The sequence below is a fragment of the Anastrepha obliqua genome, chromosome 5, assembly GCF_027943255.1.
Source record: "Anastrepha obliqua isolate idAnaObli1 chromosome 5, idAnaObli1_1.0, whole genome shotgun sequence".
NCBI classification, from domain to species: domain Eukaryota; kingdom Metazoa; phylum Arthropoda; class Insecta; order Diptera; family Tephritidae; genus Anastrepha; species Anastrepha obliqua.
The window spans coordinates 106,297,515-106,441,693 of NC_072896.1; the positions used below are offsets into that span (position 1 = coordinate 106,297,515).

At 37.2% G+C, this 144,179-nt stretch overlaps 4 protein-coding genes and 4 non-coding genes across 12 annotated transcripts; 5 read left to right on the forward strand and 3 right to left on the reverse strand.

Moving 5' to 3' along the window:
* Nucleotides 1–3,834: 3,834 nt before the first annotated feature.
* On the reverse strand, nt 3,835–5,218 carry LOC129247946 (uncharacterized). The gene has a single exon (XM_054887329.1). The coding sequence runs from the start codon at nt 5,067–5,069 to the stop codon at nt 3,921–3,923; it is 1,149 nt and encodes a 382-aa protein (XP_054743304.1). The 5' UTR covers nt 5,070–5,218; the 3' UTR covers nt 3,835–3,920.
* Nucleotides 5,219–23,303: 18,085 nt separating this feature from the next.
* On the forward strand, nt 23,304–24,156 carry LOC129247806 (neuropeptide-like 4). Its single transcript, XM_054887118.1, has 2 exons — nt 23,304–23,371; nt 23,551–24,156. The coding sequence occupies exons 1-2, from the start codon at nt 23,360–23,362 to the stop codon at nt 23,737–23,739; spliced, it is 201 nt and encodes a 66-aa protein (XP_054743093.1). The 5' UTR covers nt 23,304–23,359; the 3' UTR covers nt 23,740–24,156.
* A 3,974-nt stretch (nt 24,157–28,130) lies between these two features.
* On the forward strand, nt 28,131–28,202 carry Trnaq-cug (transfer RNA glutamine (anticodon CUG)). Its single transcript has one exon. It is a non-coding gene; the product is annotated as a tRNA-Gln (tRNA).
* Nucleotides 28,203–28,424: 222 nt separating this feature from the next.
* Trnaq-cug (transfer RNA glutamine (anticodon CUG)) lies at nt 28,425–28,496 on the forward strand. Its single transcript has one exon. It is a non-coding gene; the product is annotated as a tRNA-Gln (tRNA).
* Nucleotides 28,497–33,150: 4,654 nt separating this feature from the next.
* Trnaq-cug (transfer RNA glutamine (anticodon CUG)) lies at nt 33,151–33,222 on the forward strand. The gene has a single exon. It is a non-coding gene; the product is annotated as a tRNA-Gln (tRNA).
* Nucleotides 33,223–38,481: 5,259 nt separating this feature from the next.
* Nucleotides 38,482–112,287, forward strand: LOC129247554 (apoptosis-resistant E3 ubiquitin protein ligase 1). 5 transcript variants are annotated; one of them, XM_054886721.1, is made up of 10 exons: nt 48,755–48,846; nt 77,529–77,839; nt 105,120–106,069; nt 106,160–106,358; nt 106,621–106,757; nt 106,811–107,246; nt 109,922–110,211; nt 110,292–110,615; nt 110,912–111,174; nt 111,274–112,287. In XM_054886721.1, the coding sequence occupies exons 2-10, from the start codon at nt 77,764–77,766 to the stop codon at nt 111,374–111,376; spliced, it is 2,778 nt and encodes a 925-aa protein (XP_054742696.1). In that variant the 5' UTR covers nt 48,755–48,846; nt 77,529–77,763; the 3' UTR covers nt 111,377–112,287. The 5 variants fall into 5 exon arrangements, with proteins under 5 accessions (XP_054742693.1, XP_054742694.1, XP_054742696.1 ...); XM_054886722.1 differs by having other exon boundaries at nt 48,757–48,846; nt 77,546–77,839; XM_054886718.1 differs by lacking the exons at nt 48,755–48,846; nt 77,529–77,839 and adding an exon at nt 38,482–39,468.
* Nucleotides 43,278–43,349, reverse strand: Trnaq-cug (transfer RNA glutamine (anticodon CUG)). The gene has a single exon. It is a non-coding gene; the product is annotated as a tRNA-Gln (tRNA).
* A 21,358-nt stretch (nt 112,288–133,645) lies between the features above and the next one.
* Nucleotides 133,646–139,030, reverse strand: LOC129248908 (uncharacterized). Its single transcript, XM_054888519.1, has 2 exons — nt 138,970–139,030; nt 133,646–137,069 (listed from the first exon to the last, which is right to left on the reverse strand). The coding sequence occupies exons 1-2, from the start codon at nt 139,028–139,030 to the stop codon at nt 134,155–134,157; spliced, it is 2,976 nt and encodes a 991-aa protein (XP_054744494.1). The 3' UTR covers nt 133,646–134,154.
* Nucleotides 139,031–144,179: the final 5,149 nt, after the last annotated feature.

The following is a 144,179-nucleotide window of genomic DNA, read 5'->3' on the forward strand; positions in this document are numbered from 1 at the left end:
GTAGTCGCTTTAATTGATATTGTTATTGTTATTATTTTTTCCATTGTTGTTGGGGCATTTATTACAAAAAGTGCCGAATTTGGTAACGATGACGAAATGTCCGGCAGAAGCAGCAAAACCAAAAGGAAGCTAGCAAAACAAACAAAATATCAACTTTGGTATAAATAGCGCTTTGGGCACTTTACGTTAGCATTCCATTAGCAGTTCTCGCACTTGTAATATCTACAAAAACAACTCCAACAAAATGATGAAATTGGTAAGTTTTTACTGCTTTGAGAATCCTTCAAAACGAAATCATTTATTTAAAATCATTTCCTTCACTTTGCAGATCCTTCTCGTTATTGCCGCTCTCCTCGCTGTTGCGATGGCTGTGCCCACACCTGTGGCCGGACCCAACCCTGTGCCTAATCCACAATTCTATTACAGCACTTATCCCGCTGTGGCCACATACCCATATGTCTACTATGGTTAAATGGAATCGAAGGGCGCTATGAAAACCTGATTGCCTCTCTATTATTTCCGACTCGGCTGTGGCTCTGGTTTAATGATTTCTCCCAATAACAATTTCATCTATGGATAACAGTAATGTTTTAAATTAAGGGTGTCGCGTGTTTTATATACTTTTTTATATATATTTTTTTATTGCTTTTTAGTATTTTTGTTAATAAAAAATAATCATGAAAAAATGATACAGAAAAAAACCAATATTTTATTTATTTCTTTACCTTGGACTACAACTGGGAATATCTGTGTCGGCAAGAAGTTCAAAGACGATAATCTCAATCGAAAAGCAAAACAAAGGATTTGCCACATCTTGATTACTGGTTAAAGTTTGAAAATTTCTTGATTCGTATATTTCTACGAAATTCTCGCAATGTTCTAAGAGAAAAAATAATATTAAGATAAAAAAATGTGCGGTGGGAAAGAAGCAGATAAATATGTCACCTAACTTTTTATCCTCATAACCCACCGAGCTTCAGGCTGAGATGCTACAAATATCAACCGGTGCCAACATAAAGATGCCGAGAGATTTGAAGTGCGCACTTATAGGTATCTTTTTAGAGAGACTCGCAGCTTCAGCTCCTGGTAGCACAAAAAAAACGATTACATTGTGCTGATTATTTGTTCACTGCTGGATTCTGAGCGAACAAGTCACCCGCGAGTCGGAGAAAGGAAGATCAGAAGAAGGTATTTATGTGTCCAGAATCACTCTGTATACTTAGCTGGACAGCTTAGACATTTTGCAACTTAGAAGCAAAATCATGGAGGACGCTAAAGGCAGAATAAATGCAAAGAGATCCCAACAATAGATTGGAAAAATTTAATTCAGTGCACACACCTTTCGCCAACTAAATGTAATGACATATAAAGGGTAATCGCATTGGAGGTACTTTTCCCCGACAAGGGTTTTCGACAGATCACGCGTGACTACTGTCGAACTAAATACATAATTTTTTTCGTTTAACTTTTCATCATGGCACGACTTACGCCTTAACGACGAAAATCGACGCTCTGTGAGAAGTATTCATCCCGCGCTCAGGGCAACTTATGGTGTTCAGCGATGAGACCCATTTTCGGTTTGATGGCTACGTCAATAAGCAAAATAATAGTTTTTGGGGAAGAAGAACAACCCAAAGCCATTCCAGAACAGCCATTGAAAACAACCGTTTAGTGCACCCTATGGGCTGGAGGAATCGTCGGCCCATATTTCTTCAAAGGCGAGGCTGACGCCAATGTAACAGTGAATGGCGAACCCTATCACGTCATGATAAATGACTTTATGATGGCGGATGTTGAAGCCCGTGATCTCCACAACATTTGGTTCCAACAAGGCGGCACTACTTGCCATAGAGCCTGTGAAACAATGGATTGACTGCGTCATTGTTTCGGTGAGCAATTTTTCTCTCGTCTCAGATCAGTGGATTGGCCACAAAGATCGTGTGATATCGTACCTTTGTACGGTTATTTGTGGAGGTATAATAAAGTCTAAATGCTTTGTGAATAAACCAGCTTCGAACATTACTAAATTTATTCACGAGATACTGACCGAATTACGGCGCAGTTGCAGATAACATTTAAAAGCGATTATCTTTAAAAAATAAATGTGATGAATGGTTCTACATAAAATTAATAGAAATCGCCCAATCAATTTGAATTTTCGTTGTTTTATTTGAATTTATAATCCGATACCTCTTAATCACCTTTTACAAGTACTACAGTCTGTGTCAGAAAAAAGGAATCGCGATTATTCATTAAGTATAAAAGATATATATGATAATATTTTTAAAAATGTGTACATAAATGTATGTACAAGCCTACGAGTCACAATTACTCAATAAGCATTGTCGAGTATAGCCTGACATCTTCTCGGCATGCGGCAGCTTTTCTGCATAGCTCGTCGACAAAGAGGACCAGGTTATGCGAACTTGATGCACGAGTTACTTTAAATCATGAACTGGCCTTCCGGCAGGATGCGTTTTCATAATTCCCCACACATTTTCAATGGGGTTGGCGTCTGGGGACTGGGAAGGTCAGTCCAATACTGTGACGCCATATTCTTGTTTTGTTGTTTCTCAATATGTTTTTCTGGGAGTAGTGGTTTCGACGATGTGGGACGATAGGATATGTTCGCTCCTTCAGCCTTCGTTCGATGGTGTTGATACTCACATCACTTTATCCAGCTTTTTTGTCGTCACTCGCTTCAAGCCGCGCTCGAAAAGTCACCAACATTTTCGTACACACTATACCGCTGATTCCACATCACAACAAACTTTTTTGATTTTTTAAGATAATTTCGGCCCTTTCAAATGCGTGCATAAAAATACCGCCTCGAAACGCTCACTCGTTTTTGTTTGGTTGTGTTTACTGGAAAATTTCGAACGACACTAACCTGAGTTAGCACTGGCGTCGTAGCCCTTGAGTGGGACTATTACGCAGCAAAAAGCAGATCGAAATATATCTTGAAGTTACAAGAAAAACCCGGTTATTTTCTTCTGACACAGACTGTATACTAGGCCGGGTCGATTTGTGGGGAGGCAAAAAAATCGCCCATTGCTCTGTGAAAATCATATTCTAGGAATCAAAATAAGAAACTTTGCCGAAGGAACCATACCTCTAAAACGAATTCTGATGTCCCCCAATTTGGGTCGAACTTTTTAGTTTCTTTCCTGTAAAGGCCAAAAATGTTGATATTTTGAAATGATTGTATAGGGAACCCCCCAGGGGAGTTCCAGGGGGTGTGCCACTGGCATGGGTGGATCGGCCGTCCAAAGTTAGTGGGGGTCGGTCATACATTTGGACTCGATTGAAACACTATAAATGGGTCAAAGTGGGATTTTTCAAAATTTGCCCCTACCCAAAAGTTCGACCCGAATTGGGGGACAGCAGAATTCGTTTTTGAGGTATGGTTCCTTCAGCAAAGTTTCTTATTTTGATCCCTAGAATACGATTTTCACAGAGCAATGAGCGATTTTTAAATCGACCCGCTCTACTGTATACATATATCTCGCACTCATTTACTCATTATCCGATTGTCAAAACATAAATAACTACCTCATCATTCAATACCAGTACAAAGAAGCAGAACTTTGCTGGAAAAAGATTAGAAGTCCTATTTTCGCTGTCTCTTAGTTGTTGTTCTTGTACCAAGTAACGTAGAACCGACTTTCGTGGAAACGAGCAACCCTCAGTTGTTCCGAGTCATTTGGACGTAACCCCATAGCTGTACATATTTACCTCTAACGTATGGAGAGAAAGTCTTTTCTCGTGTTTTTCATGCTCCAACGTTCACAATATTTAGATAAGGCTAAACATTTAATAAAAATAAGTGTTTATTATTGTATATTTCTGGCTTTTTAAATAGTAGTAATTTTATTGTTTAGCACCGCTTTTACACCCTCATTGCATCCCTTTCGCTCATATCAAGTAATTTGCTTGTACAAATCGTAAACGAATTCTCCAAATGCATCATAGAACATCTCAAGTCCCAGCCATTCGGCAACTGTACGCATTATAGTGACCAGCCACTTCGGCAACGGTGTTATATCGCAAACATCATCGATGACCTGTATGCGTGGCAAGAGCTCCGCATGCAATTTCAACTGCTCGTGTAACTGCAAAGAGTTAATCGTAATAGTGCCAACATAGTTGTCGAAGAGCATAAAACATTCGACATTGAACCGCACGAAGTCAGTATCGCTTTCGTTTTGCAAAGCCGCCGCTTGTGGTGGCGGTTTCCAACACAACTCCGGACGTATGTAGATCTTGAATTTGTACAGTTCGGCGAGTTCAAAAAAGCTATGTAAGTCTTCGTCGGCCGGCTCTATGGCATCATTTATGCGATCGAATAGCGATAGGAGACGTACGCCACTTTGTGTGTAATATTGACCAATATTCCGCAGATGTGCACTACGACAACGACTTCGGGGCTCTATTTGCATATCCATTCGCACATCTTCATTGCCTTTTTGCGTCACTTGTACTTTGACTTCATGCTTTCTCGGCGGCGCTGGGAATGGTAGTTCCGAACGGAGTGGCTGACAACAATCACCATTCAGATTTTTCATAATATTCGCAATGATCACCGTATTTAGGGTCACCGTCTTTAAATCGATGTATTTGTTACCCATAATGGTGGCGTATTTCTCGAACAAATGGCTGTCACGCAACTCTCCCAGCTCTTGTTTGGTGATGCTGGTCATGCCAAGATGGCTCTCGCTGGCTCGATCGATCACATGCAATTTATAGAGATGGTTGTGTTTGCTGGCTGGCGTGATGAGCACCACCACATCGGTTGGCCATTTACCGGGCTGCAGCTGCTGTATGATATGATCTAGCGATGTCTCCATGCTCTTGCTGCCGGTGTGTGCATCATCTAATGGACCAGGTTTTACATCCACAAGGCTTTTGACTATGAAAGGTCGGGCATCGTCGGTGATGATGGCGCTGCGTACAGTGCGCTTCTTTCTCTGTCCCGCAGCGCTAAGACGCCGGTGTCGCTCTTTTAGTAATTTTGCGCAAAGGTCACGAATGTTTTCACTCATCGACGGAATGGAATTTTTCACAGGCATTGCGACGGAAAAAAATTTATATTAACAAATACAAACACTAAAACATGGATTGATGAAAGAAACTAAAGAATTCATAGAATAAATTGATGAAAGACCGACTAATTTACTTTAGTAGAAGACAGAACACAAAAATAGACAACATATTTTTGAAAACAGCCAAAAGAAAAAAAAAAAAAAAAAGATATTTATGTTTTTTCCAGAGCACTTTTTGAAAGTCACACATACACAAACACATATTGAGTGACGACTTTTTTGAGCATTTTTTACATATTTGAATATTTAGAGGGCAAGCCACAAGCAATACTTCTAAGTAAGGCGTGGAGCATATAAGTTTGTTTGTGCCACAGCAAATGTATCGGTTAAAATATTCAACTCCCAAAACTACCATATCATATTAGTACATTAGATGTGAATTCCAAAATTAAATATGTAAATTAACACCACAGGACCTTAAATGACCAGAAGAATACGTTTTGTGACAATAATACAAGGAGGTGCAAAATTAATCAGCCTATCGAAAGATTTTGTAATTTTTACAAAAGGCGTCGTACGTCAATCATATTCTACACTTGTGAACTAGGCAGCTGGAGCAGACAAACAGACAAGCAATACCCTGCAGAGCGTTGAGTAATTGACTCGATTTTTTTGACCATTTATCGGTCGGTGGTGTTGATGCAGCGTGAATATTGATGTCGGTTTCCTAGTCGAGTCGCGCCAACTGGGCAAGTAACCAAGGCTTAGCTGCTCGACTTGAACAGACTGGAATCATACAAGACCTTGCAAGACGTGACCACCAGCGGACTGGGTGTTCGGCCGAGGCTGTCGTCGTCGAAGACGAAGAAACATCAACCAGACTATGGGCCGCGCTATGCAGTATCACCCAAAGGCCATTAGTATAAAACTTACACAAGTTCCCTCGCAATCTCCCGTTTTGGCGATTTGGCATGGCCAGCAAGTTCGCCGCCCTTCAGGAGAATATTCAATAGGAATCCGAAAAGTTATCAGCGAAAATTTTCCGGAAAGTTTAGGAAAGTGCGATGAAACGGTCATAAATATGTAGCAAGAGTGGCAGCAGCCACATAAAAGATATCATTTTCTCAAGTTAAAAAAAAAATTATAAATATTCAAATAAACATTTCCATCACTCAAAATAATTTTGCTTTTATTTAGCAAAGAAGCGAATCAAAAAAAAAAATGGATGATTTTGCGCTACCTTGTATTTTTTTTATTTCCTTGTTCACTCCTCTCGGGAGCAAAAGGCCTCGACAAGACTCATCCATCGTAGATGTCGGCATCTGCTAGTTCGCGCAGCATCGCCCTTCTCTAAGTTTTTTTTGGTCGACCTCTGCTCCCTTCCAATTCAGTGCCATTTTCGTGATGCTATCTGCTGGTTTTCTCAATGTGTGACTTATCCATCGCCACTTTCTGCGTTTAATTTGTCTAAGGATGGGTTCCTCGTTCGTTAATCTCCACATTGCGTCGTTACTGATGGTGTTTGGCCAGAATATTCTGCAGATGACGCGGAGGCATAGTTGGTGTTGATGAAGCAGATCCAAAATGGATAAACTCGGCGGAAATGAGCAAACCACTATTTACTGGATACCAGAGCACAAACCAATAGAATGAAATGAGAGAGAGCTGAAAAGCTCGCTAAGGCAGGCATTCGCTTGCCATGATTGAGCACGTCAGACATTTACCCATCATCCTCCTTTCTGAAAGCGGAACTAAATAAGGAAGTAACTCTGGAGACGCAGTCGATATGCGAACACTCAACCTCGTAGAAAACTGCCAAAATTATGCTAAGGACTTGGAATACAAAAACTATAAACTTTATTTTATCAATATTTGGAAAAGACTTCAAAATATTGGTTAGAGCACTGACGGGACACTGTCCAATCCCACATCACGTAGCCGAAATGGGATTAGTCCAGAGCGAACTTTGTAGCACTCAACAAATGCGCCTAGGATCCACATATTTTTCATCCTTGAAGGATATTGCTGACAAAAGGCTGAGCGGCTCGTTAAAACTCGCGAAGACGTGTATTAAGAGTTAGAAAATATAATAGCTTCGACTCCAAATACGTAAAACTGGTAACACAATGGACCCTAGAAGTCTATATGAGATCTTTTTACAGTTCAGCCAGCACTGTCTACTCTAACCTAGTGATACTTGGGACCATCTACGTGGAATTGCACGTGGAAATGCACGAATAAACTTTTGTTGACTCTTACTTACAACTCTGGTGGACTCGAAATGGTTGGAAAATGTCTGACTTCACTTTCGATCGCATCCGAATTCTTCAAAATAAGGCTCATCTGGAAAACAGGAAACTGCCAGACAGGGAACCTGTGAGGAACCTGTGGAAAATAATTTACTTATTCTCCGGTTGTTTACATCTCTGAGTTCCTGATCCTTAACTTCCCTGCTAAGATTTAAGTATCTTGGCTCTCAACTCCTTGCTGATATAGCAGGCATTGATATTACAAACGTGATGCACTTCATCAGCAGTACGAAGCGGCTAACACCACCGTAAATCAGTCATCGCTCCGTCGTCTTTACTAAATACACTTCGTTGTTCAAAAATAACGAAGGTTTATATAATTAAGAAATATCCAGATATATTTTACTGTTCAAAAATGCAATAAAATTTATTAAAACAAAAAGTACATAGGTAAAAAAAACACGACAAATTTATCACGCTACACCCGTAATTTAAATCAATGCTGACGTCCATATACGAAATTGTTAACAGGTAGAATCATTGAACCAGAGTCAAAGCCGAGTCGAAAATATAATAGAAAATCAAATCTCCATTTATTCTAACCGTAGTAGGCATATGGATAGGAAGCTACTGCTGGGTAACCGCCATACAAGTATTGGGGACTAGGCAGAGGGTTGGGTCCGGCCACAGGTGTGGGCACAGCCATCGCAACAGCGAAGAGGGCGGCAATAACGAGAAGGATCTGCAATGTTAAGTATAGATTATTTAAGTATCCTATTTCACAAAAGGATTTTTCGAGCGAAACATAAAATTGAGAATCTTACCAATTTCATCATTTTGTTAGAATTGTTTTTGTAGATATTACAAGTGCGAGAACTGCAAATGGAATGCTGACATTGACTGCGCAAAGTGCTATTTATACCAAAAGTGGTTTGTTTGTATCTATCGACTCACTCAAGCATTTACATATGAACATTGGACATTGCTATGGACAAGTATGCTAATATTCCCGTGAGACATTTCCTCATCCGTGACCAAATTCGGCACTTATTTGCAAGCACAGAACCAACTGATGAAAACAATTAGAGCAGATATACTTGTATGTATGTAAATAAAAATGGACAAGATACAAAACTCCAAAAATTGTTATTCCAGTATCGCCAGTGGCATAGCGTCAAGACATAACTTAGCTAAGTAAGCCAGCAACAAAGTAGCCACCTCGCCAAGTACTTCGCTGAGAATCTCACACTTTCGTTTCACATATTAACTTATTTCGTTCGAATTTCATATTCTAAATGCATCCGCCTTGTTATGTATTACTTACTGCTACAGAACGTAATGTTTTATTTTTTTATTTATTTTTTTAAATGTACACATAAAGTAGAGCTAAAAGCTTTTGCTAATTTTTTCTTAATCTCAGTTTTGCGAAAATATCTGGAACAACAGAATTCCAGACAGTCAGTATTCCTCAATATTCCCTTCACTTTTCACTTCTTCTGCACACATAACGGGTGTTTTGATAGGATCTACCCAATTTTTTATTTAAATATACTTGAATGCTTGTTTTGATCGGCCGATGCCAAAACGTCATTGAGAAATTCTGACTCTGAGCACTGTGAGGTTCACGAAAGAGCCTCGTTTAGAAATCCTTAAGAATTACTAAAAAACAAAACGACTGGGGACAATTTTAAGAGCACTTACTTCAGTTTCTTGTTGTAATAGTCAAGCCAACAGGATCAATAAATTTTTCTTCTTCTTGAATGGCTCGATAACCCCTTAAGCGATTTTTACCGAGTTTAACAAAGCACGCCACACGTTTCTTTCTCGTGCTAACCGGTGCCAGTTGGATACACCAAATGAAGCTAAGTCCTTCTCCACCTGATCTTTTCAACGCAGAGGAGGCCTTCCTCTTCCTCTGATACCACCAGCTGGTACCGTATCGAATACTTTCAGACCCGGAGCGTTTGTATTCATTCGTACAACATGACCAAGCCAATGTAGCCGCTGGATCTTTGTTCGTTGCGCTATGTCTATGTCGTCGTAAAGGTCATACAGCTCATCGTTCCATCGCCTGCGATATTTGCCGTTGCCCGTGCAAAGGTCGAAAAAACTTTCACAGAATCTTTTCTCAAACACTCCAATGGGAGCCTCATAGGATGTTGACATGATCCTAGCTTCTGTACCATATGGGTACATCCTTATAGAGTATTAGTTTTGCTCGTCGCGAGAGGACTTTACTACTCATTTGCCTACTTAGTTCAAAGTAGCACTTGTTGGCAAGAGAGATTCTTCGTTGGATTTTAAGGCTGACATTGTTATCGGTGTTAATGCTGGTTCCTAAATACACAAAGTCTTTTACAACCTCGAAATTATAACTGTCTACAGTGACGTGGGTGCCGATACGCGAGTGCGCCGACTGTTTGTTTGAAGACAGGAGGTACTTCGTTTTGTCCTCGTTCACCACCAAACCCATTCGCTTTGCCTCTTTATCCAGTTTGGAAAAGGCAGAACCAACAGCGCGGTTGTTAATGCCGATGATGTCAATATCATATCAACAATTGTACGCTCTTATAAAAAATTGTACCTAAGCGATTAAGTTCTGCGGCTCATACGATCATCTCCAATATCAGGTTAAAGAAGTTACACGACAGCGAATCACCCTGTCTGAACCCTAGTTGTGTATCAAACGGCTCGGAGAGGTCCTTCCCAATTCTGACAGCGCAATAGGAGCAATTGAGCAACGTCATCTTGCATAGCCGTATTAGTTTTGCGGGAATACCAAATTCAGATATTGCGGCATACAGATAACTCTTTTTCGTACTGTCGAATGCAGCTTTGAAATCGACGAAAAGATGGTGTGTGTCGATTCCCCTTTCATGGGTCTTTTCCAAGATTTGGCGTATTGTGAATATTTGGTCGATGGTAAACTTTCTAGATCTAAAGCTACACTGATAAGGTTCAATCAGTTCGTTGATAGAATACGCTCGCTAGAACCTTATAAGCGATATTTAGAAGACCAATCCCACAGATTGCAGGATCACCCTTCTTATGGATTGAGCAGAGCACATTTAAATTCCTGTCGGCAGGCATGCTTTCATCCGACCATGTTTTGCATAGAAGCTGATGCGTGCACCTTACCAGCTCCTCGCCGCCATGTTTGAATAGCTCAGTCGGCAGTCCTTTGGCACCCGCGGCTTTGTTGTTCTTTAGCCACGTTATCGCTATGCTCATCTCGTCATAGTCGGGTAGCGGAATGACAGTTCCGTCGTTAACGGTTGGGGTATCGGGATCTTCACATTATCTATGGCATGCGCAGCCATCACTATTTAGCATGTTCGAGAAGTGTTGCGTCCATAATTTAAGTATGCTCGGGATGTTAGTCACCAGATCGCCGTTATCGTTTTTACAGGAAAACGCCCCGGTATTAAAACCTTCTGTAAGCCGCCGAACTTTCTGGTAGAATTTTCGGGTGTTGTTCCTGTTGGCCAGCATCTCAAGCTCCTCACACTCACGCATTTCGCTCTCCCGCTCTTCTTTCGGTTAATATGATTCTCTTCCTCTCGTAGCTCTCGGTAGCGATCCCACATGGCTCGCGTTGCTCCCGATCGCAGCGTGGCCCATAGGCAGAGCTTATTCTTCATCGCTCTCCTCAGACCCGGCGGGTTTAAAAAACTCTAGAGTTTCCTTTGAAATCTGGTGTCTGTTTCTCTTAACGAAGTGATGATCAAATTCACGATGCTATATTTCGCAGTTAAATTTAAGATAAGTACTCATCAGTCCAACACCGGCTACGCTGTCCACAGCATTTTTGTGTAAAACTCCTTTCTGCGGACTTACGTATTTATGTACTATGCCTAGCAAATATTTTGAGCCCAATATCTGAATTATTCCCTGCTTCATTTAATTACAAAATTGTTATGTCTCTATTGAAAAACCCGTTGCTTCTAATACGCGATGACAGCTGCACTGAAATATGCGCTCATTCCCTGCCCGCCATAACTGAGTATCGTGACAATAATCAGTAATCAAATTCTGTCATATCATTGTTATAATTTTGACACGAATATTTAGTGCGAATGAAAACAAATTTGTCAGAGAAAAGCTTTTTTTTTAACATTTCTGGATATTGTCCATTTATGAGGTTTAATTGTGATGGAATAGTTGCGATTTTTTTTATTATCTTACATCGAAACACTTTTTTAGCGTTTGAAATTTTAACGACGCAATAAATATGACTTTTCCTATTTAGAGATTAAAGCGTAATCACATTTACTCAATTAGGAGCTTCTTTGTGTTCACAAAGTTTTGGTAAAAAGTTGTTAAATGAAGAAAATACTTTTCAGTTGCCTTTCGTCTGTTCAGTACCTTCATGACTCTCTTCCCTCCATCCCATTAAAATGCGTTTTTGGCTAGCAGGGAGTTAAGAAAAATTAAGCATTTACCCCAACCCTCATTGTTGTTATCTGAGATTTAAGTGCACGTGGAGCATCAGCTGAGAGGATAAATCATTGGATTTTAGTATTTTATTTTAACTCGAAAGCGCCTAGATGTTGTTTTCAAAATAAAACATGTAAAAATTTAGACTATTTCAGGTTACACTATTTTTATTCAATGGCTCTTAATAATTATACTACTATGGGCAAAAAGTAAGGGGAATTTATTTGTTAAACTTCGCGGGATTAAAATTTCGCTCTAGTTATTTTTTTCATGAGTTAGCAGCACTGTTAATAACATCTGAGCCAACTTTCATGTGAATGTCATTATCAGTAATATATTTACGCTTGTGTTTACCAAACGACCAAGAGTGCATTTTTCGATTTTTACAATGTCTGATTTGATTAAGCAGAGAAGTGCCATCAAATTTTGTTTGCGGAATGAAATTTCGGCTGCGGAAACGTTTAGCATGTTGCAGAAGGCATTTGGGGATTCGACCATGTCGCAGAAAAATGTTTATAAGTGGTTCAAAGAGGGTCGAGAACGTGTTGATGACTTGGAGCGCTCCGGACGCTCAGAAGGGTCCGTGAAAACCATTTTGAAAGACCATTTGGGCCTACGAAAAGTCAAATCTCGTTTGGTACCGAAAACTCTCAATTTCTTGGAAAAAAGTCATCGCGTTGATGTGTGTGAAACAATGCTTTCAGACTATCAGGACAAGCTCAAATGCACCATAACGGGAGATGAGACTTGGATTTATGCTTACGACCCTGAAACAACCGACCAATCAAGCGAAGATCGTGCTAAAGGCGAGGCCAGACCGAAAAGAGCACGTCAAAGTCGTTCAAAAATAAAGGTCATGATGACAGATTTTTTCGATTTTCGTGGTGTGGTGCACTATGAATTCCTTCCACCTGCCAAACTGTTAATAAAGAATATTATTTGAGCGTTATGCGTCGTTTAGGTGAAGCAATTCGTCTAAAAAGACCAGAGTTATGGGCCGACAACTCTTGGTTTTTGCATCACGATTGTGCACCGTCTCACGCTGCACTCGTTGTTCGTTACCATTTCGCCAAAAATTCCACGCATATCGTTCCGCAACCACCGTATTCGCCTGATTTGGCTCCATGTGACTTCTGGATATTCCCAAAACTCAAGAGACCACTCCGGGGAACGCGTTTCGAGTCGATTGAGGAGATAAAAGCTGAATCGAAGAAGGTGCTGATGGCTCTACCGGAAATGGACTATTTGGCATGTTTCAGGGATTGGAAAAATCGTTGGCATAAATGTATTTCATCGAGAGGGGATTATTTTGAAGGGGATGAAATTGATTTACAAGAATAAATAAAGATTTTTCATTTTACAACCAAATTCACTTAGTTTTTGCTCACAGTGTGTGAAAAATTGCATCTACATGTAAAATCCGCCAAACAGTCGATTCGTGAATGCCTCATTGTTGAGAACCTTGAGATATCGATGTCGAAGGTTGCTCAGCAACACTTATCGCTACAGGAGCAATATTCTCAACAGAACGTCCAGTTTTTGGTCTGCCAGTTCCCTGCGAGTTTTCTATCCTCGAGAGAACAAGTTTCTTTAAATTCGTTCATCAATCTTTGCATTGTCGACTTACTCATACCACGGTTTTCATCATAAGTTTCAATCATTTTAACGAATTGCTCTAAAGTGTAAAATTGTACATCTGTGTGCTTAACAAATGTTAAAGATGATATAAAAAAAGTTACAGTCTAGGAATTATTTACCACTAATGTTTTGGCGTCACTTTTGAAAAACCCTTTATATTAATTTCCTTTTCTTCTCCTATTTCTGGTGTGTGTCAATGTTAAGCCTACAGTTTTAAGCCGACTTCGAACGCCAAATGATTTTTTATGAGAAGTTTTTTCATGGCAGAAATACACTCAAAGGTTTGACATTGCCTGCCGAGGGCACGAACCCACGTTTTCCGAACGGTAGTCACGCACCAAGCCATTCGGCTACTGCGGTCGCCAGAATATTAAGTCTACATTATTTTGCCCTTGGAGAATTTTGAAAACACAGAATTATGGCCCAATGGAATTTTGGCTGTTTAGAATTTGTTTCACATTTTTTTCAGAATTTTTACCTCAATTTTTATTTATATGTCCCCGAAACGGCTAATCAGTTTGTTAGTAAGAAATCATGCAGTATCGCCATGGTCTCTCTCAACTTTGTGTGTGTGTTTACTGAAGAAAGAATGTTCGCTTATTGACAGCATCGTTCAGCATGAGCCGATAAGAGACACCGTTTACAAAAATTGCTTGCCCTCGACGATTTTCAAAACTATTTGGTCCAATTATGACCTACTGCTTCAGGTAGCACAACAAATCAACACTTTGGGGCTGTGAAGTGGCTGTTGATGTTGTAATAGATGTAACTGGTCCTTTAGGTAAGGTAACCAATAATGACAATTTTACTAATTTACACCTCCATTTAAATGAAAATGGGCTTAATCACTCCACGAAATAGCTTAAACATTGTCTTGCAGAAATTTTTACGCAATTAGTCGTAAGCCTTTAGAGCGAGCTTGCACGATTTGAGTTTTCAAGAGGGCTGAAGTCTAAGATACTTTCTAAATATTTCATGCACAATAGTGGTCGAGCTTTTGGCTGACGAGGATTATAGTCCAAACTAAGACTCTTCCTCAATATTTCATGCACAATAGTGTTCGAGCTTTTGGCTAATGAGGATTATAGTGCAAACTTGCAGCGACGAGTTCAATATTTGCGTTTGTTCTCTATATACGACTGGGGTGTTTGCACCGAACTTATTGCCCCATACCTTTGCATTCATGAACGAATCAAACTTTTACTTGTGGCATCACATAAACGTCGATTATCGTAACGTGAACAAAATGTACGACGAACAGTTGGACACGACTCATTGACCTTGGAATACGCTTCGATTGCGAACGCACGTTGTTCACCTGTCCACTTCCATATCGTAATTAAATAATCCCTGCGAATAACAAAACTAACGCGCTCTTACGCGCAACGGTTAGGGAGAAACTTTAAATTTAAAACTAAATTCTGCTACCGGATACCCTGAACATTGTATGTAGCACAAAGGAATTCTTACACTTGCTCCTCAGATGTGCCCCAGCCCGTCAAACTCAATTTAAAAGGTTACCTAATGTTTTCGCCCAAGACGATTTTAAGACCATTTTTAACTTGTGAAGCCTTTAAGCTAGAATATATAGACCTAAATTAGTCATTTTATTTACATCTTTGTAATCATGGCTTGCTGTATGGCCTGATATAATGTATTTCCAAAGCATTTTTAGGGCAGAATAACTATGTACACACAATACAAATCTCAACATAACAGTCTTTCTAAATAAACCTGGTTTTCAAATTGCTTCTTGCATACAGGATATTAGCCTCTCTAAAGTACAACGAAGAGATTTTCTTCATATCTGTCTAGAGAAAGGGATTCAGTCTATTTTGCCTTCGGGACAGAAGCAAACGACATGGGATCCGTGCTTGAAATAAGAATTCAACCAAAATTAAAAAACTCCGTTCATCTGCTGGAGTTCTAAGCTAGAAACAAGGAAATGGTATACAGAGAAGCCCTAGTCTATTCAAAAACATCGACTCATTGTCGATTTTAACTGTTTAAAGATTTTGTGCACCAGATTTATAAAAATTTTGAGATTAGCTACAATCCCACATTAGACACGAATTTTTTGAAAATGCGCTGTGAATGCTATTTCATACAATGATGAGCACTGCAGAGCCTGGGCTTAAAGAGATGATATAGGTTTAGCGGATCTTGAGTATCAAGAGGTTGACTCACCGATGGGCATAGACTATCAAACAAGCAAGTTATCACAATTAATTTGATGGAAGAGTATCGTGGGTAATGAGACCTCTGAGTCTTTGGCCCGGAGCCCGTTCTACCACTCCTTTCTGCAACTATCAGGACCACGGTTAGCTAATGGGTTACTACAACCCACAAGCGAGCTTGTCAGGCTGAGAGAGGCTGCATATGGACTAAACTGATGTTACCTGTCATGTCCGATCGACTGTCGCAAATACTCCTGTTATTAAGCAGAAGGGACTGCAGACAGGTGGTTGGATTGATGACGGGCCACTTTCTGTGGGCGAAGCGCGTTAAAAAGGCGGAGCCCATCTGAGACAGTGTACTCTGCCCAGCTTGTGAAGAGGAGGATGATACGACGGACCACTTCCTGTGCGTCTGTCCCGCCTTCGCTCGAATCAGGTTTGAGGTCTTTGGCACTGATGTGTTAAGAAGCGACCACCTTGGCTCCTTGGCACCACAAGATCTACTCAGATTTCTTCAGAGATCGGGTAGATCTAAAGAAAATTATATCTTAAGGAAAACCGAGTGTAGTATAATGGCTACATTTGCTAGTCATCCCGACAAAAAAAAATTTTTTTTGATGGAAAAAACGACGACTGTTAAGTTGATAAGAAATTCAGAAATCCAAAACCTTCTCATCATTTGATACCGGATATTTGCTCCATTCCCAGTTCTTCCATAGAACAAACAACAACAATATGTCCAAAGTTCAAATTCAATGAAATTTGTAAATCCGTGAAGCATAATAAATTGTTAAAAATCAAAAAGAAGAATTACATTTCAAAGTCACGACTTGTAATCGAATTAGCTTAGGTGATACAAATAAATATGTACATACGTAATTTTCAAAGTGCGCTCAATACTTATTTTAGACATATTTTATTTATTTTTAAAAATGTACGTTTAAAATAAATTGAAATTTCGGTCATTAAATTTTATTTCTTGAATTGTAGTCAACCACTTGAGGAGAGCATAGAATATTTATTTACCGAAAAACTCATTAAATGACAATTAGAATTTCATTCAAAAGACGCACAGCTGTATGGAATTATAAAAGCTAACTTTATTATATGATTTTTGTGTTGTAGGTATGTTTGTGCATACCTACAAGTAGGTATTTATCATATTTTTTTTTATTCTTGCTTTTTTAAGCCCCTCGTAATTGTCATGCAGGAGACATACTTTTGCTACTTTTGCTTTTCTTTCTTATTTTGTTTTGATTCCAAATTTTTATTTGAAATTTTTTGCTTTGCTCATGTGAGCGGTGAGTGGTGAGTGGGTGAGTACGTGTGTAGAAAAATAAATAAAGAAATTTAAGAGACTATTGTGCGGTGGGAGAGAGAAGGGGAGTGGAGTAACAGCCAATGACGAGTGGCCGGCGCTCCATGCAGAAAGTCAGTGAAGGTCAGAGGCGTAGATATTCTGTCACTTCCGCTGCCGCTGTGTTCTCTTCGTTATTCAAGTTTAAATGGATTGGAGACTCCCCAAATAGATTTTCCTTTTGGATTAATATTTTTTTCGCCGAAATAAAATAGCAGAAAATACAACCATTGTTTACAATGTGTATGTGTGTGCGTGTACGTTTATATCTATTTGGCTGGAAATTATAATACGGAATACGATTAAGGCAATTCAAGCATGACTTTTTAAGAGGCAAAGGAGCCGCTGTGATTTCGTTAAAAATAAAATGTACGAATTTAAAAAACTAAAAAAGTGCCCAACTTCGGCTGAGACCAAATTCTTCATACCAAGCGCATGTTTTTAGCTTAGGCACATAAAAAATGTGAATATTTAAAAACTAAAAAAAAAAATTTTTCATGAAAATCTTCATGCAATTAAAAAGATTAAAAAATAATACAAGTTTAGTATTTAGTAGATTTGATTTTTCTGACAATGGCGAGTAATCGGGGAAGAACAGATTTCTTATGTTTGCTTAGTGCGATAGCCGCTTTAGGGGTTATATACAGTTAGAAGGCCGAAAAAAAGCGAATTTTCTTGATTTTTTTCTGACAAAACATTTAAATTTACTGATCTAAAAATTTGTACACATATTATGTTATTTATTAACTATATTTTAAAACTTAGTTTTAGTAGAAATATTTATTTGGAAAGGAACAGCTGATCTCCGGGAGCCCCTCTCAAAAAAGGCGTTTTGCGGTGAACACCATATCTCTGAACTGGAAATTAAAAAACCAAACAGATTTCGTTAAAATAATGTTAAATCTAGTAATTAATCGAAGAACTTAGCAAAACAATTTGTTTTCAAAAAATGTCGGGTTCTCAAAAAAAAAAAAATATTTTTGACCAAAATTTCGGCCTTAAATTTATTATAAAAAAAATATTTATCAGTACTAAAAAATATATTTGAGAAAGTCGTGTTAAAATTTGAGACTAATCGGTTTAGCCATTTTAATATTGAAGTAATGTTGGTCACCGACTTTGTAAACACCATTTTGAGAAAAACGCGTTTACAGTTTGAAAAGTACTTTGCATACGATAAATTCAAATTTCAAATTTACATGTAACTTCGAAAATATTCACCGGCACGATATTAAATTTTCTGTGTGTATTCCTAAATACAGGGTGGGCCATATAGCGTTTGCTTTGTTAACCACCTATTTTTTTTAGAGTGGTAACACAAATGACATGTCAAATGTGTTCATACTTTACTTAAAAGTTTGACATTTACGAAATGGGACGCTATACGCTTGAACAAAATTGGGAAATATTGAAAACCTATTTCCAAAGTGGTGAGTCTTCTTCTTCTTTTCTGATTTTCACATCGGTGGCTACGTCAATAAGCAAAATTGTCGGAGTTGGGACTCAGAAAATCCACACGTTACTGTAGAGAAGCAAATGCATCCACAACGAGTCACTGTTTGATGCGGTTTTTGGTCTAGCGGCATCATCGGACCATTTTTTTTTCGAAAATGAGCGAGGAGCCGCAGTTACAGTAAATGGCGAGCGTTACCGTGACATGCTGAACGAGTTGTTTCCAAAAACTAAAGGGGATGACATGGACGACATTTGGTTTCAACAGGATGGTGCAACTTGTCACACTACCAAAGTTACACTCGAACTTTTGGCTACCGTTTTTGAAAACCGAATAATCAGCCGAAATTACGATATCAATTGGCCGCCTCGGAGCTGTGATTTAAGCCCGTTGGACTATTTTTTGTGGAGAACGGTTAAGGACAAATGCTATGCGAACCATCCAGAGACGATTGATGTTTTAAAACACGAAATCGAAGTTGCCATTCATGAAATTGGAGCTCAAACAATCGAAAATGTGCTTAAAAATCGGATTGATCGAATGGCCTACTGTAAAGCCAGTCAAGGCAGTCATGTGAACGATATTATTTTTCATTCATAAATGACAATGTTCAATCTTCAAAATAAAAAAAAAGTTTGAAAAAATATTGATTAGTTTTTTTTTATAGCCGATTCAAAAAGCAAATTTTACATGGCCCACCCTATATATGTACATTAAGAAAAAAAACCGTTTTTTTTTTAAACTCTAAGTGTATATAATCCCTTAAGCGACTTCGCCCGATATTAACAAAAGCCAACCTATCTAACGGAGTTCCTGGATCTTTATTCGCTGAACTATCCCTATGTCGCAGTTAAGCTCATACAGCTCATTGTTCCATCGTCTGCAATATTCGCCGTTCCCAACGTGCAAAGATACAAAAATCTGTCTCATAATATTTCTCTCGAAGAATCCAAGAGCCGCCTCATCAGGTGTTGTCTTCGTCCAAGGTTCTACGTCATACAATAGGAAGAGCGTGATGAAGCACTTAAAAGTGTGATTTTTCGTCACGAGCGGACTTGTTCCAAAGTAAGACTTGTTGAAAGTAAGACTTCAAAGCTGACGTTATTACAGATGTTAATGTTGGCTTCTAAATTAAAGAAGTTTCCTACTCTTTGAAAATTATACCTGTGAACAATGACGTGCTTTTACGGGAGTGTCCCCAGTGCGTTATTGTTCAAACCTCGCCATGGAACTACAATTTCGTCATAAAAGGTTGGTGGATCAGCGGTTTCCCCTTTTCTGTTTTCCATTGCTGTCAGCATTCAGCAGTCACGATAAATGTTTCCTCCATCTCTGGACGACAATCACTACATCGCCGCCTTTGTTCTTACAGGAAAACACCCTGAACTTCTGTAAGCCATCGAATTTTTGGTCACTTTTTCTATCGACCATCATATGAAGCTCGTCACAATCACGTATTTCGGAATCTCCTTTTAATTTTGGATAATCCAAATCGATGTTGGGTCTTCAGATGGTGCGTACATCTAAAAACCTGCAAGCGTATTTTCCATCTATTGGAGCATGATCGATTGGCTCCGCATTATTCGGTCAATAGACAACAAATAGTGTGATGAATCTTTTTGTTCTTGAATCTGTTGTTGCTGACTATCATGTTGCAGGCCCCAGCGAATTCGTTCAGCCTTAGTCCATTAGTGCATGTTTGGTTGTATAGGTTGACTATTCCGGCTGTGGGACCAAAAATCCCTTCCTTACTCACCCTGAAATCGCCAATCATGATTTTTATGCTGAAACGATAGTCATGGAAGGGGTCTTTAGTCGCACCATTTTTCTCTTCCTCGGGGCTGGAGCGCAAATGAGCGAGACGTTGAAGAATTGCGTTTCGATATTGATTATTGGAAGACACTCGTCTGCCAAAGTGGATGAAAGTACTTGGCGACGAGATTTCACTCCCACCAGAAATCCGCACTGGCTTTGAGCTTCTTTGCCTGGTGGCTATAGTACACGTCGCAAAATTCAATGATCCTTTCGTCTTGCCCATCTGTCATATCTTAAATGTCACTTCTTATGTTCCAGTCATTTGCTGTTATGAGGGATAGCACGAGTGCATAAACGTGTAAGATTGAATATACTATTCATAGTCGCGCAACTGTAACTGTATATCAGTGTTGTGTAGGAAAACAGACTTGTTATTTAGCAATTTTGCTCCTTTCCTGTACTTAACATATTTTATAAGGACCTCTCGTTACTACTAGGACCCGAGCCCTCCTTGCTATGGGACAATGCACTATCAAGGAGAATCTTAGGAGTGAAGAGCTTAGGCCAAGAAATGTTAGCTGGCACCAAAATATGTCAAGCGAAGCCCTAAACAAGAGAGGTGTAGGAAACTCACTAAGAATGCTCGCTGGCATTCTCACAGCCCACTGCAGGTATCAGAGTAAACTGCATATTTGGATATGGTCCAATGATTCTTTGTCATTTCGGCGACCAATCCCCGAAGAATCCAATACAACTTCTCCCTGAATATGACGCTAAAGCGCAGAGAAGGTTAGGACATCTTGTCTTACTGCAGCCAGAAGAAAGGCACATACGCTCAGCCCAAATCCAGCTCTATCTTAAATTTGATAAAAGAAATGGGTTTCGATGTAGTACTGTGATGAATAGAGGACACAAAAGTCCATAAAGTCGAAGTGAAAACCTCAAATTTTGTCTATTGTATTCTATATACCTCTATTGCTTAGTGATCAAAATATATCAACTAATCAAAACGGCTGAATGGGTGACCACCATTCGGGGTGCGTACGCTCGAATCTCCATTCTAGCGTTCGTAGTCGCCTTAATACTGAAGGTCCCTCAATTTGTGGAACAACATCAAGGCGCACCCCACAAATAGGAAGAGGGCCTCGGCCAAGGTAGGTAGGATAGATGGCAAGAGTACCCCAGGTACACTACAAGTAGCATTTACGTGACGTTTTGATACCATAATGTAGACCACCATTACCTGTGAAAAAATTTAGGGAAGAGAAAACCGTCTACAGTCATCCAGTGGTGTTGATGTAGTGGAGGAGAGAAAAGGGATCTAGGCTGAATCATTACTTTAAGCCATTCCCAAAGGGCATGCTAAGGAATCTCAAGCACTTAACCGCCAGAGCCGGACATTCGCAGTCTCTTTCTCCGCAGGATCTCCACAATTTCTGCAATAGGGGTTGCTTCTCCGTATGAGTACCGATCACCCAGTGACCAATGAACACCGCAATGAGTTTGGAAATTGAATAGCGGGGGAATCCCATCATCTGTTTATATCGCATTAAGGCCATAGTGTTTTCGAAATAGCATACGATGAGACATACCTTCATCTGTCTTGAGCTTTTTTTTAGAAAGAAATTATGTAGTTTCCCTTTAACAACGGTCAAGGGGACACCACTGTCTGAGAAGGGGACAACTGAAACCGGTTCTGTCGACCCCTTCCCGGCAAGCTCATCGGTAATTGCATTTCCCTCTATATTCCTGTCCCCAGGAACACAGATAAGAGAAATGTTTCCTGCACGTTCGAGACGTTTGAGTTCCTCCTTACAGGAGTTTACGAGAAGAGGGCTGCAATACGGCGACAACAGGGCCTTGATCGCAGCTTGACTATCAGAAAAAATATTTATGTCTCCCTTCCAACAGCGATCCCTACGCAATTTGCATGCTTGGAGGATCGCGAAGAAAAACGCTGCTCGTTTCCGGTAGTTTGAAGGACACCGAAATATTGCCTGATTTAGAGAAAACCCCCGCTCCCACTCCAGATTCCATCTTGGATCCGGCAGTGAAAACAGAGGTACCTATATCCGTGGTGACTCTCCCTTATTTCCAATCTTGCCTGCTCGGAAAAATAGCCCTAGCACAACCCTTAAAACCCAGTTTCCGGATGGAGAAATCAGTTCGAAGTACAGAGAAGGAAGGAGAGATCTTCTTCAAGATGCTCCTATGTCCTACAGGAAGTTGCCTCCAGAGGCCACTTCAACCTAACAACGCTCTGAGCAGCAATAGATTTAACAAGCAGATCCACGGAAAGCAAGTGCAGAATGACGTTGAGGGTAGCAGTGGACATGTTCTACAAGCACCAGTGATGCCCACACATGCAGTTCTCTGCACTCTATCTAGTTAAGTGGTTTTGTAGCCCTTCTAAAGAGCTACCCACCAAACCAGGCAACCATATGTCAAAATTGGCAGAACCACTAAGTTGTACATCGAAAGTACGACACGTGGCTTGAATCCCCATTTTTTGCCAAACACCTAACAGAAGTGCACGCGCCAATTATTTATTTATTTTTAATCAAAAAAGTGTCTTGGGTTACCACTAATTCAGCCACATTTAGAAAGGATTTTGGAACTGGGGTTTTCACTACCTTTTGCCAAATCTACGTGGCAAACTTAGTTTAAAATCTGAGTAAATTCGTTTAAAGTAGCTTTTAGCCTTAAAGTTTTTCGCCCTTACCCCCCTCCTTATATTTACGAATGATTATCTGTTTTATTAGAAATAAAGTGTGAGAATTTACCAAAATCGGAATAAAACTGCTAATGGACGTTTTACCCCAAGGCTCTGCTCCTATTGACTTTTACCAACTCTTGTTGTCAGAAGGAGGAAAATAAACTCAAAGTAATTAAAATAGAATAAAATTTGAAAAAATATACATTAATAATGAGAATCAGAATTATTTGTCACCACAAATGTAGAATAATAAAGAATTTAAAAATAAAACAAAAAATGAAAATGAAAATAACAAACAAAAACTACTCGAAATGAATGCAAAAGAAGTAGTAAATCGCGTTGAAAATCCAATTTAAATGTTTCTTACATATCCACACTCACATCTACATACTAATGTGAGCGCTCCCTGAGAAACCGCTCGGCAGAGCATACAATTTTCCGTATAAATAGAGCGCAAATTCGCTGCAAAAAGACATTCACAGCACAACCAGCGATCTTCTAACAAGAAACTCAAACAAATCAACAACTCAGCAAAATGTTCAAGCTTGTAAGTAAATAATTGGCTATATTTTGCAAATTCCACCGGATCTACATACATACATAACCGGTGTAATCCGGTGCCACTTAGTAATTCAATAATCTGCGAATGAAACAATTATCTTAACTAATACACGAGTTCACCAGTATTACTTACATATAACATTCTCTTCTCCACTCTACTTACAGTTCGTTGTCCTTTTCGCCGCTCTCTTTGCCTTCGCCGCTGCCGGCCCATCGCCTGTGGCCCGTCCCGCACCACTGCCGGTGGCTAGCCCACACCCAGCGCCCGCACCAGCACCAGCACCACAATTCTACTATGGCGGCTATGCCTCGCCCTACTCCTACGCCTACTCTGCCTATCCATACTACGGTTAAGTTGGAATAGTCACTGCCACTTTACGAGTAGATCCACTGTGTGTTTGGTGTGCGAGTGAGTGTGTAATTATGGGTAGGTAAGCTCTGAGATTAGCGGAATTCATACGGAAATTATAGAAAGGATTACCGATGCGCTCAGTCGCCTGCTCAGTTGCATTTTACTACCAGTTACAATAACGCAATTACTAATTCACTCATAACATTCCACTCGGTGGCGCAAGGACTAATTGCTCTGTTGTTAATGGACCAAGGATAATGGATTTTGGATAATGCACTTTGGAAATTTTAATTAGTTTTAGTCTTGATTTAAGTTATGCTGTTACTTGTTTGTTGTTTGTGTGCTTACATCCAACAAATGTCCATATATGAAATTGTTAAAATTTAAGTAAATAAAAAAATCTGAATGCAGCAAACAAATGGAATTTGAATCTGTATTAAAATCGATGTGCTAGGCTAGGATTTCGTAAAGCTCAACGCGCTAGTCCGCAAAAAAAAATCTCTCGAGTTCCACAAAGTATTAGAAAAAAAAACATAATTGGCGCGTACACTTCTGTTAGGTAATTGGCCGAGCTCCTTCTACCTACAGTTTTGAGCCGATTTCGAACGGCAAAAGGCTTTTTAGGAGAAGCTTTTTCACGGCAGAAATCCATTCGGCGGGTTTGCCTGTGAGAAAAAACTGTTTTTATCATTTTACGTTTTTGCGATCTCTGACTGCAGGAGTTGAATAATCGCTCCACGTAAACAAGATGACACTTAGAATGTTTAAAAATGTTGATGGTCATCTTCGATTTGGTCTTTCCCCCGGACACGAAGACGTCCTCTTCGCCGTCGACCACAAACTACCGTTTAAACACCTTCTTCGCCGGCGCAATTCCTTCCATACGGTCGACATGACCCAGCCACCTTAATCGCTGCAGAGTGACTCGTTTGACTATGTCAATAGCTCCGTAAAACTCATACACCTCGTGGCTCATTCGAATGCGTTAATCGTCATCTAAGCGAGCAGGGCCAAACATCTTGGCGAAGTGCTTTCCTCTCGAAAACTGCAAAAGCGGCTGCATCTGATTGTTTGACTATCCAGGATTCAACGCCAGAGAGAAGCATCGGGATGATGAACGTCTAGTAGAGCGTTGTTTTCGTTCGTCGAAAACCGAATATCAGAAAACTAGTGCTGGTGTATTCTCCAAAAGTGTATATCCACGGGCAGCTTTTCCACAACTTTTCGATCGAAAATTCTTGCTATACCTATGCGCATAATTTAGAGCTAGAAAGTTTTTGAGAAGGTGCTCTTCTCCATCACTTCAGATAGCCGAGTAGTTTTTCGCAAACTGCTGTCTCACAATCACAACAAATCTTGTGACCACTTATATTCCGACCTATTTAAGCTTTTTTTGGCTAAAATACGGCAAGACTTTTTTAACGATTCAGATGTTTATTTATTTATTTAGTTATACAGGGTTTGATTGAAAGGAATGAGCCTTATTTTTTTAAGCAGTTTTATTAAACCTTTTGGCTTATACAACTAATATTTTTCAAAATAGGACCCTTGAGCGTCAATACACCGCTGGTAGCGGTCCTTCCACTGCAGGAAACATTTTTTAAACTCATCCGCCGGAGTCGCGTTCAATTCGGCTGTCACAGTTTTTTGGATCGCCTCGATGGAGTCGAAACGCCTCCCCTTCAGCTTTTTTTTCAGGCGCGGGAAAAAGAAGAATTCCGCAGGGGACAGGTCTGGACTGTAGGGAGGGTGTGGAAGCACCGGTACCCCCACCTTGGCCAATGCAGAGGTGCAGAGGAAGGCGGTGTGCGCCGGCGCATTGTCGTGATGAAGGGTCCAATTGTTGACGAGGAAACGTGTCGCATATTGATAAATATTTACGGTAATCACGCTCCATCAAATCCAACTTGTAAAAAGTGGTTTCGATGCTTGCAAAGTGGCAATTTCGGCGTGAGTAAAAAAGATCGCGAAGGGGCACCGAAAAAATTCGAAGATACTCAACTACAGCAATTATTGGATTAAGAGGCACGTCGAACCCTTAATGATATGTCTAAAGAGTTGGATGTTGACAGATCAACCGTCGGTAAACGTCTGCACGAGAAGGGAATGGTCCAGAAAGCAGGTAACTGGGTGCCACATCAACTGAAGGAGAGGATATCGAGAGACTTTTGGTTACGTATGAGATGCTTCTTGAACGGCAGAAAAGAAAAGGTTTTCTGCATCGCACGATCACTGGCGATGAAAAATGGATCTATGTATTATGATAACCCTAAGCGTTGAAAATGTTGGAGCCTACCAGGTAAACCAGGCCCATCGACAGCGAAAAAAAATATTCATGCTTCAAAGGTTATGTTGTGCATCTGGTGGGATCAGAAAGTTGTCACCTATTAGGAACTTCTTAAACAACTGAAACCATCACTGGCGATCGTTACTGACTGCAGCTAAGGCGTTTGACTCGAGCACTCAAAGAAAAGCGGCCGAAATGGGATGGTAGACATGACAAACTGATTTTGCTGCATGACAACGCCAGGCCACACGTTGCTATATCGGTCCAGAAATATTTAGGGAGACTGAATCGGGAAATCTCTCCGCACCCGCCCTAATCCCTATGCATTGCACCTGCGGATTTTCGTCATTTTCGATTAATGCAGTCAGCCCTTATTGGAGAGCGGTTCACTTCTTACGAGAGCATCGCAAACCGGCTGAATGAATGGATCAAGTAAAAAGAACTTTCGTCAGAGGAATACGTATGCTGCCTGAAAGATGGAGTACGGTTGTAGCTTCCAATGGCACATACTTCACATAATGTCATGTATTATTTAACGGAGACTTACCCAATACAAAGAAAAACAAATCAAATTAAAATTTAAAAACGAGACAAGTTACTTATAAATTAATATTACTTGCCTTGGTGCCAATATATCTCTGGCGTTCGCGTCTAAATATTTTCATGCCACTTATAGAAACAAATTTTTGGGGAAGAGAATTCCAAAGTCGAGTCACGTGCACCACGAATTGTCCTTCTGATGTTAATGTTTTGTGTCTAGCAGCGAAAAGTTTAGAGTTTCTCACTGACCTCATGGCAGTTATTCTCGAGGCGAGGTACTCAGGTACTTCTTCTCATTGATAATGTTCCCTATTATCCCGAAGAAGGCGAGTTAAAGAGCTACGGCGCCCAGATATCGGCAATGTGCTTTATGTGATGCTCTTTCTGCAACTTCAATTCAGTCATCGTTTCAAAAACTGTTTGAAAACATGTCTAACTGGGATTGTGACGATATCATTCCTCTTCACAAAATCGAAATTTTTTTTCTTCACTCATCTTATAGTAAATCATTTCAAGAATGTTGTGTCAAAATTTTAAGTGGATCGGAGCAGAACTCTCAAAGTTATAGCCTTTGTAGGCACTCTACCTCGAATGCGGAGCATCGATAATTTTTCAGAGTCATTTTTTCAAACGCGTTTTTCCCGAAACGACTTCTTAAAAGTCGGTGCCAATCACAACTCCGAAACTATTCAACCGATTCTTTTCAAATTTGGCACACGTTTTCTAAATCAAAAATACCTCCCCCCCCCCCCCCCCCCACTGTTTTTTTTTATTTTTTTTTTAAGGTTGTTTTTCACTTACAAATATGGCGAAATTTTTCGCCAAAAAATGCTCGTTTTACGTTTTTTTGCCACCAAAACTACAAAAATGAAAAAAAAAAATTTTATTAATGGGAGGGGGGGGGGGGGGGGGGGGGGAGCATTACGTCATACTTTAACTGAAAAATTCGACTTTTTTAGTTTCAGATGATTCTACGACGAATGCCGATTGGCACCGCAGAGCACCTCTCGAAAAACATATCTCCAAAAAAACTCTGTCATGGGCTTATTTGTCAATATTTTATTATTAATATTTTTTAAAAACTTATTGAAAAGATGTACAATAACATGCAACTGATTTTATTAAAGTATCTTAAGCCATATTTCTGTAAAAAATTAAAAAAAAAGTGTTTTTTTTAGCGCTAAACCCTACCACCCCCTTAAACGATGTTATGACGCTGCAGAGGCTTTCAGCCTCAGCCAAGGTGGCACTGAAGAAGCAAATTTGTACAAAACAAACCAAAATGGAAAATTTTTTTAATTTCAAATGAAACTTATCGCTTTAAAGTGTATTTAATTAATATGATAAAAAGAAATAAACTTGGATTGCTATTAGTAAAAGAGAGTATTTTAATTTGTAAGGAAAAAAGTGAGTACTTGCGACAATCTCGAAACGGTTTTCATTACGTGCCAGAGTTGAGTTTCTACTGTAAATATATATATTTTTTTTAATAGTTCAGTGTTATGAGCTTAATCCACATTTTCTATAGATCATAGGCGAAAAAAGCTTGAGAACCACTGCTATAACGGTTCCATGGTGTAGTGGTTAGCACTCAGGACTCTGAATCCTGCGACCCGAGTTCAAATCTCGGTGGAACCTTTCAGTGATGTTTAAAAAGTGACATTGTTTTTTTATGTTTTATTTGCTTAATATGCCATAATAGAATATCATCCAGATATCTAGTGGAATGTATTTTTTTACTAATTAATTTTCTTTTGATTTTTTGTTCGTACTAACTTTTTTCAAAATTTTTTTAACGTTTTAGTCTATATTCATAACATTGAAACAATTTCAAAATAAAAAGATAGGATTTTTGAGGATGGTTCCATGGTGTAGCGGTTAGCACTCAGGACTCTGAATCCTGCGACCCGAGTTCAAATCTCGGTGGAACCTTTGGAAATGGAAACTGTTAAGGGCCCGCTTTTTGGTGACTGAATGGGGAGATTTAATAAAATATATTTATGTAGTTAGAGATTCCAAAGCTCATTATAGTCCGGGAGCCAGGGGTCGTTTTTGGACGGCGTTTTTATACCGTTAAATTCTTGACTATACTTGTGATTTAGCTTTCATGAATAACGAAAGTGAACGTGAGCTGGCGCACCCGCGGTGGGTGTGATTGTGAGAGGGTACGAAGTGTGTCGAAAAAAAATTTCTACCGACTCATTTTATACCGGCTGTAATTTTTTTTATGTATTGTTGACATTTAGTAGAATAAAAAAAAAATAGTTAGGGGGGGAAACACGTCAGCTGAACGCAATTATATATTCTTGCTTCGGCTGATACTCTTCCCACCGCTATAAACGCAGCTGACAATCATTATTATATTTCCATATGTGCGCAAAATTATGTAAAAAAATTTCAATCGGCATAAAGTAGTTTTACTTTTCAATTTTTTTCTAAAGTTCACCTGTTTTACGTATTTTTCCCCCTCAACGGCGCAGCTGACTATTTTTTTTTATTCTACTAAATGTTAACAATACACAAAAAAATTTCATCCGGTATTAAATAAGTTGTTAAAAAATTTTTTTCGACACGTTTCGCAGCATTCCAGGCACGCACCCACCGCCACTGGACCAGCTGATGGTTGTTTTCGTCATCCATTGGATGGCGTCTGCCTTCAGTATTAAAATCATTCGGCATAAAATGATGAGGTCAAAATGACCCCTGGCTCCCGGACTATTAGCATTAACTTGCTTCTAAATTGTCTCGAAATCAATCTAACAAAGAATCGAAATTTGCGACCAGTTATTCTTATATAAATTTTTCGAAAATTATTCACTTATTTTCATCTATATATATAAAAATGAAATGATGTTCGCTTGTACGCATTTTTCTGGGCCGATACGAGGCCAATTTTATTCGTTCTTTTTTCATATTATAGGGATCCACTAGGGGAAGGTTTTTAGCAAAAAAAATTTCTTTTAAATATTTTCTTCATATAAAAAAAAGAAAAAATCAAAATATTGTACAAAACAAAACTTGCTCGATTCTTAGATTAAAGTAAGTTTCGAATCGACATTCATTTTATGTGTACAACTTTTTTTGAATTTTTCGTTATTGTATACAGAAATTTCAAATGATTCAAATGAAAAAAATTTTTTTTTTTATTTCTTCCATAAAATATTACACCTGTCGGTAGACAATAAGTAATTTGATTTACAAAAAGATGGAATGAGAGTGATATTGAAGGGCCAATGCCCCCAAGCTCATTTAGAAGAAATATATACATATTATTTAAAAACAAGTGGTTAACAAACAATGACATATACGATTAGTTGACAATTGATTACAAGGATTTTGCAAGATCTGTTGGTGTTTGACGGTTAAGCCGACTTTGGGTAGATTTTTCTTTATTTAGTAGTCTTCTCATCATAGGATTTGTATGCGTTAAGGGGTTAGGGGTAGTCAGAGGCCCGAAAAAATGATGATTTTCACGAATTTTTTTTTTACTACTTAATTAATTTATTTAACAAAAATAAAAACATAGCATAAAAACATCATGTTTTAACTTGACTTCACCAAAATTTCAAAAAAAAAAATTAATAATTGCAAAAGTTATCACTGTTTGTGTGAAGCCCGTTTCTCCAGAAGTCCCTTGCGGTGAACATCACAAGTCCTTGAAGATTCATCTAAAACCAATCGGACAAGAAAAATTAGTTTTATTAATAGATAATCTTGTGCCTGATCGAAGCTTTTTTTTCAAAATGAACAAAATGGCGGCCTCAGAAATTTTTTTCCAGATTTTAGAGCAAAAAACCAACAGTTAATTGTTAAAAAAAAATCGAAATTTTTGAAAAAAAAAAAAATCCTTCGATCAGGCACAAGTTTTTTATGTTTTTCAAAAGCTGTATAAATTTTATTGAAATCTACGTAGCGGTTTTTAAGTTACAGTGTTCACCAGTTTGAAAAACATAGTTTTGAGAAAAACGCATTTAAAGTTTTGCTATCGGCTCCGGAGCGGCCGAGCGCCCTTTGTTAATTGTTGAATAACTTGAAAAGTATTTGTCGGATTCACTTCAAATTTTTACACAATATTTTTAAAACATTATACTTTAAGAAAATGCAAAAAAAAAATAAATTTTTTGAAAATTCTGACTACCCCTAACCCCTTAATAGTCTATTTATGTGTCTTCTGCTAGCGCTTTGTATTGTTTCATCAATAGTATCGATGTCAAGGTCGCGATGAATATCTGCGTTAGGTATGTACCAAGGTGCATTAGTTAAGGTCCTAAGTATTTATGAAAATAATGTTTCAATTCAATGGAGCAATGCTTTCTTTGACCAATTCTATATGGAAATGAATGCGTTTGCAAACGATGTTTTCGGCTATGAACAAATGTTGGAATCGAATGAAAAAGGAAAGAAACGCGAAATGATAAAAAAAATTCTTGGAAAATTTAAAATGAATGGTGCTTCATTGGAAAAATTCAAAGGTAATAAGAACATACACAAGATAAAGTTAGAATTCGAATTTTTAGATTTATTTTGTTTATTTCTTATTTTTTCAGAAGTACACCACACAACAACTCATTCAAACTCTGATTTTGAAATCCTGTTAGAATTGGTGATCGATAATTTTGTCACTATAATGGTAAATGGAAATTTGCGTTTATCAGACCCTGCATATTATTTACCATATCAACTTTTTATGGAACATATGGACCAAATGAACACAAAAAAATAATTTTGTTTTGTTTTGATTTTTTGCAACATTTTGGTTTTCAGTTAATACAATAAAAACAATCTGTTTTTTCGTGAACACGAAATTCTAAATTTATTACGTTGTTTGTTTAGAATTTTTTTAGAAAAAAGTAAATTTTTTGGTTTTGAGGAAATTTGTTTATTGTTGCTATTTGTGAAAGCGTAGATATTTGTAAGTATTTGACTATAATCCTAAAAGTTAATGGAATACCACTATGACACATAGAAAACATTTTTTCAAAGGGGTGTTTTTCGAAAATTATAAAAAAAAATTGTTTTCAAAAATTTTGAAGAAATAAAGTAAAATAAAAAAATTTCGAAAGCAAGAAATTTTTTCAAAACCAAATTTTCCTCAAAAAGATAAAAGAAATTTCTTCGAAGAGGTGTTTTCTAAAATTACAAAAAAAAAAATTTCAAAAATTTTAAACAAATAAAATAAAATAAAACTAAACTTTTTCAAGGGTATGAAATTTTTTCAAAACAAAATTTTCTGAAAACCAAACAAAATTTAAAAAAAAAATGGTGTTTTCAAAGCATTTCATATTCCAATATTAATAGAGAATACATTTTTTCGAGGGGGTGTTTTTCAAAGCGGAAAAAAATCTTTTTTAACAAATCAATTTAAACTTTTACAAAAGTATGAACGTTAAATTAAAAAAAAAATAGTTTTTTCAAAATATTTAATTTTCAGCAATTAACTGAGAAGAAACTTGTTAGAGCGAAGTGTTTTTCAAAACTTCAAAAAACACTTTTTAACCAAAAAAAATATACCTTTTTTCAAAAACAACAGGAATGATAACATTGCCTAACAATTTCTGCACTTTTGCACAGTCTAAAGAGGCATTGATACAGAGTGTATTTCCAAACATAGTTCAACATTACAAAAACCATGATTGACTCAGCGAAAGAGCAATTTTAGCTGGGAAAAATAAGGACGTCAGTGATATAAATTCAGCTATTTTAGATCAAATACCTGGTGACATAGTTGCGTATAAGTCAATGGACACTATTACTGATCAAGATGAGGTCGTAAATTATCCAACTGAATTCTTAAACTCACTCGATTTGCCAGGCTTACCACCTCATAATTTACGATTAAAAATTGGAGCACCGATTATTATGCTGCGCAATAGTAATGTGCCCCGACTTTGCAACGGTACCAGACTCGCTGTGAAGAAGCTAATGGGTAACGTTATCGAAGCAACAATTTTGAAAGGGAAGTACAAAGGAGAAGACATTTTGATACCCTGAATTCCACTGATTCCGGCGGATTTACCATTCGATTTCAAACGTTTGCAGTTCCCTATTCGCCTTGCCTTCGCTATGAGAATTAATAAGGCGCAAGGACAGTGTCTACAAATGTGCGGTATTAATTTAGAATACCCACTTTTTCTTATGGACAATTGTATGTAGCTTGCTCACGAGTAGGCAAACCATCGTCATTATTCACGCGAAAGATGAAAAAACCAAAAACGTTGTCTACCAAAAAGTGTTACAATAAAGTTCGAATGAAATTGTATCAAAGAATTTGCTTTGTTTCGTATTAATTTTATTCTCTTTCAGCAAATCATTCAATTTATCGTCTAGCGAAGCGGGCGAGGGTACGCTAGTCTTTCAATAAATCAATAGTGAACATTGAATACACATAAGTATATGCATTGATATTTGTATATAAAAACCCAAGCAATGCGCTTGCAATCATGAATTGTGCATTAAATACTTTTTATTAATATTTATAAATTATTGAAATTTTAATATTTGCTAATTAAGTAGATAATAAATAACTTCTTCTGGTGCATTGAATCCAAATGGTACCATTAACATTTTAGTCAGCGTAAAAATCGCTGGTTCCATGGTGTAGTGGTTAGCACTCAGGACTCTGAATCCTGCGACCCGAGTTCAAATCTCGGTGGAACCTTAACGAATCGTTGTCGTATTTTTCTGGAATATTTTCCTAAAAAACAAAAAGTATCTATTATTATTGTTATGAGTAACATTCTATAAGAAATCGACTAATGAAAAAAAAAATGTTTGCATAAAAACAAAAATCATTCACATTTAACCTAAACAACCATTTGTTGCAACCGAGTTGCCACTATTCATTTATATTCAGCTTTTACTAAAGTAGCCAGAGTGACTTATGTCGAATAGGTTTGTGTCTTCACTAAGCGCACAGCAGTGTTGTTAACACTTGCTATTTACCCAAAAAAATTTACTTAGGGGCTTAAGGGGTAACACCACTGTACACGCGTAAAATGAACACGATTTTTAAAGAATTTTTTTGTATAGAAGGAAAGGGAAAACAATCACTCTGATTTGGGAAGTTATTACTTATATACTAAAATACAAAACTACAAAGTTTGATCGAAAAATTTTACAAAATGGCGGCATTGGAGACATTTTTGTAATGTGGTTTCTCTTGAAGGAGCTCCGCGGCACGCAGCACAGAGGGTGCAAATTTTAATCTGGAACAAAGAAACATTTTTTTTCTTAATCTAGATAAGAATAGCTAGAGAAACACCTAGCGGATTTACAAAATATTTATTTTTGTGGAATTAGCAAGCATTTGAAGGAAAAAACTCTATTTTGGACTAAAAAAACGGCACTTAAATAATTATAACAATCGTTTAAATTAATCTATCGAAAATCCCCTACGCTCTTCTCTTAAGAAGGTTATTTTACAGACGTAGTGAAAAACCTGATTAAAAATATTTAAAATTGTTTGAGTTATGCTGCGTGCCAATTTCAGAAAACGTGTTTTGAGAAAAACGCGTTTAAAGTTTGGAAATTTGGAGAAGTCGTTAGGTATCAGTCACTAACGCTTGGTTAAAAGCTTAAAATATTTATGAAATAAACTTCGGTAACGTATAAAACTTTTTGTTCTGTATTTTAAAAGGTTCAAAGAATTTTTTAAGCTTATAAAAAAAAATTAATTTTTTGAAATTTCTACAGTGGTGTTACCCCTTAAACGAAAGGCATTTGAATAAAAAAAGCCATTTTCGTGCATTTTTGGTTTCGTCGATTCAGTTCAGGCATTTTTGATGTTAAAGATGCACCGACAATGATGAAAGATGTCGAAAATATCGGTAAAATCACAGAAATAATCGAAGATTACCGGCATGTTGAATCCACCAAATTAATCTACCCATTCACACATGGCAGATTACTGCAAAACTGTCAATACTGCTTTGAAAGGTTTTTCTTTATAGAAATTATTTTGATAGAATATTTCGGTGTTTTTGGTTTCTTTAATTATTACTTACGATATGAAGAAAATGCAAGGAGAAGGAATAGCTAATTTAATTGCGCAATTGGCTGCTAACAATAAACAGTTGGAGGCAATCCGTATACGACGTTTACTGAGGTTGTAAAAAATTATGGCAGCAATGCGCATGGGATATTCTATATTACATGTTATAATAAGTAATAAGACAAAACGTTTATGGACACACACTTTTTTCTGTAAGATGAATCCCTAATTAATAATATTTAACAAAAATTTTATTAGAATTATGTTTACAGACCTGTTTTCTTTGCCGGCATCCATTTCATTTAGTTTTTATTTTGATGTTATCGTAGTAATTATCGATAACACAGAAAACACAGGGTTGTATGTCGAAAAGTATCGTTATATCTAGGATTATTTTATAATCTCAGATTTTGGGAGAGAAATTTTATATGGGAAATCGCGCTTCTTAATTACGGATTTTGAGTTAAGCACGAAGAAGTAGATCATCTACTTATTTGTGGACGTATTAGTAGCTTCGTTTAGGAGCTAACGATCGACCATAACCAGTTTTAAATCATTTGCGCAAAAATTTTAAGTAAAATAATTGATTTATTTTCCCCCAAACTAGTATTAGTACAATTTGAAATTTTATGTTACACTTAAGAATTTATTTCTTTTATGAAAAATTCCAAATACCTTTGTAATAGTAAATTTTTGCATTTTTATATTCCTTTTCTTGCTTCTGGACGATATAAATATCCCTTTATTTTTCTAACTTTAATGACTGTCAATCGATTTTTTTTCATAAATTGTTTTCAAATGGAAAATTATATTTAATTTTTGCGAATTTTTGTTTATTTGTTTAAAGATAACATTTTGTTAATATTTTAAGTATAAATCGGTATTCTGTATCGGTTTTCCTTTTGTGAAGAATTGATGAAACAAAGTGTTTCTACAAGAATGGGTTGCATAAAACAAAGTAATTTCTCAGTTATCCTAGGTTGACGCCCTTAAAATGTCTTTCCAGTTAGTTTTCGGTTGCCAAGAATCTGAATCTAAAATTTATTTTTATCAAAAGCGCCCACTAGCTGGTGCTTAAGTGCAAAAAAATAAACTTTTTTGATTAACTAAATGAAAAGATTAAAAAAAGTAAACATCTCATACTTAAGATCTTTGCATCAAGCGCAGCCTAGCGACCATTTTTATTGTAAAAATACTCACCACTCAAATACGCCCGGAGTGTTTAATAATTAAATATTCCTCCTTGAACAGCAACATCACTTAAAAAAATGGTTCCCATTGTCAACCGGAGAAAACAGAAAATTTTAATTATTAAATACTTCTCCTTGAACGGCAACTTCAAATGAAAAAAAAAACAAAACGCTTAAAATTGTCCACCGAGGAAAACAAAAAAATTGCTTTTATAACCTAGACTATCTGAAAAATTGGCTTTATTAATTCCCAGCTAACTGCAGACAGCGGCATAGTTACAAAAAACAACTTAGCTAGTGAAGGCTAAAATTTGCTTCATTAATTTAAGGGGGCCCGGTGGTCTAGAAATAGAATATAAAAAATCGATTTTTTGTTTTTTCGATATTTCGAAAGTATTGTATCTTAAGAATATATTGTGAAATTTTCATACGGAAATTTCCAATATTATAGCCTCTACAGCCCATTAACTAGGTAGAGAGCGGTCCTCGCGCTCCTGTACCTCAAACTTTTTTTAAACTTTTTAACCCAATCATGCATACATAATAAGATTTTTATATATTGGAGGTTGAATTAGTTTTAAAGGTTTTTTTCGAAGATTTAGGGCTTTATTGTGAAAAAAACGGTACAAAATATTTTATTCGAAGTATTGGCCATCGCTAGCTACAACTTTCGCCCATCTTTCGGGCAATTTCCGGATGCCGTTTCTCCAAAATTCTGGCCGCTGCTTGGCTATCCATGACTCAACCCATATTTTGGTAGCCTCGTACGAGGAGAACCGCTGGTCCGCCAAATCGAGACTCATATGCCGGAACAAATGATAATCGGAGGGAGCTATGTCTGGACTATACGGCGGGTGGGGTAACACTTCCCAGCCAAGCGTTCCAAGGTATTTTTTGACAGGTTGAGCAACATGCGGCCGAGCGTTGTCATGTTGCAAAATAACCTTGTCGTGCCTTTTTACCGTTTCCGGCCGTTTTTCTTTCAATGCCCGGCTTAAACGCATCAATTGCAGTCGGTAACGATCCCCCGTGATTGTTTCGCCCGGTTGGAGCAGCTCAAAATATACGACGCCGACCTGATCCCACCAAATGCAGAGCATGATTTTCTTGCCGTGAATATTCTGCTTGGCCGTCGACGTTGATGCGTGGCCGGGCAAACCCCATGATTTTTTGTGTTTTGGGTTATCGTAGTGGATCCATTTTTCGTCGTCAGTCACCACCCGATGCAAAAAACCCTTCCGATTTTGTCGCTCGATCAGCAATTCGCCCGTAAAAAATCGCCGTTCGATGTCGCGCAGCTTCAACTCGTACGGGACCCAATGTCCTTGCTTTTGGATCATTCCCATCGCTTTTAGACGCTTGCAAACGGTTGATTTATCAACGCCCAATGATTCAGCAAGCTCTTCTTGGGTTTGGCACGAGTCCCCGTTTACCAATTCTCCCAATTCCGCGTCCTCGAACTTTTTGGGCTGGCCAAGACGCTCCTTGTCGTCGGTGTGAAAATCACCACTTTTGAATCGTCGAAACCAGTACTCACATGTTGAAATCGACGGAGTATGGTCTGGGTAGGCCTCCTGCAGCAATTCACGGGCTTGGGCTGTATTTTTTTTTTTCAAATTGAAGCAAAGCTTCCCGCAAATTGCGTTTCGACGGCACGAAAGTTGACATACTCGGAGCACGAAAACACTGCGTTGTTTATACTTCAGCGAAATGACAGATACTGATAAACAAAGCCTAGGGATGAGGCTTTGTCATGAATATATATTCAGTATTGCCAACGTGATAAAGTGATAAATAGCGCCATCTATGTGTCACCTTTAAAACTAATTCAACCTCCATATAATTAACATATTTTACCATAACACAATCGACACTTCAATTAACCGAAAATGGAAAACGAATTTTATAATTTAAACTTAAAAAAAGAAATCGGAATATGTAAAATATAATGGGACGCAGTATATAAATTACATAAAAGATACCATTTCTTGTCAATTCAGTATTTAACTCAACATGATGACACTCAATTGTTTACTTTAAAACAACGGTCAAATTTGATTGAAAGCGATGGCAACATTTTAAGTGTGGGCGTTGCCATGTGCTGTTATTGTAATTTTGAAAATGTGGTCAAGGAAGTCAATACATTGTGCTTCCGCTCTTGATTGTTTGTAAGCATTATTTGATTTATACGATGAAGAGGAAACAAGGAGGCCGAGATTCTGAGTGAATCCTGTTTTCCAAGAAGGGAAATGCACAGTCTGGAGATCTAAAATTATCAAAACTGCTGTCAATGTGAGTGTCCCAAAAAAATACCAAATGGCTGTTACACATGCAAAATTACAGCCTACTACTTCACAGATGTTGACAACGTAAGAGTTCAAATATTTCATGACATGAATTGCCAACCTCATTCAATTTGCAATCTCGATTGGTAATTTCATCGAAATTAACCATTGAAAAACCTAAAAAATGTAGTGCAAGATGCCTAGTAAGCAAAAACATACATATTTGAGTTGAAATTCAATCACGAAGAGCCCGATATTCCGGCCTGAGATAATTCATACATGCAGTAGCGTTGGCATCACTGTCTGTGCTAAAAATAGATCCATGGACGCTTTTACATTCAGCCTAAAGTTATTTAAATCTTCAGCGTGTTATTCTATATGCTATAAAAAAATTATATCGTTTATAAATATAAATGTAGCTCAACTATGTTGTTTTTGCTACCAGCTAAAGTAATTGTTGAAAATTAGTTTTATTGCAAGTAGGCCTACTTAAATCCAACAACAAATATGCAAGGTGAAATGGCACAAGTTAATATAAGTTGACAGCTAACGTTGACGTTTGATTTGTTGTACACGCTCTCCTCTCTCTCCTCTCACAAACCACGGGCAGAGGTCTATCAGCGAAAGGCATTCATGTGGTTTGTTTTGTTTTGATTCAATATGTAAACGTTTCCCATTCACCTCTTTTCGCTTTCCTATTAAGCCAATTCCATGCTGTCAACAATCCACCCACTCCCACACTCGCTAGTGATAAAAGCAAATGACAAAAATAAGAAGCTAAACGAATGGAGAAAGGAAAAACAGCATGGCTCTTACTTCCTAATTTCTATCAGTAGTTTTTGTGAGTTGTGTGTGAGTGAAATACTTCGCTGGCTTTGCCAGTGAATTTGTTAAACAAAGAAAAACTGTTATAAAAATTCACAAAAGCAAAATAATTGAATTTTCATTTCACATCGTAAGTAAAGGTATAATTAAAATTATAAATAAATGCGCAGGTAAATGTGCACTGCTGAAGCAACAAACGCGATGTACTTTGTGCCGTTTGACAGATTGACGGGCGCCGAGCAAGTTGGTTACTCTCCATTATAAAACTTTAATTGCACTGCATTTTAAAGTGCAAAGTGTGCAGATTGTGTGGTTCGCATGAGTTTGCAAATAGAATAATACCATTTGCACATTTTTGTGTCCCGTGTGGCGTACGAAAGGCTTCCTGCAATCGTATCCAGTTATGAAAAAGAAGCGTTTAATGAAGCTACTAGTGGCTCTTATCTTAACATTGATGTTCACTGTCTCACTGCTAAAATTGGTTCTATTGCTATGGAATACGTATCCAACATGGTTATATGCAGATTTGCTGTCGCCTGGTGAGCCCACTACGGTGGATGAATGGCTGGAGCAGCAGAGACTGTCACAGTATAAGCAACTTTTCCGAGACAAAGGTGAGTTGAAGAACTGTACCAACATATGTAAGTGCAGTGTGCGTGTGTGTTTTTGGTGTGGCATGCGCGTGGGAAACGGAACTGAACATTGTTTTGTTTATCCGTAACCTATTCCCGCTTTCCTTTGCCCATACACTATTTACCTTTCTATTTTGCTTTGCAAATTTGTTTTCGTTTACTTTTGACGGTTTTGTGGCTGAAGTTTTGTTTTATTAGCTGTTGAATTGGGAGCGCCAAATTCTCTCGCTCTCTCATTTTATATAGCTAGTGATGCCATATTTATTTGCCTATTTCATTATGCAGTCTACAAAAGTGCACGCAATTATACAAAAGCTAGAATTTAATCTTACAGCAGAACAAGAAAACTAGACAAATAGCTAAAATAATTAAAAAAAAGCTATGACTGCGAAGCTGCTCATTTAATGAATGAAAATTTCAGCGAAAGGGAGACATAAATTGCAAAAAATGGAACGAATTAGTGGATGTAGCCAGAAGCAAAAAATATATGGCTGCGTTTTTTTTTATTTAGTATTATTTTTTGTTAAATCCGGTGCACACTTCATTTTGATACTATGAATTTATTATTATTTTTTTGTTTTAACTGCTTTATTTTTGCTGACCAGATAGGCTAGCGTCTGTTTACGTGCTATCCATTTATAATAGATTCCAAGATAAATAAATATCTTCCTCCGTACATAGAGAAAAGTCGAATTATTACCGAGTCATCACGCATAGCGTAAATTTTGATACTCAGATAGAGAAAACTATAACAGAACCAGTTTGAGATACAACCAGCTACTGAGAATTGAGGTGTTGCCGATAAACCTTTACCGATTGGCTTAAAATTTAACCCATTTTCGGCAGCTGGTCGATTTTTCGACCACCAACTTCGGACTCCAATATCTCAGAAACTAAATGTAAATTTATTGATCAGTTTTCACAAGTTTTAAATTTGGAATTTAGTTAATTTCCAGAGCATAATTTTTTAAGAAAAAAAGGTTCAGGGCAGATTTTTGTAAAATAATGAAATTATCACTATTTTTACGTGTTTTTTGTGCAGATGAAAAAATAATGAAAAACAAAAAAACAAATAATTGTTACTAATTTATTGTGAAGAGAAAAGATGAAATTAAGAGAATCAAAAAAGTAACATATGGATATTGCAATAATTTTTACTGTTTCATGGACGTAAACTTTAGTGGTCGAGAAATCGACCGCTGGCCAGGAACTGTCATGTAGGAGAGAATAAAATCTAGCAATATTTTTTTCTTATTGAAAGAGATGGAAGTGATTATCTTTGTCGTATAGGAAAGGTACTACCCCTGCAGGGAAAATCACTACTAGTGAACCAAAATTCTAGTTCAGCACTAGTACCTTACCTCCAAAATCGAACCTATCCTATATTGGATAGTACGGGACTATTAGAAAATACCTACAAATCGAACTAGTTCTCATTCGTCTAATATCGAACTAGGGCGGAACTATCCTAAAAGGGATGCAGCAATGGAATGTTGGCATTCCGCTAAGATTTTTAGTTCTAGAGTTTTTCGCTTGAGTAAATCGGATTTTGCCCGTCCCATATGGCGAAAACCCAGAGATTTTCAATACACAAGGACCGCAATAAATGTGGAAGCAATCAAATTGGAAGAAATGTTTTCTGAAATTGGTAAGCAATCAATCCTTTTTGTATACGTATATATAATTGCACTATTTTGTAGGCTCAAAATGCCACTATGATCTCTTTACATTGTTTTTTGATAATAATATTATCACAAATATTACCACTTTCACAAATGAGTATGCAAACCAACACAATGCTCCAATTAACATCACGCCAATCGAAATACGTAGGTTTATTGGAATATTGTACCTATCGGGGTACCATACTTTGCCACACATTGACCACTACTGGTCTGTTCGACCGGACATGGGAGTTCCAATTGTGAAGCAGGCTATGAGTCGTAATTGGTTTAAGAAAATTAAGCAGTTTTTCATCTCGCTGACAACACGAATTTAAACGCAGCAGACCGTTATAACTAATAACTCCACAGTCAATCAAATAACTAAAAGATATTGTCGGAAGAAAAAACAAACTATCATTATCCCGCAGCCAAAAGTTATTCAAGAGTATAATCATGGCATGGGTGGTGTGGATCTCCATGATAATGCGGTGGCAAATTATAGAATATGTATGAGAGTAAAAAAATGGTGGTGGCCAATATGGACAAATGCTCTTGGTAACGCAATGGTCAATGCATGGAAACTTCATTGTATGATGGCAAAAATTGAAAAGATAAAACCACTGTCACAAATTGATTTTCGTTCCAAAGTCACAACAGAATTATTGAATTACGACAAGGACGAGGACGAGTATGAAAACGAACATGGGGATGAAGGTCCATCGAACCTTCCTCGGATCAATGAAAGGGTACACGCCGTCATGAGAAGCATTGAAAACAAATTTTGGCGGTGTAAATTTTGCAAGAAACATACTATTTTTACTTGCAAAAAATGCAATATTCCTTTACATACTAAATATTTTGATGATTATCATACAAATTTGTAAGCTGACTTTTCTGTCAATAAAACAACAAAATAATATTTGTATTTGAATTAAAATGAAATAAATTGACTTCATGTGCTAAATTTTTTTCATAAATGTTGTATTTTTTTTAACATATTTGACGGTTTTTGGCCAGCGGTCGATTTTTCGACCAGTCCATATCTAAAACACCGATGGTCAGAATTTTTTTTTTTTAATTTTTCTTGATTATGGTCCTATAAGCACTGACTAAAAAGGAAATGGAAAAATTATGTCGAATTCATGTAGCGGCCGAAGATGGGTTAAACTGCACATTCAAAATTATATACTGCGTGGAAGAACGAATCGATTTCATAATTACATACATAAGTTAATAATACATAAGTTAAAAAAAAAAAATTCGAACGATTTTGTATTTACTTAAACATTTTTTTTCAAAACGCGCCGCGTGTGTGCTGCATTTTTATAGCTATTCATTTGAATCGAAATAATTATTATAAAAAAAATTTATTCACCGTAAATTAAAAATTGGATATACACTTGGTTCACATACATCGATGGAAATTTGTACTTTTATATTACATTGAATAAAATAATTTATGAATGTAGAATAACTGAACTTTTTCAAAATTTTAATTTCCTTACTCCACTCAAAAAAGATCTCAGAATAGTTTTATTTTCTGATCTATTTTTGATCTAAATATAAAACCTCGTTCGTGTTTTTTAACCTTGAGTTGAGCAACCAGGTCTAGCCAGACTGGTATTTTCGTCTTTGGACGTGAATTTAACATATTTCTATTATAGCTAACGACGCTTCTAAGTAGCTTCCTAAAATTTAATTTTCTATCGATATTTATGGATATAACCTTTTAAAAAGGATCCTCGAACAGCACGGGGCCCGGGTGCCCAACCGAAGGTTTTAAAAAAGGTATCCGGCGGAGGGTTAATCACACTGCAGGGACGTTAAAATTACACATAAAAACGGCGAGGCATGCCTACTGAATTTTTGGCCGACGATTCTGTATTGATCTGTGTTCCGTTTTTGTCAGTAAATTTTCTTAAAATATTTCAATTTTAAGATTGCATTGACTCTCAAGCGATTTATCGATTATTTTTCAATGGAAAATTTTTTCGAAACTCACACACTGTCGAAAAGCCTGTCTATTTTTAATAAATTGATTTATTTTTAAGTTGTTTTCCGTAATAAAGAAGAAAAATATACAAAACAAAAATATTATAAAAACTAAAAGAAAAAAGTGGTTTCATTAGGTTCCACCGAGATTTGAACTCGGATCGCAGGATTCAGAGTCCTGAGTGCTAACCATTACACCATGGAACCGACTGCCAGCATTAAGCACAAGTTACAATTTCACAGTGAGCACCTAAAAGAAAATCAGTGAGCGAGAGACAAGGAAAGCGTTGCCACACTGCTCACTGCTGAACTTATAGGTTGAAACTCATTTATTTGCTTATACGAGTATATGTTTTTAGGTAAGGTTTGACTTACTTGTACAGTGTGGGAACACACATACTTTTGATGCTTCTTATTGTGTCGGATGTTTTTTAAGAACTCAAAAACTGATAAATGAAGAAATGATAATACGAAAAAAAAAATATTTTTGGAATTCATTTTTTTATTATAATCTGGTAGATAATTTCACGGTATTCCCTTTTTTTATATGATATCCGGCATAAGTCGCCATGGCCAATGCGATCAGTTCAGTTTTTTACTACATTTTCCAATGAATCTGAATAATTAATGAAAACTAAATCAGCCCAATCAGTAAAAATGTGAAGCCACCAATGGTTGTTTTTCTACAATTTGGAAGCATTGTTCCGGTGTTGAACGATTCATGATGACTTGCCAAACCTTACTGAACACAAATGTCAACACAGTTAGCCATTCTCAGCTTTTAAACCATAGTTATCGATTTCGATAGTTCTCACGCCACTAAAAAAACGTTCGATATTTGTGAAGTAAAGCAACTAATTCTGTCATAAAAATATGATTTATTGAATTATAAAAAGAGCCAAACAGGTCGAAATAAACATTGTGCAGAAGAGGAGAAAATATTTATGAATATCAGAATTGATTAATTGTTCCAAAAATAAGCAATATTTTATGCTGTTCATAACTTAAACGAAATGGAAACATGGGGAAGATAATAAAAAATTACAGATGAGTTTCATAAGCGTTGAATAGGTTACTACAAAGCCAACCTTTTTGAGCAATCAAATGAGCTGGAAATTGATTGAGATTTAGAACTAACAAACTGAACTAATAAAGTAAAGTAAATAAAAAAATATTATCAGAAGGCAGAACTCCAGCAATAATCTTTAAGGAAGTGTCACTCTTGAGCCTTAAAAACAAAAAAAAAAAACAAAGAATTAGTCTCGCCGAAAATATTACGAAATTATGCTGCAGCATAATATAATATGTTTAAATCAGATGGAAAGTAGTTTACATGATTACCCGGAAATGCAGCTTTTACAAGGTTTGCCAGGTTTACTCTGTAACTATGGTAAAAAATAAAATTGTGAGTGGAACTTTGTCGGTCACGACATTTGGGAGAGATTCGGCAGCCGAATTCTGCACGATCATTTCGCATGCATTCACACACTCGTCCAATCAGCCATTATTCAGACGGCAACGAAGTGTCATTGGTTAATTTTTTTCGTGTAACACTAACACATTCTCAGTTTTTTATGTAAACACACGCCAAGTGAGAGCCGAATAACGGCCTGTAAAAATCTTCCCCATGGCTTTTTGTGATCTAAAGTACACAAAAAAAAAAAAAAACAAAAATCAGTTGAGCCCAAAGGAGACTCTTGGAAAGAAAAAAATATCAATGTATAAGAAACTGCCCTATGATGATGCCCTGTGTCCCAATAGAGATTGAGGGCCGGAAAAAGAAGAAGATATAAAAAAACTATAATACTTTCTTAGGCAAAATCATATACGCCTCTAGCTGATAAAGTACGGTATTATTCGAGAAAGCAAAAGGCCACGCTATGGAGCGGACGTTACAATTGTCCAATTTCAGCCGCTTTCAAAAATTTTGGGCAAAACTAAAGAAAAATTGTAGTCATCAAAGCACCAAGTAAAGACAAATAGTTTCAATGAAGCGAAGATCAGAAAAAATAACTGATCAAGCATTCAGTTTGGCAAGAATAATCATCCAATTTGGTTTTTCAATAGTTTTTTTACTAAATAAGAAAAACTGATTTTGAGTAAAATTTATTGTAAAAAAATTTAATGTGCAAGGTGGCGCAAAATTAATCATCCAATTTCGTTTGTGAATATTTTTTTACTAAATAAAAAGTGGAGTACAATTAATTGTAAAAAATGTAATGTTCAAGGTGGCGCAAAATTAATCATCCAATTTTGTTTTTGAATAGCTTTTTTTACTAAATAAGCAAAATAGTTTTTAATCCACTTCTGTTTTTGCCCCGTTTGAATGCTTTGGTTTTTTGTCATTATCTTGGAAATGAAAAGTTTCCCAAAATCGACTTCAATACCAATTAAAGACCTAATTAACTGGTCGTATTGTTTTTTTTATCTAGACAGTCTAGAAAATATCATTGCAGAAAGTGCCGTTGCTTTGTAGTCATGAAGTTCACTTTAATCGATTTGACTAATATTATAATTAGCATTCAAGTAACTTTCGGCGTTTTTTGGCAAGATTTTGTTTTCAAGTTGGGAACCCGTTTCTTTTGGCTTCCAAATGCTAAAAAATATTAAAAATAAAAAAGATTACAAGCAAACATAAAACTAAAATCATGGATACGTCGAGGAACATCTCGTTCATCATCAGATGATTCTGTTTCGAGGTAAGATATGCATAGCAAAATAACTTTTTTTGGAAGCACCTTCGGAAATTCACAATGAAAATTTAGAAAAATGTTGTTTAACGCTGCATTATTATATAGAAATGGACCAAATAAACTAAGGCTGAAAAATATTAAAAATATGCCTTTTTCACGGAATTCCTTTGTGGCTGAACTTGGCCTGTAGCCTGTAGAGCTTTTCCACATTTAATCATGGAGTGATATTCAGTAGAACAACGCGTCAAAGTGGTCCCGATATTTTATGTAAATGGTTGTTCTGAAAGGAGTTCATTTCGCGCATTTTAAAAGATCACCATCTCGTCCAGAGATGGGTGTGCAAACACATGATTTCTGCGGAAGTTGTCTAGATGAGGAAGAGGAAGACAGGATCTCGTACTCCCTGTGTACTCCCATATACAGCTCATACTATGCTGTTCTATGCTAGCAGGTAATGGTGCTTCATACATACATACACACAGTCTAAAAAACATAAAGAAATAAGAAAAATTGTTTCGTAAAATTCTGTACTGTTTTATTTAGAAATCAGAAAATTTGCGATGTTATTGAATCGCCCTGCATTAGTACCAGAATTTTATATACCAGCAAATGTTATTACTATTACTTAAATTTTTCAATTTTTCCAACAAAAAAACTAGACTAAAACTAAAAAAAAAACTTAAAGATCCCTTTGAACGAATAATACAGCTACGGCGCTTTATGTCTAATTTTACCCCAAGGACAATTTTTTTAAACGTACGAAAGCTCGATGAAATACAATATTTGAAAACAATACATATGTATGAATGAATTCTACAATACGCCTATACCACAAAATTATTGCCTGAATTATCGTCTGTTTCCCCTCTTATTGTGCTTTAGTCCTGCAATTCCTCGAATCAAATACAAAAGCTCTAATATCGTTTGAACTATGGATGTAGCAGTTACTCAGAAATATTAGCAATGTTCTTGCTATCCATCCACTTCGCTACTTTGGAGCTACACTTCGCTAATAGCAAACGACGCTAAATGTAGGGAGATGATAGCAAAAACCTCAAACTTCTGTAATTAACCAGCTAACGACTAATGAAAATGCAAATTTAATGAGCTTTAGCTTCAAGCAGCCATATTTAAAGCGATGGCAAAAAGCAAGGGAACAAAGGATATTTATATACGTGTGCACAATGAATAGCCCAGCAGGAAATATTGTATGCACGAGTACAAGTTGGGATAAGGTTTTGCCGTATTTATAAACGGTTACACGTAACAACAAATAAGTGTTAGCTTGAAATATTTATATAATTCGCACGTACATCCTTTTTGGGTGTTTGGCCGAGCTCCTCCTCCTATTTGTGGTGTGCCTCTTGATGTTGTTCCACAAATGGCTTGAAATGCTAAATAGAATTATTTGTAAACTGTAGTGTCGATGCATTGCGTGATTAAGTTGCCACTAAGCTTTTTATATGCATGCTTTTTATGAAAGTGTCAACTAGAATATTTCTCAAATATTTTGAGCAAATATCGATGAGTTATCTAAACGAAAAAATTAGTAATATCTAAATTCGAATTCTAGCTGGGATTCAAAGAGGAAGGATAGGCAACAAGATGGGCCAGTGGGCGCAGACCGAAATGAAAACTCGAAATTTGTTTATTCGCTTCTTCCAATACCAGGTGTTATTTTGAATAGCCCACCATTTCGGTAGATGTCACTTTTGAAGCTGTAATTTTTTGATATATGACAATAGAAACTATGCCATTAATAAAAATGGAACGATACACGCTTAAACAACGCACTGAAATTATTAGAATTATAATCACTATAAAAATGGTGAAAATTTGGCAGAGGCGGTTCGTAAAACTCGAAAATTTTTCGGTCATCGTGAAGCACTTTATCGGACCGCAATACAGAAATTGGTGAAAAAATTCGAGCTGTTGGGACAAGTTAGTGATGTGAAGAATAAAACCCGTGCACGTCGCTCAAGAACAACCGAAAATATTGTTGTTTTAGCCGAAAGTGTTGAAGAAAACCCAGGTTTTTCCATTCGTCGTCGTGCTCTGGAATTAGGCATTCCACAAACGTCAATACACCGTATTTTGCATAAAGATTTGGGTCTTAAGGCTTATAAAGTCCAGTTAACACAAGAACTCAAGCCGGCCGATCATCAAAAACGTCGTGACTTTTCTGATTGGGTCGTTGAAATGCATGAAAATGATCCCGAATTCCATCGAAAAATCATCTTGAGTGATGAGACTCATTTCCACCTCGGTGGCTTAGTCAACAAGCAAAATTGTCGGATTTGGGGCTCAGAAAATCCAAGAGTTATTGTTGAAAAGCCTCTCTATCCTCGACGTGTGACTGTTTGGTGCGGTTTAAGGTCCGATGGAGTCATTGGACCTTACTTTTTCGAAAATGAAACTGGAGCAACAGTTACGGTGAATGGGTTGCGCTATCGAGAGGTGATTAACGGTTTTTTTGCCGGAATTGGATGTTATTGATCTGGACAACGTTTATTTCTAACAAGACGGCGCTACATGCCACACAAGCAACGAAACCATTGATATTTTGCCTCTCTAACACCTCTTATTGGAAAACCCTTTACTACTAAATATCATGTGAAATCCTTATAAAAATAATTTGGCAATATAAAACGCCTAAGCAGTAGTTGCGAAAGTTAAATTTCCTTTACTTCCTTTGCGTATATTAGCTTTAAAAATGAGTTGACTCCAAAAAGCTCACTTTTGACATTTAACTTTACCTCTAAGCGCTCTCCCGCGTTTTTTCAGCCGCTCTCTCTTTGTTTATCTCTTTTATCCTGTATCGCAAGTGTGTGCACTAACTTTCGTTGGTTGATTGTGTGCGCGCACAAGTATAAAATCAATGGCAAAAGCCCTTTTCAGTTCAGTTGTGTTTTCCTTTCGCGGCGTGTTGTTCGTCCCTTCGTTTATTCGGTGTGCTACGCGTTTGTACGTTGACTTGTGTTAATTTTTTTAGATATATTTACTATTTAGTGGTAAATGTTTCTTTCTGAGCGCATAGCCTTACAATACAAAGAAATTGTTAATGCACTCATTTATTTCGTCAATATTTTTTTAAGTTAACAAAATGTAGATTTGGTGGAAGTGCTTGAGATGTTAAAAGGAATGTGCCCGAGTTTACTGCTCTTGTTTCTCAAATCGAGATCGTGTATCTTTATTTAACCTATTTACTTATGTATGTATGTACATATGTAAATTTGTGCGTATGTTTTAACCCCACACTGGTAAACTTTTTTTCTGTGAAATTTACTTGGTGATGACTTTTATCAGCTTCAGTTAGAAAACCTGGAGAACATATTTTCGTTTCGAGTTTCTGTTAAGCGTATAAAAAATGCACGAGGAATAGTTTGTTTAATAGCATTTTTATATGTATTATTATGTATTTATTTTTAATTATTTATTATTTTTAGTTTTTTAGCTTTTTTAAATTTCAATTTAATTTATTATTATTTTTATTTTTTATTATTTTTAATTTTTTACTTTTTTTAATTTTTTTAGTTTTAATTTAATTTATTATTATTTTTATTTTTTATTATTTCTAGTTTTTTATTATTTGTAATTTTTACTTTGTAGTTATTTTAGTTTTAATTTAATTTATTATTTTTATTTTTTATTACATTTAATTCTTACCTTTTTTTAATTTCAATTTAATTTATTATTTTTAGTGTTTTACTTTTAAATTTTTTTAGTTTTTATTTCATTTGTTATTATTTTTATTAATTTATTATTTTAAAGTTTTTACTTTTTTAATTTTTTAGTTTTAATTTAATCTATTGTTATTTTTTATTACATTTAATTTTTACCTCTTTTTAATTTCCATTTGATTTATTATTATTTTTAATTTTTAACTTTTTTAATTTTTATTTAATTAAGATTCTGCTAAGCGTATAAAAAATGCACGAGGAATAGTTTGTTTAATAGCATTTTTATATCTATTGTTATGAATTTATTTTTAATTATTAATTATTTTTTGTTTTTTAGCTTTTTTAAATTTTAATTTAATTTATTATTGTTTTTATTTTTTATTATTTTTAATTTTTTACTTTTTTTAATTTTTTTAGTTTTTATTTAATTTATTATTATTTTTATTTTTTATTACATTTAATTTTTACCTTTTTTTAATTTCCATTTAATTTTAATTTAATTTATTATTATTATTATTTTTTATTATTTCTAGTTTTTTATTATTTGTAATTTTTACTTTTTTAATTTTTTAGTTTAATTTAATTTATTATTTTTATTTTTTATTACATTTAATTTTTATTGAATTTATTATTGTTTTTATTTTTTATTATTTTTAGTTTTTTATTATTTGCAATTTTTACTTTTTAATTTTTTTAGTTTTAATTTAATTTATTATTTTTATTTTTTATTACATTTAATTCTTACCTTTTTTTAATTTCAATTTAATTTATTATTTTTAGTGTTTTACTTTTAAATTTTTTTAGTTTTTATTACATTTGTTATTATTTTTATTGTTTTATTATTTTAAAGTTTTTACTTTTTTGATTTTTTAGTTTTAATTTAATCTATTGTTATTTTTTATTACATTTAATTTTTACCTCTTTTTAATTTCCATTTGATTTATTATTATTTTTAATTTTTAACTTTTTTAATTTTTATTTAATTAATTTATTTTTTTTATTATCTGTATTTTTTCAGGTTTTTAATTTTTTCAGTTTTAATTTAATTTACCATTATTTTATTTTTTTATTACATTTAATTCTTACCTTTTTTTAATTTCAATTTAGTTTATTATTATTTTTAGTTTTTAACTTTTTTTTATTTTTTAATTTTTATTTGGTTGGTTGGTTTAAGGGTGACCCCGCATCGGAGCGCCACATAGACCGCAAGTTGGGTCCGTTGTGTTGCCCTAGAGCTCATTATTTTAAATGATTTCCCCACCTAACCGAGATTTTTATTGTAGATTTTGGTCAAAGATATTAATTCGTTTCGAAAATTTGATGAGAGATTCGATTTTCAGGTCCGAGAGTACTGAAAGATTGTCAATTGTTGGAGAGCCTAGAAGAGCGAGTCGACTTCTGGCTAGACCCGGACAACTGCACAGCAAATGTCTGCTCGATACTTCCTCATCTTCGTCCCCGCAGTATCTGCACAGGTCGTGTTGAGGAACCCCGAGCCGACGTGCGTGAGTGCCCAAAAGGCAGTGGCCGGTGATAAGAGATGTTATATGCCTTAGTTCGTGTTTCGAAAGACTTATAAGGGTTTTTGTCTGTTTGAGATTGTAGGATGGCCAGATTTGTCTGGTCGTAACGCAAGTAGTTTCCACTCGCCATTTTTATTTAGTTTATTATTATTTTTAATTTTTTACTCTTTTTTTTTAATTAATTTTTTTTTTTAAATAATTATATATTTTTTCTCGTACTTTTCATATATTATTCTATCTACATAGTCTCTGTGTTGCATGGCATTTCGAAACAGAACCCCAAACATGACGAAAATGCTTAAAATACGCGTGTTTACTACCGAATCAATTGTTAACACGTGTGGGCTTCAGTGCGTATACGCAACCATTTTATGTCGCTAATACTCTAGTACGAGTGTATACACACATATATGTATGTATATGTATAAGTACGTACAATAACTGGCACATTCACTTTTGTGTCTACCAAGTGAAGCGTGTGCTCTCAGTCGACGCTTGAAGCGATATGAAGTTCACTTTGCCCTTTTCACAATTGATTCTTTTAAAAATTAATTTTCCATAATTCTGCACACGCTGTAATTCCCGTGTGTTGATGTGCGTACACCAATAAGTCAACTTTGTGCTTTGATGCCACATCAATGTGCATACACACAAATATGCATACATACATATGTATATATACACATGTTGGTGCGCTTAGAGTGTGTGGAATTTTTTTCGATATCACTCGCAAAAAATAATAAAAGCGTAACATACTTATAGACACAAGCCCACAAGCGTGGTAATTGGCAATCATGCGTCACTGACGTTTACTTTGGCAAGCGAAAAATTATAAAAAACATAAAAGTGGTAAAAAATACAACATTGCTGTGAATGTGGAGGTTAGTCGTGGGCATGTGGGCGTCAACTTCATAACAGTATCTGTAGCTTTCATTTTAAATTTATGATTTTATATGTATGTGTGTAGATAAACCCATATGATTGCGACCATTAAACGCGCTAAATTAATTGGCAATTAGTTTTTATTGACCTGACGTGCATACTCGTATGTAATTTGTGCCTCCTCTCGTCCTTTCATAATTTTTATCCATTTCCCCAGCACCATCAAGTGTTCTTATAGAGTTGACCTCAATTCTACGGCTAGTAGGTCACAGCTGTTGAATTGTTTCGATTTGCTTTCAGCTCAACCCGGATTTTCGGGATATGCAGTAGGCGTAAATATTATACATACATAGATATATATGAGTACAGGGTTGGCTAAAGAAAAAGAAACATTTTTTTGTGTTTCATTGTGAAAAACATTTAATTTAGTTCAAGGAGATTCGTTTACATCACTTTTTGAATATGATATCGCGCAAGTGGTCGCCCTTAGCTCGTATAGCGTAATGTGCCCGTTTTTCGGCGTTTTCCATAGTTTTGGCCAGCGTCTCGGCCGATATGGCGGCTATTTCCCGTCGGATATTGGCCTTAAGTGCGCCTAGTGTCTTTGGCTTGTTGACGTAAACCTTAGATTTCAAATTACAGTAAAAAGTTATAGGGTTACTCAATGGGTCAGTTTAATATGGCCAACCCTGTACATATGTATGTATCTTCATATTGTGTTTTACTTGTTTTGATGTTCTCGTCCAGTTTTTTTTTATTTTTTATCATCCAGCTAGTTATTTAATCATCATTCTATCACATCTTCACATCTCACATCTTCCTTATTTTTATCCTCATCCTTATCCTTATCCTTATTCTTATCCTTATCCTTATCCTTATCCTTATCCTTATCCTTATCCTTATCCTTATCCTTATCCTTATCCTTATCCTTATCCTTATCCTTATCCTTATCCTTATCCTTATCCTTATCCTTATCCTTATCCTTATCCTTATCCTTATCCTTATCCTTATCCTTATCCTTATCCTTATCCTTATCCTTATCCTTATCCTTATCCTTATCCTTATCCTTATCCTTATCCTTACCCTTAACCTAATCCGTATCCTTTATCCCTATTCCTAAGCTTTCCTTATTTTTATCCTTATAATTATCTTTATCTTTATCCTTAACCTTAATCTTATCCTTATACTTCACCCTTATCCATATCTATATCTTTAGGTGTATCCTTACCCTTATCTATATCTTTGTCCTTATTCTTATGTCTAGCCTTATCCTTATCGTTATGCATATCCTTATCCTTATTCTTATCCTTATCCGTATCACTTTCTTATGATTATCCTTATCATTATCCTTATTATTATCCATATACTTATCCTTATTTTTATGCTTATTCTAATCCTTATGCTTTTCGTTAACACCATCTTTATCCGCTGCCGTATCCTTATAACTACCCTTCTTCTTATCCTTCTCCTTAAGCTTTTCCTTGTCCTTATACTTATGTTTATCCTTATGCTTATTTATATCCATATCCATATCCATATCCATATTATAAGATATATTCATATCTTTATCCATACCCTTATCTTTGTTCTTACCCTTAACCATATCCTTATCCAAATCCTTATCCTTATGCTTACCCTTATCCTTAACCCTAACCTTATATTTATCCTTATGCTTATCCATATCCATATCCTTATCCATATTATTAGACATATTCATATCTTTATCCATACCCTTATCTTTGTTCTTATCCTAAACCCTATCCTTATCCATATCCTTATCCTTATGCTTGCCCTTATCCTTCTACTCATCTTCTCCTTATCCTTAACCCTAAACTTATCTTTATCCCCATGCTTATCCTTGCCCCTATACTTATCTTTACCCTTATCTACTGCTCTATCATATCCTATCCGTTCATATCATATCTTATGCTATTATTATTTTGCCTTATATATTCCCTCTGCCCTTATCAAATGCTATCAAGTGTCCTCAAGTCCATCAAGTATCGTCTTCCATCCTATTTTTTCCCAATATATCCTTTCATACCCTGTCGTTTCCTTCTTTATATCTTTGTCCTCTCATCGCGTCGCATTCTGATCTAGCCAATCCAATCCCAACTGTCCTCTTTATCATATCCCTATCCGCACACTGGTTTACTGCCCCTATCGATCTTGGTATTAATGGGAAAAGGTGTGAAATGCTTAAAACTTAATACGAAATTCATGGAAATAAATAAATTACGTTCAAATTATATCTTTCAAACAATTTGGCCCATAACTTTTGCAATCACTGTACGCTTTTGTTATATGCTTTGGTGAGCGAATAAAGTTTCACTTTTTGCTGCAATTTCCGGAATTGTTGCTGCATGAAAAAAGTAAAATGCAGCACACGCATACCTTTGAACCTTGACCTATTTTTTGGTACGAATGTGTGCATACTAAGTGTGTATGCATGTCTGTAATGTATATAAGCTGGCGTGCACACACACATATGTACATATAGTAAACTTTGCTTGGCAGTTAGTAAATATATATATAAAGATTGGCATATAGATCTGAACTCCTTAAATTAGTTCAATAGTATTTGCTTGCTTATATTTATGAAGTCCAGAAATTAAATGTGATTAATTCTGTTCACCAAAGCGAGGCAAATTAATTAACAAAAATGTGTGCACTTAGAAAAATATGACTAACTTATAATAAATAGATTGATTCAGTCTGAACCTCAAATGTTTACTTCATTTTTTTCACGCTATAGTTTCTTTATAGAGGTAGATACATACATTCAAAATTTTCATTTTTAAGATTTTATCACAATTATAAATAATCGGCTGATGAGTTTATGCGCAGTCTTAAGAATATTCAATACGCCGAAAATGGCGAAAATAGATGCCATTGCATCCTTTTTTATAAATACTCGGCGCCAAATTGATACTGCGAGTAATAAAGCGATCAAATTCAGTGTTTCACAGGCTGCGCTCAATAAAAGGCGCCTTTCAAAATTAAAGTGCGCCAAGACGAAATAAATCCATTTTTTCACAAACAGTAAAAAATAATATTTCAAATAAATGCAAATTATTTTTTTAACAAAACTGTAAAATTTAGAATATTCCATATTTTGTTTTGATATGCAATCTCACTTGGATATATATATATATATATAAATAAATGTATGTATATATACAAGAGGGCGCAAACTTAATCATCCCATTTTTGCTGAATAACTTTTTTTTACTACTTTTACTTACTTCTACTTACTTTTACTAAATAAAAAATAAAAATAAAAATTTTGAGTCATGAACCGTTTCAGTTTGACCGTTTTTACCTGTCCCTGTGCTTAAATTATGAGAAATAAGTCAAGTTGTAAATCTGCATTACTTGCACTTAATTCTTGAGATAATTCCGAATTCAGTCGTTAATCTCGATTCACGCCACCTTCTGTCTAGGCTATTACGCGCTCCATTGCTTGTCTGTTTGAATACTACAGCTGTCTTGTTCACAAGTGTCAAATATGATTGACGAACGAAGTCATTTGCAAAAATTATAAATCTTAAATCTTATAGGAAGATTAATTTTGCGCCACCTTTTATAATTGGCACTTACACATCTTGTTTTGAGTGTTTGGCCGAACTCCTCGTCCTATTTGTGGTATGTGTCTTGAAGTTTTCCACAAACGGAGAGGCCTAGAATTTTACGCCACCTCCGAACGGCAGGAGGTTTTTATCAGACGCTTTTTTCATGGCAGAAATACACCCATTAGAAAAAACTCTTTTTTATCAATTTATGTTTCATGCCCGGCGTTTTCAACCTGTGCAGTTTCGAATGGTGGTCACGCATCACAACCCATTCGACTACGGTGAATGTTTACATAATTTTCAAATGATGTTATCTCTGGATGAAGACGAGACGATCCCGTACCTTTTGTGTCACTGCCCTGCTCTATCCAGACGTAGACTCACCATTTTAGATAGATGAATTTGAAAGATCTTAGTTCAATTAATGAATTAAAAGATCTTAGTTCTGGGGAAATCAGGGATATTCTAAAACTTTTGAACTTTTAGGGGAGATAAGGATAAATTCCCCATGCGGCATTATAATGTGGACAACTGCTTCAACCTAACCTAACCTATCTCGCAAAGTGGAACCAATCTGGCAAAACGGAGGGTACTACTCAATTTAGAAGACTTTCAACACTTTTGCCAAAAAAAAAAAGTTGAAAATGCAATAATTATTAAACGTACAAAATATCTTCGGATACTGAGAGGGAGAGACAGTTTTTTATAGTAGTTCTTTAGTTCTGCTTTAAAATGTCAAGTAAAAGTATAATTTATTGGGTTGGATTGCGGATTTGTTTTAGAAAATCAAAGACAATTTTTTCATGAAACTTAAGGGGGGGGGGGAGGGTAGGCTCACAAAATCGAAATTTTTTTTCTTCACTCATCTTATAGTAAATCATTTCAAGAATGTTGTGTCAAAATTTTAAGTGGATCGGAGCAGAACTCTCAAAGTTATATCCTTTGTAGGCACTCTACCTCGAATGCGGAGCATCGATAATTTTTCAGAGTCATTTTTTCAAACGCGTTTTTCCCGAAACGACTTCTTAAAAGTCGGTGCCAATCACAACTCCGAAACTATTCAACCGATTCTTTTCAAATTTGGCACACGTTTTCTAAATCAAAAATACCTCCCCTTCCCCCCCACTGTTTTTTTTTATTTTTATTTTTTTTTAAGGTTGTTTTTCACTTACAAATATGGCGAAATTTTTCGCCAAAAATGCTCGTTTTACGTTTTTTTGCCACCAAAACTATTATACAAAAATGAAAAAAAAAAAAAATTTTATTAGTGGGGGGGGAGGGGGGGTTGGGGGGAGCATTACGCCATACTTTAACTGAAAAATTCGACGTTTTTAGTTTCAGATGATTCTACGACGAATGCCGATTGGCATTGCAGAGCACTTCTCGAAAAACATATCTCCAAAAAAACTCTGTCATGGGCTTATTTGTCAATATTTTATTATTAATATTTTTTAAAAACTTATTGAAAAGATGTACAATAACATGCAACTGATTTTATTAAAGTATCTTAAGCCATATTTCTGTAAAAAATTCAAAAAAAAAGTGTTTTTTTTAGCGCTAAACCCTACCACCCCCTTAATAACTTTATTTTGTAATGTATTGCCCATTTTGATCAATGATCTTTTGCCATCTTTCAGGCAGCATCATAATCCCACGTTCATAAAACTTCTGGCTTTTATTAGCAAAAAACTGAATTAGGTACGATTTGACATCATTCAAACAAAAAGTAAACAGATGGTGCAATGTCAGGACTATATGGTGGATGTGGCAAAACATCGCAACCAAGACAAAACATTAGCCGCGTGGCCACAGATGTGTGTGGCCTTGCATTTTCATGATGACAATACCTTTTCAATTTGCCAATTCGGGTCGCTTTTCTTCAAATGCATTGTTGAATTTCGTTAATTGTTCAATGTAGACATCAGAATTGATCGTTCGGTAAGAGTTCAAAGTAGACAATTCCTTTGTAATCCCACCAAACTAATAACAAAACCTTCTTTTGATGAATATCTGCTTTTGATGTTGTCTGAGTTGGTTCACTGGGCCTGCTCCACGAACTTTTCCGCTTGCTATTGTTGTAAACAACCCATTTTCCATCGCCAATTATCAGTCGTTGTAAAAATGGATCATTTTAATTACGTTTTTGTAGCAAATCGCAGCTGTTAATGCGTTGCGTTAAATGCGTTGATTTCAGTTCGTGAGGAACCCATGTATCGAGTTTTTGAACATAGCCAAGTTGTTTTAAGTGATTTTCAATGCATGTATGTATTTGATACATGAAGCTTCTCTGCAACCTCCCGTGTTCTACTGTGACGATCCGAATCGATTATTGCTTTGATTAGGGCGTCATCAACTTCAACTGGACGACCAGAGAATTTTTCATCTTTGAGTGAAAAATCACCAGAAAGAAATTTGGCAAACCAATTTTGACACTGCCATTATTTTAAGGCTTCGTCACCATAAACAGCACATAAATTTTTCTGAGCTTGCCATGCGGTTTTCCCTTTGCGGAAATAAAAAGCAAAATATGACGAAAATATTCCCTTTCATTTCCATTTTTCAACGAAAACTACGCAACCGATCAAAACACTTTTTTTACTGATTGACAGCTGAATTGCCAACTATCAAATAACAAAATGTGGTTTACATTTGTACTACGTCCTAAAAACCTAAAAATTCAACTGAAGCCATTTATGAGTGAAATCCGCAATTACTTAGTTGCCAAGCCAATATTATCAAGGAATACAAAAAAAAAAAACATTTAATTCATCTGTAAATGGCATATCCTTAATTAACCTTGTAATATAGTCACTATATCATTGAATTACTTTTCACACTCCAATAAAGCAAACATTCAAAAAATCTTTTATTTACTTACTGACTTCATTAGTGGCCAAAAATTACTCAGGTGCTACCTCAATTTTTTGCAACTAAAAGCATTTACTCAAAAGTGCTCCCCGCTCATTTCAAACATGTACCTTTTCGCTGTAATACCCATAAGTAGTTAGAAAGTATTAGTGCTCTTTGTCCACATATTCTTTCAAAATGACAGCCAGACATACATACATGCATCCATCCATGTACTCATACATGTGCACCCTATGTTGAACAATATTTTAGGCAGTTAAGTGGAAATTGCCCTTCTTAGTTGTGGCTTCCGGAAATTTGTCGTACATAGTTAGGCGACAATAATTGTACGTTGAAAACTATGTAACTATTTTGGACGGCCATTACCAAGTACCTACCCAATGCACTCGTATTGCTACTTCAAGCAAAACCAAAGATACATGTCTTACACGAGTGGAGGCCAGTTAAGTCGCTATGCCGCGGCATAGTAATTTGTGTCCTGTTGCAGTGAAGAGCTTTCACTTGTAGGTATACTTTTGTAATAAGCCGCATTGCTTTGAAATTTACTTTCCTCTAATAAATATGAAAGTTTTTCCAGCGGTTGGCAAATGGTAGATAAAGTTAAAAGGCCATGTAGTTTCTTATTTATTTATCTGTTTTTTGCAATTCAAGCAAGGCGTTGCAAAATTAGTAAGCGATACTTGTTAAAGTTCCAGCCAATAACTTCTGGTGTGAGAGCTGTAAGGTATCGTATGAAATTTTTGTCTAAAACTAGTAGTTATACGGAGGTGCAGGAAACTATGAGCGCTTCAAAATTATTCTAAACTTCAAGTTCATGCCCGCTGTAAGTAGATACGTACTGGATCCTTCTTCAGCCACAGACTCTCAAGTTAGGAAAGGACGGCGTGTAATACTTGGAAGCAGGGGCCAGTGAATATGTTCACAGGTGGTGCGATATAGAGTGAACAACATTGTAGAGAAGCCTTCTGTGAGGTACCTACTCCTCATTAGCCTTAATTTAGGTTATAGGGAGTATTTATACTTAAGTATCGCTCAAGTATTTATCCAGCGAAAAGTCTGCTATAAAAGGAACAGTTGATTGACTGCTGATTTCCGTAAACCGATTGGGAGATATACAAATTGATTCCGATAGGCCGATTGCCGCCAGAATCAAAAGTTAAGCTTACTGGTTGTATACTCATATGGGTATCACGTTACAGGGATATTGCAGAGAATTGTATGACTGATGACTTGATTAAGCAGCGAACTTGTGAGGTGGTTGCTTTACGCAAAAATGGATGGCGAATCGCGTGGCTTATCTGTGATCTGTTCTTGGTTGGGTGCGAGCGGTGAACAAGAACACCAGCATGCACTAGCTGTGGGAGAGTTGTTGTTGTTGTTGTTGGTGGTTGAACATTTCTGAGCTGAAAATGCTCCTAATTAGTGACCAGCACCGTTTTACTACCACTATCTCGTGTGAAGATGATGTTTTTTTTTTGTTTTTTTTTTGTTTGTTTCCAAGTCAGATCCATTTAGTGAGGTCCAAGTATAGCAGCAAATCCTTTATCTCTATGTCTGAGATTTCTTTAATTTGCTGTAAGAAAGGCTTACCGAAGGATCGGAGTCGTGCCCTGGCTAGTCCCGGACATTCACATAAATAGTGGAACAGACTCTCCTTCGCCCCTTCCGATTGACAGCTTCTACAGATAGGATTGAAGGGTAGATTGAGTCTAGCTGCATGATCCTCTACTTTCCAATGTCCTGTGAGGGTTGCAGTGATACGTGAAATGTTTGGCCGAGAACATCCTAGGAGGTCATTCGTCCTTTGGATTTTGTATGACGGCCATGTGTTTTTTGTTGTAATACATGTAGGTATTTGCTTCCATCTTCTTTCGGCTAAAGCATGATAGTATGACGCAATGGATGCTTTTAGTGTGTTTAGTGGGGTGGAGACTACCACCGCCTCTGCTATGTCTAGTGTCGAGCCCTTTCTTGCTAGCTCATCCGCTATCTCATTACCCCGTATGTTCCTATGACCGGGAACCCATATCAGGGTAATTTCAAGCCAATGGCTGAGCAGTTTCAGCTCCTCTCTACACTGTAAGACCAATTTGGATGAAATGTAGTTGGAGTCTAAGGCCTTAATAGCTGCTTGACTGTCTGAGAAGATAGCTACTCTTGCACCAACTTCCTTGTAGAGTTCTAGGGATTTGCATGCTTCTCTGATCGCTAAAAGTTCTGCCTGGAACACGGTGGCATAATCAGGAAGACGAATTGATTGAGATAGGTTGAGTGGCTCCGAATGGAAGCCAGCTCCCACACCACAGCTCATCTTAGAACCATCGGTATAAATTTCGATATCGTGTCTTCCAATCATCTCTCCTTTGCTCCACTCGGATCTCGGTGGAAAGCGTACCGTAAAGCCTTTCTTGAAGTTGAGGTCGGGGACTGTGTAGTCTGATCCGTTTGTGAGCAGCGGGGGTCCCTGTAGGAGGATCTTACTGTGACCGTACGGCCTTGTTGTCCAGTTTCCTATGTCTCTGAGCCTCACCGCGCTGCAAGTAGCTATTGTTTTAATATGTAAATCTAATGGCAATAGATGTGTTAGTACATTGAGCGCTTCAGTAGGACTGGTGCTAAGCGCTCCTGTAGTTAGGATACACGCTGTTCTTTGTATCTTGTTCAGCTTAGTTTTGTTGTATTTCCTTTCTGTTGCAGGCCACCAAACTAGTGCCGCATATGTTAGTATTGGCCTTACAATGGCTGTGTAGGACCAGTTGGATAATTTTGGTTGGATACCCCATTTTTTTCCCATCATTCTCTTACATGTGTAAAGTGCTATGTTCGCTTTCCTTACCCTGTACTCTACGTTGGACTTCCAGCTGAGTTTGGGGTCTAGGATAACCCCTAGGTATTTGGCCTGTTTGGTTAGCGTGAGGCAAACGCCGTTTAGTTTTGGGAGATTAAAGTTTGGCACCTTGGTTTTCTTGGTGAATAGCATCAGTTCAGTTTTTCTCGGGTTTACACTTAAACCACAGTCCGTGGCCCAATTGCTGAGTAATACCAGAGCTCCTTCCATAATCTCACTGATTGTGGTTGGAAACATTCCTCCGCGTACGCCACCACTTTAATTCCCTTTTGGTTAAATTTGGTGCGACTAGTAACCACAGTAGAGGGGATAAGATTCCTCCCTGAGGGGTTCCCCTGTTGACAGAGCGTTTTATCGTGCTGCTGACTACCTCACCGATGATTATTCTAGTTTTGAGCATGTTTTCTATCCATTCGTTGAGACCTATGTCTATGCCTAACATGTTAAGAGCCTAAATTATGGATCTTGTGGTAACATTGTTGAAGGCCCCTCTATGTCGAGAAAAGCGACTAGTGAGTATTGCTTGTATTCTATGCTCCCCTCAATCGCACTTACAACCTCGTGAAGAGCTGTCTCTGTGGATTTTCCTTTGAGATAGGCATGTTGAGGTGGTGAAATCGTTGAGTCTGTAATCTTTTCCCTGAGATATACATCCAACAATCGCTCGAGAGTTTTGAGGATGAAGGAGGATAGGCTGATGGGTCTGAAATCTTTCGCTGTATCATGACCGCGTCTACCAGCTTTAGGGATAAATATCACTTTTACCCTCCTCCAGCTCTTTGGTATGTGCCCTAGCATAAGCCTTTTCCTGAAAAAGACCTCCAGCCAAGGAATCGTCGTTTCTCGAGTGTTCCACAGCATGGCTGGGAATATCCCATCTGGACCGGCTGCCTTATATGGTTCAAAGTTTTTTATCGCCCATAATATTCTATCTTGGGATACGATGTGGTTGATTATAATGGGTGATAGTTTGGATGTTTGAACAGCTGTGGGAGAGAGTTGGAAAAAAAATATCTTAGCACTTTTTAGCTACCTGATTTCGAGAGGCTAAGATTGAGACAAGTTATGTCTCACTCATTAATTACGCCTGATGAGCTGTCAGCAGTGAATCTTTTCCATCGGAAATTCATAATTGTTTTCGCTTGAATATCTCCGTTTTCGCTTTCACTTTTCATCCATTAATTACTTCAACTTTGTCGTACCAAAAATAATGGACTCCTTCTTAATCATCTTTGGATTAACTAAATATTTGTTCAACAATGCAGATCCAAAATTAATGAACTCTGCGGAAATGGGCAGGTCACTATTTATTGGATACCGGGACACAAAGGAATAGAAGAAAATGATTCGCTTGCAGCGTTTGAGCACATCAGACAAATACCCATCACTGCCCTTTCTGAAAACGGGACTGAACTCATTCATTAACTCTGGAAACACAGTCGATGTGGGAACGTTCAACCTCGTACAAATCTACCAAAATTATACTAAGGACTTGGAATACGAAAATTCCAAAACTTTATTTTATCAATCTCTAGAACAGAAAATATTGGTTGGAGTACTGACGGGACGCTGTCTCACCCCACATCACACAGCCAAAATGGGACTAGTCCAGAGCTAAGCGTGCAACACATGCAATGAAGCGAATGCTAGGGTTAACTGGGAACACCTACTTTGCCACTGTCCTGCTCTTTATAGGGCTCGGAAAATGTGCCTAGGAACAACATATTTTTCATCCATGCAGAATAGTGCTGGCTAAAGGCTGAACGACTTGTTGAAACTCGCGAAGACGTGCATCAAGAATTACATAAAATAATAATTCGACTCCAAATACATAGCATTGGTAACACAATGGTCCCTAGAGGTTTAAGTAAGATCTTTTTACAGATCAGCCAGCACTACCTAACCTAATCATCCAAAAATACCCTCTTTAATCTAACGTTGAAGTGTAGTACTAAATTTTAATTTGGAGAATGTTTCCATGTGTAGAAATTCACACAAGTGGGGAAAGTTCCTGATCGCCATTCACTTGGAAGTGACCAGGTCAATTCTTCTGCATACGGTCCAAGGTGCTTACAACTTCCGAGCTTCTAACGGCACTAGACCGCCAATGATTTGGTTGATATTCCTCTTAAGGGGTAACACCACTGTACACGCGTAAAATAAACACGATTTTTAAAGAATTTTTTGTATAGAAGGAAAGGGGAAACAATCACTCTAATTTGGGAAGTTATTACTTATATACTAAAATAGAAAACTACAAAGTCTGATCGAAAAATTTTACAAAATGGCGGCATTGGAGACATTTTTGTAATGTGGTTTCTCTTGAAGGAGCTCCGCCGCACGCAGCACAGAGGGTGCAAATTTTAATCTGGAACAAAGAAACATTTTTTTTCTTAATCTAGATAAGAATAGCTAGAGAAACACGTAGGAGATTTAAAAAATATTTATATTTGTGGAATTAGCAAGCATTTGAAGGAAAAAACTCTATTTTGGACTAAAAAAACGGCACTTAAATAATTATAACAATCGTTTAAATTAATCTATGGAAAATCACCTACGCTCTTCTTTTAAGAAGGTTATTATACAGACGTAGTGAAAAACCTGATTAAAAATATTTAAGATTGTTTGAGTTATGCTGCGTGCCAATTTCAGAAAACGTGTTTTGAGAAAAACGCGTTTAAAGTTTGGAAATTTGGAGAAGTCGTTAGGTAACAGTCACTAACGCTTGGTTAAAAGCTTAAAATATTTATGAAATAAACTTCGGTAACGTATAAAACTTTTTGTTCTGTATTTTAAAAGGTTCAAAGAATTTTTTAAGCTTATAAAAAAAAAATCAATTTTTTGAAATTTCTACAGTGGTGTTACCCCTTAAGGGCCTTTATCGTTTGTATGATAAATTATTTCCAAAACAACGACTTTCAACGACTGCTTACAAAATACCGGTATGAAAAAATATATTTGTAGCTCCGAGATTTCCGAACATAGTTTCCCAAGCGGTTGTTATTTGATCAGATGTGTTACTTGGCGCTCTATCAAGCTGAAACTAAATATCGTTTAAGCTCATAACTATCGTCAATTTCAGTCCCCAAAAACTTCATAACAATATTTCCATCACCGAAATGACATTTTCAGCAGCACCTGCCCAAAGTCGTACTCAGGGTCTGCACCCAAGTGTTATTACAGCACACAACTCATGGAGTCGTTATATGACCACCATTAGAATCCATCCAATCCACCATTTTCCTGTCTTGTTTAGAGGATCCCGATAGCGCTTAGAATTTTCTCTATGAGTGTCCCACGTTTGCTAGAGCTACGAATTTTGGGTTCCGATGTCATGAGAGTGAGTAAAATTCGATCTCCCGCTCTAGAGGATATTTTCAGATTTACCAAAGAGTCTGGAAAATTCTGACACGTCTAACTACCTCTATTTCCCTATTATATCCTATCTCTTTCTTTCTGTTACTTCTATCCTTTCCTCCTTGACTATCTGCACTTTTAAATTCCAAGGCTTTGAATTCAATGGGCTTTTTAGCCTATTAGTGTTTTAGGAGTTACTATTCTCACGGTACTTCTTGGTCCACCTTTTTCAAATTTCAATTTCAAACTGTCACTTTCTACGTATAATTTGTCTTCAAGACAATCACGTGTGAGATTGCGGATCATCAAGTCCCACATAGATGTCGACATGAAAATATGACAACTAAAATTTATTTTTAATGTGATTTTGAAAGTCTGCAGCTGATTCCAGGTTGCTTGATCTTGTGAGTTCGGCACAATTTTCTTCCTTGATGATGGCGCTTAAATGGTTGGTATTCAAACTTGGGTAGGATTTAGTTAAGTTATTGCAAAAAACAACAGCCACATCTTAGGGTATTATGAACTCGGACGAGCAGAAAATCGCGTGGGAATAGATAACCGGGAATAGATCCTTCTTGATTGGCGCGATAACCGCTTACGCGGTTTTGGCCGAGTTTAACAAAGCGCGCCAGTCGTTTCTTTCTCGTGACAGCCGGCGCCAGTTGGCACACCAGGTGAAGCTAAATCCTTCTCCACCTGATCTTTCAAGCGTAAAAGAGGCCCTCGCCTTTGGTTTCATTCACTTGTAGGAAAAAAATGCATGCAGACCTTGAGAATGCTAGTGTTGCTAGAAATGAAGATGACTACAAATAATTCCACTAATTAAGCATTCTGTTGAAAAGGCGTGTGGCAGATTTTTTTGAAAATCACTTTTCCTTAGAAAATATGCATCAGTTGCTTTGCACATTTTAATACTACAGCTCATTTCTTTTATTTCTATACTTAAGCACTTCTTACTTAAATATTTTCATATTAAATATTTACCCTCGTAGACAAATGTATGTAAAAATAAACTTGAACAAGTGGGCATTTGGCTTTTATTCTTTCAATGATTAATTTCGCTTTTGAACAGCCAAAATGCCACATAACATTTTTGGCGGTTGAAAACTACATAAAACCCCACATAATGGCCAACGCGCCAAGTAGACAGCCAAGCGACCAACATTGTATTGCAGCCACTTTAGAAAATATCAGATGCAGTTGCGGACCACATGCCATGCACTTAAATATTTGCATATACGAGTACGAGTGTGCACACATTCGATGCTGGTAGTGAACTTAACTCTTAGTTACACATGCAGACGTACACGTTTGTTCATATCCATATCATGCATTTAACTTGGTGTAGATGGGCAGCTAACAAGGGACACAATACTCATGAACAGTCGGTAATATGCACGACAAGTTCACCAACGAGCAACACGACCAGCAGGCAGTCAAAGTCGACCACAGTGCACTGTGTATACATACCTATGTAAATGTAGCATACTTATTGGCGCATAAGCTAAAATGACAGTGTCACTGGCAGCCGAAAGCACAAGAAGGACGAACCGACTATACAAGTACGTAGCTGAGCTGAATTGAGGCAGCAGCATCATTACAATGAGAGCAACATAAATAAATAATTTCATGATTAGGTTACAAGTGTGCATCTAGGCGCAATGTACGCGTTGGCAGGCAGTCAATCTGTCAGTCAGTCAGTCTGAGTGAGTGGACGACAGGACAGTTGCGATATAATGAACTTTTTTGTTTGTCTATTTTTTCCTTTTACCCCTCCGTTCGAATGTGACCTCACAAAAACACAGACCAATACAAACCGCTGACATTCATGTATGAGTGAAAGTACTAGGTTGCGAAAAAAGGAGCTTAATTCTGTTGCAAGACGGAATAAGCTTGAATTTATATGGGCTCCAAGACACTGCGGTGTTCAATGGAATGAAATTGTCGGTGAATTGGCCAACTGTGCGTCAGCGGTTCGCCCACAGGAACCAGAGCCAATAATCGGAATCAGTTCCGCAGGAATCATGAATTGGATCAGCGATTATGTATGCTATGTACACAAAGAGTCTAGAACGCTGCAGAACTGCAAAGTGTTTTGTGACAAGCCCGAAAACTGTTGAACTTTCTTACAAAACTTGGAAGAAAAGATGTTTAGTTGATAGTCGGTATTACGGGACACAATCCATGGGGTCAACATATGACTACCATTGCAGTGGAATCATTGAGGACCCGAATTGCCTGTCTTGTTTAGAGGAGGCGGATAGCAGTGGGCATTTTCTCTGTGAATATCCCGCAAGGCTGCGAATTTTAGGGTCCGATATCATGACGACGAGTAAACTTCGTTCTCTCCAACTGGAGGATATTTATTATATTTAGATTTACCAAAGAATCTGGAAAATTCTGACAGGTTTAACTACCTCTATTTCTCTATTCGGCCTCGGTACAGCCTGCCATCCCTGAGGTTGTGGGTTCGTATCCCACGTAAAGCACGGTCCTCGCACTTTTCCAAATTTACCTCCTTTCCTCTTTTTCTAAAGAAAAAAAACCGCGGAAATAGCGCAGGCATGTGAAATTTAGCGAAGTCTTCAACCATCTGTCCGATCCTTCTGCCAGAAAAATGTGAGACACAGATGGCGCTCCAAGCAGTAAGAAGGCGTTGTTCCTAAGCAACGACAGGTGAGCATTCCCACTACTTAGGACTGGTAGCGGCAGGCTAATCACCTACCCTGTCAGAAATCAAAAACAGATTAACGAAACCAACGCAAGACTGAGTCTTGCCGAGGCTCTAGAGAAGTAAACAAGAAAAACAAAAAAAAATTCTCTATTCTATCCTATCTCTTTCTTTCTGATACTTCTGTCCTTTCCTCCTTGCCGATCTACCCTTTTTACTTTCCAGAGCATTAAATACAATGGGCTTTTTAGCCTGAATGTTTTAGGAGTTACCCAATTCCTCAGCGCTTCTTGGCTCGAGCTTTCAAATTTCATTTCATTTTCATAAGTTCTGCGGTTCGATAAGAAAAGGCATTGCAATGGCAAACCGAGTGTATTTCAGCCATGAAAAAACTCCTCATAAAAAATATCTGCCGTTCGGAGTCGGCTTAAAACTGTAGGTAGTTCCCTTTATTTGTGGAACAACATCAAGACTAAGACGCACGCCACAAATAGGAGCAGGAGCTTGGCCAGACACCCATAAAGGGTGTACGTATATATATATATATGTATTTGAACAATGGACAAAAAGATTGACCTCTAGTTACTCAGCTGCTATTCATTGGTGAGTTGATAGGCTCTGCCTTTTACTAGCATGAGCACTTGTAGAGTGCGGAACTTGTAACTAGAACGTATAATTGCTGGTCGGCTAGTGGGATAGCACGAAATCTTATGACAAGGCCTCTGAGTTGTTAATATTAATAATAATAGTTTAGAGCTTAAGCCCTTAATATTAGTGTGAACCGAACTTCTACCCAGTAGTGAATGTCTTGAGTATGCTTCACAAATGCGGCACCCATTGTCGCATGGTACTTTCGAAAAGCTTAATTATTAATCGGAGGTTGAATCCAGAAACTCGTAGGGCTACTGCTTCTCCGAAACTCTCTAATAAGCACTGTTACAGGCTTACACTCTAGAGCAAGCTTTTCTAAAGCTCGAAAATTTGTCAGAAGTCCTTCTTTATCGTTAATTCCTTTAACGATAAAGCGGTAAGTTTGTGGTCTGTGTTCAAATCACATCATTACGAACGCCGAAATGTATGCAACATATCATGTGTAAGAGATATGCCAATATGTATTCGCCTGCAACTACTATCCGGTATCTTCAGTAGTTAATTTTCATATGTATTTTTTTTTATATTTATTTAAGTTTTCACTTTCATTGCTTTCGTGTGCTCGTATATGTATGCATGCTGGTATTTACATTCAAGCTCGCTCCTCGTGCATCAGTTAGTCGAATGTTCACTTAAGTTCAGTTGTTTTGTGTGCGCTCACGCCTCATTTCTTGGCAAACACACTGTCGAGTAATGGCGTGTCTGCTGCGTTACAACAACGAGGACTCCCACAGAAAATGACTAAATGTTTGTCTGCCTGCGCGAATCGGTTGCATGGGCGGACTTGTGCTATTTTCCGACTCATTTTTGTGGAATTTTTTTTTTATTCTGTAGTCACTTGTGAGACATTCCTAGTTACTGCGAATGACAGTGACCGCTGTGTTAACTACATTTTGGTACTTTACACAGATACTTACTTATATAAATTTATAGACATACACACACTGTGCAATGTACCTATGTCTGTTTGTGTGTATGTATAATAGCGTATACATTTCCTAGCGCTTGTAAAATTTAGCACATTGCAGCAGTCATTCAGTTTTGCAGCTCATTCCTCTTCCGCATTTCACCTTCTCCATCGTTGAAAAACTTTGTCAGTCTGTACAAAATTTTTGTTCTGGCCACTAAAACAATTTCATTATTGCCTTTGTCAGCATCAGCATCTTTGCAGTGTCATTTACAATGACTTAACATTGTTATTATTGCTGTTGTTGGTTTCGGTTTTAGCGCTTGCTACAACGTAATTTAATTGTTGGCTGTGCCACTGATACCGAAATGTGTATTGGATATGCACCTGAGGTCTCTTATTCAAAAACTTTGTAGGCCATATCATTTAACAAGTTATAGAGCATTGAATACCTACGGTATTTTAAAAATATAAAAATATAATAAAATTTATAAATTTTTTTTAAGTATAGGACTATGAATAAGTTCCTTGCGGTTTTACAACAGATGGCGTAACTTGATTATTATTCCATCGATCCACATTTCCAAACATTCATTGGAGAGCTACTGTCGTAAGGCACAAACGTCAGTATAAGTTTTTTATTTGAAGCGTAAACAACAATATTTTTACCACACTTGAAAATGTCGAATTTCGTGCCAAATAATGTGTTTTTGCGGGGAATTCTTCTTCATTATTTTAATATGAAGAAAAAAGCAGCCGAAAGTCATCGTATCTTGGTGGAAGTTTATGGTGAGCATGCTCTAGCTGAGCGAACGTGCCAGAAGTGGTTTGCACGCTTTAAAAGTGGTGATTTTGGCTTGGAAGACGAAGAACGCGAGGGTGCGCCGCCAAAGTTCATGGATACCGAATTGGAGGAATTGCTCGATCAAGATCCGGCTCAAACGCAAGAAGAGGTTGCAAAAACTTTGGGAGTTGATCAATCAACCATTTCCAAACGTTTAAAAGCCATGGGAATGATCCGAAAGGTAGGCCATTGGGTGCCGTATGAATTGAAGCCAAGAGACGTTGAACGCCGTTTTATGGCATGCGAACAACTGCTTCAACGGCACAAAAGAAAGGGTTTTTTGCATCGAATTGTGACTGGCGATGAAAAGTGGGTCCATTACGACAATCCAAAATGTCGGGCAACGTATGGATACCCTGGCCATGCTTCAACATCGACGTCGGCGCAGAATATTCATGGCCTGAAGGTTATGCTGTATATCTGGTGGGACCAGCTGGGTGTTGTGTATTATGAGCTACTGAAACCGAATGAAACGATTACGGGGGATGTCTACCGACGACAATTGATGCGTTTGAGCGTTATTTTGCAACATGACAATGCTCGGCCACATGTTGCACAAGTGGTCAAAACATACTTAGAAACGCTCAAATGGGATGTCCTACCCCACCCGCCGTATAGTCCAGACCTTGCGCCATCCGATTACTATCTCTTCCGATCGATGCAACATGGCCTGGCTGACCAGCACTTCCGTAATTACGATGAAGTCAAAAAATGGATCGATTCGTGGATTGCGGCAAAACCGACCGAATTTTTCACAAAGGGAATCCGTGAATTGCCAGAAAGATGGGAAAAAGTAGTAGCAAGCGATGGACAATACTTTGAATATTAAATTTGTAACCATTTTACGTCAATAAAGTTTCAAATTTCGAAAAAAAACCGCACGAACTTATTCATAGTCCATTATTTACTTAGCTAAAACCTTTCTTGATTGGGACCCTTCTTAAAAATATCGTTATGCAGCTCATTGAAAAGTTCCTACTTCAGAAAGAAAGCTCATGAAACTACGAAAAACTGTGTGGAGACTGAACTAAACAGTGGCCCGAGATACCATAAAACTAAGCTACTTGTACAGGGTGCCACATAATACTTTTCATAACAATGTGGGCCAAAAGCAATCGAGTATTCTTTTAAGTAACCATGTTTAGGACCCAATGGAGTATTTTTCAATGGAAGCTCAAATTTGTTGTAAAGATACAACACTACCACTAATTCATATGCAAACATTTTTGTTCGACGGACAGTGCGGTGGATTCAACACAGTATCTACCTCTCTGCTGTCCCGGTTTTGGGAGTTCAAATTTATCTCCTCATTCATTTTTAGAGTGTCGGAGATCTTTCAATGTTGGTAATTATTCATCTGTTTTGTTTTTTGTATAATTAACCAGTTCAAATAGGTCCTGTTCATTATATATATTATATTTTTTGTAAGTCGAGCCCTTCTTTCCTTAGTGCAGCCACTTAAACCAAATCAGCCAAGCAGTTCATGCATTCTTTTTCTTAGCCTTTTATCATCTCCTCAGAAAAAATTAAAAATGAATTACTGCATGGCACCCCTAGCTCGTATTTTTCTATATACAATGTAATGCCGCAGTGGCGATTGACTCCAGCACACGCTAAATCGTATTTGCGAAAAGACAATTGTTCCTGCGTGCGCTGGAGGAATATTTAAGGCCTCCTCTATTCGCCACTTTTCTGCTCGCTATCTCTCTGCTTGGCTCACTTCACGAAACATTTGCACGTGAAAGTAACAACAAAGTTATCGAGCAAGATTTGGCACTAGCGAACAGATTTATACCACATAACTCTGGTATAACTCACTATTTTACAAACAAATGTAATTTTAGGTAGCTCTATTTGAGCGCTGCTAAGATATGTTTGTCTAAACCAGATGCTTCATATTTTCGTCTTTTGCTAACCCTTGGCGAAAAAAGGGGTCCTTACTGATCGACTCTTTCTCTGGCTCTCTGAGAGCGCTGAGAGAAATACTGTGCTGTTATAGCAAGAAAGAGATTGCCGGTAAGTCCGAGCTGGGCATGATTTCATATCATTTGAAATATAATGCAAAGCACATATTTTTCTATCTACAATGTAATGCTGCAGTGACGATTCACCCAAGCGCCCGCTAAATTCTATCTATGAAAATACAGTCGCTATTGCGCGTACTGGTGTGAAATTCACTAATCGACTCTTTCTCTGGTCTCTGAGAAATATTGTGCTATTATAGTAAGAAAAAGTTTGCCTGTAAGGAGGTGTTGGACAAGCTTTCATATCACTTGAATTTTTAAGTGGGTCAAAGTGGCGTAAGAGATTATAACATCAGTTATTGAAAAAAAGAAAGATAGTCTAGCATTGGTCTACAACGAACTGGATAAAGAAGTGCTCATGTGAATTCTACAAGACAAATGAGGTTGCACAACTTTGTAGTCAAAATACGATATTTTATCCTCCTTGATTGAGGAAAACTTTCGCTTGAAGAGGAATGATAGCCACATCATTTATCGAGCATTTGTTTATGCACATTTTTTCAATTCCCGCCTTACTGGTATATAAAATATTATGATTATGAACTTAATCACATGTTAAATACGTTTTTTTGTGGAAAGTGAGTTAAACCCACCGGCTGATACTAGTTTTGATTTATTGAAGACAGCGTTGAAGGTTTCGCTAGGGAAAATAAAAAAAGTTTCAAAGAATGAAGAAGTATCTGTTAGATTTGGAAGACGTACTTTAAAGGCAACAAAATGCCTAAGTGGTCGTGATTCCATGAAAATATTATGATTATTTTTCTAGGGGAAAATCAATAAGTTGTTTATAATTTTTTAATGTCAATGATTTTTGAATCCAGAAAATTAAACAAAGTGTATTCTATTTAACTATTCAGTCCGTCCCTTCTCAAAACCGGTCGATACTTGAAGTGATAGATGCTATGTAAAATTACTTTATAAAAACAATAATAAATTCATGAAAATTTTATAAAGATGAAAACATGGTACAAATTATAAAAAAAAACTATTCACATATACGTAAGTACCTAGCAATGCATGAAACTCAATCAAAACTCTACAAAAAATCGATAAAACAACGTGTTCAAAAATACTAGAAGTAAAATAATAAATAATAAAAACATACATACGTATATGTAAAACGCAACGCAGCAAAATGTGGACACCAGAATCGGAAATTAATTCCATTGCAATGGCCACAACGATGCGTCATTCGCAGTCATCATCATCAGGTGAGTTTTCAAAATGTGGGGAAGGAGAAAAGGAATTGCATTTAAACCGTTGCGTGTACAAGGGCGAAAGGTTTTGTTAAACGAAAAAACTATAAACATTTAAAGTCGAGTATCTTCAACAAATAGGGTATTTTCATACCCAAACTAGCTGGCGCGTGCGGCTTCGCTTGCGTATGAAATGAAATACTGAATAATAGTTACCGCGTATACATAAAACGTTTAACATTTTTGAAAAGGAAAGGCAAAGAATTTCTGTTAATAGTTGACATTTTCATTTATCTAACGTATTTTATAAGACAATCTCAATACGTTTTGTATAAAAAAATAGGTGGCAACGCCGTTACAAAAATTATTTTTAATTGAAATGTTCTCAATTACAATTTGTGTGAGGCCCTAATGCTTAATTCACCTGTATCATTATTTACCATTTTGGAGCTAGGTGGCAACGCTATACAAAAATAATTTCAATTACAGCTTCTTTTTTATACAAATATCCAATCCTTTAATTATTTTTTTTTTTATAAAAATTAAGGTTTTCTATAAAATTAGGTGGCAACGCCTTTTGAAATTATTAGTGAATTAAAGCTATCTTTTAATTGATATACATATATATATACAAGGTGAAGTCCAAATTAAACAAGACTGGGCTAAAATAGAATCAACAGGAGCTTTGAGAACTTGGAGTTTATTTATTCAATATAGTCCCCTCTGACCTCGATACACTGTTTTGCGCGATCTAAAAGCTTTTTGAAAGAGTGTTTCAGGCCATTAACAGGAATGTCCTTCAAGACGTTTTCCTTTCTTGGCCAAAAGCAATTTTCCGAAAAGGTAGAAGTCACAGGGAGTCATATCAGGCGAATATGATGAGTGATTGATGGTTAAAATGCGATTTCTAGTCAAAAATCAGTCACAGGAGTGGATCGATGAGATGGTGCATTATCATGCAATAAGCGCCAGCTTCCTCCTTCGCGGTATTCAGGGCGAATTCGACGAATGCGATGCAACAAACGTTTCAAAACGCCAAGTTAAAAAATTGCATTACCGATTTGGCCCTTTGGCACGAGCTCCTTGTGGACAATTCTCTTGGAATCGTAAAAACAAATGAGCATCGACTTGATTTTTGACTTCTCCGAACGCGATTTTTGGGTGGTGGGTCGTCTGGGGCCTTCCATTCGACATTTTGACGCTAAGTTTCAGGTTCATGTTGGAAACACCACGTTTCATCACCACAATGTTGTAAAGGAAGTTCTCATCTTTTTTCGCCTCTTTAATGAGGCCTTTCGAATGTTGAATTCTGAACAATTTTTAGTCCTCAGTTAACTTGTCCGGAATGAAACTTGCACAGACCTTTCGTAAACTCAAGTGATCAGTTGAAATGCGATAAATCGATGTTTTGGAGATAATTCACTCCGATACCACGAATTTCAATGATGGTTTCGGTTCATTTTTGATAAATTTACGAACAATTTCGATGGAGTTTTCGGTGACTACTGATTTTGGGCGGCCCGTATGTTGATTGTCATTTATGTCCTGACAACCATCTCTGAAACGTGTAAGCCACTCATGAACTCTGGTACGAGATAGACAATAATCGCCATAAACTTGTTTCATCCATTCAAATGTTTCGCTAAACGTTTTTTTTTTTTTCGTTTCATGTTCGCTCTTTGTTCCAAACTCAGTTTTGTACCGATGACACAAACATACTGACACTTTAGATGTAATGAATGTCACCAAGCTTTCAGTGGAAGTCAGCTAGGGTTGTAACTTCCAACTCACCAACTTCTTAAAAAGATGGCGCCATCAAAAACATTTTTATGACGCCAGTCTTGTTTATTTTGGACTTTACCTTGTAATACAAAAGTCAAAGCCAATGAGACCGAAAGGCGATGCTATTTTTGTAATCTAAACGCCCCTAAGGATGGAAGATTCACCAGGTTTGTTCTTTAAGTATGGGGAAAAAGAAAAATGAGGGGAACTTCGGCTGCACGTCACTTCAGAGATTCAGCCGAATTTTGCACGATCATTTCACATGTATTCACACACTCGTCCAACAGTCGTTGCTCAGACGGCAACGAAGTGCCATTGGTTGGTTTTTTGCGTATATTACCAAAGGAATCTGAGTTTTTTTGTAAACACATCCCCTCGCTCAGAGCCGAATAACGCCCTACTAAAGAGCACACCTTCAAAAATCTTCTCACCATGTGATACACCTACTAAAGAACTAAGTCATTGTCATTAACGTTGATTTTCGCACAACTTTAGTGAGAATAAAAAACTTTTGTCATTCAGCTGATGCTGAAAGTTTCGCACTTGATTGAATCGGATTAGTTGAGTCTTTTGGCAGAAGCACAAAACTTTAGGAATTTTTGTCAGCGAAAAATCAGTAAACAAAAGAAAATCATTGCCAAGGCTTATAAAGACTTAAAAATGTATAAAAAAATCAGAGCAAAGTTGTGTTTTGCTTTTTTATTTCAAGAAGCAGAAGAAAAACGCGCATTGCGAACTCGTCTTGTCTGCACGGGCTCATTGCCGAGTGTTATGAAATTTTTTTTTTTTTGTAAATGGTGAAACTGCCTGCAACTGCCAATCTCGACCAGCTCATTTCTTTATTTGGCATGAAATTCTACCTAAAGCAATTCGAAATATATGTACGTTGGTTTTAAATTCGCCCACTACGTGGCCAACGCGCTCACAAACTGCTCACGTGCCACTAACACTCCTGCAATTGAACGCAGCCCGGCAGGGAAATCCATCCATGTAACGAACTCGTGAGAATCATAACTACCACGTATTTCATCGCTTTTCCACATAAACAACCAGTGGAATGCTTCAATTATATTCGGATGCATCCCACTTTCAAGACTTCAGAGAGCAGATGTCGCTGTTTGTGTCATGAGGAGCACCGTACTTCGCAATTAGCGGAGTGCTACTAGTTCTGCACCTGAAAATGGGTTCACAAGTTTGGGTTTTCTCGACAGGTTCCAAGCGCACACATATACATATACATGTGAGTATGCATGTTGTATTTGCAATTTGGGTCAAAGCCAAAAGCATTATGCAATTCATTGCATACTTAAAGGCCTCCCAAATAGCGAATGTCTGCGCACATGTGTATGAATGGACGATTTGCTGATTTCCATTCACAAGCACAACTCTTCTATTCAGGCTCACTCACATTCTTATGCACTTATAGGTACATACATATGTACCTACATATATACTTATGAACTTATGTGTATACATTTTGAGCTCAGATGCGCTTGCCACGCAAAGAATGTATGTGGAACTGTGTGTGTGAAAAAAATCCTTGCAGCAATTAAGGCGCAAAAGCAAGCTATGCAAATTCGCACAAACCATCATGCATATTTCAGCTATGCCTGAAAATCTCTGCACGTTCGTATGCCATTTATGACTTCGAGTATATACATACATACAAACATACAAGTACAAATAAAAGTAAGCTTGGCATTTTTACTGTTTTTTTACCGTTGCTCGTTTACCGCATAGAAGTCATTAGTGCTGAATTTTGTGTGGGCTTTAAATTTCGTATTTTGTGTTTAATAAAAATCATATTTAAGCAGATTATTCTTCAAGAAATCAGAGAATAATGAAGAAAACTTAAGTAAAATCAGCTGCATCGTCGCTGCTGCCATGGAATGGCTGTTAAATTCAACAGCCGGCAATGGAAAGAGTTATTCCGCCAGCGCTATGAATCGGTAATATTTTTAGCATCTTTAGTAATCATGCCATAGATGACGTTTGATGAGAGACTGAAGAAAAGTCAAATACACCTGACCCTAATAAATAATAATGACCTTAAAAAACATCTGTTCGTTGAACTAAGCCAAGGCTCGTTGTTTTAAGGCTGTTTGCTATTTTTACTGGGAAATGATCGGCTAGCACCAACATCAGAGAGATTGGTGCCGCTTATAAGACATTAGAAAAATCTAAAGAAGCGGTTGAGCGCCTTCGAGTAGACGTTTACTTTTTTGAGGAAAGAGAAATAAACCTGCAGGCATTTCGATAAAAATCTCTGTATAATCTACCCCACCATACCTATAGGCAATTTTAACAATTGGACTAGTAGATTCTAACTTAGGCAATCCAAGACTTTGCTGTACCGGCTTTAAATTTTTCGCGGCCATCATAAAATTAGCACACCCAGCAAAGGTTTCTCTTAACTGCGTTCAAAACTATTAAAGGCAGTGCTATCTTCTAAATCTTCCAGGGTGGGCCATGTAAAATGTGCTTTTTGAACCGGCTTTAAAAAAAAATTGTATCAATATTTTTTCAAACTTTTTTTTTATTTTGAAGATTGAACATTGTCATTTATGAATGAAAAATAATATCGTTCAAATGACTGCCACGAATGAAGAAGTATCTGTTAGATTTGGAAGACGTACTTTAAAGGCAACAAAATGCCTAAGTGGTCGTGATTCCATGAAAATATTATGATTATTTTTCTAGGGGAAAATCAATAAGTTGTTTATAATTTTTTAATGTCAATGATTTTTGAATCCAGAAAATTAAACAAAGTGTATTCTATTTAACTATTCAGTCCGTCCCTTCTCAAAACCGGTCGATACTTGAAGTGATAGATGCTATGTAAAATTACTTTATAAAAACAATAATAAATTCATGAAAATTTTATAAAGATGCTCGCGTTTTCTAGCAATAAACTAAGTAATATTAGACTTAAAAACTAAACATTGAAAACATGGTACAAATTATAAAAAAAAACTATTCACATATACGTAAGTACCTAGCAATGCATGAAACTCAATCAAAACTCTACAAAAAATCGATAAAACAACGTGTTCAAAAATACTAGAAGTAAAATAATAAATAATAAAAACATACATACGTATATGTAAAACGCAACGCAGCAAAATGTGGACACCAGAATCGGAAATTAATTCCATTGCAATGGCCACAACGATGCGTCATTCGCAGTCATCATCATCAGGTGAGTTTTCAAAATGTGGGGAAGGAGAAAAGGAATTGCATTTAAACCGTTGCGTGTACAAGGGCGAAAGGTTTTGTTAAACGAAAAAACTATAAACATTTAAAGTCGAGTATCTTCAACAAATAGGGTATTTTCATACCCAAACTAGCTGGCGCGTGCGGCTTCGCTTGCGTATGAAATGAAATACTGAATAATAGTTACCGCGTATACATAAAACGTTTAACATTTTTGAAAAGGAAAGGCAAAGAATTTCTGTTAATAGTTGACATTTTCATTTATCTAACGTATTTTATAAGACAATCTCAATACGTTTTGTATAAAAAAATAGGTGGCAACGCCGTTACAAAAATTATTTTTAATTGAAATGTTCTCAATTACAATTTGTGTGAGGCCCTAATGCTTAATTCACCTGTATCATTATTTACCATTTTGGAGCTAGGTGGCAACGCTATACAAAAATAATTTCAATTACAGCTTCTTTTTTATACAAATATCCAATCCTTTAATTATTTTTTTTTTTATAAAAATTAAGGTTTTCTATAAAATTAGGTGGCAACGCCTTTTGAAATTATTAGTGAATTAAAGCTATCTTTTAATTGATATACATATATATATACAAGGTGAAGTCCAAATTAAACAAGACTGGGCTAAAATAGAATCAACAGGAGCTTTGAGAACTTGGAGTTTATTTATTCAATATAGTCCCCTCTGACCTCGATACACTGTTTTGCGCGATCTAAAAGCTTTTTGAAAGAGTGTTTCAGGCCATTAACAGGAATGTCCTTCAAGACGTTTTCCTTTCTTGGCCAAAAGCAATTTTCCGAAAAGGTAGAAGTCACAGGGAGTCATATCAGGCGAATATGATGAGTGATTGATGGTTAAAATGCGATTTCTAGTCAAAAATCAGTCACAGGAGTGGATCGATGAGATGGTGCATTATCATGCAATAAGCGCCAGCTTCCTCCTTCGCGGTATTCAGGGCGAATTCGACGAATGCGATGCAACAAACGTTTCAAAACGCCAAGTTAAAAAATTGCATTACCGATTTGGCCCTTTGGCACGAGCTTCTTGTGGACAATTCTCTTGGAATCGTAAAAACAAATGAGCATCGACTTGATTTTTGACTTCTCCGAACGCGATTTTTGGGTGGTGGGTCGTCTGGGGCCTTCCATTCGACATTTTGACGCTAAGTTTCAGGTTCATGTTGGAAACACCACGTTTCATCACCACAATGTTGTAAAGGAAGTTCTCATCTTTTTTCGCCTCTTTAATGAGGCCTTTCGAATGTTGAATTCTGAACAATTTTTAGTCCTCAGTTAACTTGTCCGGAATGAAACTTGCACAGACCTTTCGTAAACTCAAGTGATCAGTTGAAATGCGATAAATCGATGTTTTGGAGATAATTCACTCCGATACCACGAATTTCAATGATGGTTTCGGTTCATTTTTGATAAATTTACGAACAATTTCGATGGAGTTTTCGGTGACTACTGATTTTGGGCGGCCCGTATGTTGATTGTCATTTATGTCCTGACAACCATCTCTGAAACGTGTAAGCCACTCATGAACTCTGGTACGAGATAGACAATAATCGCCATAAACTTGTTTCATCCATTCAAATGTTTCGCTAAACGTTTTTTTTTTTTTCGTTTCATGTTCGCTCTTTGTTCCAAACTCAGTTTTGTACCGATGACACAAACATACTGACACTTTAGATGTAATGAATGTCACCAAGCTTTCAGTGGAAGTCAGCTAGGGTTGTAACTTCCAACTCACCAACTTCTTAAAAAGATGGCGCCATCAAAAACATTTTTATGACGCCAGTCTTGTTTATTTTGGACTTTACCTTGTAATACAAAAGTCAAAGCCAATGAGACCGAAAGGCGATGCTATTTTTGTAATCTAAACGCCCCTAAGGATGGAAGATTCACCAGGTTTGTTCTTTAAGTATGGGGAAAAAGAAAAATGAGGGGAACTTCGGCTGCACGTCACTTCAGAGATTCAGCCGAATTTTGCACGATCATTTCACATGTATTCACACACTCGTCCAACAGTCGTTGCTCAGACGGCAACGAAGTGCCATTGGTTGGTTTTTTGCGTATATTACCAAAGGAATCTGAGTTTTTTTGTAAACACATCCCCTCGCTCAGAGCCGAATAACGCCCTACTAAAGAGCACACCTTCAAAAATCTTCTCACCATGTGATACACCTACTAAAGAACTAAGTCATTGTCATTAACGTTGATTTTCGCACAACTTTAGTGAGAATAAAAAACTTTTGTCATTCAGCTGATGCTGAAAGTTTCGCACTTGATTGAATCGGATTAGTTGAGTCTTTTGGCAGAAGCACAAAACTTTAGGAATTTTTGTCAGCGAAAAATCAGTAAACAAAAGAAAATCATTGCCAAGGCTTATAAAGACTTAAAAATGTATAAAAAAATCAGAGCAAAGTTGTGTTTTGCTTTTTTATTTCAAGAAGCAGAAGAAAAACGCGCATTGCGAACTCGTCTTGTCTGCACGGGCTCATTGCCGAGTGTTATGAAATTTTTTTTTTTTTGTAAATGGTGAAACTGCCTGCAACTGCCAATCTCGACCAGCTCATTTCTTTATTTGGCATGAAATTCTACCTAAAGCAATTCGAAATATATGTACGTTGGTTTTAAATTCGCCCACTACGTGGCCAACGCGCTCACAAACTGCTCACGTGCCACTAACACTCCTGCAATTGAACGCAGCCCGGCAGGGAAATCCATCCATGTAACGAACTCGTGAGAATCATAACTACCACGTATTTCATCGCTTTTCCACATAAACAACCAGTGGAATGCTTCAATTATATTCGGATGCATCCCACTTTCAAGACTTCAGAGAGCAGATGTCGCTGTTTGTGTCATGAGGAGCACCGTACTTCGCAATTAGCGGAGTGCTACTAGTTCTGCACCTGAAAATGGGTTCACAAGTTTGGGTTTTCTCGACAGGTTCCAAGCGCACACATATACATATACATGTGAGTATGCATGTTGTATTTGCAATTTGGGTCAAAGCCAAAAGCATTATGCAATTCATTGCATACTTAAAGGCCTCCCAAATAGCGAATGTCTGCGCACATGTGTATGAATGGACGATTTGCTGATTTCCATTCACAAGCACAACTCTTCTATTCAGGCTCACTCACATTCTTATGCACTTATAGGTACATACATATGTACCTACATATATACTTATGAACTTATGTGTATACATTTTGAGCTCAGATGCGCTTGCCACGCAAAGAATGTATGTGGAACTGTGTGTGTGAAAAAAATCCTTGCAGCAATTAAGGCGCAAAAGCAAGCTATGCAAATTCGCACAAACCATCATGCATATTTCAGCTATGCCTGAAAATCTCTGCACGTTCGTATGCCATTTATGACTTCGAGTATATACATACATACAAACATACAAGTACAAATAAAAGTAAGCTTGGCATTTTTACTGTTTTTTTACCGTTGCTCGTTTACCGCATAGAAGTCATTAGTGCTGAATTTTGTGTGGGCTTTAAATTTCGTATTTTGTGTTTAATAAAAATCATATTTAAGCAGATTATTCTTCAAGAAATCAGAGAATAATGAAGAAAACTTAAGTAAAATCAGCTGCATCGTCGCTGCTGCCATGGAATGGCTGTTAAATTCAACAGCCGGCAATGGAAAGAGTTATTCCGCCAGCGCTATGAATCGGTAATATTTTTAGCATCTTTAGTAATCATGCCATAGATGACGTTTGATGAGAGACTGAAGAAAAGTCAAATACACCTGACCCTAATAAATAATAATGACCTTAAAAAACATCTGTTCGTTGAACTAAGCCAAGGCTCGTTGTTTTAAGGCTGTTTGCTATTTTTACTGGGAAATGATCGGCTAGCACCAACATCAGAGAGATTGGTGCCGCTTATAAGACATTAGAAAAATCTAAAGAAGCGGTTGAGCGCCTTCGAGTAGACGTTTACTTTTTTGAGGAAAGAGAAATAAACCTGCAGGCATTTCGATAAAAATCTCTGTATAATCTACCCCACCATACCTATAGGCAATTTTAACAATTGGACTAGTAGATTCTAACTTAGGCAATCCAAGACTTTGCTGTACCGGCTTTAAATTTTTCGCGGCCATCATAAAATTAGCACACCCAGCAAAGGTTTCTCTTAACTGCGTTCAAAACTATTAAAGGCAGTGCTATCTTCTAAATCTTCCAGGGTGGGCCATGTAAAATGTGCTTTTTGAACCGGCTTTAAAAAAAAATTGTATCAATATTTTTTCAAACTTTTTTTTTATTTTGAAGATTGAACATTGTCATTTATGAATGAAAAATAATATCGTTCAAATGACTGCCACGACTAGCCTTACAGTAGGCCATTCGATCAACCCAATTTTTAAGCACATTTTCGATTGTTTGGGCTCCAATTTCATGAATGGCAACTTCGATTTCGTGTTTTAAAGCACCACTCGTCTCTGGATGGTTCGCATCGCATTTGTCCTTAACGGCTCCCCACAAAAAATAGTCCAACGGGCTTAAATCACAGCTCCGAGGCGGCCAATTGATATCGTAATTTCGACTGATTATTCGGTTTTCAAAAACGGTAGCCAAAAGTTCGAGTGTAACTTTGGTAGTGTGACAAGTTGCACCGTCCTGTTGAAACCAAATGTCGTCCATGTCATCCTCTTCAATTTTTGGAAACAAAAACTCGTTGAACATGTCATGGTAACGCTCGCCATTTACTGTGACCGCGGAAGAAGAAGAAGGCTCACCACTTGGAAATAGGTTTTCAATATTTCCCAATTTTGTTGAAGCGTATAGCGTCCCATTTCGTAAATGTCAAACCTTTAAGTAAATTATGAACACATTTTATATGTCATTTGTGTTACCATTCTCAAAAAAATAGGTGGTTCAAAAAGCAAAGGCCATATGGCCCACCCTGTACTTAAGTACTGTACTCGTAATAATAATCTTGCAACTCCTAATTGCTGGGTTCTTTGAACATTCGTGGTTTGGTTGGTTGGTTGAAGTGCTGATTCATCCAGAACCCAACTAGCGCTTCCGCACCATTTTGTTGCCACATCTTCGTTACCAACTTGTTTAACGGTTAACTGTGACAGTGTGTGCTTGTTCTCCCACAGACCAAAAGCCAGTTATGGCTACAGTTAGTGTCCAGGCGTCCCACCGTTTCATGTTTATCAATGTCGACGATTGCTTGAGGTTGCAAGTAGGACATAATGTTCTGCTAATTTTGCACTTCCTCTGGTCTTTCCATCTGCAATCCGCGATTCGGAGGTATTTTAGGGAGATTGTATTCTTGACTGCACCTAATGGTGTGAATACCGATTCTGCCAGACCCTCTTGCCAGTTCATCTAGCTTTTCGTTACCTTCAATGTTCCTCTGTCCTGGGACACAGATTAAGGTTACTTTATGGTTTTCACTCAAGGTGGTAAGGCTATTCCTACTTTGTTCCACCAACTTAGAGGTTGTTGTAGCCGAGTCCAAAGCTTGGATTGTAGCTTGGCGATGCACAGTGGTCCAACCAGAAGGCGTTGGCGGACAAAAACTCATTTAATTAAGCTGAAAATATATATTTAGGGGTTTTAAGGATCAGTGATGACGAATCTGACCTTAGTTTTAGCAAATTTTAAATTCATTGAATACTATAAATACATTTTTACTCCCGTAATTAGCAGGTGAGTTCATTTTTACATTTTTCACGACTCCAGAGAGTACCACGTGGAGGTTTACGGTAAGGTTATTCTCTCCTCATTTTTTTTTTTTTTGTTTTTAGATTTTTTTATATTTTTTATTTTTTTTTTATTTTATATTAAAATTTTTTTTTTTAATTTTAATTTTTAATTTTTTTTTATTTTTAATTAAAAATTTTTTTTTTTTTGTTTTAGTTTTTAAATTTTTTTTGGATATTTAGTTGTTTTTTTGTTTTTCATTTTTAATTTTTTTATGATTCAAAATCCTCGGTTTCTGATGAGCTGTTTTCTGAGGCTGGATCATTTTTCAAATTTCGGAACCTTAGTTTTTGATATTATAACTACATCTGATGAACAAAGCAAAGCATTTAATAAATCTGTCATTGTGTCAGTTCTCGACATTTTTCGTGTATTGTTTTGTCTAAAATTTTTCAAATCCTTATTGCGTGCTTCCTGAGCCTGTTCGGAGAGTTGGCCAATAGGCAGCAAAGCGTGTTTAATAATTAAACTCCCATGAATTAATATTTTGTGCACGGAAGCCGGCATGTAATACCAATCATATAGTTGGACAAATAGTTTAGCAGAATCAAGGGCATATTTTTGAAATGCTTCAATATTAATATTAAGACCAGACGATAATGTTTGTAAAATAGTGGCAAACCGCTTGATTAAATGAATATCAATTCCAGTAATTTCTGATGATACTTCAGGATCATTAAAAAACCGGCGAGCCGTGTTCCCATCATTTGTCGTTCCACTACCACCCGTTTTAGGAATATCCACCAATAATCCCATTCGACTTTTGAGTGCTGCTTGGACAGATGTCATTTTATTTTTTAAACTATTTTTTTCTTCTAGACTTCTAGCGTGCCATTTTTTGAACTCTAATCGATATGATATGTGTAGTAAACATTCGAAAAATCTTATCCATGCATGTAAAGTGGGCAAGCCAAACTGAAATGTAGATGGATCGGTTTCTTTTAGAATTGATTCTTCGATTTTGTTCATCATTATTGGCGTTGACCCACATACATAGCATTTTTGAGATGATAATGTGTGGGTAAGAGCATTGCATACTTTGCCATCTACCATGGTGAGTAGCATTTTATGCTTGTCTTTGCTATGTCTTTTTCTGTCTTTTACACAAAATTGCATAAGCCATATGTAACGTTTTGCCTGTGGGTAAATGCACAAAAGCTACATTATTTTTAATTTGCGCAACTTTGCGCAACAGGTTTCAGTTTGAGATCATAGCTGAAATATGTAGCTACATCACTCATGTTGATTTCAAGTGGACCGGTGTGGACCACTCGAAAAAATGATCTTTAAAAAAAAATTTTCGAAAAATTTTGAAATTTCAAAAAAAAAAAAATGGATTTTGTACCACAACTTAAGAGAATTATTACTGTTTCCGTTAATATATTCAATTATATATATTTTTTTTCAATATTTGGTTAACAATAAAATGGAAATATTTATTTGCAGACATGAAAATGAAACTCTTGTATGAAGTACGATTTGCATACAATTTCATGTTTAAAGTCAAAAAACTACAATGAAAAATATTTTAAATTAAGTAATATTTTCAGGAAATCTGCCTTGAATATTTAAGAAAACATCTGCATTATCAAATTTTTATTTCAAAAATGTTGAAACATTGAATTTTGTCCGGCCGCCGGACCACCCTGCGATGTTTCCCTACAAGCTTCCCCAATTGCCACTACTTCCGCCTGCAAGACGCTGCTGATATTAGGGAGACGCATAGATTTTTCAATTTTAAGTCTATGAGAATATATACCAGCTCCAACACCACAATCCATTTTAGAGCCACCTGTATAGACTGTAGTGTCGTTTGGTGAGAATCTCTTATTCCATTCCTCCTTAGATGGAAAGAAAGTGGAAAATTTCCTATTAAAGGTTACCGTCGGGTCGATGTAGTCGGTCGCCAGACCAGATCGGGGCAAATCTTCCACGACTTCTCGGTCCTTTGCAAAAGCCGTATACCACTCGTAGACCCGTATTTTTGATAAAAAAACACTCACCATAGGCTTTCTGTAACATTTTCAACGATTTGGCACACGAAATCCCGTTCAAAATACAAAATTTAAGACAAATTCTTTGTTCGATATTTTTCCATAGTGAAAATCGCAGAGCACACCTACGGTTGACTGATATAATTAAATACCAAAAAGAAGCTAATTGACGGATCACGCTCAAACTCTGCGTCAGTGTAGAGGGCAGTTGTACAAACATTCCAGCAAAAACAATTTACATTATATGTGTAACGCGCGCTTTATAAATTAACAATTCCCGATATTTTTTTTATAACTTCTTAACCAACTTCGTTCAATGGCATCTCTGGGGTCTGCTCCTCAAAATATTTAATATTTTATGGAATTTAGGAAACTCAGTTTTTGGTTGTGAAGGAAAAAAACGAAAAAAACTATTACCCCATAAAATATAAACTCATTATAGTTTTGCGCCAAAATCATTCATCTGTCCTTTGCTGTCAATTGCCAAGAAATTTATTTTGTTGCTGAAAGGACATCTGATGGCAATGATGCAGTCATCTAAGACTCAATGCCAAAATTGGCGTAACTTTTATACAAATTGTGTACATTATTTGTGCTGTTGTGCACCCACATACACACATACACAGACCTACATTTTTAACATATAATATTTACTCAAACATACTAAAACTACTACAAAGGCCATCATTTGAAATTAAACAACAAGGAAAGTGTTTATATCCGAATCCGGGAAGGAAATTCTGCTGAATAAAAATAAAAAATGAGTACAAAAAAAATATAAAAAAATCTAAAAGTTTCTTGCAAGGGATATAATATAATAGTATGCATAAATGCCATAGACATGCCTTAATACCTGACTTTGGCATTTATGCATACTATTATATCCCTTGCAAGAATCTTTTAGATTTTATTATAAACAATAAAACAAATGAGTTTTCCCAGCGCTCTCGTTATTTAACTACACACAACGATTGGATCAGACTTAAACTACTTAAAAATTCTTGAGTTCTGTTCTGCGAAAGCGGGTGAAGCTGCTGTGACTCCAGGCTTGCTAAGCCAAAATATTTCTTCCGCCTCCTTGATAGGGCGTCCCACTCTATCCCTTTGAACAGAAATGCAGCGGGTAACGGGTTGACAGGTACCCGCTGTTAAATTTAGATCACATTTAGTAGCATGAAATTGTACAGAGTTACGGCGGGGACGGAGTTCTTGCAGTCGGTTATTTTTAAGGCGTCAAAACTAGATTCATTTCTATTGTTGAAGACTCAGAGTTTCTTTTCTGATTACTTGATGACAATTTATTTGTTTACAAGCAACACCAGCAAATAACAAGGCAAAAATATTCGATTCGAACAAGAAACCCTGAAAATTATCAATAATTTAGAAATAAGTTTTTTTTTTGCAACAATCAGCTTCAACGAGTTGCTTCATTTTACCTTTATTACCTTATAGATGTCATCTCTGGATAGTTGAGCAAAAGGCAGCTGTGCCCTGAGTTCCTCTACTATATACTCAGAGATAACACCGTTTTTCCCTTTCCAGAACCTTTTGTGAAAAAACTTAGAAGAGCGCTTATCTCTATTATTTATAGTAATACTCTTATGTAGTGAACTCAAGAATCACTTCGAACGTAAACGTCGGAAATGTATATAGATATTACCTTTGTCAAGCGTTGAAGTTTCGTGAATGATAGTCTGTCTGGATTATCCCGCATGACATTTGCATATCATTCGAGTCTTTATAGCTTTGGACACGTACTTCACCCATTAAAGTCTGACCCCAGAGTGAAGTCGAAAATCCTTTTTTTTTTAAATTACCCTTGTCTCAATAGCACTCACAATATAGCTCTCATTCCTGATAAAGATCTTCTCTGGATAAATGATGCTTGGTTTTGATGAGTTTATAGATGGAGTAAGATTGAAACGTCCAGTTGAGACATGAAAAGTTGTGTGGCCCAAATTACTTGGTTGATAATAATCAAAATCGAATTCTTGTTAAATACTTCCTTACATACTTATGTGACGTTACAACCGTGTGTCGTTGATGCCAGTTGGAAATATCGAGTGAAAACAGAGATTTGGTCTACCTCTTCCACACCTTTCTTTTTGGAGTACCGTGTCGTAAATTCGCCTTGCTGGAGCGTCTTCTTTCATACGGGTGACATGCCCAAGCCAGCGTAGCCGCTGTATTTTTACAAGCTTAACTATGTCCATGTCTATATATATATACAATATATATATAATTGGCGCGTACACCCTTTTTTGGGTGTTTGGCCGGGCTCCTCCTCCTATTTATGATGTGCGTCTTGATGTTGCTCCACAAATAGAGGGACCTACAGTTTCAAGCCGACTCCGAACGACAATATTTTTATGAGGAGCTTTTTCATGGCAGAAATACACTCGGAGATTTGCCATTACCTGCCGAGGGGCGACCGCTATTAGAAAAATGTTTTTCTTAATTTTGGTGTTTCACTGAGATTCGAACCTACGTTCTCTCTATGAATTCCGAATGGTAATCACGCACCAACCATTCGGCTACGGCGGCCACCATGTCTCTATATAGCTCATAAAACTCGCTGTTCCACCGTGCGCAGTACTCCTCACTAACGCGGAGGGGGCCAATGATCTTACGCAGAATTTTTCTCTCGAAGGCTCCCAAAACTTTTTCATTCGTACATGCTTCTGCGCTTTATTTTAAGACGGGAATGATTAGAGTTTTGTAGAGTGCCAGTTTAGTCATTCCAGAGAGAGCTCTACTTCTTAGTTGCCTACTGAGCCCAAAGTAGCACCTGTTGGAGTTATTCTCCATTTGATCTCCAGGCTGAAATCATTTCTGTTATTAATACTGGTCCCAAGGGAGACAAAGTCCTTCACAACTTCGAATTGTTGGTTGTCAACACTGTGTGTGTTTTCTCCAGGATTTGGCGTATTGTAACGGTTTGGACTTACTACGTCTGAAGCCGCACTAAAAGGGTCCAATCAGTTTGTTGACGATGGGCTTCATGGGCTCTCCCCATCTACGCAGCTACATCCAATATTAAGCAACTGGGAGAAGTGATTCCTCTGTAACCTCAGAGTGCCTTGGTCAGCCGTCACCAGATCGTTGTTTTCGTTTGTTCTTGTTGAATGCGATAGAATATTGGATACTTTCGTAGAAGCGAAAATAATAAATATTTCCACAGACTCAGTGTTTCTGCTTTTGCTATTTTTTACATTCGTTTGTTTTGCTTTGCATGTCGACAGCAAAGTGTTGTCCTGGGAAAATTTTCTCACGGAATAGTTTACACTTAGTAATATGTAAATCCATACTTTACTATAAGTGCGCTTGTATGGAGAGTACAAACATATGCACATACTTAGGTATGTAAATATTTATTATGCTAAAGTGTTATGTGTACTTGAATGGCGAATGTTGTGATATGTGTCCATTAAATATGCAAAATGTCCATCTCGTCTGGCGCCAGCATTGCCCTTCCTTATCGCCGCCGCACCACTAAAGCTCCCACCGAAATATCTACGCCCACATTTCGTTTTAGGCCTTCAAACCCTTTTTGCATGTGTATGAGTACGTGTATATACGTGTGTATACATACAAGTATATGCATGTATGCATGAATGTATTTTCGAGTGAGGTGCTACTAAATAATTAGTGCAACGTTTTCCTCGCCTTTGACGCGATGAGGTAAAATATTGCAGTAAACTATAAATATTTTGCATTATTCATGCGATGAAAACTTTTCAAAATTCCATACTATCACATAAATATTTATCTATGTATGTACGTATGACTTTGTTTAGAAGGTTTTTTTTTTGTAATTCGATTTCCGGAACGCTCTTCACTTAACGCACCTTTTCACGTTAAATAATTCTATGGACTTGAAGCGGTGTCGCCGGAGAAGTCATTTTAATTTATTGAATAGCCAGATGTCACACAAAATGCAAATCAGGCGAATATGGCCATTGTGAAATTAAAGGGTGTTTTTTTAGTTGCAGAAAAACTACAATATCAATATCGGTAATTATCCTGTCAGGAAGAAGACTGTAAGATAACTACCACAAGGTTTAGTCTACCAAAAAAGCGAATTTATACATGGAAATCTCCTAAAGATAGTGACGGTAATATCGTTAGAAACCAAATAGATTACATTCTAATAAATAAAAGACTCCAAACATCAGTCGCAAAAGTTACCACATACCTAGGCGCTGATGTACCATCAGACCAAAATTTATTCAATGCCAACATTAAAATACGATTGTCACACACAAAAAGGCGTAAACAATTAATTACTGAAAGAGAAGAAAGTTGAAGGAAAACAAAAATGGATGACTGACAAAATATTAGCATTGATGGAAGAAGTACGTAAATGTAAGTCTAAAAATAACACAGAATACAAGGGACTGCACAATGTTATAAGAAAAGAAATTCAGCAGGCTAAGCATTCAGTGTTCTGAAATAGAAAACTTGCAACTATTGCACAACGCTTATGCTCTGCATAAAAAAATTAAAGAAACAAATGGTAATCGGAAGGCGCCAAGTCTGGTGAGTTAGCCGCATGCACCAGCGGTTCCCAATCGTACGTCTCCACCAACTCCCGGGTCACTCTTGTTCGATGTGGCGGTGCATTGTCATCAAGAAAAATTACTTTGTGACGCCGATCGGCATATTCTGGGCGTTTTCGGTGTATTACGCTGTTCAAATCGGTCAATTGTCGTTGGTAGCGTGCACCGTCAACTGGTTTCAATAGCTCGTACCAAATCATACCTAGCTGATCCCAGAAAACACACAGCATTGCCCTGCGGCCGAAGTGATTTGGTTTGACCGTTGTTTTTAGCTTGTGGCCGGGCGGACCATACGATCGTTTACGCTTTGGATTGGAGAAATACACCCATTTTTCATCACCCGTAACGATTCGATGCAAAAACGACTTCCTTTTGAACCGGGAGAGCAGTCAGTTCCTGCGGCACCCATCTTCTGACCTTTAAAATCATGCCCATGTCTTTCAAACGTTCGGAAATTGTTTTTTGTGTCACTCCCAACTGCTCTGCCATCATTTCTTGCGTTTGACCATCATCTTCATCTAATAATGCTTGCAATTCGGCGTCCTCAAACTTTTTAGGTGGCCGGCCATGGTCCTCGTTCCCCACGCTAAAATCACCACTTCGGAATTTTTCAAACCACCTGAAGCACTGTGCTCTACTTAGAGCATGTCCACCATAAGCTCCTAATATGTAGCTGAAAGTCTCATTTCATAGGTATCTACCTGGTATTGTCGGGACAAAGCATAACAAAAGAGAAGGTGTTAAAAGCAATAAATTCTGCAAAAAATAAAAACATCCGTAGGACCGGATGAAATTCCAGTTGAATTATATAAACTTGTAGATGAAGAAAATATAGGAATTATCTACGATTATGGTGTACATATATCCAAAGGAGTGGCTGCAGGCGACCTTCGTGCCGTTGCCTAAAAAATCCAGAGCTAACAAATGCGATTATTATCGACTCATTAGTTTAATAAGTCATTGAAATAATTGAAATATTCTTTAAGATCCTTCACAACCGTTTATTTTCAAAATGCGAACAATCAATGGGTCGTACACAATTTGGATTCAAACAGGCTATGGGAACGCGTGATGCTTTGTTCAGACTTCAAGTCCTAGTACAAAATCATGCAAAGACGTCCAGAAAGATATTTTTATATGTTTCATTGACTATGAAAAGGCTTTTGATAAGGTACTGCACACAAAACTATTTCACATTTTAAGGCAAACGGGCATTAATGAAAAAGAAATAAGGTGCGTTTCCAACTTGTATTGGCGCCAAACTGCGAACGTGAGACTACAAAATGATGGGACAAGTGATGTTTCAATCAGAAGAGGAGTTCGCCAAGGATGTATTTCATCACCAATGCTCTTCAATTTATACTGGAAATATATATTTCAAGAAGCTTAGGACTAAAAGTCAACGGCGAAATAATAAATAGCACACAATTTGTCAAATATTGGCTGACAAAATTAATGATCTGCAATATCTGCTTAAGGAAGTCAGCGAAAAAAGTATGCAATACGGCCTATGTATATTATTAACACCCAAAAAACCAAATTCGTGGTTGTTTCAAAAAACTCTCAACAAATCACTAATTCAAATCAAATTCAAATCACAAATTCATATATACATAAATGACAATCCGATACAAAGAGTATCCCGATTTAAGTACCTAGGATGTTGGCTTAGCGAAACATGGACTAATGACAGAGAAATTTGCTGTCGGATTAAAACAGCGAGAGAAGCTTTCTTCAATTACAGGAAAGTTCTTTTCAATAAAAGCATCAACATGAAATTACGTCTTCGGTATCTTAAATGCTACGTTTGGTCGTACGATTTGTTGTACAGTGTGGAGGCATGGACACAAAAGGTTACGAGTATGAATAAATTAGAGGCGTTTGAGATGTGGTGCTATCGGCGGATGATGAAAATATTGTGGACAAACAAAGTTAATAACAAAGCAGTCTTAACGAAACTTAGAAATAGATAGAGGCCTGTTATTAAGGATAAAGTACCGCAAAACCGCCTATTTTGCTCATATTTTGCGTGGTCCTAAATATGAGTTGTTGCAACTGATTGTGCAAGGTAAAATCGAAGGCAAACGAGGAGTTGAAAGGAAGTAAATGTCTTGGCCACGTAACACAAGAGAGTGGACAGGATTAAGGACTATTGGGCAGTTGGTTGAAGCAGCCCGAAGCAGAGACTATTGACATAATATTATATCTAATATTTTATAGTTTTGTTAAATTTAAAAATAATTATTTATCACATTTGTATTAAAAGGAATGGCCAATTTATTACTGTGATCACTTGCATTCTGTATTAAGAATTTGCAAATAAATATGGCTTGATAGCGGAGCAAGACAAACTGTGTTGACATTTCTATTCAAGCCATCATGAATCGTCAAAACAACGCTTCCAAATTGCGGAAACTTACTTTACTTACTTCTGTTCGCAAAGTTCATCAGGCTTTAGGGGTAGTCAGAGGCCCGAAAAATCATGATTTTCAATAACTTTGTTTTCCTAGTCAATTGCTTTATTTTACAAAAAAAAATTGGCATTAATATTAATATCATGTTTCCACTTGACTTTAGCAGAATTTCAAAAAAAAAAAATTAATAATTGTAAAAGTTATCGCTGTTTGTGTGGAGCTCGTTTCCCCAGAAGTCTCTTGCGGTGATCATCACAAGTTCTTGGAGATTCATCTCAAATCAATCGGATAAGAGGAATTAGTTTTATTAATAGATAATCTTGTGAGCCACTTGCCATACAGCTCGTGAAACAATGACTTTATTGAGAAGTCATTTCGGAGAGCAGCTGATTTCACGTTTAGGACCTGTGAGTTGGCCACCAAGATCTTGTGATGTCACACCTTTGGACTTTTTCTTTGGGGATTCGTGAAGTCCAAGGTATATGCTGATAAACCAGCTACGATTGAAGCTTTGGAAGCCAACATTACGCGTGTTATTCACGACATACCAGTCGAAATGCTCGAACGAGTGATTGAAAATTGGACCTTCAGAATGGACCACCCACCAAACCATTACGGAGACTGGATGGTGGCCACACTGAACCCTTGGGACAACATTTTTTGCGTCTTTAGAATTTTTAGCTTATATTTGGTCGTTTTGCTTATTAAAAACTTCTTCAACAGTGATCATTTTCTCATCTGTGAAATGAATATTTTCATGGCCGTTGACCGCGTGCCACCGAAGAAGCTGATTGCAGCTGCCGAGTCTAATTTTCTTCAAGCGCGTTGTCAAAAGATGACTAGTTGAGCGACGGAAGACTTTCATGTGCAGATCATCTCTAATTAGTCTTGACATGGATCTGGTCGATATCTTCATTTCACTGGACATGATTTTCTACTCTCTAAAAAGGAATTCTTTCGCGAACAGCTCTTATGGCTGTACGCAAGGACGACCACTTCTTTTTCTGTCTGTTACTTCAGACGTTTGGGAAAAACGATTGTTCGCGCGGTAAACAAACATTCTCGCAATATCAAGTTTTTTCAGCAAATCGATTTTCTTTAGCTCCCCACTCCATTGTCAACAAGCGAAATTTGCCACGAAACTGAGTATAATTTATGAGTAGACAATTCACATGAACAAAAACAAAAATAACGGAACTTTTTTCTGTGAATTTGTTCTCGCCCTATGCATTGTAAAATGTTTCACAGAATTTATGGCAAGACTAAGTACAGTAGTTTCTGTTTTTATGCGGCTTTTTTTTATGCGGTTTTGAAATAGTGCGGTTTTTTTTTAAATTACAAAATGCATGTCGACCTATCGGGAATTGTACATATAAACAAGATTCTAAACCAGCTAAGCAAAAACTCATCACAGATTCATGCGGTCTATGGAACGTATCTATAGTTATAATATGGGACTAGTGCCCTTTTTTATGCGATTTTATTACATTATTTCAGATTTATGCGGTTTTAGCATTTGAAACGTATCTATAGTTTTACTATAGAACTAGTAGCTTTTTTTATGCTGTTTTTTTTTATGCTTTTTCTTGCGGAACGTATCTACCGCATAAAAACAGAACCTACTGTACATAAATTTATAATTTTAAATTTACCACCGCATTTGCTTTGATCAAACTCGAAATTCAGTCTATTTGCATCAAATTTAAAGTCCCAAATTCGTGAATTCAATTCTCAGAACATCCAAATTTTCTCGGAATTTATTTTAGAAAAAAAAAAAGCAATGAAACTGAGTCATATAACACCTAATGTCGGATTTCCAGTGAATTCAATCGGTAGCGAATTACAACACCTGCCTGAGTATCTGATCCTACAGTCTTATTCATGTATCCACATAGAAGTGAGAGGAGGCGATTGTGGCTGGTTATGTAGTGAGCAACTTTTAGCCTTTCTAATACCTTTCACTTTTCTCAGCCGTGGATAATTCAACTTTTTGCCGCATTTTATGCAATACTTGCGAAAATGGCCTGCACACCCAACCCACTCGATTTTCCAGGCAATCAAAGCTACGATTTTATCATTTTGCACTCAAGCAGGGATACACAATGGTAAATAAAATCGAATCAATGGCAAGTAGATACACACACAAGCACATACATTAACATACCTAAGTATGTGTATATTTAACCTTTGTATTTGTGAAGGATGATACAGATTGTGTCCTTTACGCTTTGCGCTGTGAATCGTTTCTGTCATTGTGTGATAAGTAAATACACACAAGCGATTGTATTTTTGTGCTTGGATTTGCTATTTTCGCTTTTATTTTGTCGCTTTCAAACTCGTATGCCATTCTAAGAAAAATTACTTCTTTGTTTGCACACAAAAGAAATCAATAAAAGTATAAGTAAACATATACACATGCACACACACATGCAAATAAAATGGTATTGTTGTGGAATGCATACAAAAAGATTAGCCAAATTTTAGGAAGCGCGTGGCCGCGTGTTACTCCGTGAGGCGAGCAAGGCATCATCAAAGGGATAATAAAAATTCCATATTTGCACAAGCGAGTATATTTTCGTGATGATTAGATAATTCCAGAGAAATACATACATAAATCGAGGATTGTTCTGTGTACATAAAATCAATGAAAGTGTGAAAAAATTTCAAAGGCGAGTGCGAATGTCCAGGAATTATTCTATTCGTTCCAGTTCAAGCAACAATTATAGTCAAACACCTTCTAGATATCACTCAAGCAACCGCTTGGGTGTGAGCTAAAATGAGGCGCTACACCCTGATGGGTTTATTCCAGCGTATTCGGTTTAGTTAAGGGCTTTAAGAGTCTACCTCAATCCGCATCTGTTAATCAGTGGATGCGACTGCAAGTAGGAGTCTGTATTGGAGTAAACGGTGCGCTATGTAAATGCGGTCTTAAAAATTCCCAAATATCTGGTTGTGCGCTGGATTTGAGACTGTGTAAAGAAAAGCAACTTCCAATTAAATCTAAGACACAAACGTCGGATGAGATCTCCTTCTCTTGATGACAGCCCGAGCAAACGATTTAAATACTATGATTTGAGTGCTTGCACATTGAATATCCTATGATGCCTTTGTCGGTTTGACTGATTTTCTCTTTAAGAGCAAAGGCTGGGATCATCACATAACAAAAGATGAGATGGGCGTGGCAAGGTAAGCAGTCCATTGGACTTCTAATTTAGCTGGCATGAAAAAGAGTGCAAATTATTATTATTTGCTAGCGCGCCGGCTGGGCGCGCAAAGTGCCAAAACAAATAAATTTCATTGGGATCGAATCCTGGCTTAAAGCTTATTTGCGACCTTGTCAGTGAGTCGTCAGCTGTCGTGAATTCATCGTACAGGCTTCGTCTTCCAGTTCCCTTGAGTCGACCTCTACGGCGTGCAAATTAGGTGGTAGATTTGTGATAGCAATGAGACTTCATCGCGAAGAGCTTTCTTTAACTCTAATGGACAAGTGTAGCCGAATGGTTGGTGCGTGACTACCATTCGGAGTTCACAGAGAGAGCGTAGGTTCGAATCTCGGTGAAACACCAAAATTAAGAGAAGCATTGAAACTGTAAGTCCCTCGATTTGTGGAACAACATCAAGACGCACACCACAAATAGGTGAAGGAACTCGGCCAAACACCCAAAAAGGGTGTACGCGCCAATTATACCTATATATATATATATAATGGACAAGTGTCACGTCGCGACTTGAATTATTCTATGATTAGATCATCCCACATTTCACTCATATTCGCTTTTCCAAGCACTTAGAGCGCATTTATAAGCTCTGCCCCCTCACGACATACAGTTGCTGCTTAACGACGTCAACTACAGCGTGCGTAGTCCTATAGCTAGAAACACCAACCTCAGTAGGCTAACCTTCGCTCATACCCTGATCCTAATGAATATCGGTGGGCCCCAAGACAGAGCAGTAATATTAACGAGACAGAACCCCTCCAAGGCCCAACACAAAAACGTCTCTCAAGGCATGAAATCTATGTATCATGTTGAAATAAACGGGCGTCACGTACGTACGATTCGATACGAGAATGTAACATCAACTTGAATCACGATTTTATTGCAGCCAAGATCCACACACCTATCTCTGGGTAGCACTGAGTCACATTTTTACTGCAACGAAAAAGAAATGTAGCTCGAAAAAATAACTGCTTCAAGGCCGCATGGAAAGATGCTCTCCAAACAGCTACGCTGCGATGGGTATTTCCTGAGCAATGTGTTAGCGCTACCGAGCATTGAGAAAGAAAGACGGGCATATTTAATATTCAAATAAGGAATAGTGAGGTTCTCTATCAAGGCTTTCAACTTTTTCTTCGCTGGAACGTCTTGATAAGCTAAATATCTCAGTCCAGAAAAACCGGGTACGTATTCTATAGGCTCCAAAGCCAATTTCATGGTCCCGCTTTGAGCCATCAGTAAAGAACCGTAGGCAGTTTGCCATCGTGCCCAACACTGATTTCATAAGTTGGACGAACACCTGAGCAATTATATTTTACCAGAGGAGGAAATAAAACTCAATAAAATATGACAACGACTAAAACTGATGATTTAAAGTAGGGCTCAAAGAAATACTCTGAATTTTTAAAGAGTTCACAATATCATTCGCAGTGCTAAATCTTCTCATAATAATAATTCCATAACTCTACAACCTCTGGGCTTTCATTTATTATAGCAGATTGTCCAATTTCTCTAATTAATTTATTTTGTAAACTACCCAAAGTATTGGTCTCAGAGCCTCCCGGCCGATCATCAGTATATCCCTGATTGCTGCTAAAAGGAAATTGCATATCTTATTTCCATGCATTATTTTTTATTTTGGTGACGTCTCACATGTACTCGTAATAGACTGGCCATTGTATCCTTGAAAGTATTTAATTCAACCTAATCTCCACATTTGCGGAGTGCGTATTCATGGTGTCTTAAAAATTAATGACCCCACAGTTGTATGCCGCCACTAAACTGCAGATTTATTTTATCCAATTTTTTTATTTCAGAAACACTCTCGCTGGTTTACTATTACCTGCCAACGGGCGGCCGCTATTAGAAAGAAAGAAGGCATCCTTTAATTTTTCATACCTTCGGTGCCCACGAAACGGGTACAAACCGAATAGTAGTTACCCACAAACTCGTTCGGCAACGACCGCTAATTTAGAGAACACAAATTAGGCGCATAATTTCATCGATCCAATAACTTCTATAAATACACAAATGGGATTTAATTTGCAATAATGAATTAATTAACTACTCTTTTTTCTACAATTCACTTCACTACACTTCAATTTCTTACCGGCCTTAACGACTACCTGCAAAAGTTTTATCGGGCCAACACCACGAACAATTACCGGAAACGCTTCGTTTTTCTGCCACCTTTATCACACGACTTCTTGTACCTGCTTATGCGCCTAAAAGTATACTATTGTTGAATAGCTGATTGAAAATTCCAGACACGCAAGCTAGTTATTATAGCTACGCCAACAATAGTGGTGTGCGTCGGTAGTGACTACTTCTGTCACTTACATACCTACATACATACGAGTCTATTTGCGTATGTACGAGTATATACCGTATGAATTTACAAGTATAAGTAAGTAGGCAACCTTTTTATTCATACCCTGTAAGTTTATGGTTGCGTTTGCTTGAGACATGTTTTGCTGCCACGACAGAATTTTTATATTCCTTCGTTTATCTCACAAAATTAATGCAAACGTCACACATAAAAATTTTCATAAATTGTATATCCCTGTCAACCGAAAATAAGGGCTCAAGGAAAGGAATATAAAAGCGTGTTGTTGTTATGAGCAAAAAGTGAATGATCGAGTGAAGAGTCGCAAACGAGATTAGGAAAGAATTAGCCATATAAAAAATGTAAGTAGAGCAAACAAAATTATTTAAAGGAAAGTTAAAATTCGAAGAAATTACATTTTGAAGTAAGAGAATACAAAAAAAGTACTTTTATTAGTCTAAAATTCGTATTGGTTGAAAAAAAAAATGTTGAAAGCCATGCCATGTGCAAAATAATATGGAGGAACCGAAAAGGAGTTTTTCCTTGGAGGAAGAAATTGATGGCTTAGTTGTATAATATTTGGCCATACTTATTTCACGATAATAGGTAGGTAGGAGAAATGGTTCAAGTACCACTCTGCCACTCCCCACTAAGCGCTAAAGCGCCGTTTTGATACCATTATAAGACCTCCAACAGGCAGATATCTACAGCCAACCAGAGCTGTTGTTGTAATGGAAAAGACTGATATGATTTAGGTTGGCGCACTACCCCAGGCTGTCGAAGAAAGAAGAAGCACCCAGTGACCTTAATCGTCTAGCTATCAAATCCGGATATTTACAGAGAAAGTACTCGACAGTCACCTTCTCTGAAAGGTCCCCACAGCTTCTGCAATGAGTGTTAAATGGTAACCCTAGCTTTTCCGCGTATGTGCCGATCGTCCCATGACTGGTAAATACAACTACGAGTTTGGAAATTGAATGGTCTGGACTGTCTGAGTCCTCCATCTGGCCCCAGGACTTTCTGAGTCCTCCATCTACTGTACTGGAGCCAAAGGGTTTTCGAAATAGCACGTGAAGAAATGGAGCTGCATCTATTCTCCGTTTTTCTGAAAAAAAAAGTTATGGAACACCCCTTTAACGGCATACAGGCAGATGCAGATGAGCGGGTAGGAGGTCTCTGAGACCATTTCAGTTGCCTTCCTGGCAACCTCATCAGCAATTTTATCTCCCTCTATGTTCCTGTGTCCTGGAACCCAGATCAAAGAAATGTGTACCTGCACACCCAAGATGTTTGATCTCCTCCTTACAGGAGTTGACTAGTTGGGAGCTGCACCATGGCTTGATCGCGATTTGATTTAAAAAAAATTTTATATCTCCCTCTTTCACGCGTTCCCTAAGCATTTAGCATGCCTGCAGGATCGCAAAGACTTCGGACTCCTTCACGATAACATTTACGTGTAATTCAATAATACGATTTAATTTGTAGCTTTGACGAGGAACTTGTTACCCGATAAGCGTCAGACTCTCAAATTGTTCTTCATTTACCTGAAGACAATACAAATCCACAATGCATTGCCAGCATATATGTAAATGCAGATCATTCCGGTAACGTCCGGTGTCCGGGAGAGCTTCTAGCCAAATGCGGCACACCGGCGTTGATGCGGCGTCGAGCACTTTCGTAAGATGAAATTTGCATTAAGAAAAAAAAAAGCCGGAAAAGTGAAAGCCTTAGCATACTATTAAAGCTCTCAGAAGAAGATTTCCAATTGTAAAATGAGAGAAGAGTATGCACATCAAAGGTGTAAATATCTGTGTAAGAAATCAAAATAATTTTTTTTTGTTTTTTAGCATTTTTACTCAACTTGGGTTGGCAGGGATGTTTTTTTTCTTGTTTTTTACATGAGTGTATGTTTTACTGTATATGTATATGCATATATAAGTATGTGTTTGTGCGCTTTCCAAGCATTGGGCCTATGAGGTCATCATTTAACTATGCTTTTCTCCTTCTGGTGATTTCGCCTTTCAGTTCTGTTTAGTTTGCGTCAACCATCTGCACACACATAAACGCTTATACACTCATGCAGGTTTCACCTCGACCTTGTCCTCGGTGACCATTGCTGCATTTTACCTTTTCGACTTTTACTAAAATATATTTGAGAGATTGGCTTCTGCGATAAAACGTGCTTTGCTTGTTACCTACAAGTGTGTACGTGTATATGTGTTCACCTCACTTATTTCTACACCCATTTCGCTGCCACAATCACTAAAAATGTCGAAAATGTTGACGGCTAATTTGAATTGGTCTTAAGAAAATTACTGTATTTCTCGGCGAAATGTAAGTAAGTAAATTCACCTGAATAAAGAAAAGCAATTCATTGGCAGTAGCGGTTATGAAAATTTCTTTGTCAATATTCGATGCCAATTTTAGCGAAATACACTTAAGCTAATTTGTCAAGTACTTGTTATTATTGCATTAAGCATTATTGCTCTTTATTTGTTTGCCGGCTGGCAATATTCGTAATAAATTTGTTTTGATGGCTCTAGAAATGGTTTTCGATTGATGTGAATCATTAAATACTTTTGGGAGAAATTTAAAACAACATTTTGCGCAATTGTGAAATTTATTAATAAAAAAAGTTATAAAATTCCGTTATTCACGCTACACCACAAAAAGTAATTTCGAAGCGATGGAGGTGTAAACTTCACCGGTCGCCACTATTTTTGATCCGGGCTTCTGAATAACAAACTTTGGTTTCTTTGACGTTACTAAAATAAAGTTTTAAATAAAGTTTCCTTTTGCAGAAACCAGAGTAATTTTTCTGATTTCTAAGAAAAATGGCTGATTTTTCACAGTTTTGTTTACAATAGAAGATAACGCAAAATTAATCATCCAATTTTATTTTTAATTACTTTTTTTTTAATGATTTTGGGTGATGAAAATCTTTCTTTACGCGCTCCATTGCTCGACTGCTTGTATACTGAAGATGCCTCGTTCACAAGTGCCAAATATGATTGACGTACGACATCATTTGTAAAAATTAAGGAGGTTTATTTGTTGTAGTATAAGTTTCATTCAGACCCATTTTTGCTGCTCCGATTTACCCCGATTCTTTAATTCAAGAATAATGATTTACATACAAATACAAATACAAGAATAATTATTTGCATACAAATGTAAAATAAGAGAAAGCCGCCAAGATGGCGTTCCTTCTCAGTAGATTAATGGTAAACATAGGGAGACCAACGCAAAAGAATCGGGAAATAATAATGGCTCTCCGTTCTCTTATACGGAGCTCAACTGTGGGCAAATGCGTTAAAGCCAAATCACCGGTGTAAGCTCTTAACATCGGTATAACGAACGGCAACTCTGAAAGTTGTGTCTGCCTACCGCACAGTATCAGGGCCAGCCTTCCCGAGTGATGAGCGATTCAATACCGATAGATTTACTAGGCTTTGAGAAGAAAAAGTTGTGGGCATTAAAGAACGAGAGGACGGAAGAAAAAGTTAGCAAGCTTGCAGCGCGCGAATTCAAGCACCAAGCGATAAGGCTATGGCCTGGATGAATGAATGAAACACGCGGCAGAAGTAACAGTAGGTACAGCAGGAACTTGGGTAAAGTCAATTTTTATACAACCCAAAAGCTTTCGCGAAACGGGTATTTCCAGAACTGCCTGTTCAAAATGCGAACACCTTACATACATATACGGTGATGCAGCCAAAGATGACGCTGAACAGACCATTTTCCAATGCGCGCGTTGGGTACAAGAACGTCGCACGTTGGAGAATGCAATATAACCATTGAAAATGTAATCGACAAGATGGTAAGCCGCAAGGAAGCAGAGACCTGGACCCAGGCACACAAGCATAGATTTTGTAATGAAGAAGATGGAACCCCACTCTGCACAATGGTCTGAAATTCAAATATTTTGGCATAAATCCAAAAGTTTTTTTTTCTTATTTCAAAAAAATAGGTACGCAGTATTAATTGAGACATTTCAGTGGTCTAAAATATACAAAAAATTATTTGGATATGGCAACTCTGTTCTAAATATGAGCAGTAAAACATGATGCTTCTGAAGTAACAACAAACTTTTAAACAGTTCAGTAAAGTATTGTAAGAAAACAGCTGTTCGATAATAGTTAAAAAGGAAAAAAAAGAAATAAATTTATAGTGGAAGAATATAAGGAAGGTAACTTAGTGAAAAAAAAATTGATTTATTGTGTCATATCTGTATAGTGTAGAGTTTTGTTTAATAGCTTTTTTAACCGAAAATTTCGTATTAACCTGTATTCTGTGGAGTGAAAGTTGTGTGTATTGTCCCGTATTGTTCCAGATTTTTATGTTCGGTGGAAGTTTGGGGTATGTTCTTTAAAATCACGTATGTAACATTTGCCCGTTTTTGCCCCATTTAAGTATATTTGTAATTTTCAGCAACCTTTAAATTCCAACACGAAGAAATGCTTGGAGTTTGGATGGAGGGCGATAGCAAAACTAATGTTGTTTTGGATTGGGTTTTTAAAAAAATTAATACTAATGAGTTAAGTTTAAAGAAAAAAGATGAAATAAGAAAAAAAAATACAAAATTTATTAGCATATGTTAGCGAAAAATTATCAAAATGTAATCGTATGGTTAATAGATTTAAAGAGAATTACCCCCAGTGCGTTTCCGCAACAACTATTATTGAAATTTCTGAGAATGATTTTGAAAAAGCAGGACGACCAAAGGCTATAGCTATATCTCAATAAGCATATTAAAATTTGTACATAAATATTAGCCGAAATCCAATTTAAAAATAACAAGCCTTGTTAGATATGATATATTAAAACCACAGATTGGTTCAATAAGGACAATGTAGAGTGAGGAGAGGGGACAGCTCTGGTGGTAATACAATGGGCCTACAGCAGGCCTAGGTGTGTCAATCGGCAATTACTATACTTACCTACCTACCTAGCATTTATTCCCTTTTTATTTCCTAAAATGTGCCGGCCTTTGGGAAAATTCTGAAAATGCCCTCAATGGGAATAAAATCTGGTCTAATCAGATCCTTAAAGTAGTTGGTCAAGAATTGCATCTTCTACACAGCGCTGTTCATTCCACCTGAATCTATTTCCCATATCTACAGCTCCTCAATGGTCCAGTGGTGCTTATTATCATATGCTCGATTTTTCAAACCTGAACGCTTTACTCTGCAGGTGCTCAAGTTATTCCACGTGCTGCCAGAGGCTTATGTTGTATTTTTCTCAATTTGTGAATACGGGAAACACAGAAAAACGTCTACGCTAGATTCGAACCTACGCACTTCCGAATGGTAGTCACACACAAACCATTCGGCTACGGTGGCTGCTTGATGGTTAAGTTTACTGTTCACAATAAAACAAAAATCATAGAAAACTTTTGATTAAACTTTTATTTCTAACGCTAGATGGACCACCCTATATATCAGAAATCCTATTTTATGTGCAACCTAATGCAATTTAGAGTATTGTGGAAGCGATTTCACATATATATACCTATATATTATAATTGGCGCGTACACCCTTTTTGGGTGTTTGGCCGAGCTCCTCCGCCTATTTGTGGTGTGCGTCTTGATGTTGGTCCACAAATGAAGGGACCTACGGTTTCAACCCGACTCCGAACGGCAGATATTTTTATGAGGAGCTGTTTCATGGCAGAAATACACTCGGAGGTTTGCCATTGCCTGCCGAGGGGCGACCGCTATTAGAAAAATGTTTGTCTTATTTTAGTGTTTTCACCGAGATTCGAACCTACGTTCTCCCTGTGAATTCCGAATGGTAGTCACGCGCCAACCCATTCCACTACGGCGGCCGCGATTCCACATATAGGGTTTTTCAGTAAGAGCGCTTCAACTTTTGAACATTTTTGAATAAAACACAAACGGTTTGACTTTTTTAACTAATTTTTTTTTTTATTATCGAGTTTGAACATGTACATTTAAGTATGAAATTCGATTTCTTTTGCATGACCACCGCGTGCACGTTTTACGAAGTCCAATCGTTGAACCCAATTTTCGACCACTCTTTTGCATAAATCGGCCGAAATTCCAGCAATTTCGCGTTCAATATTGGCTCTGAGCTCACAAATCGTCGCCTGCTTGTTACTGTAGACCAATGACTTCGCATAACCCCAAAGAAAATAGTCTAGAGGTGTCAAATCACACGAGCGCGGCGGCCATTCGACTGGTCCATTTCTGGAAATAATGCGCTCATCGAACTTACTCTTTAACAAATCAATTGTAGCGTGTGCTGTGTGGCTTGTGGCCCCGTCCTGTTGAAACCACATGTCGTCTCAGTCCATACCATTAAATTGCGGCCAAAAATAATCGTTTATCATGTCGCGGTATCGATTTCCATTCACAGTAACGAGGCGATCGTTCTCGTCAACGAAAAAATATGGGCCATGCATGTAAATCGCACCAAACAGTGATTTTTTCAGGATGCAACGGGGCCTCATGAATCACGTGTGGATTGCTTTCTGCCCAGTAACGCATATTTTGCTTGTTGACAAAGCCATTGAGCAAAAAGTGAGCTTCATCACTGAAGATCATTTTTTGGAAAAAATCTGGATTAAAGTAGTAGCAACAGATCGATTATTTTCATAAAAAATTTGCACGATTTGCAATCGTTGCTCAAGTGTGTAGCGTTCCATGATGAAATGTATACTAATGAAGTTTACAAATGACAAGCAAAAAATAAAAAATATTGCGTCGTTCGCCCTCCCTATTGGAAAAAAGTTGAAGCGCACCTATTGAACAACCCTATACTTTTCAAAATACCTACTTATTTTTTAGCTTTTAAATCCCTGCATCAATGGTACCCAAAGTGTGTTCTCTCAGTCTGTTTTGTTTCCTCGTTAAGTTTTGCAATGTTGATTTGTTATAGCAAAGTCAGAAGTAATTTTTCTTAAAAAAATACTAAATTTTTTTATGTACTAATATTAAAGGTTTTATTCCTAAAAATACTCCACTCATACTCTACTTTTTCTTCATTCCAGGCATTTCCTCCTTGTCCAGTTGTGGCGATCCCGAGCGCCTACCCGAATTACCCCCTGGCGATGAACAACGCCTCCAGCGCGCCGCTCTACATTTACAACAAAAACTCATTTTACGCGAATGGTTACGGGATCATCGACTACAGCATCACTATCAGCGCCTACTAGCCGTCGAGGTAGCCTCTCTAGAGGATGTATACTGGTTGGAGGACTCACGTGCGAGCAAAATACTCGGAAAAGATTGGCAAATATGGTCGCAAGCAAGACAGAACCTGCCCACATCCAAAGCGCAATTGGATGCACTTAAAGCGCAACTCTGGTCGACAGTTGTGAAATCAAGTCAACATCAGGATGCCTGGACATGGGGTGGCATGTTGGTGGTATCTGTATCGGTTGCGGGCCTGGTCACGCTAGCTGCCATGACACAGCCGTCACTGGCGCCGGAAGCGCGCCATTCGTTACTGCAATATGTCACTGGTAAATATTTACTGCCTGCCAATTGCAAAGTACAGTGGGACTGGAAAGATCCGGCAGCAGTGGGTGGCACAATGTGTTTCGTTGTGCGCTTCTTTCAACGCAACGGACAGCCTTATCCCATCTGTGATACAGATCAATTTTTTGTCGAAGTCACCGAGGGTACACGTAAGGTCGTAACTATTAGCGAGCTTGGCTCATCAACAGATCCGAATAATGCGAATATTGCAAAAGTGAAATTTACTGTGCGCACAGCGGGACAGTATAAAATTTCCGTACTCATCGGTTCCAGTCACATTTCTGGTTCACCATTCACAAAAACTTTCATACCAGGACCAATCGATGCGCGCCGATCGCGTTTTATACGTCCTGCCAGCACAGTGATATGCTGTGCTGGAACGCCCACAATGTTGCACATTGAGCCGCGTGATGAATTTGGCAATGCGTGCAACTTTGAAGAAGACGACGATCCGGTAAAGGTAAGTACGAGGCGCTAGTGAAACACGTGTGGCGGCAAAGGCGTGCCAAAGTAACATTTTCAAATATGTAAATCATTTTTCTTCATGCAGGGTTATCGTGTTGAGATTTTCGATTTGAATGGCGAACACATTGAAAAGTTACATCACGCCATTGCCTTCACCTATGACCGCGTGAATACGCGCGTTGCCGTGACGGCGCTATTCCCGGAGCCGATATGTCTGCGCGCGGTCATAAGCTACCTTGAACAGAAGTTACCAAACGGTGATTTTGACATCATCGTGCTGAGTGGTATGTTCCCGTACATTCTAATAATCACACATTTTATTTTCACATTTCGCGCACGTCCAAATCACTTTTAAACACGGAAATAAAATGCATACAAATGCTTGTTGAACTTTTCAAATGTCGAGCACACGCCGCAAACCACGAGTACAACAGCGGCACGACACACAGGCACTTTCCACTTCATTCGCTCTTAACTAATCTATTGTTTTGTGCTCTGTTTTCTGTTTTTTGTTTTTTTGTTCGCAACCACCCACCCATCTCGTAGGCAGTGACACAACGCTCGTGCACAAGAACATCGCATCACGCAAACATAATATTTGTTATGAAGCCAAATTGTTGAGCATCTACGGCACGCCGAAGAGCAAGCCACGCAAGGTGTTGTGCTATGTGGGACCCAAACAAGTGAGTGCCTGAAGCTATTAAGCTCCAAATGACAGCGTAATTTTCAAATATAGAATTCTCTAATATTTCAGGTGACCATCAAGGAGATGATACTAAAATTTATACCTAAGCGCATTGCTACATTCCGACTGTGTCCGTCGACCAAATTCCATTTTCTGCCTACATTGGCCACACAGCCACATGGGCCCGTCTTCATAATAGACGATGGTGCACAGCCGAAAATCGAATTGGCATCACGTGATCGTAACATCATTGCGGCAACTTTTACGCATTTCTTGTTGAAGAACATCGGCGGCTCAGAGACCTTCAAGGATAAGCAGGACTTTTTCTATCACGAAGTGCGGAAGTTCCACGCTAGTTACTATCATGAAAAGCTCGCATTGAAAGTGAATCGTGAAAAGATATTAGAGAGCAGCATGAAGGCAACCAAAGGGTTTTCGGTGTCCGATTGGTGTGGCAACTTTGAAGTAACATTTCAGGGAGAACAAGGTAAGAAACGTTACATAGTTGAATATTTCGGATGTCTATGGATCTATTGATGTCTAATGGGGTTTTAGGCACTTAAGCCCCTCACCCAAACTTGCCTGACCTATACTTTATGTTGCAGTCTACCGTTTGCATCTGAATGTCGAGACGTCTTTTAAGTCGACTTTTTCTATCAAATATTCAGCTTCAAAGCTTGGTAGGCATAAAAAGAGTGCTTTGATATTTTGGAAGCTCAGAACAAGTGAGGCCTATACAATATGAATGAGTTGAATTAGACGTGTTTACCTTCATGGCGTTGTTGTTGTAGCAGCTTTCTAAACACTCTCAGTGCAATGTAGTTACCGGTCGTCTTCGTCTAGCTCATCTAACGGTAGGGCCTGGAAACTTGCTGTTTAGGCAGGTTGGGTCCAGGGGGAAAGGGGGAAAGGGGTGTTAAGCGAGATGGTTTAATGGGGCATGTGAAAAGGTGGTTAGTATCGAGCGGGGTGCCTTCACATGCTGGACATACGCTTGGTATTTCGGGGTCATATCTGAATAGGAGTTTAGTCTGCTAATGTAATTGTGCCAAGATTACGCAGATCGTTCGTGGTAGCTGGAGCTCTTCATCTACTGTGGGTGGTTATTGGACGCCGACTACGTCATTCGGGGGTCGGGAGTTTAGGAAGATGGTAAGTATTTCCCGATGAAGTCGATGAGTGTATGTCTAAACACTGTACGGTCCAGTTGTTGTCGGTTAGTTTTGTCCTGGATCTTGTTGGAGTAGTTGAAGAGATGCCTCCTGACGTGTCTGGGAGGCGGCTCTGGTTCAAACAGGTGTCTACTTGGGTGAAACTTACGGTAGCGCCCGAGTAGAAACTGTTTGGTTAGCAGTTTGTTGTGCTCCTTGACAAGGAACATCTGTGCCGCATTATATAAGTGTTGCAGGGGGGAAATCAGGAGGCATTCTGTGGCTGTCCTAATAGCAGTTTCTGGAGCTCTGCTAGCTCACTAGTTCCAGGTGGCCAGGAAGGCGCAGCATAATTTAGAATCGGCCGGCCAACTGCTTTAAACGTCGCCAGCAATATATCTTTGTCTTTGCCCCAAGTACAGCCGGCTAGCGATTTGAGGAGCTTGTTGCGGTTTTGGACTTTAGTGGTAATGGCGGTTGTGTGCGCAGAGAAGGAGAGCAAACTATCAAAGCTTACTCCCAAAATGTTGGCGTTGTTTACAGTCAGTATTCGTGTGTAGTCGACTTTAACCCTGAGCTATGGTTTGATCTTCTTTGATCAGGTGGTAAAGAGGGTTGCCATGGAGTTAGTGGAGTAAAGTTTTAGATGTGAAAAAGCGAGAAAGGCAGGTGAGGTAATCGCTTACTTTGACGCACAGGTCATCGATGTCATTGCTCCATTATCGTACAATCGTTAGCATAGGAGACCAGGGGGATACCCTCTGGTGGCTAGACTGCCTTCATCGCGTCTTCTATGGGCCTTTTCTTTCAATGAGTTTCTGAGTTGCAATGTTTTGTAAAGTTTGCTCCAAATTTTAATGAATCCACAAAGTAAGAGACTTGTGAATTAACAGGGGTAGCACTGCAAGTTTCTGCCCAGATGTGGGGTTAATTTAAGGTTTTGACGTGATAACGTCTTATAATTCGATTTAACAGGCTGCACGCACGAAAAAATGTGTCGTTACCTTGCTCATTAGTGTTACCTTGCTCATTGCCGTTACCTTGCTCATATGTCGTTAGCTTGCTCATTGCCGTTACCTTGAATGAACTGCAAGCGAAAGCGCGAAACGAACGACAAAGCAAACAAAGCAAACGAACGGCAACGTTCGACATCTTGCTCTCTCCTACTTAAGTGAGCGTATATGTGTATGTATATGCGCATATGTACATATATAAATTCACTTATTTGTATTTGTATATGCCTTCTTATTGATTATTATTAATTTGATTTACTTGAAGAATTTAAAATAAAACCAAGTTTGTTAATAATACCTGTTGTTTTAATGTTATTATTATTTTTTGACGTGATTATGTTATGATATGTTATGTTATGTTATGTTATGTTATGTTATGTTATGTTATGTTATGTTATGTTATGTTATGTTATGTTATGTTATGTTATGTTATGTTATGTTATGTTATGTTATGTTATGTTATGTTATGTTATGTTATGTTATGTTATGTTATGTTATGTTATGTTATGTTATGTTATGTTATGTTATGTTATGTTATGTTATGCTATGTTATGTTATGTTATGTTATGTTATGTTATGTTATGTTATGTTATGTTATGTTATGTTATGTTATGTTATGTTATGTTATGTTATGTTATGTTATGTTATGTTATGTTATGTTATGTTATGTTATGTTATGTTATGTTATGTTATGTTATGTTATGCTATGTTATGTTATGTTATGTTATGTTATGTTATGCTATGTTATGTTATGTTATGTTATGTTATGGTATGTTATGTTAAAGTATATTATGTTATGTTAATGTTAACTCATTCTCTATATCCATACAAAATATCTATCAAACAAATAAAATTAAAATTTTCTTTTGAAAAATGCAACCATTCAATTATTATAGCATTTTCTTATGACGTTATCACGTTAAACTATCGTCAGTAAACCGACTTTACAGACAACCTCTTTATAATTTTGCTTTTTCATACTTTTTCGCCCCGCACAGGCATCGATTGGGGTGGCTTGCGCCGTGAATGGTTCGAATTGGTGTGCAGCGCACTATTTGATCCGCGCGGCGGCCTCTTCTGCACATTTCATGATAAACATCAAGCGCTGGTACATCCAAATCCACATCGGCCATCGCATCTCAAGCTTAAACACTTCGAATTTGCTGGCAAAATTGTGGGTAAATGCCTGTACGAAAGCGCACTAGGTGGCACTTATCGGCAACTGGTGCGAGCGCGTTTCACTAGGTCATTTTTAGCGCAACTCATTGGCTTGCGTGTGCATTACAAGGTGGGTACACTTCAAGCTACTGTACAAATACACTAAATTAATACAAAGTCTCGCTCCTGTACTTCTCCCACGCTTTTTAGTATTTCGAGCAAGACGATCCCGATTTGTATCTCTCCAAAATCAAATATATACTGGATACCGATTTGGATGCCACTGACTCGTTGGAATTATATTTTGTTGAAGAAGTCTACGACACCGGCGGTCAGCTGAGCAAAACCGTGGAGCTAACACCGAACGGCTCAAAGGTTCGTGTTTCGAATGCAACTAAAAATCAATATCTCGACGCGTTGGCTCAGCAGCGTTTATGCAGTAGCGTTAAGGAAGAGGTCGATGCATTTTTAAAAGGTCTAAATGGTATTATACCAGATAATTTGCTAAGTATTTTCGATGAGAATGAGTTGGAGGTGAGTTGCTTTTCCAAATTAAAAAAAAAAATTATCTGCACCCAAGGCGAATCTATTAAAGGTGGTATCAGTAAACCAGCTGAGTTGCTTTTTTTTCTTTTGCCGTGTCCATGGGACTGACAGCCCAGTATGAAACAAGGTGGATTCATTTTTTGTTTTCTATTTTGCCAATACTTTTCTTTGACAATCAAATGTACAAAACATTGTTGTTGCCCTAGTGCTACCACCTTTAATGAATGCGCCTTGTCTGCACCTGTAAATTTATACAATTTTCTTTTAATAATCTGTCCATACAGCTGCTGATGTGCGGCACCGGCGAATACTCTATTTCCGACTTCAAGGCACATCACATCATAAATGGCAATTCTGCTGAGTTTCGCCGTGTTTTGGCCTGGTTTTGGGCGGCTGTTAGCAATTTTAGTCAAACCGAAATGGCGCGATTGCTGCAATTCACTACAGGTTGCTCGCAACTACCACCAGGCGGTTTTCAGGAATTGAATCCACAATTTCAAATAACAGCAGCGCCGACATTCGGTAATCTACCAACAGCGCACACGTGGTAAGTGCACGCAGACAAGTCGATGATGATTATAATCATTTAAGGGCAAGCCTTGTTTCCTATCATATTTGTTGTTTTTTATTGCATTTTACTTCACAGCTTCAATCAGCTCTGCCTGCCTGACTACGAGAGTTACGAGCAGTTCGAAAAGGCACTTCTATTGGCTATAAGTGAGGGCAGCGAAGGCTTTGGCATGGTTTAAGTTAATGTCATACTGCCTTTAATCAGTATACAGAAAAAACAAACTAGTCAGATAACTGTAGTATGTAATAGGATATTTACATGAATCAGAAATTGTGTTCCTTTAACGAATTGTTATGGTTCTAATGGTAAGCGTGGTGAATTCAAAAATTCATCAATCAATTCATTTGTGTTGCTGTAAAATAAACGCAATAATTGGAGTAAGAAAATCTAAAAATTAATAACTAGAAAAGCAATAAGTAATAAGAAAAGACCGATATCATCATCAAATATTGTGATATTTGTAATTTAAAACCAAGTTAGAAAAAAACTCTATCAAAATTTCAACTGATTGAATGCTATTGTCTAATAGAAACTTTACAAGTGTTGAGTTGCGCAGATGCGTCTAGTTGAAAAGGATATATCAAAAAGTACGTTTTTTTAAGTACGAAAGCTAAGGAAAGCAAACTTGCTTAACACATTTATTAGAAAAATTACAAAAAAAGAGTTGGCAAGTAGTAGTTTTACATTATTTAAATTATTCAAGTATCAAAATAATAGCAACACTGCGTCTAGTGTACCCTGGTGAGTGATAGGTTTACATGAAACTATATTTATTTTTAACTAGAAATATTTTCTTTCTAACTTAAAATATTTGCTCTATTGATTTATTTATTTTTATGAACATTTAACACAATTTTTAAGACTATAAAACGAGTGGGAAGGTGTATGCAATTTAATATTGTCCCTGAATTATTTAACGAACATATTTGAAAATTATATTAATTTGTAATTTTTCGTCATTTAAGTAGTGGGAAATGATCTTAAATGCAATTGCGAAAATGCAAATGTATCAAAAGTAGTTGTTGAAATTTCAAATACAGTAAAGCAAAACTGAAACCTAAACTTAAATAAATGAAGTCTAAAAATTAAGTCTTAATTTTGTTTTTATTGAAAGCACTTTTTAAGCTATTGCTGCCTGAATGAAAATTTCGCCCGCTTAAGGAAAACTTTTTAGTTTAATTAAAACCAAGGATAATAGATCTACAAGGCTTGATGTTGTTGTTGTAGCAGTAATACAAGCCCTGTCAATGTAGTGTATATCTCCGGTCGTCTTCGTCTAGCTCATCTAAAGGTAGGCCCAGGAAACAAGCTGTTTCGAAAGGTTGGGTCCGGAGGGGGAGACGTGTTAGATGAGTGGATTTTGAGGGGCATGATTTGCTCTTTAACTATGGTGAAAAAGAAAACTGTAAGGGGAACTTTGTCTGCCACGACATTTGGGAGAGATTCGGCAGGCGAATACTACACGATCATTTCGCATGCATTCACATACTCGTCCAATCAGTTATTGTTCAGACGGCAACGAGGTGTCATTGGTTAGTTTTTTTCGTGTAACACTAACACAAACTAAGTTGTTTTGTAAACACACCCCATGTATTTCTATCAATCAGCTGATTTTATCAAATTCGCTGAAAGCCGAATAACGGTCTACTAAAGAGCTCACCTTTAAAATTATTTCACCATGGATTAAAATATTTCCGATGAAAGAATTGGAAAAATGGGTGAGAGGAAGCGTTGCACAAATAGGGACTTTATTTGGTGCATATAAGGTAAGAGTCATAACTAAAAGGTGGCCAAATTGGAGGTACTTTTTCCAATACGAGTTTTTTGACAGATCACACGTGACTACTGTCAAACTAAATTTTTTTCATTTAACTTTGCATCATAGAAAGACTTACACCTCAACAACGTTTACAAATCGTACAATTGTGTTACGAAAATCGACGCTCTATGAAAAGTGTTCATCACGCGCTCAGGTCAACTTATGGTGTATATAACCGTTCAGCGATGAGGCCCATTTTTGGCTTAATGACTACCTCAATAAGCAAAATTGCCGTATTTAGGCTGAAGAGCAAACCCGAAGCCATTCAAGAACAGCTATCACATCCATTGAAAACAACCGTTTGGTGCAGCCTTGGGGCTGAAGGAATCATCGATCCATATTTCTTCAAAGACAAGGCTGGCGCCAACCTAACAGTAAACAACTTTTTAATGAAGAAGCCCGCAACATTTGGTTTCAACAAGATGGCGCTACTTGCCATACATCCCGTGAAACAATGGACTTACTGCGTCGTCTTTTCGGTGAGCAATTTATCTCTCATCTCGAACCAGTGGATTGACCACCAAGATCACACCTATTAGTTGCTTAAGGTATACGAATATTAACGTTATCGAAGATCAACTAGAAGCTTTTTCAAACGATGAGCTCGTTATGTTTCGTGGAAACGGGATATCATGGCAGGTTAAGTTTCCAGACATTTCCTGCATTTGTAAGCTTCTTAATAAGGACGCACTAATCAGTTCTGCAAATCGAAGATGGATTAGCGTTAATACCAATGAAATTGCTAGGCAAACATGGCCAAGGCTAAATCTACGTCTGTCCAAGAGTATTATAAAGGGTGTTTTTTTTAGAGGTTAGGTTTTCAAGATGAAATAAAACGTATATAATTTAATGTTATGGCCAAGAATTTAGCTTTATTATAAAGATAAGGGTTTGCCATTATGTTTTAAAAATGATTTCGGGCAAGTGGCCGCCGCGGCTGGCTCGAATAAATTCCAGCCGAGAGGCCCAATTTTCGACCACTTTTTGCAGCAATTGGGGCCGTATGTCAGCAATAACGCGCCGAATATTCTCTTCCAAGACGTCAATCGTCTCGGACTTATCTGCGTAGACAAGCGACTTCACATAACCCCACAAGAAATAGTCCAGCGGTGTTATATCGCACGATCTTGGAGGCCACGCCACAGGTCCACGGCGCGAGATAATGCGCTCACAAAAAGTTTCCTTCAATAAATCGATTGTTGCGTTGGCTGTATGGCATGTAGCGCCGTCTTGTTGGAACCAAAGGTCGTCCACATCAACATCGTCCAATTCAGGCACGAAAAAGTCATTAATCATGGCTCTATAGCGCTCTCCATTGACTGTAACATTATGGCCGGCTTCATTTTTAAAGAAATATGGACCAATGATTCCCTCTGCCCATAGAGCACACCAAACAGTGACTTTTTGAGGATGTAAAGGCGTCTCAGCAATGGCTTGTGGATTATGTTCACTCCAAATGCGACAATTTTGCTTATTGGCATACCCATTCAACCTAAAGTGAGCTTCATCGCTGAACAAAATTTTCTCCGATGCGTCGCGCGAACCGAACCATTATTTTTGTAATAAATTTGCACGATTTGCAAACGTTGTTCAGGTGTAAGTCTATTCATTATGAAATGGCAAACCAAACTGAGCATAAATCAAGTGACAGCTGTCAAAAAGACCATCTACGAAAAAAGTAGTGCCAACTTGAAAACCTAACCTCTAAAAAAAACACCCTTTAAAATTGAGTAGACTTCAAATTAGGACCTTGGTAGAGGCCCTCACAGGACATTATCTCATAGGAAATCATGCAAGGAGATTAGGCGTTTACACGCATGATTTCTGGCGTAGCTGCAGAAATGAGGAGGAGTTGGAAACAATTCAACACCTTTTTTGCACATGCCCAGCTCTAGCCAGAAGCAGAAACCGATATTTAAGAACCTACTTCTTAAAGAATATAGATAATCTATACACTTTAGGTATCAACAACTTTTTCCGCTTTGTCAAAAGCTCAGGATGGTTCAATATGGAAAGCAAAATGTAGCGCAGCCCCCGCGGCTTACAACGAACCTATTTCGTGGTCTAAGTGGCATCGTTGTCTCTATGTGCGATGCGGCTGTCAAACCTAACCTAACCTATCCACCATGCGAAGCAAGATCTCATGGCACCAATCACCTCTTTCATACGAACTTTGCAAGATTTGAGTATTGCTGTTGAAATAACAGCAGCACACGTTTTTTTAACTCACTTTTATTAGGTCGGGTTGTATGTATGTATGGATGTATGTATGTATGTATGTATGTAACGGAATCTTTGAGCTTAATTTTCACTGGCTTCTAAACATCTGATCGACTTGAAATTTCGCACACCTATCAAGGACCGATGACAATGCAATAATTTGATAAAAATTTTCCATTATCCTTATTGGGATTGCCAGGATTAATATTTTCTTTTTTTACCTATGGGCAAAAAGTAAGGTGAATTTGGTTGTAAAATGAAAAATCGTCATTTATTCTTGTAAATCTATTTCATCCCCTTCAAAATAATGCCCTCTCGATGAAATACACTTATGCCAACGAGTTTTCCAATCCCCGAAACATGCCAAATAGTCCATTTTCGGTAGTGGTCTCTTGAGTTTTGGGAATAGCCAGAAGTCACACGGAGCCAAATCAGGCGAATACGGTGGTTGCGGAACGATATGCGTGGAATTTTTGGCGAAATAGTCACGAAGAACGAGTGCAGTGTGAGACATGTGGGATAAATTTTCCATTATCCTTATTAGGATTGCCAGGATTAATATTTTATTTTTTTAACACACTTTTATTAGCTCGGGTTGTATGTATGAATGAATGTAACGGAATCTTTGAGCTTAATTTTCACTGGTTTCTAAAAATCTGATCGACTCGGAACACACAACATAGATGACTAGATGGGAAACTCTTTTTCTCGTGAGAGCGCTGAAAAATGTGCATTTTTTATAACATTTGCCAATATTGCCACACCGGTAGAAACATGAATTGGGTATTTTTTTAAACGAAAATTGGGAATTTTTAGTTTCCACACCACCATTGAGGTTAATATTTAGTGTGCGGTTGTGTAATAGTATATTACTCGTAAACACCTACATATACTAAAAATAAAAAATAGTTAAAAAAAAAACTAAAAAACACGCTTTTATTGCTAATCGAACTAAAAAGTAGAAAATAAAAAATAGTTTAAAAAAACTAAAAAAAACGCTTTTATTGCTAATCGAACTAAAAAGTAGAAAATAAAAAATAGTTTAAAAAAACTAAAAAACACGCTTTTATTGCTAATCGAACTAAAAAGTAGAAAATAAAAAATAGTTTAAAAAAACTAAAAAACACGCTTTTATTGCTAATCGAACTAAAAAGTAGAAAATAAATTTTAATGACAAAGGGACCTATAATGAAGTAATAGCAAATCGAACGGTCAGTCATAGTCAACTACCTCAGAACAGAATTATAACAAAAATTAAGATACAAATAGAATAATTCAAATTAGAGTTAAAAGCGTGGGATGCATTTTGCTTCACTTTCATAACCCTCTGTACGTAGGTAGTTGCCAATAGAATGGTTGTAATATTTACTATAAACTATTTTTTATTTTTTGTTGTGTTGTGCGGTAAAACGACTCCCACTGAACACATTTTTATCAATAGCGCTTTCTATTTGGAAGTTGCGTAGTATGCGTGAGAGATACTAAAATAATCGGGATGCAGAAATTACCTATGCACAAAAGATATATATGAGGGTATTTGGGGTATTAACATAAATGTGTCTTACAGATTTGATATTGCAAATGCATACCATATTTAGCACGCTCTGCTACAACTCGATCGGTAGTTGTCGATTCATTATAACTTCATACAATGTACAAATTTACGTCATTGGCTTGGATACAAGTATGGAGATATGGTTAGTGAGAGTTTAGGCGTGAGTCACAAATTAGGGTACGAAAAAAGTGGAGCAAACGCATTTAGCACAATCATGCATTGTATTACATATGAAGGTGACGATTTAGTTACTTATTCAGCTAATGTTCAGGATAAATGATAAATTAAAAATAGAGAAAAGTCAGAGGCATAATGAAAAGTTGTACGGAGAGCAAGTTTTCGCAAACGCATATTTGCCGAGCACGTGTCAGCAACAGTTAACATAGCACATTTCCTTTATATTTATTCATTCACAATTGAAATGGCAGACATCGATCAATAGCTTGCATCATTATTACCCGCGATAAGTTCGTCGTGCCTCTGCCTATTATGCTAATTAACATTATTACTGTTATTACTACGATTATGAAATAGTTAATTAATAAACGGAAGTGAAAAAGAAAGTGTTTACTTACAAATTTCTGGCACTCAAAAGATCATAACCTCACCTCACATGATCAACACTGTCACTTTTATAATTGAGAAAAATTCAAATAACTGTGGTCGCAACAGCTATCTTATATGTGAGTATGCATAAAAATAGAGAGGGGAAAGTGTGTACAGATGTGCAACCCCAAGTAGCAAAGATCGGCCTAAAGTAACAAAATTATAAGCATTTTGATGCAGCGATCCGCACAAACAAAGCGTACGCGACATTAGCGATTTTCTAAACAACTGGGTGTTAGGTCATAACACTTGAAAGTAAAACCGGCCCATAAATTAGGCGACTCAAGTGCGAAGGCAGGTGTGAGTGAACTCGGAAAAACACAAAACAAACATACAATTTAGGCATACAGGGTAAGTTAATAGTTGGAATAAAGCGCTTGTGTTTGGTTGCGAATGGGAAGTTGGATTTGTTTGCTTCCACATTAGTGTCACACGAAGACTAGAAAGAAATATTCATATTTTTACTTTAGTGTATTATGGGGGTAGTATGGTATTTTTTTTTTTCATTTTTTTTTTTTTTTTTAATTATTCTATAACATCTTAAGATTATTGTGTGAAAGTTTGAAGTGCATTAGAGTAAAATTGACAAAGACACAAAGGATTAAGTATCTACCTCTCCAACCGGATTTCACGCTGCCGAAAATAGCTACCTAATCTTTAAACGCGTTTTTCTCACACTTGCCTTTTTTACGGTCGGTGTCCACTGTAGATTCATATCTACTGCACCGATTCTTTTCAAATTTGGTTTTTTTGTTTCTTTACTTTATTCACGAGGTAATGACGTCGAGTTTTTTTCTTTTAAATTTTGTCATATTTTAAAACAACAAAGTTTTCAAGTTTTTTTTATGAAAAATCGGTGTTTTGACTTCAAAGCGCTTTAAAAAATTAAAAAAAAAAAAAAATTCGACGTTGTTACCTGCGAAATTTTATTAGCTGATGAAATCAATTTGGTTTTTTGATTTTAGTTGTTCCAGTAATGAGTTCTGAGGGACACCGCAATAAAACTTTTTTATGAGACGTCCGCGAAGATTCGCTGCCACCAACTCGTTTCTTCATAAAAATCAATGAAAATTTCACACAATATTCTTTAAATATGACTTTATAATGAAGTAATTTTAAAATTTTGAATAAATCAACTGTGTCGACAAAAAAAATTTCGAAAAATATGCTTGTTTTACACCGAATTAACCATACTACCCCCTTATTACGAGTACTTGAATATCTAAGAAGAATAAATAAATCTGTGAGTAAAAAGTTCGCGCCGACGTACCTTTTTCACTTAACTTAAGAAAACTCAAAAAACTGGACTGCTTTGAAAAACATAAATATTTATTTATTGATATTATATAATTAGATGTTATATAAATTAATTAAATTAATGTTGAGAGGCGAACTGAGCCTCTTAAAAAGAAACAAATTATTTTAACGGCCAAGTGCCGGAGTGGATGTTTATTTAAGCGACTTATCGGAAGTGCGCTGTATATCCAAACTAAACTCTTAAAACATAGAATATTTCACTTAAGCTAAGCCAAAACTCGCATTACGCCACAATGTCATGGTCGGCAAACCGACTCAGCAAAATCTTTGGCGATAACGGAAACTCTCGCAGCAAAACAAAAGTGTTACAACTTATGTAAATATAAGGTTGTCAAAAAAGTCTTGCGGTATTTTTATTGAATTTTCAATTGTTCATAAAATTGGTTATAATAATGCGATTTAAGTCAAATATGCGCCGTTTTGTTCGATGACGAGTTCCCAACGAGATGCCAACTTCATAATGCCCCTCTTATAGAAACTCGCTTCCCTATTGTCAAAAAACTCGGAGAGCCAATTTTCACAGGATTCTCTTGTGGACAACTTCCGACTACCAAGCTCGTTCGCCATGGACAGAAATAGGTGGTAATCACTTGGTGCGAGATCCGGACTATACGGTGGATGCAAAAGAACCTCCCATCCGAGCTCCCGGAGCTTCTGGCGCGTCACCAAAGATGTGTGTGGCCTGGCGTTGTCCTGATGGAAGACAATTCGGCCTTTGTTGATCAAAGATGGCCTCTTCTGCATGAGTGCTGCATTCAAGCGGTCCAATTGGTGGCAGTACAGGTCCGAATTGAGCGTTTGGCCATAGGGGAGCAGCTCATAGTGGATGATTCCCTGCCAATCCCACCAAACACACAGAAGAACCTTCCTGGCCGTCAATCCAGGCTTGGCCACCGTCTGGACAGCTTCACCGCTTTTCGACCAAGAGCGTTTGCGCTTCACGTTGTCGTAAGTGACCCACTTGTCATCGCCAGTCACCATCGGCTTCAAAAACGGGTCGATTTTCTTGCGATTCAGAAGCGATTCGCATGCATCCATACGGGCAAAAATGTTTTTTGCGTCAAGTCGTGTGGGACCCATACATCGAGCTTCTTTTTGAATCCAAGCTTCTTCAAATGGTTTATAACGGTTTGATGACTCATGCCCAGCTCTTGGCCGATGCTACGGCTGCTACTATGCCGGTCTCTTTCGATCAATTCAGCGATTTTATCGCAATTTTCGACGACAGGCCTTCCGGACCGTGGCGCATCTTCGATCACCTCTGCACCAGAACGAAAACGTTGAAACCATCGTTGTGCGGTGGAAATGGGAACTGTATCGGGTCCATAAACTGCACAAATTTTATTGGCAGCATGAGATGCATTTTTGCCTTTATCGTAGTAGTACTGTAAAATATGCCGTATTTTCTCTTTATTTTGCTCCATGTTTGCGACGCTATAACTCACGAACGACTAAAAGCAAACAACAATTAATCAAACACGTGTTAGCACGTGAAAAGAGCTTTCCAAAAAGCTCTAGCGTGAACCGATGCGACGAATACAACTAGAACTACGCGCTTGCAAAGACAAGCTTGCGGAAATACCGCAAGACTTCTTGGCCAACCTTATATTTAATTTGCTTCGAATTGTATTTATGTCTACGTTTACAATATAAATGTCGCAATTGCGAGGGCTGTTTCTTAACTTATGAAATATCCTATACTAAGTGTTATTTGTTAACTTATATATTAGGTGTTATCCAACTCAAGGAAGAAATATTTGATATATCTATATAATTGACGCTTACAACCTTTTTTGGGTTTTTGGCCGAGCTCCTCCTATTTTTGGCGTGCGTCTTGATGTTAGTGGTTCCACAAACGGAGGTACCTACAGTTTTTACCCGACTCCGAACGACAATGGTTTTTTATGAGAAGCTCTTCCATGGCAGAAATACACTCGGAGGTTTGCCATTGTCTGCCGAGGAGCGACCGCCATAAGAAAAAACTTTCTATCAAGCGGTGTTTCGTGCCGAGGTATCGACACTGCGCACTTCCAAATGATAGTCACACACCAACCCATTTGGCTACGGCGGTAACCAATATTAATTTCAAATATTAAGTGTATTCACTAGTCAAATGATAGAAAATGTTGTTCGTAATAGCCGTCCCAATGTTGAACCTCCGAGTGTATTTCTGCCATGAAAAAAGAAATTACATCTTGCTAAATTAACTATTGTTGATAAGTTATGTACAGGGTTTGATTGAAAAGTAATGAGCCTTCCCGCGCGCAGCGTCTGCCAAGCGATCAACCGAATCGGCTGGTGGGGAAAAATGATCGTTGGACCTTCCCCTTCCACTAGAAACCGGTCCCAGTTCGCTGGCAACAGCGGTGCAGTCAACATCGCTCCGCGCGTGAAAGCTGTTTTAAAAGTGTGTTAGGATTTTGCAGTGGGGAAAACGCAGCGATCGTTGGAGCAACGTTACTCGATCAAATTTTGCGTAAAGCTAAACAAAACGAGTACCGAAACCATTGGGCTACTCAAGGAGGCTTACGGGGACCAATCTCTGTCCAGTGCCCAGGTAAAACGGTGGCACAAGTCGTTCAAGGAAGGCCGGGAGGCGCATGCCGAAATCCAAGGTAAAAACCATGCTGATCATCTTTTTCGACTCTCGAGGCATCGTCCACAAGGAGTTTGTACCTCCAGGAAGCACTGTAAACGCGGCATTTTACAAAGAAGTGCTCCTTCGGCTGAAAAACCGCGTCGCCCTTCTGCAGTGAAAGGACCGCTACCAGCGGTGTATTGACCCTCAAGGTTCCAATTTTGAAGAATAATAGTTGTATAAGCCAAAAGGTTTAATAAAACTGCTTAAAAAAAATAAGGCTTATTACTTTTCAATCAAACCATGTATCTTCAAAGCAGCATAGAAATACTTCCACAACCTATATAGGAAGGCATCGATCTCAGATTGTGAAAATGTCCATCTTTCATGCGCATTACCCCAAAAAACGCTCTTTGATATCCTGGTTGAAGCTTTTTTTTAAGTTGTATTCCATATCGTTTTGGTCCTGGACATACCGAGCAAGTTCTTACTCATAAGCCCACCTTTTTTAAAACGAAATGTTTTTTCTACAAATTTTACTTTTCCTCCACTTTTACTCCAAATTTCTAGAGTTAGCAACCCAGTGTCTTGCTAAGGGAGCCGATTTGTCAAGAGCTAACGGGAAAGCTGTTTACTAAGCAAACTAATGAAATGTCGTCGGGAATTTGTTCATACTATAAGGCTGTGGAGTTCCAGTAAGGTGCTTTCGTTTTGTATTTTTCAACGGCTAATCTGATTTCCCAGATTTGCCTGTAGATTATGATGAAAGTGTAGCAACATTTTAAAGGTATGTATAAGACTTTAGCGGCCGCCGTAGCCGAATGGGTTGGTGCGTGATCACCATTCGGAATTCACTGAGAGGTCGTTGGTTCGAATCTCGGTGAAAGCAAAATTAATAAAAACATTTTTCTAATAGCGGTCGCCCCTCGGCAGGCAATGGCAAACCTCCGTGTGTATTTCTGCCATGAAAAAGCTCCTCATAAAAATATCTGCCGTTCGGAGTCGGCTTGAAACTGTAGGTCCATCCATTTGTGGAAGAACATCAAGACGCACACCACAAATAGGAGGAGGAGCTCGGCCTAACACCTAACAGAAGTGTACGCGCCAATTATTTATTTATTTTTTTTATAAGGCTTTAGCTAGCGTCCAACTAATTTGCGTGGGAAAAAAGCTTGTATAGTTACACGGATGAAAGCATGCCTGCCTATTGGAATTTAAGTGTGCTCTGTCCAATTCATAAGAAGGGTGATCTTGCAATCTGTACCAATTACCACGGGATTAGTCTTCTAAATATCGTCTTCTAAAGTTGAGGCCCACTATCAACCTTATCAGTGTGACTTTAGACCTGGAGAGTCTACCATCGACCAAATATTCGCAATACGCCAAATATTGAAAAATACCCATGAAAGGAGAATCGACACACACCATCTTTTCGTCGATTTCAAAGCTGCATTCGACAGTACGAAAAGGAGTTATCTGTATGTCACGATGTCTGAATTTGGTATGCCCGCAAAACTAATACGGCTATGCCAATTCATGATGTTGCTCAATAGGAGGAACGCCGTCAGAATTGGGAAGGAGCTCTCCGAGCCGTTTGATACCAAACGAGGTTTCAGACAGGGTGACTCGCTGTTTAACCTGATGTTGGAGAGGATCGTACGAGCCGCAGAATTTAATCCCTCAGGTACAATTTTTTATAAGAGCATACAATTGTTGGCGTATGCCGATGATATTGACATCATCGGCCTTAACAAACGCGGTGTTAGGGCTGCCTTCTACAAACTGGATAAAGAGGCAAAGCAAATGAGTCTGGTGGTGAACGAGGACAAAACGAAGTACCTCCTGTCTTCAAACAAACAGTCGGCGCACTCGCGTTTCGGCACCAACGTCACTGTTAACTGTTATGTTATCGAGGTTGTAAAAGACTTCGTATATTTAGGGACTAGCATTAACACCGATAAAAATGTCAGCCTCGTAATCAAACGGAGAATATCTCTTGCCCACAAGTGCTAAAGGGTGTTTTTTTTAGAGGTTAGGTTTTCAAGATGAAATAAAACGTATATAATTTAATGTTATGGCCAAGAATTTAGCTTTATTATAAAGATAAGGGTTTGCCATTATGTTTTAAAAATGATTTCGGGCAAGTGGCCGCCGCGGCTGGCTCGAATAAATTCCAGCCGAGAGGCCCAATTTTCGACCACTTTTTGCAGCAATTGGGGCCGTATGTCAGCAATAACGCGCCGAATATTCTCTTCCAAGACGTCAATCGTCTCGGACTTATCTGCGTAGACAAGCGACTTCACATAGGCCCACAAGAAATAGTCCAGCGGTGTTATATCGCACGATCTTGGAGGCCACGCCATAGGTCCACGGCGCGAGATAATGCGCTCACCAAAAGTTTCCTTCGATAAATCGATTGTTGCGTTGGCTGTATGGCATGTAGCGCCATCTTGTTGGAACCAAAGGTCGTCCACATCAACATCGTCCAATTCAGGCACGAAAAAGTCATTAATCATGGCTCTATAGCGCTCTCCATTGACTGTAACATTATGGCCGGCTTCATTTTTAAAGAAATATGGACCAATGATTCCCTCTGCCCATAGAGCACACCAAACAGTGACTTTTTGAGGATGTAACGGCGTCTCAGCAATGGCTTGTGGATTATGTTCACTCCAAATGCGACAATTTTGCTTATTGACATACCCATTCAACCGAAAGTGAGCTTCATCGCTGAACAAAATTTTCTTCGATGCGTCGCGCGAACCGAACCATTATTTTCGTAATAAATTTGCACGATTTGCAAACGTTGTTCAGGTGTAAGTCTATTCATTATGAAATGGCAAACCAAACTGAGCATAAATCAAGTGACAGCTGTCAAAAAGACCATCTACGAAAAAAGTAGTGCCAACTTGAAAACCTAACCTCTAAAAAAAACACCCTTTACTTTGGACTAAGTAGGCAATTGAGTAGTAAAGGCCTCTCTCGGCGAAAAAAACTAACACTCTACAATACTCTCATCATGCCCGTCCTAACGTATGGCGCAGAAGCGTGGACGATGACAACAACCGATGAAGCGACGCTTGGAGTGTTTGAGAGAAAAATTCTGCGCAACATTTTTGGACCTTTGCACGTTGGCAACGGCAATTATGTATTTTCGGTATTCGTGTGTCATGGCTTCCAAAATTTATATGTCTTTCACTGCAAGTTGTTATCTCAACGAAAGTTTCTCTATCCTTCGGAGGTCAAGCAACTCGTTACTTGATCTCTCTAAAGGCGATGATGATTAAGATGTCTTTCTTGTCTTTTACATCATTAGTGTTTACCGCATGGAATACATTTGTATCCATGCGTACACAAGAGACTATTTTTTTAATGAATAAAAGAGGCTTCATTCAATTTATTTTATTCAACTCATATACCTTTTAGGACAACTTTTACTGTCCACGCTCATCAATGAGAAGCATATAACTAAAAATTTTGAGGCACATATACTGCAAAGCTATTCCATGCATACACACATACATACATACGTTTATCATGCAAACTTATGCACATTTGTACCTTGCTTGGCAATTCGTGGTGGCAATACACTTTTTATTGCATCTAAGGTGAGCTACTATTACACACATGTAATTGCTCTAAATAGCCATAAAATAAACAAACCAAAAATATGTATAACCGACCTGTGGCAAAAAGAAAAAATCTGGCTTTATAGCAAAAGACAATTTCACTTTAGTCGCAACATTGTGTGTGCATAGCGCATACAGGTATTTGATGTCCAAATTCTTTTTAGTGAATTTTGTTAAGCAACAAATTAGGACTTTTTCGTTTGCAGCTACCACAAGCTGTTTACTAAGTGTGTACGCATACATACACATATAAGCCACCTGTGCTCGTGTGGCTGCTTGCTTGGTCGTGTGTCACCTCAAAGCTGCCATGCGATTGTAAGCCACACTTTCTTAGCTAAATGTGCGATCACGCTTGGTTTTCTTAACATTGTTTGAGGTGTTTGAACGGTATTCGTAAACATACATTTTGATTCTTAAAATAGTAAACATCTTTCGATTTGGATTGATACCTCTTTACGTGTTTGCTTCAGTATGAAAAGTGGCATACATTTGTTGGCGCTTATTTGCTTTTCAACTGCCGACTTTGATCTATAAAGAGTTAACAATTTTTTGTAATGGTATAAACTAGACCCGTGATTAAACTGTTTTATTGCTAGTGTAATAAATAAATATTAGAAAAAAAAAAAATAGAAAATAAAAACTACTCCATTAATTCGAAAACAACTTTTTGATGTAGTTTTGCCAATAAATGCCACATTCATTCAAAAATTGAATTAGCATTGATCAAGGCGCATCTATGTATTAAAGGTAATAGCAGTTGGCCAGCTGATTTTTCTTCGCCATGCATATTTGGATGTCAGCACAAAATGAAATGGCGAATAGCCGTTCTATTTTACATTACTCTACTTTCTTTTTTCGTGACATTCTAATACCATGTGCGCACTGACAGCGAAAACAGATTGAAAACGCGTTTTGTGGATTGTGAGCTCGTGACGTTTGCATTGGCCATAAGCGTTTTCGTTGCATATCTAACAGTCTTTATTTACATTTTTATTCCAAATAGAAAATCAAAATGGTAAATAACTTAATGGAATTCAAATTAGTGAAAACAAACAAATTAATTTAATTCAAATTGGTGATACAACAATAGCGCCGGAAGGAGAAGAATCGCGCCACAAATCAACAGCTCTGTGTTATCTGGTTTCGAGATCGATCGTTACCTGTATAAATTGAATATAAAGGGTTTTTCAATTGGCGCGGGTCGATTTTGGCGCCCTGTGGCAGCCATTTTGTTTTGGTGACATCTGTCAAATCTTTTGTTTATTATTCAGTTGTTTATGCCAAATCATCATGGCAAGTTACACGATTGAACAACACGTTCAAATGATAAAACTTTATTATCAACATGAGTGTTCATTAACGCAAACGTTGCGCGCATTGCGCCCATTTTTCGGTAGACGTGGTGGCCCTTCCAATTTCTTATGGCCCATATTGAACCATATGGACCTAGACGACATGTGGTTCCAGCAGGACGGCGCTACGTGCCACACAGCAAACGCCATTTTATTCCATTTCAACATCTACCCGCCCTGATTGAAAAACCCTTTATAAATACTTCAGAGTTGGGTATGTTCGTTAATAAAAAATTATAAAAAAAAAAATTCTTTTACTTCAATTTGTTTTATTTATTTATTTGCATTTTTGCTGCTCCATATGCAGTGCCATTTTCCAATAATGTGCTTGTTTTTGTGGGGCCCACGCAAAACATCAAATTGCGATTTCGCCCTATCCTGATCAAAAGATTTGTCCCCCTTAGGTTATGTTAGGGTAGTCAGGTTGCTTGTCTAAGACAAGCTACTTGGTGGCCCATTGTGATACCTATATTCGATTTCCATCCCCTAACTAAGTTGCTTAAAATACTTAGATCTTTTTAAGACGGTAAGAAGGCAAATTTCCCAGGTTCTCAAAGATATTGCCAAGATATTTGGCGTCGCTTGGTGTTTCACCGACTCGATTTCTTCTTCATCTTCACAAGTTCTGCAGAAGTCATTGTGAGATACCCCCATTCTACTGGCTAGGGTGCCAATAGTGCAGTGACCCGTTATAGCACTTGTGAGGATGCTGGTGGTTGATCTGTTGAATCCGAGCAGACATTTTGCCCTTTTAAGATTCAGTTTTGGCCAGAGCTCTTTGGATACCCTGAAGATAGTAGTCGGAGACCACTTTTAATTGGTTTCCACTATTACGCTTATTACAATCGCAGTGTGCAGTTCATTCAATGGATTGCTAATATATTATACTACTCGCTGAAGGTCAAGCTAAGAGCCTTTATTTGCACACTCATCCCCTCTTTCATTTCCCTCCACTCCAGAGTGGCCGGGGACCCAACAAAGTGTGGTGTTGTTTTGTTGGATAAGCTAGAGTGATCTCCTGTATTCTTTAACACATCTGAAATTGGCGTGTGCTGAGGACAGTGCCTTTATCACTGCTTGACTACCAACAAAGATGGTAAGGTTTGCCGGAGGTATGTCCAGTATTCTTATCTGCAACCATAGATTTCTCTGTACGAATTTTTCTGTATATATTTTGTTTTTGATATTTGTTAACCGGCAATCAAAAATTACAATGAAAGTCTAGATGTGTCAAGCAATGAGTACCATTTCGATAAATCTATCGGAAGAATCAACGCAGACTTGAAAGAAGTTTTCAGCAAAAACACGATTTTCCATCGAAAACCACATCTTTTCACGAAAACATGTCGATGTCGGTCCCAACATGGTATAATGTACAAAACATTTTTGTTGGTTTAGTGCTACCACCTAAAATAGATTCGCCTTGCTATAGATTATAAAAAATTTTAACAACACTCAATTTAACATAAATTTATATCCGTATTCCCTGAATAATGGTAAAATATATCTACCAAACCGGGTTTTTTCATCATTTCATTTTATCGGGCACCGATCAGAAAAAAAGTAAAACAAAACAAAATTTGTATCCCTGCATATACCACGCCCATGCACAGTGGTCCGACCAGAAGGCGTTGGCGGACAAAATTCAAAAACTCATTTAATTAAGCTGAAAATATATATTTAGGGCTTTTAAGAATCAGTGATGACGAATCTGACCTTAGTTTTAGCAAATTTTAAATTCATTGAATACTATAAATACATTTTTACTTCCGTAATTAGCTGGTGAGTTCATTTTTACATTTTTCACGACCCCAGAGAGTACCACGTGGAGGCTTACGGTAAGGTTATTCTCTCCTAATTTTTTTTTTTGTTTTTAGATTTTTTTTATTTTTTATTTTTTTTTTTAATTTTTTTTTTTTTTTAATTTTTAAATTTTTTTTTACTTTTAATTTTTTTTTTATTTTTAATCTTTAAATATTTTTTGTTTAGTTTTTAAATTTTTTTTGGATATTTAGCTGTTTTTTTGTTTTTAATTTTTTTTTATGATTCAGAATCCTCGGTTTCTGATGAGCTGTTTTCTGAGGCTGGATCATTTTTCAAATTTAAAAGCGCAAGAACCTTTTTTGAAAATGGTTTTGGCTTGTTTTTGATATTATAACTACATCTGATGAACAAAGCAAAGCATTTAATAATTTTTTTTTTTTAGTTGTCTCTTAATGCTGATGGGGCCTGTGATGTCTTTTACACAAAATTGCCATATGTAACGTTTTGCCTGTGGGTAAATGCACAAAAGCTACATTATTTTTAATTTGCGCAACTTTGCGCAACAGGTTTCAGTTTGAGATCATAGCTGAAATATGTGGCAACATCACTCATGTTGATTTCAAGTGGACCGGTGTGGACCACTCGAAAAAATGATCTTTAAAAAAAAATTTTCGAAAAATTTTGAAATTTCCAAAAAAAAAAATTGGATTTTGTACCACAACTTAAGAGAATTATTACTGTTCTATTCCGTTAATATATTCAATTATCTTTTTTCTTTTCAATATTTGGTTAACAATCAAATGGTAATATTTATTTGCAGACATGAAAATGAAACTCTTGTATGAAGTACGATTTGCATACAATTTCATGTTTAAAGTCAAAAAACTACAATGAAAATTTTTTTAAATTAAGTAATATTTTCAGAAAATCTGCCTTGAATATTTAAGAAAACATCTGCATTATCAAATTTTTATTTAAAAAATGTTGAAAAATTGAATTTTGTCCGGCCGCTGTGCCATGCCAGAAACATTCAAATATCAGTGAGTTGGCGCCAATACATATACAAAAAAACTCTTAAGATAGCCACAGCACAAACTTGCTTGTTCAGCCCACTTACTGTGTACGAGTGGGGGTGTTTGCGTGGCTTCGCGTTGTTTTGTCATTGGTTCAGAGTTGTCTTTTCTTATTTTTATTTCGCGATAAAATGCCGAAGCATTTCTCATTCGAAACCGATCGATAAAAAGACGAAATTTGAAATTACACTATTTTGAATATAAACTACACTTTTTTACCAATAAAATGTGATTGCAGTAAATAGTTCCATTACCATACCAGTCCAAACTTCCGATTTTTTACCTGAAATTACTGAAAAGTGATCTAGTAAAATAGAGTGCAATTGAAAAGGCATGCCATATTCTCTCTTCGTTAGAAGTTACCACGTTAGTGCGAGAAATTTTTGCTGCTAAATCCAGGTAAATGTGGCAAACGATAAAACATTCTGTAAACAACAGAAAACTACATTTTCTATATCCATATTAAGAAATAATAAAATAGTTAGGAAAATTAAGAAAAATAATCTGAGCTAATAAGTTTGTTTCAAGACACATTCATTAAAAATGGTGACACAAAATAGAAAACAAAGAATGAATTGTTTCACTCTGGGCTGACAGCCACATGGACACGACGAAAAAAAAAAAAAATAAATCAGCTGATTTACCGATACCACCTTTAATAGATTCGCCTTGGTTTGTTTGCATACAAATTTCAAATCGCAGTAGGTTTCTGAACAAGCCAAGTAACATCGAGTAAAAACGATGAATCAAAGGGTTCCAGGATTCCGACGAAATAACGTTTGCAAGGATAAATCGAAAACACAATCAGCATTTGAGCTAAGCGTTTAAATTGTTTACTAAACAAAACAGACAAAGCAGTGAAATTGAAATTGAAATTATTTACCAATTTGTATAGATTTTGAAGTGAGACTTCTTAGGTGTCGATGAACGAGCGAGAATGGAGAATAAAATTTCAAGGCCACGCAACGTTTTGGGCATTTCCGTTCCGCAAGAGAGAAAAAAGATATAACGTAGAGTAAAAGGAGAGAGAGAGCTATGCCTTATATATATCTATGATACACTTTAGGTTATTTTTCCTGAGTTTTTCCTTGTGGTTGCTAATTTCTAGTGAGAAATAACACTACCTACTTTTTGGCGCTTGTTTTTTAATTTAAATGCGCTGGCCTTGGTGCGTGTTTATTAATTTTCCATGGTTTGTAAATAAACTTTGGCATTCCAGTTACAGTTGTCGAAAGATAACATTTTTTAAACGATGTACAGAAGTGGTATGGCCAACATTAGACCGTTAACCGGCTCTAAGCGATTTTGAGATAATAAGTTATTTTGCTGAGGTAATCGGGAAAATTAAAGTGGTTTGCTCATGGAAAACCTGAAATTATTGCAGTAATATTCGAAAAAAAAGAGGTTGTCTGTAAAGTCGGTTTACTGACGATAGTTTAACGTGATAACGTCATAAGAAAATACTATAATAATTGAATGGTTGCATTTTTCAAAAGAAAATTTTAATTTTATTTGTTTGATAGATATTTTGTATGGATATAGAGAATGAGTTAACATTAACATAACATAATATACTTTAACATAACATAACATAACATAACATAACATAACATAACATAACATAACATAACATAACATAACATAACATAACATAACATAACATAACATAACATAACATAACATAACATAACATAACATAACATAACATAACATAACATAACATAACATAACAGAACATAACATAACATAACATAACATAACATAACGTAACATAGCATAACATAACATAACATAACATAACATAACGTAACATAGCATAACATAACATAACATAACATGCTGTTCAAGCAAGGTAACGACGCATGAGCAAGATAACGACGCATTTTTTGGTGCGTGCAGCCGGCTACATAGAATTATAAGACGTTATCACGTCAAAAAATAATAATAACATTAAAACAACAGGTATTATTAACAAACTTGGTTTTATTTTAAATTCTTGAAGTAAATCAAATTAATAATAATCAATAAGAAGGCATATGCAAATACAAATACGTGAATTTATATATGTACATATGCGCATATACATACACATATACGCTCAATTAAGTAGGAGAGAACAAGATGTCGAACGTTGCCGTTCGTTTGCTTTGTTTGCTTTGTCGTTCGTTCCGCGCTTTCGCTTGCAGTTCATTCAAGGTAACGGCAATGAGCAAGGTAACGGCAATGAGCAAGGTAACACTAATGAGCAAGGTAACGACACATTTTTTCGTGCGTGCAGCCTGTTAAATCGAATTATAAGACGTTATCACGTCAAAATCAGAGGCTACCTATTACTTCGTGCCGTCTGCACAACGACGAATGTGTGTGTGAATACGGCCGAAATTACTGCTTCGGGTGGCCAAATTTTGTAATATTTCATCCTTGATTTTTTACGATAAAACCTTACGCTCCTACTCTGAGCGATTTTTGTTTTTTGTAATTTTACTAGTTTTAGTACGAGGAATTCGGGATTGGACCTAAAAATAGACGTATTTTAAATCCGATCACCTGGAACAGTTAAAACTATATATACGAAGAAAGTTTGTGCGTGACTACCATTCATAGGGAGCGGGTTCGAGGTCTCAAGTAAACATTACCGGGATTTAATTATATTTCATTGCACTTCGAAAGGATATATACACGAGCTCGTACCCTTTATGGTGAAAGGAAAAGATTGCGAAAAATCTCGAGACTGAAAAATTACCTGTTTTAAACTATTATTTTGTACATATATATGCGTTAGTAAAATTTAAGGGGGGAAGCTGGTCTAGAGCGCAAAAAATGGGCATATTTTATGAATTTATTTTGACTCAACAAAGGAATCAATCGAAAATCTGTGAAATAGGTTTAATAATATAGCTTTCATGGTACAAATACAAAATTTTTCGTCTGAATTAATTTCAAAATGGCCGCTGTCCAGCAGTTCTCCTAAGGCGCCTTTTTTTCTAGTGGGTCCATTGTCGAAGACGTAAACTCCTTAATTTTTGTCCTGGATCAAAAAATAAAATTTTTTTAGTTTCTATATAACAACAGAAAGAGACGTACGTAGGATTTTTTCGATATTTTGTTTTTTCGCGAAATGGTGCACGTTTGAACAAAAAGTTACAATTTTCACTATAAAGAACGACATAAAATTGTTGATTAAAAAAAAAAACTATGTAATATAAATAAAAAATCCTACGTACGTCTCCGGAGAAAGGTATTTCGAATGTATTGTCAAAATTTCGTAAGAATCGGTAAAGATTTGTTCGAGTTATGTCTTCGGCCAGTTTAAAAAAAGTGATTTCGAGAAAAACGCGTTTAAAGTTGTAAATAGCGTTCGGGGCATACCTGCGAGGCACTGCCGTCGAATGAAAAATTTGGGCATTTAGACATTTTTGCTGGCATCCCTCATTTGGTATATTATTTCTAAGACCCTAAAGCACCTTTTAAGACAAAAAAAAATTTTTCGATTTTTTCAAAATTCTAGACCAGCTTCCCCCCTTAACTAAAACTATGGCTCTCATAATAAACTCAACATAATTATATTATTAGCAAACTGTTTCGCTATGGAGAAAGGGTTTCTTTGGAAAAAAGTTGAAACATAAAAATATTCGCACATTTTGTAACTTATTCCCATGTATAATATATACATTTTTTCTGTAATTTAATGTTGTTTCTCACACAATTTGCGAACATATTTCATTATCCATACAAATACTTGCATCTGTTGCCATTAACTATTACGATTTTTATTGCTCCACGTGAGGAAATGATGAATGTGTGTATGTGTGTAGCATTTTCATGTGTTCACATAGGTTCAAACACATATTGTATAATTTTATTAAAGCAGCGCTCGCCACGTACTCGTACATATGTACATTCATGTATTCGCTTTAATGCCCAAAATGATGAGATATGCGTAGTTGATATAAAAAAGTGAAATTTACAACGCAAACATAAATCACAGCGATAATGGGATTTTTTTTGCATGCTTTTTTTTTTTTTTTTTGGTTTAATCTTTTCATTTTATTTTTCTTAATTTCTCTTGAAGCTTAATAATTTAAATGCACTTTTAAGATTAGTTTGGCTTATGGCCTCATCTACATGGCAATAAACCCTCGAGTACGATCCGTCAAAAACGTAACAAGATTTCAATATTTGCGATGCGCAAGTACTGTGGTTAGTAGAGAATAACAACAGAACTTTTTTTCATGTACTTACATATGCACATACAAGTATGTATGTACTTACATTCGGTGGCTTGTTTAGTAAGCTAAAGAACGGCCGAGCAGTAAACTCTTACTTGGTCAGTGTTACAAACTAGTTTAATGGTTCATTAGGTCAGGTTATAATATGAAAAGCGAAAAGAAATCTACTAAAATAAACAAATTTCTTTTTAGTTAATAGTTTTGCATTGTTTTTGTTGCATTATATTTTTTATTTTATTTTTTAGTCTTAGCGCTTACAAATTCTCGAATTATAGTACATTCGTATACAATATTTTTAATCGTACTTTAACTAAATATATAATAAATAACTTACAAGCTAGCGAATGTGTTTTTAAAATTAATACATAACAAGTAAATTTGGCAAAATAGCAAGTTTGTCAGTTTGCATTAACGACACTCGCGCGCAGATCCCCAAGTCCATCTACATGCACATATCGCTTGACAAAGCGAATTAACTTTTACACTAAAGTGTAGTTAAATAAAAATTTATTACGCTAAACAAACGGAAAGACACCTATGCATTACAAATCTGCTAGTTCTAAATGCTTGTGCGCAATCACACAAAAATATGGTCTAACGACAGATTGCGAAATCCACGAAGTTTCATATGCTCATTATTCTATCGAAAAATAAGAAACTGGCAACACTCTTTGTATATCTTAGCTGCTTCAATTGACATTTCATATCACACCAAGTTCCTTAGCAATGTTCCGTTTCCGTTAATATTTGCAGTTCACCACATCCGTTCGTTTTAAATAGTCGTCATCGCCGTCGCCGTCGCCGTCTTTTTACATTACGTGCATCTATTGGGCAGCGTACACATTGCACTTTTTGTGCAGAAAATCAAACCTTTGCTGCAAGTCATCTTGTGGCCCTTCATCATACCCTGCGCATTTTTGTAGCAGACAAAGTAACTGCTCATCGAAGTTTGATCAGCAATTTTATCACCTTCTTTGCAATAGTATTTTCTCTTCTTCACCGGCGCTGATGTGGGCTTAGCCGTTGTGCTATAGACCTTCATAGCAGCTGCTTGCTGCACATACGCGTTCAGCATATCCTTCTCACTACTATCCTCGTGCACGCCATCTTCATTCGCCGCTTGTGTTTGGCCACCATATTTTTGCATCAAATTTGCAATATTTTCCGCTTTAATAGCTTGCTCTTGTCGACGCTTGGCATCCTGCCACGCTTTCAACGCCTCCATATGCAAGCGTTTATTCTCCGACACTGTATAGCTGCTGATAATTGCATCCGGTGAGCATACCGCGTACGTATGAGCATCACAAATTCGCGATTGTGCATTGAATGCGGTATATGGCGGACAGGAGTACGAGAGTACTTTGCCATCCTTTTTGCTACAGACATAGTAACGCGTACAGTCGGTGGTGTTCGGTTGGCGTACGCCGGTAGCGCAAGTGATAACTTCAACATTATTTAAATCACTAAGCGATTGTGATTGGCCGAGTAGTGGCAGTATTGAATTCTGAAAGGCATCGAAACTAATGAAATTTCCACCCATATTGACCAATTGGGTGCCATCGGCAAATGAAGAGGAGGAATGAGTGTTATATGGCTTCAGCTTGTTTGCGCCAATTGTATAGGGTGGGCGTGTGGAGCCAACACCCGCGGAGGGTCGCGGCATATAGGCGTGCTTGTTGCCACCACTATGCCCACCATAAACCAGCTCTTGATACTGATTGCTCATATCAGGTTTATCATTGTCATAGTTATAAGTGAATAATTGCGGCAGTGGTCGCGCTTGATTATCATTGTAATCATCCGCTTCGACTTCCATGCTCTCAATTGTATGACCATTTGGACGTACCTTGACTTTGTGCTTATCCATCTGTGGCGAGAAGAGTGATGGCCGCCCTAAACTCATGGGGCGCGGCAGATCGTCGTATTGTACCGTTGGATAACGATCGGTCGATTGAAACAGCTTATTGACGTTATTATCATTTAAGTGAGGACTAGGCGAAAAGTACTCTGTAAGTGTTGGTGATGTGGGTTCAAAGTGTATGGGGCGTATTGTAGTGGCGCCTAACTCTGTAGGAAATGGCGAAGGATATTGTGCAGCATAGCCGGTCGGTGACGGTGTAGTAGAAATTTGTGGCCGAGTTGTGGTGTGACTGATAAGAAATTTATTGTCACCAAAACTATTCGTATGGAATTGCTGGTGATAGCCGTTGCTTTCGGCACTGTTAAGTGGCGGATAAAGCCCTAAACTTTGGCCATAGTTGTCAACAATTTCCTTTTCACCCGAGTTTGTGGATGTCAGATGTATAGGTATTACGTTGTTGTGTATGATGGTATTGGCCGGCTTGTTATAACTGCTAGCGGGCCGGAGTAGCTGGTTATGTCCTGAAGGGTTATTGTAAGAATCTGTAAAAGGGCCAAACTTGCCGCCATTAGCATCATAATCTTCTTGTGGTTTATTATTATTAACGCTATTGAAATATGCTGCAAAGGGGTTTGCTTGTGCTTGGGTTTGAAAGGCAGAAGCGGGCAGGAAAAGTGGTTGTATTAGTGGTTGCGCGTAATATCCGGTGTTTGGTATTATTTTTGGTATGTTTTGTGTGGCAATCATTTGTTTAGACAGCTCTAATACAGTTTTCAAAGTATCTTCAGATATTTTTGGCGTATTGTGGCCATACTCAGACGTCTGCTGATTGCCATAATGTGGCAAAGTAAAAAGTACCGAACCCTCGGGACGATTTACCACAATTTGCGAATTCGCATAGCCCGTAGTACCGTAATGTTTCGGCAGGGTATTGGTAAGTACGACTTTTGTTTCTGGCTTTAATTTATTATCTAAATGCTCTTGTAGGCGTGTTTTATTTTTTGAAGGTATTTGGTATTTGGCATACACCATAGTGGACTCTGGTGGCGCTGTAGTCGTGGTTGTATCTGCTGTTTCTTTCGAATTCTTCTCAAAGGTAGGTTTGATCAAATTAAACTTGTTTTGTATATTAAAATGCGCCAAGAAAGCATTCAACTGATCGGGTCGCAATTCCGTTTGTTCCTTCTCGCCCTGCTGATATTGATCTTTCAGGCCATCAATCAATTGCGATAATCGCTGTAGATGTGCCGTAAGTTTGGGATCGATTTTTGACTTTTTCGTCGCTGTGTCGGGTTTAATATCATTTTCATCGTTTTCGATGAGCTGCCCCTCATGATGTTCTTCTGTCTCGCGGTTTTCCGCCCGCAGAAAACCATCTAATTCCATCAGCTCGCCAACACCATCACCACTAGACTCTATTAGGCTGTCATCGTGCTCCACTTCTTCTTCGCTGCCCACGCTGCTATCTATTATCACTTCCATATCATTTTCATTTGCGCCGTTCTTCAATGTGGTCATCGCATCAGCATCAGCAATAGTTCCGTCCTTATTATTTATAATATATAAATCTGCGTCTTTCATCACATTCATTTGTTGTGTTGTCTTCGTTGTTTGCATCTGGCCTTGACCTAATACCGCCGCTTTATTCCTCTCATTATCCTCTACCTTGCCATCGTGTGTGCTAACTCCCAGTGTGCACTCCCAGTCGTCGTCGGGCAATACGCATAAGCCAAGATTGTGTTCGTATATCAGGCCCGATTCGCATTTTTCTGGCACCCAAACATAGCGCTTGGAGGGTAATTCAATACATTTGTAATACGCCTCGCAACGTGTTTTGTGTGGGCGCGTCTTCTCCGGGCATGGCTTGCCTTGAAAATAGAAAGAATAGTAAATAATAGTAGATTAATAATGAAAATATTAGAATAAAGTTAAAAGTGCTGAATAACACAGTTCTTTCCCAACTTAAGCTTTCTTTTAAGATTATACGAATACTTTTCGAGCGAGAAAGTGTTTTAAGAACGTATAATGAGGGAGTGGATGGAGTATGAGAAACATTCTGGCAGATGTGATTTTTACATTTCTGGACTTCTGGGGATATCATTGTCCCTTCATTGTACACTTCTGTTAGGTGTTTAGCCGAGTTCCTCCTCTTAGCAGGTTTTTCAATAAGTTTTACGGTTCGATAAAAGAGGGCACTGCTACTAGCCTAAACTTTTTTTTTTTGTTGTATTGGTACACTCTTCATATAAACGTATGTGAAGTTTCATTTCAATCTGTCAATTCATTCTTTGTTTGCAAGCCATTTAGTACCGACGTGTCAGTGTATTTTCTATAAGGGAAAAAATCAAGTGATTGAATTTTAATTTTTGGAAGGTTTAAAAGCAACGAAAATTTTTGAACGAATGTTGAAAGTGTATAAGGATTTTTCGCCATCAATTAGTACAGTAGAAAAATGGGTTGCTGAATTTAAACATGGTCGTACGAGCCTTAAAGACGATCCACGTCAAGGACGTCCAAAAACAGCAACAACACCATAAATCGTAGGGAAGTACAGGAAATCGTATTGGAAAATCGCCAAGTAACTAAACGAGATTTAGTAGAAGCCTTAGGCATCTCATTGGGCAGTGTAAGCAATATTTTGACTGAAGCATTGGGTTTCAGAAAGCTGTGTGCACAATGGGTGCCGCATTCGCTAACAATGGAACAAAAACACATTCGAATGCGACTTTCTCAGCAACATTTAGAGCGTTTTATAAAGGATAAAGTGGATTTTGTGCAACGATTCATTGATTGAGACTTGGAACTATGACCATGATCATAAATCAAAACGGAATGCTAAAGAGTGGTGTGAGCTCGCTCTTCGGCTCTGAAACGAGGTGATGTCCAGAAATCGCCCAAGAAGGTGTTAGAATCAGTTTTTTGTGATGCGAAGGAAATTTTGTTTGCGGATTACTTACAAACTAGTAAAACAATAAATTCTGAATATTATTACAATCTTTTAGACCAGCTGAAGGAAATAATTCATGAAAAAAATCCAGTTTACAAAAGAAAAAAAATTATTTTTCATCAAAACAATACGCCGTGTCATAAGAGCATTTTGACAATGGCTAAAATCCATTAATTGTTGGAGCATCCATAGTAGTCACCAGATTTGTCCCCTATCAAGTTCCATCTGACTCCAGACCTAATTAAATGCATGCGTGGAGAACGTTTTTCATCAAATGATGACGGCATAAAAGCTGTGGAAGCGTATTTTTCCGCAGATTCTTGCTTCAGGGATTATTAAGTGTATTTCAAGCCATAAAATTGTGTTTTTTCTTATGGAACCGCAATACTTATTGAACAACCTAGTATTTGTAGCGTACGTCTTGATGTTGGTCCACAAATGGAAAGACCTATAGTTTTAAGCCGAATCCGAACAGCAAATGGTTTTTTATGAGAAGCTTTTTCATGGCAGAAATACACTCGGAGGTTTGGCAATGCTTTCCAAGGAGCGACCTCTATTAGAAACAACTTTTTGTATCATTTTGCTGCCTATGCACTCCCGAATAGTAGTCACGCACCAAGCCATTGGGCTACGGCTATTAAGCAAGTCTTAATTTTCGATTTTTGAGGGACAAATTATTTGCGTTTCATTGTCATTTGTTCGATGAACAGTAATACCTCAGATGTTATTTTTTAATTTTCATGATTTATTTATTTTATAAGTCTCCTTTTTGGCTAAATAAAAGCACACAGCTGCTAGGTGGCTGGTTTAGACTGATTTACACTGATTCTCTTTCTCGGATGCCACCGACCAGCCCCTTTTAACAACATTAAACGCCTTCATGATCCCTTATCGTTAGCTAAGTTGACTTGGGGTCAATTTTTTCAAGAGCAGTCCAAAGGCAGTAAAATGAGCTCCACGCTCTCTTTGCTCTCAAGGATATGGTTCGTCAGTGATTGTATGTGTTATAATATCAATTGGATATGGAATCCAAAACAAGTTTGATAAGATAGTATTTAGAAGGGCTTCTTTGATGGCTGATGCCTCTGTGTAAAAATATAAGACAAATATTTTTTCCTTGAGTAGGATATTACCTAATGCAAGGACTTTGGAGGGAGTTATTTGTAACTTGGACTGGTTTTCTTATCTTTTTTTCGGATTACTCCTATGAGGATTATAGGGCTTCGAAAAAGCTTCTCCAACGTATGCGGTTAGATACTATAAGCAGTGCTTTCATATCATAATGGCAGCTTTATTAATGCCTGAATGTGCTCTGTGAAAGAAAATTCATTCTAACATTACCTATACTAATTTTCTTCCCATTTCTGGCGTTTCACGATCTTTAAAATGTTTATTATACCTTCAATCTTGAATTCAAAAAAAAATTGCGTTAGTATACAAACACTGCTGAAGCCTATTGCGTTTATGTGTTTATTTATTGGGTCCCGGATTGGAAGTACGCTATGAAGCATCAAGTAATTGGAAAAGTTTTTTTTTCTAATAGCGGGTGGCCTTCAGTAGGTTGTAGAAAAACTACGAAGGTCATGAAGAACTTAAAAACTTAAACTAAACAGTTCAAAGTCGACACGAAACTGTAGTAAGCCCCTCCACTACGCCTAAATCAACAAGCACACCACAAATTGAAACCGCAGAAGCTGGACCAAATATACGGCAAAGAATGTGCACATCAATTATGTTAGTTTGGGCAAGAAGAAATCCAAAATTTTTACGCCAATTGTTTTACGCAAATGGTTTTACGGTCGATCATCATTAGATTATTTCTGTAATTTTATCGACATTTTCTTTAACATCAAAAATGCCTGAACGGAATCGACGAAATCTAAATTGCACGTAATTAGCCGTTTCAATATTCATTCACAATTTCAGCTTGCATGGTCTGTAACTCACAACTGAATGGAACAAACAAAAAACAGCAAAATAATTGTTTGTAACGAGCATAAACTTTGAATTGTTTGATCCATAATTTACGAGATATTGATCACTACAGGCATCTAACGAGAAAATAATGGATTTCTGTTTTCCCAAAATAATATAGGGTGATCAATTAAGAGGAGTTTTTTCATTTGCGTTTTTTTTACAGATCGCGCGCGAGTTGTGGCAAACTGTCATCGTGGATTTGTTGAACAGCGTTTGGCATTTCATCATGGAAAGACTCACACCGCAACAACGTCTACAAATTGTTCAACTGTATTATGAAAATCAGCGTTCTGTGACAAGCCACTTGCCATACAGCTCGTGAAACAATGACTTTATTGAGAAGTCATTTCGGAGAGCAGCTGATTTCACGTTTAGGACCTGTGAGTTGGCCACCAAGATCTTGCGATATCACACCTTTGGACTTTTTTCTTTGGGGATTCGTGAAGTCCAAGGTCTATGCTGATAAACCAGCTACGATTGAAGCTCTGGAAGCCAACATTACGCGTGTTATTCACGACATACCAGTCGAAATGCTCGAACGAGTGATTGAAAATTGGACCTTCAGAATGGACCACCTTAAGCGTAGTTGCGGCCAACATTTGAATGAAGTCATATTCAAAAAGTAAATGTCAAAGAATGTCCTTTCAAATGATAAATAAAGGTTTTGAACATAATTTACATTTTTGTTTTTTTTTAACTATTGAAAAAAGCACCTCATGATTGATCACCCTATATATGCATACATATTTTTGTATGGATATATATGCATTTAAACTTCTTTACAACTTTTTAGCATTTGTGATCTATTCAATTTATTGAATTATAGTTCAAAATATAAGCTATTATTTTTCAGTCACTTAAACAATTTTCTGCTGAATTAAAGTTTTCATTTTTCAGATTTGATGCACAACAGCATCACTCATTCCAACTGTTTTTCTATTTTAGTTTAACTTTTCGCCATTTTTCTACTCTTTCACTGTTTTCACAATCACTTCCGCTTTTTAAAATTTTCGTTTGGAAACCGTACCTTCCGAGAAGTAAAATAATCCAAATATTATCAACGCGTAGATTCCGAATTGCATGGCTATCGATTTTCGAACTCCTCTTTGAGCCCAACTAACTACACACGTAAATAGTAACGGAAACGTATTAATTTTAGATCAATTAGCAACTTCAAACAATCGCGTAACGTTTTCGTGCTTCGATGTGCGTACAGAGTTTACTCGAACCCTCTGTAGCGCGCGAACCGTTCAACACCGTTTAACTATAATAATTCAAAATATCCTCTACTTTTGTTAATCCCAAGTCAATCCGAATGTTTCGTATAGTTCTGTTTCGCTCGCCGTCCAAGACATGAATGATTTTACAGGGCGAGACGCTCCGCTTATGACTAAATTTTTTAATATAATATTCATACTTTCTTAAACCCCATTTAAACGAATGCAACTAACACTAATGAAAATGAAAAAAAGAAATAAACCAAAAAAACAAAAAATATACGCCACAAAAATGTCCATCAACTGCAGACTGGAAATGCTACCACTTCTTCCGAGTATGTTTATTAGTAAATGTTGTCGGTCGTGCCTAAATTCGAGCAAAGTGTTAAAATACGAAAAAACTAAAAGGCAAAAGATAAGAAACCATTCTGACCACTGACAACTATGCGCTGCACAGCTCATGGCCACACGGCTCATGTGTACTTATTGTATATTGCGAGCATTTTTCGCGCTCATACACACATACCTGTACGGCCGCACTTCCTAAGTATAGTACATGTAATTATTATTATTGTAAAAAAATGTGTTTAACATGCCGCTACTCGGCTCTCATTGCATTCGCCGCGTATTCGCTAGTGTCTGTCAGCGGCTAGCTGACTGATCGGCCCCTGACCAACGGCCTAGCGCGAGGCCGGCAGCGACGACAAGATGAACTTATGAATTGTTTAAATAAATACTCAGTGGCAGCAATTTTGCTCTTTTTCTTTTTAAGTACTTTTTTTTTTAATAGAAGCTTGTTTATAAGCAAATAAAAAGAAGTTTCACTTTTTCATTAGTTTATCATATGCAGATCAAAAGAAAAATATGATATATGAAATATAAAATAAACGTCTGTGCGTATTTAAATGTAACTGTCGCACAAAATATCAAAAAGCACTTATTTACAACTGGATGCATTAATGTGTGCGTGCCAACGAATGCACATCTACATGAGCTTGTATATACATACATACAATGTAGCTTCTGAAGAGTTCAATGAATGAGCTCCATAAGTAAGTGTTTTTGCACCTGTTAAGAAAGCGTAGCTTGATCTTGAGCTTATTGAATATTGTAATTGGAAGAAATTGAAAAATATAAAAAAAACGAATGAAAGCAGCTTCTTCCAGGATAGTTGCTTTGTGCAGCAGGGTCAATATGTTTATTTGTTGTCTTGTGAAACTGTTACGCTTTATTACAGGGTGTGATATTTAGGTATTAACTTTATGTTAGTTTGGGATAAACATGTGACAGTTATTTAATTGCGTTGCGGTAGTTAAATTAGTGCTGTTTTAGGCACTAATTATAATTGTAACTGAGTTTACATCACACTCAATATTTTTCTCTTATTTAACGCTATCAACGTTTAAGCGATTTTGACTGATTTCAATAAAACGGACCATGATAGAAGTGCCTAATATTCGGTGTCCTCGTAATATTCATAAAGCGCAAAAGTTCATCATTGTTATTGTTTAAAAGCATGAAATATGTCCCAGAAACATTTGGTGAACATTTCTTAGTCAGCTATTTCGCGCCAGCTTTTCTTCTCCGTAACCCTTCATCTCCCGGTAGCATTCTCACAGAACTTTGGATATGACCGATAAGATATTACGGAGGTAAGAGAGTCTTTGTGGTACCTTACAAAACCCTCTTTAGAAGCGTTATCAATGCCTGAAGTCGATGTCATCTAAAAGTATGCCCAAGAAACGAGCAGAGGTGAAACCAGAACGAGAGGGGTGATATGTTATATGAGTAAATCCAAGCGTTGTATAAACATGGGCATGATGGATAAACGGTTGTATCATGTATAGTATGGTTGTATAACCGATTTCCATGTTGGTCCAACGGTTGCATGAAAATCAAAATGTGTTAATTTTTGGTGGCTGGAGTTAGCGGTAGCACAATGAGTTGGAATGTATATACGCAGATTGTACAACCAACTTTGTTTGCATTTTTTCTTTTTAATTATATACACAGAAAAAAACTTTAAAAAATTAAAAAAAAATATATAAAAATTAAAATATATAAAAACAATTAATAAAGTTTAAAAAAATATATAAAAACTAAAATATTTAAAAAAATTAATAAAATTAAAAAATATATATAAAAACTAAAATATGTATATAAAAAAAAAAATAATGAAGTTTAAAAATATATATAAAAATTAAAAATATATTGTATATAAAAATTAAAATATATAAAACAAATTAATAAAATCTTAAAATCTTCCTTCATTTTGCAAAATGCGGCAACGCGTTTCGTATTATGTTAGAACATGTACACTAGACTGGCCGCAGCTTGTATGGAGAAAAATAAAAATTGAAAATCCAAAAGTTCTCGGGTCGTTAAACATGAGGTTAGATGCAATAAAGAACGGTATATTTTTTCAGCCCGATCCGATGATGTCTAACCGTGCCCATTTGATCCCAAAGTATGGAAAATTTGAAAAAATCACAATTTTTACTAATTTTTTTTCGTTTCCAATTTTTTTATTCGAATCTTATATTTATTGATGTGATGCGATTTTAATTAATGATCTTGTTTACTTTATTGCGGCATGGCCCAATTTATATCGCGAAAGCCACCTGACAAAAGGCGCTTTCAGGACACATAACTGATTAGTGATACGTGGAAAATATGTCACCGTCAGTTGAGTAATAGAAATTGTGTTTTATGAACGGTGTGTTGAGCCAGCTGCTAAATGAAATAATTATTTTTAAATTTTATGCAAAGGTACTTTTTAAATAATTTTTCACACTTCACTTAATAATAAAAATAAAAATTTGTTTCATAATCAACAC

Bases quoted from the DNA above. Each gene is read 5' to 3' on its own strand.
- LOC129247946 (XM_054887329.1), bottom strand. From the start codon at position 5,069: ATGCCTGTGAAAAATTCCATTCCGTCGATGAGTGAAAACATTCGTGAC.
- LOC129247554 (XM_054886718.1), top strand. From the start codon at position 39,258: ATGAAAAAGAAGCGTTTAATGAAGCTACTAGTGGCTCTTATCTTAACA. The intron at 39,469-105,119 runs GTGAGTTGAAGA...TCTTCATTCCAG, and splicing joins GCAACTTTTCCGAGACAAAG to GCATTTCCTCCTTGTCCAGT. The intron at 107,247-109,921 runs GTAAGAAACGTT...CGCCCCGCACAG, and splicing joins AACATTTCAGGGAGAACAAG to GCATCGATTGGGGTGGCTTG.
- LOC129248908 (XM_054888519.1), bottom strand. From the start codon at position 139,030: ATGAAGGCGTTTAATGTTGTTAAAAGGGGCTGGTCGGTGGCATCCGAG. The intron at 137,070-138,969 runs GTAAATCAGTCT...TCTATTTTCAAG, and splicing joins ATCCGAGAAAGAGAATCAGT to GCAAGCCATGCCCGGAGAAG.